Source organism: Equus caballus, chromosome 2 (genome assembly GCF_041296265.1).
Source record: "Equus caballus isolate H_3958 breed thoroughbred chromosome 2, TB-T2T, whole genome shotgun sequence".
Taxonomy (NCBI): Eukaryota; Metazoa; Chordata; class Mammalia; order Perissodactyla; family Equidae; genus Equus; species Equus caballus.
In genome coordinates this window covers 67,582,811-67,726,989 of record NC_091685.1, presented here as the reverse complement: position 1 = coordinate 67,726,989, position 144,179 = coordinate 67,582,811, and the positions used below count along the sequence as shown (strand labels likewise).

Below are 144,179 nucleotides of genomic sequence, written 5' to 3'. Positions count from 1 at the left end.
TTTCAATATTCCTTGAAAGACACGTGGATCTAGTTGGAAAAAATTACTTCATGCGTCCCTACCACATTCCTCCAGCTATTTTTCCATTTCTATCCTTTTTTTTCATTGCTCTAAACTTCCCAAGCACTCACTCTTCTCCTTCTATGGCACCTAATCCACACATCATTAATTGTTTGTTTCATGTCATTCTTCACAAGACGTCTATAAACTCCATAAAGGCAGAGATTAAATTGTCTTGTTCCAGTCTATATCCTCAATGCCGAAAACAGTTTCTGGCAGATCGTAAGTATTCAAAAAATATTGATTATATTGGATTATTTAATTTTAATAAGTGTTTCTTTTTTTCTTACCACTTTCGCCATAACTACTGAAAATCTGGTCTCTACCTCTCCATTCTCTTGAAAATGTACACTCGTCAAAAATATATGGTTTATACTTTCTCAGCAATTACTTACAAATCAATCAATAAAATAACGTTTTCTCAGCCCCCACTCTTTTTGTCCCTTAGGAATTCATTGCTGATGAGGACATTTTCTCTGAGGATTCTCCAACAACACACTGGTTCTTCTCACACTCCAGTCACTTTAACTCAGTCTCCTTCCACCATCCTTTGCAAACTAACATGACCACCTACACCCCAATGTCCTTGCCTGGAATGCTGTAGCAGACCCCAATCTTTCCCATCTCAATCGACGCTGAGCTTTATAAGGACACCAATTTCCTCTGTTCAAAAATTTCCAAAGCTTCTTACTGTTTGCATTATTAAGTCTAAACTCCTTATCCTGACATTCAAGGCATCCTTTGCAACCTGTACCTTAATCTCTCCAGCCATATCTTCCCAAATTACTTATAGTCAGCCCGATCTACTTATTACGACCACACAGGTTTCATATTTTCCTCCCTAGGGCTTTTGCTTAATGTCAGTTGTCCTGCCTAGAATGCTTTCCCCTCTTTTCAGTCTATCCAAATATTACCCATCTTTTAATAATCAGTCCATATTACTGATTCTTCATGAAAACCCAATGAAGAATTCTAAGTATAATGTAGAATTCTTAGAATTCTAAGTATAATGGAGTCCATTTGAACCATTGTTTTGGAAACCAACCATATGCTTAATATTTATTTTCTTTTATTTGTTAGTTTTGGAATAGTTTTGTAATACATTCTCGATGTTCTAAAGTCAAGGGGTACAAAAGTATATACAAAAAAACATCTCTTTCCGAACCCCATCCTTCAACCAGCTAGATTTCCTCCTGGAAGCAACCAACATTATCAGTTTCTAGAGATACGTTATTAGAAGCAAATAAAATTTACTACCTTTTAATACGTTTAGCATTTTGTACCAAACTAATATGTATCTATTTCTCTCCTTTATAGATATTTGACATTTTACATACTTACGTATTATCTTCCCATTTATGGAGACTGGGCCTTGACTTCTTTATACAAATATTTGTCACACAAATATTCCTTGATTGATTGTGCAATTCTTTCTTTCAAGTTTGGGATAGACTATTCAATGGTAGGACTGAATCTCCACCACCTTCCTCCTCCATTAAGAAGGATAAAAAAGCAAGCAGTAGGTTTTTTCAAACACTTCCTCCCCATCCACAGTCATTAAAGGGAAATTAAAGCATGACTGATCACATATGCAGATGTGCATTGTTTTACTGCGATAGTTTAATGTGTTCCAGATCCAAGCACATATTACCATATTTCCTTTGGTTCTGATACATACGCTAATACAAAGATTAAGAGAATCACTGATTTGTAGTGGATGATTCTGTTTCATTTTAGAAATCTCCCATTCCTGCAGCATTCCAAGTTCACAGAAGATATGTTTGCATTGAAATTTTTGTTTCATAATTGCATCCATCTCCATTTCACATTGCACATATTAGAAATGACATGAGAGCCCACCCACTTTGTTACTGCTCCCTAAATGCCCTACAGTTTCCTATAATTATTTTAAATGTGTATACCAAACTGTGAAATGATAAAGCCCCAAAATGTTTTTTACATACATTTATAAAATAATACCTAGGAGTCAAGCATTGGAATCAAAGTAAATGTCATTCATAGTTAAACCTTGTACCGAGCAGTACTAATTTAAAGTATTATCCAGTACATAATAAAGTAGATGTTTGTGATCAAATGACTTAGTTGGTCAGTAGAGAGCCAAAGCAGATAAGCTAAATCCATTAGTTCAAAATCCTCAAAATCCATTAGTTAAAGAGGCTTTAGACTCTTTAGGCTCTTTGGAACACTAATGTATACCCCACACATGTCCCTTGAATTAGGACATTTCTTTCTGATTCATCTTGCATTTAAATCAATGCTCAAGGTTTAAATATTAGTCATAAAGGCTCAATTTTTCTTAGGAAAAATTATCTCGAACCAATAAATAAAATTCTAGTTTTAAAAAGTTAACAAATTATTTTTATCTATACCAGCACTGATATTTTTAAAAACTAGAAATTTTTTTGGGAACTCTATGGAAAATTCTAGTATTTTAAGCTTAAGAATTTCGGTAACTCATTAAATCACCAGAATTGTAACATGGTTCTCGTTTATGTTATTTTGGTTAATGTCATATTTCCTTCCCAACTAAACATACACACACAAAATTTTCATAAATTTACTTTTACTCCCATAGGCCTTTCACCTGGAAGAGTCTCGTGAGTATAAAATTCATAGTAAATTATAAAATATTCAGGTGTGAGTGAGATTCAGTCGGATTCAACATTCTCATTCATCACGAAGATTGAGTTTATTTTTTCATCCTCAATTTTAATAGATGTGGGGGTTTTATTTCAGACTTTGGGTATATATTATCATCGATGGTTTGAGTATTTACCAGCTAGGAAATTAAGTAACATTTACCAGTTAAACATACTGCTCAAGTGAGATGTTAAGACACTGTTAAGGTAGGTTGGAAGCACTTAGCTTTGAGAGGAATGATCTATAGCCAGGGAAGTAAGTGAACTCAAATAATTACGCTGTCTTTGAAAGAGTGGCCTATTTATAAGTAGACCAGCCAATGAGACTGAGGTAGTAGTTGTCAAATTTACAGGAAGCAATTAAAGAAGCAGAGATTCTCTTCTTTTACTGGCTGTTTCTGGATTACATAGAGATTATGAAGAGAGACAAGAAAAATGACAGAGCAGCCTGAACAGCCCATCAAATTTTCTACTAAGAAAATTGTTTTTCTCCACAGATAAACTTTCCAGTTAAAAAACACTTATGGCTTTTATTTTATACTGTACTGATTGCAATTTTGCACACAAAAATATTCGATTTCTACGTTTTAACAAAACCACAGGGATGTTTGTTCCCCAGAGGACTTGTTCCCTGTTTCACCAGCATTTTGTAATTCTCTCCATCCTCAATGCCTTTGGTTGGCTGCCATCTGGCATTGTGCCTTTGATTTTATGAATAAGGTCCCCAATTGTTTCCGCAGCTGTTATCAGTGCAGCTGACCTGTTCAAATGGGAATAACAGGAAAAAATATCTCCACAACTTTCACAGCATTTCACTTCTGTGGCTCTTTTCCCAGACCATGCATTGCGACTTTCTAGCGTACATTCCTCAGCACAGATGGTGACATTACTAGACCCTTGCTTCAAGGAAGATATAAAAGTGAACCCTTTCCAGTAATCATTGTTTATAAATATATTTGTGAGTCTATGAATACAGGATCTATTAGTTCTATACATTTTACATACATATATATGATTGTTCTCATTCATGGGCACTGATAATGCTTCTGATTATACAATTTCTCTCTATTTCCAGCAGTTGTTTCTTTTATGTCTATAATGATGTCCATATCTTCCATATTGATCTCATGCAAAATAATAATTTTCAAACTGTGCTCCCAAAAGCCCAGGAGGAAGAAGTGAAAGAGAGGGGGTTAGCGGGGTGCTACTGGTCTAGTTCTCAGGTTATAGAGCCATCACCCTCCTTCAACCACGGCAGATCTTCTCTAACTCATTTCATGCAATGGGCCTCCAAGTAAAATTCCATTTGAAGAAGGAGTTTCACTACTAATTTTGAGGATAAATGAATCCGCTCACTACTAAAGGTGGCCCAGGCCAGTTCAGCCCAGAGATAGACAAGATATTATTGTAGCTGAAAGGCCTTTATCAGCAACCTCCTCCAAAAGATCTCCCTTTGTGGCAAAGCTGCCTAGAATTTCCACTTCTAGTCCCAGCTCTTTTTAAGGCATTGAAAGCATCGGTTTTAGGGGAACTATAATAGATTAGACAGGAGAACACATTAAGCCATCCATTAGCACTTCCACATAAATGAGTTTATCTCTTAACTCTTGGGACTTAGTGGGGCCTGGAGAAAACCTAGTAAGTTTTGGTGGGGGAGAGGATAGAGAAATGTTTCCTAGGTGACCACTTCAGGGAACTGGAAGTTACTCCGTGACTGAGAAGTGAAGGGGACAAGAAGAAAAAGAAGGACCCCTGAGCAGTAGAGGGCGGTGATAAGAAACCTAGGCTCTGAAAGTTGAGGCTTGTGAGCCAAGAGAGGGGACGACTAGAGGGTGGGGAACAGTCCTCATTGCACCCTCCCCTTGGTCAGCAGGGCTCCTAACTCCAGATTAATACAGATTTTCTTTTCTCTTATGACTACTTTATTCTTCTGATCATGTCAACTGTAAATATTTTTGTTTTAACTGAATTTTACTCTGAAAGGTTTCTGTTGTCATCCGTACCAATAATAATGCCTACCTAACAAATATTCAAAGTGAGTTCTGTCTCTTTCATAAAATATGTCCATTCTTCTCCAAATTCAGGCAAGAAAGTTCTTAAATCTATGCACAAAATTTGTCATTCACATTGACGTTTAGTGCCCCTATTTTTGCATATGAAGTTACTGATAAAGAATCATCTAGGGCACAAAGGTAAAATGGAATGCCACAAATTCCCTCTTTATACTCTCCCTGCAGCAAGGTAAGCGCAGAGGATTTATTTCACTTCCACAATTTGTAAAATGAAGGGGGAAAGGCCTACTGGGTCTCGTTTTTACATTACACTAAAATGATAAGTAAAACTGAGTTACAGTTATGACTCACTATGTGCAAAGTTTTATTCCACATCTCCAGGCCTGCACTGGAGCAAGCTTCCTTTAAGCAGACCTTTGTGCACACAGTAATTCCGTGCTTCTGAATTGAGGTCCCTGGTCAATTCTAAAGCCAAGTTTGCAGGCAGTTTAACTTTACAAAAAAAAGAAGAAAGCAACAAAACAGCATTTTATAAACACTGTGTAAAGTTTCAGTAAATGTCAACTTCAGATGAGAGTGGGAGCTAAAGGAGAGGTGGTAGAGAACTTGAATGAAATGAAAGCAGAACTCTACCTGGTATTTTCTGACCAGTTGTTCCCACATTTGTATATGAAATTTTCAGATACACGTAGTAATATTGCCATCTAAGCCTTTACAGTTGGAAAAGTGCTTTCACATGCATTTTCCCACTTCTGCAACCTGTAATCCCTAAACACTTTCGGACTCATCAGAGAGACATCCAGGATGCTCCTTGAGGATGAAAAACAGCCCTCCGGACCCCAGTACTCTTCAGGCACCGCCTCTATGAGAAGGGACCCCGCCCCGGCGACCTCAGGTCCGCAGGTCCCAGGACTACCACGCGCGTGTTCGCCCGCACACTGTGCCTAGTGCGGGTAGCATGGTTAAGACACAAGGAACAGCTGCACCTTCCGCACGTAAGAAAGCACGTAAGAGCCTTCTGCAAAGTCTACAGTTGTATCCGTCACGTTTAAAAGAAGCCATCCCAAAGTTCAAACCCTTTACAAAGTTTTCAGCACTACCTAGGATGCAGATGTCGATGCCCTACTGATTTATCCACTCCTTTGATGATCAAATAAAATCAAGCCCTGCTCCCCGCTGTTTGATGTGCGGCTCCATCCAGGTTCTTTTGGCTGCCCCAGCCCGTCGGCTTCCACGATGACTCCCTCACGCCCCGCTTCCCGGTCCCCGCGGCTCTGCGAAGGTATTGGTGGTTGCCGCAGCCTTTTTCTGCCGGTTGTGTTTCTCTTTCTAAAGCTCTATTTACGCAGATTACTTTTTTCTTTCATTAAGTAACCAGGATTGCTTTTATTTTCTATCAGCCATGCGCACATTCACTGCTGTAGAACCAGTCAACGTTTTGTGTTCTTATTTATTTTTATTTCTTCTCAGGCAGGTTCATGGCAAACAGGAAAGTCAGAGAAAATAATCAAACAGCTCGCAGTGGGCTTTTTGCTTTTGTTTTTACTCGCGTTTTCCTTTGCGGGTCGTTTTAAATTCTCCTCTTCATCGAGAGGCAATTAAATCAACATCCTTGAGCTCAGCCTGAGTGCAGGCGGTAGTAAGGAGGCCGGCAAACCCGCCCAGGCCCTGAAGGCTCCCTTGCCCTGGTATTAAATGGGCAACTTCTCTCCCACTAAGGGAGAAGGGAGGAGGGCGGGGGACGGCTTTCAGTGGAGAAAGAGAGAGGGATTGAAAGACCTTCCGCCAAAGTCAGTCATCGCCTAGAGAAACCTGGCCAGTTCTGAGCTGCTGATTCTTCCGTGGGCAACACCTTTTTCCCTTGAGAGGAAGAGCAGAGTGAGATCCCGGCTGGGTGAAGGATCCAAACACAGCTGCTGATGGAGGGAGAAAATCCCCTCTCTCACTGAGGAACATGATCTACTTTTTGTTTTGAAGTTGGTCTGGTGTCACTGAAGATCCATGGGGCCAAGATTCCTTAGAGGACACTAAAAATACTGAATTGTTGACTCCATGCCTTGAATAATGACGAGCACTAGTTGAGAGTGGCATGGAGTACCCTTCTCCCCACCACCACCACACAGATGAAAATGGACTCTGTGAGGGAAAAGAGGCAAAGGGTGTTGTTATCCGCTGTGTAGCATGTCAGGGACCTTGCAGAGATACTGGGAAAGGACGGAATTGTGAGTTAAACTACATGCAATGAAGAAACTTTACCTACAAAGGGAGAAGTTTCACTCAGGTAGCTTGGACTGAGCTGCATGCTTCTATTAAAAAGCACGTCATCTCAGTGTCCAACCCAAAGTGAGTCCTGCCAGAAACCTGTTCCTGGAAGCTCCAGGAAAGGTTTTGTTTTGTTTTAAACTGCTGTGTCCCCACAGCTAGTCCAGCAGGCATTAAATATTTGTTAATTGAATGATAGAACATTAGAAGTTCCTCTCCAGCACCACCATGAAACAGTGAGATTTGCAAACCAAGATTAGTTTTGGGAAGAACTGGCCACCTAGGAAAATAAATTCTGACTCAACAGCATCTTCACCCACACTTTATAGTAAAGGGAATCACATGTGGGTTGGGGCCCTGGGCTTGAGAAGGGATTGAGTGCTCCTAACAATCCTTCCTTGGGTTCTTGGAGAGAAGAGCTCCTGGGAACTGGGGGCTCAGATGGAAAGCCGCATAAACATTAGCTTCGTAAAATTAAATTTATAAACGCAAAACTGCAGAACTTTCAAACTGCTAAGGAAAGGAAGTCTATTCATTCACAATACAGCTAACGGGTAAATGGATTTTGCAAAGGGCTCTAGTAAGAGAACTGTTGATCTTGGACCTTGCCTTTTAGACTCTCATTAGGCTTCCCTCCTCTGGGTCCTTCTGGAAAGGGAATGCCCCTTGGCGAACACCAACTTTCTTTCAGTCGCTTATAGAGTAGAATAGACAGTAGAGTTCTTCAATGCAACACCGAAGGAGATCGGGTGTTCGAAGCCAGCGGCCCCCTCCCGGGACCCCAGTCACAGTCGTCACACCCCCTGCCCCCAGCTACTGACGGAGGCCATGTGCGGCTGCCACAATGTGTATAGAAGAATCTCTCCCAGGCGTTGGTTTCCTCTATTCTTGGAATGCTTTTGGCAGATCCTCAGCGTTTTCCAGGTCTCTTGGGAGTTTGAACATACATTTTCCTTATTTCAGACTAGATTCCAAAGTGTTAACTAGATTGAGCACTTCTTACTACCTATCCTTCTCCCAGCAAAGAGTTCTTCCGTCCCAGCCGTCGGGGCGTGGGAGCGCGCGCCCTTGCAAATGTCAGCCTTTCTAATCTGCGCTGGAAGAACCTCTTTCAGAGCTAGGACGATTCAAACTGCCCCCAGGTTGTGAGGCCGAAGACTGAAGAGGGTGGTACATTAAAAGTTGCTTTGGACGCCAGCTTTGGCCTGTCACCGGGAGCGCCGGGTCCCTGTGCGCGCGCCTGTCTCGCAGGGCAACTCGCCCGGGCTCCGGGATCGCCGTGTGCGTTTTTAGACGCCAAGCAAAGCATCCCATGCTTGGAATGCATCCATTCCACCGGTGGAGAGTGGAGCGGGTGCAGCAGAGCCTAAGTTGAGGGTGGGGGCTGCAGGGGGAAGAGCAACTGGACAGTGGAAAATACATGTCTGCTGACCTTGGTTTATTCGGCTCTGACGTGAACCAGCAGCGAAGTTAGGTGGTTTCGTCCCCGTTACTCACTGGCTTGGAGTGACCCTGGAGCTAGTTATGGGTGTTAAACTGGTACGTGGGTGGGGCAATTCATTAGGCAAGAAATGGATTAGTTGTTTATTATCTATAAACATTCCAACCACAGCAACCAATCATAAAACCGCGGAAAGGCCTATAAAGTAAAGCAGCCAGGAAGCCTCCACGTGGGCAGTGTGGGCTTAGCAAGGGTTCCCGGTGACACGGGGTCGATTAGACAAGGAGACGGGAGTTGACAATAAAGCGATTTGTCGGGAAATAATTTCCTAGATTGGGAATCCCGATTTATTTAAGTTGAATGGGAAAGGAGAAAAAGCGGGGTGAGTTGGAAAGGAATGATGAGAGAACGGAAGAAATAAGGTGTGGAGGGCAGCAGTGGTTGATACCAGCAATAAAAGCTATCGATTAAGTCAGAAGAGCAATTTTGTCTTTGTTCTTTCTGAAATACCTGGTCATTAATCATGAAAGTAGCCTAGAAATATTTTATGAAAGGAAAACAAGTTTAAAACCGGCATCGTTGGTCTAGTAACAGAAATTCACTTTTGAGTATGGCTGAGATTTTTTAAAAATTCTCGTTGGGATAAAACATTTTCTAATAGTTAGTCTAGAATAATTAGATAGGGCTTTAAAGTATGAAGTCTGGTTGTTGTTTTTTTATAAACCAAATGGGTGTTTTGTTTCTTTAGGGGTTTCTTAAGACAAGCTTTAAACTATCATTGTGTATTATATTTTAATATATTACAAACAATGATCCAATATTTATGTTCTTTTTCTAATTAATTCAAGACATTGTTGTCACTTTGATTCAGAAGCTGTTACTTACAAATAAAGTTATTGGTAAATTTCTTAAATACAGTTTAACAAATATATTGGTTTGGAAGTTTATGAGGAATAAGTTTTAGAAGCTCTAGTGACATACACACACAAACATCAGAGGTTTTCTGTTTCTTAGGTTTTTAAAACTTTTTATTGAAGTATAACAATCTAAAAAGGGACACAAGTCCTAATTTAAAAGCTTGATAAAGAATTAAAAATAGTACTCCTCATATAACTACTCAGATCAAGAAAAGAGCATTACTAGCATCCCAAAAGTCTCCCTCATTAAAAAAAAATCCATTTACTAGAATTTTGTTTGGTGTATATTGTTTTTAAATAGTTGCTCATGAAATGCTCAGATTTCTTTTTCAATATTGGTCTGGTGGATTTTTTTTTTCCTGGGGATTATCTTCTGGAAAAAAAACGAACTTGAGCTTTCCTGTGTTGAGCAGGGAACAAAAACAGGCTCCAAATCCATTTTTTTGTCCCTCTGGCAACGCGCACCCCTTCCCCCAGCTTCCCTTATTCTACACTGAGAGACACAACAAACAAACGATTACATGTTGAAAAACACATCTGAAAACAGAAAGGTCACGTTACTACCGAGTCCTGGGGAACATTAATCTGGTGTTTGGAAAACAGTTGACAGTTGAAGGTTGGAGTTTCTCTTTTCTGCTCTTGGACGAAAACAAAGAAAGAGAGAAAAAAAGAGAGAGAGAGATCATTTGAATGAATGAGAATAAAAGAGAAGAAATCACTACTTTGTGGCCTCTTCAGAAATAAATGCTTTGGGGGCTACCAACTCTCTAGCCCAGATTTTTAAAAATAAATAAACGAAGGACACTACAGGGACAAAAAGAGAATCTGAAATGGCTCGAGTTCGCCTTTAGTCAAAGTGTGGAGGGGTGTGTATTTTTCTAAAATAATTAATGTGAATGGTAAGAAATTATCACGATAACGTCAAGCCCTGAAGGCCTGAGGGGAGAGTTTGCTGGACGAAAACCAGTCCGTTTCCGACCAGCGCTGGGGAAGGTGAAAGTTGATTGCCTGACCACCGGCCCCAGGGCCGCGTTTCTCTAAGCCCGCGCCCACCCCGGGCCCCGGCTCTCCCCGCGCTCGGGCTCTGCGCGGAATTCCTTTCCCGGACCCGGATGGGTGCCTGCAACGCACCGCCCAGCGGCCGAAGCTGTTGGAGGGTGAGCTGGGGCGTCTAGCACCCAGATATCTGAGACTCCTCTTATCTGAATTTGTGAGGTAGAATGAGAAAGAAAATCTGAAGTACATTCCTGGGACGATAACGGGAAGGATCACATAGAAAATTATACTGATAAATCGGTATGACAGCAGAGAGTGAATACTTCTTTACAGGCATCCTTAGATCCTGATATCACCAAAATAGAATGACTTTGAGAGGCGGGACGGTGGAGGGGGCCCACCAGTGAGAGCGGGAATCAAGAAATTTGGGATCAGGCAACAGTTTCACTAGAGCTTTAAATGAGCTTGAGAATGTCACTTTAACCTTGATGGGCTCAGGGTTCCCCAAGCATCAAGGAGGTCTGATGATGCGCTCTTGCGGTCTCTGTTGCACAATAATCGGGCCATCGCCGGCAGACGCGGTCGGTTGCTAGAACCTCCCCCCTCACCCCCTCAACGCCCTTTGCGCGTCTGTTAAAGTGCAACCGCGAATTTGGAGCCAAGGAGACTCGCATGGGAAGAGTGGGGGCAAATACTTCGGCTCGGGAAATTTCGCGCAGAGCCTGAGGCAGTTAACCTGCCTGGGGCCGGCGTGGCCAGGGCGAGCGAGATCGCTGTCCGGGCTGACAGTGATTTACGCGCTGGTGACACAAGTCGGCCATAAACCTGGGTTGTGAGACGGTCTTTGGGAGCTGCGGCGGAGTTAACGCAGGGCTGCTCAGCCCAGAGGACGGATCCTCCAACCTGCGCGCCTTTCCCAGCCTCCATACCCGGTGCTCTTGAGCTCCAGGGCGCGGGGATTTCAGCTTTTCCTGCTTCATTGGATCCAATTTCAAAACCCTCGGTTAACTGAAAGCATGTCCATTCGTGGACATGTCTGACCGCGGGCCCCTGGGGGCTCTAAGCTGAGTCTGGTGGGGGTCCTGGTGGCCGCGCGCAGGGCAGGTCTCGGGGTGCAGGCGGCCGCGCAGCCACCGAGCGCGCAGGTCCCGCGTGCGGGCAGTGAGAACAGCCCGCCTTAGAGTTCAGTGTAAACTGCCTTGACAGTAGAGGGCAGGGAGGACGGGCCGTCTGCCTGGGGAAAGAATTATCCTTGATCATTGATTTTAAGACGTGAGCTCCTACAGAACCCAGCAGCGGCTGCGGCCGTAGCCCCAGCGCCAGGCAAGCTGCCAAACTGCGATATGAAGGAGCGAGACTGGTTCCATCCGGTTACAAATACACTTTTTTTTTTTTTTAAAGCAATCAGATACCGAAGCGCTTCTCTCGCCATTCACAATTCTCAGCAGATGGTCTCCCCGAAGCTTGCGGCGGCCTCACCAGACTTAGCCGAGGAGACGCCTCCGCCAGGCAGGCCTCGGGTGGGGGCCGCGGGATCTCAGATAGGATCCGCGGATGCTGACTTGACCGTGGCAGGTTCCCTCCCCGTTCGTTTCTCAGCTCAGCAGTTGGAAAATTCATTTTATAACTATCTCCAAACAAAAATACACGACTAAGAAAGATTGCAAAGAATTAAACTGAAGTCGGGCACCAATGATTTGGAAAGATTTTCCCTCGAGACTGGAAGAGGGGGCTATCCCCTTTTACAACTCGTGCTGTTTCTTCCAACTTTGTCTTCGACTTGGTTCCAGAGAGCCACGCGGACAGGGTCTTGAAATAGAACGGGGCAGAACGTGTGGTTCCTCTTGCTCCCTCCCGTGTTGAGTCCCCGAACCCCATGTCCACCCCCACCCCGCCGTTGAAGCAGAGACGCGGGAAAAGCCGCCAATTTCTAGGCACCAGGCCCTGCTGTAGGAAGACTGTGAGATAAAGGATGCGATAGGGAGGCCTTAAGTGCTCCGCGGAGATAAGGTCCCTGAGTATCGGAGGCATTTAGCCCTGCTTCCCTGCTTTGCCTCTTGTTTATATCACACCGCTTGCCCCCCTCCACACACACCCCCCCGCCTCCCACACCTGGAGGGAGAGGAAGCTGTCGGAGAGGTGGTTGGGCAAGACGCTCGGTTGCCTCCAACCCCTGGCCGTCAGACTCTCCTAAGGCCACGCGATTTGCTTAGTCCTGGTGGAAATTACTTAGGATACTAAGATATGTCAATGGTCCGGCACAACAAAGTTCAAAAGGAGACAGCCCTCCATTATTCATAAATATTACTCCAATTGTGTTAAAGGCTTTAAGTGATTTTTATTTCGTTTGGAGTCTCCGGTGGTATACTTAGGATGCTGAAAGAGATCGGGTATGATTTGTGCTGGTCACGTGCCAAAACACTGTTAAAGTGAAAGGAAAAAAGGAACTAAAAGTTTTGTAAGGACGCACGTCACATTTAAGACAACCATATACAAAACGCTCGCATAATTTTTATGAGAACAGTTCCAACGAAGAAATTACATTTTGAATTTAATAAAACTTAGTTCTTTCGATCATTTGCACAGCTTTTCTAAACTGATGACGTTTGATTATAAAACTTTGGAGAAAAAATATTGCTCCCCTATCCAACTATAACCCACGGCAGCCAATAGTATATTTGGCTTTTAAACATACAGTTATTTTGAAACAAAATGTTTTTAACTACCTGACACACACACAAAACACTAAAAACAAGGCAATATTTTAGAAATTATCATAGTATATTCCCCTCTGTGAAATAAAAATTTACCCATTTAAACCAAGAGAGAACAACTAACTCTTTGGGTTAAACAATTTTTTCTTTTTAATTCCTAAATGTGGATTGAAAAGTAATAAATGCATATTTGCAAAAAATCATTAAAAATCAAGATTAAAATGCTGTAAAATCTTTCTAGTAAAGCATAAGTTACATTTCATGTCTAATCACATAAAACTATTTATAAATTTTACACTTTTATGAGACATAATTCATTTATATGTATTTTGTAGCAAAATGGTAGCCTTATTGTTAAGCTTAAGCACATATTTTAGTATCAATTACCTTAACTTATTTTAATGTTTTAAAAGCCCTTCTTCCAAATGAGGGATCTTTTATGTTTAAACAGCAAATTATATCAAAATATAAAATCTGAAGGAATTAGCTATTTGAAAGCCTTTGGTCAATTTTAGAGATTATATTTGTTGGTTTTTGTTTTCTCTTCCTAATTTTCATAATTTGCAGGTGTGAATATGTATTTGTGTCACCTTCACTATCTTTTCCCACATAAGTCATGCATATTAGGCAGGAAAAATTAATTTTGAAACTTATGTTTTTAAAATGTTACACATCGTTTGTGTGAGGTGAGTAAAACAGTTTAGTTTTTTTTTTAAGTCACAATGATAGAGCAAATATAAGTAATACTATACTCTTGATATTAAAAGGCAAAACCTCTTAGCCTGTGAAAACCACCTCCCTACCTTCTCTTGATTTAAAAAGAAAATATACATTGAATTCTTGGGTCAGACTTCATATAATCTGTATCCTCAATAGCTTTTATCTTAAATATTAATATTGAGATGATAGAGCTAGCTTTATTCCAATTAAAGAGAACTTCTGAACAGTACAGGCATAAAAAGGAAAAGACATCTTTCCACATATTCGCACCCCAAACTTCCTATTCCCAATGCAGTGGGAATAATCCTTTTATTCCATTATAATGGTCACTAACCTTATAATGATGAAAGAATGTTTTAATCTCTTACCTGAAAGAGTCTTGTCAACGTAACAGGAACTGAAATTGTGACTGTTCCGTGTTGTCTGTTACAGTACAGGGCTCTGTACTGTTTTGCCTTGGTGAAGGCTGAAGTAACAATGTGTGACTATTGCCTCCCGGGACCCTTATGAAAATGAGATAGATAGCTGGTTCAAATAAATGCTACAGACCTTGACCCAGGGACATAGTGGAGAAAAATGAATTATTTCACATACCCCCAAAAATAAATAAAGTGTTATTCTAAATTTTTTTCTTATGTATGTTATTTTGTATGTACATATGAATGTCATATTCAATCAACAGATATGTAAGAAATGAATATAAAAATGTTCTTTAAACCTCTTTTTTTTCAGAGGGGCAAAAATTACCTTAGAAAGCAACTGCATCGCAACTTCCACTTTCAAAGTCTTCGAAATATGAACATTCTAATTCATAATGTACCTTTCTCGTTCTAAAACACTTTAGACTTCTTCGAAGCTGGCATTTTAAAATTTTCTGTTGTTTGGCAGGCTATGCATGTAAGATTGCATTTTCTATCAACTCTGTCAAAATAAAGTCATTATTTGCTTTGGATTTAATGTTTATTTGGATGTGTGTGTATATTTGTTTAAAACCATGAACTCTGGAGAGAATTTTAATTCTATGCAACATAAATGTTTTATATAATGAATATATACCGTTTCAGCTAAAAAAATCAAGATTTGTATCTCAAAAATGTATTATTAAAATGTGTTAGGATATTGCCAATCTAAGATCATCTTGATTTGAAAAACAAAAAGATTAAGTTCTTTTAATTGACTACTATGTGTACATATTTTGCTGATTTTTGAATGGAAATAATCCTCCTGAGAAATAAATTTGAGGTCGATTACCTAATGAATTTTTTCCAGCCCAAAATTTAAGGTGCTAAAACATAGGCATAATTTTGCTTTTTGAAATATTTCCAAAAGAAAGTCTCAAAAATTCAAAAAGACGTTAGAGAAATGCTCTAAAAATTATGATCATGATTCTGCTTTTTAAAATCACCAATATTTATGCCAGGAGAAATATGTTTAAGAGTTATTAACACTTGAGGCCCATTGAAGTAGAAGCATGGAACGTTACTTGAAAAAGAAAAGTATAGATTCACGCCTATGGGTATGTACTCTTTTTAAAAAAAGGGCTAAAAGGGCTTTGTAATTTTTGGCAGCAAAAAAAGGGAATATCAAGCATTGCAGCCCAAAGCAAGAAGAAAGGAGGTCATGGTTTTTAGACAAAGGAGAAAGGGCATTTTACAAGGTAGATTTAATCTTGTTTGGGGCAGTCGGGGGAAAGGAAAGGTGGGCTCTCACTAACTAAACTAAATGATCTGGGTTATCTGTTTATACTGAGCCATGATGGCGTCTCCTGTTCCTAATGAGCTGTGTAGGTATATCTTTAACCCAAGAATATAGATCCCAGCATTTACTTTTGAAATACTTTGGAACTTTCATTTCAGTTAGGAAACATGTTTCCCCAACATCATATGTGACTATGTTTTCAATTACCTTCTCCATAATAATTGTCTTCAAATGGAAGACACCTTCAATGATAGTTCATCATTCATTTAGCAGCTATTTATCGATCATCTACTAAGTGTCAGGCACTGTTTGAGGAGGACCAATGAACTAAGTAAAATCCTTCCCCTAGGTGGAGTTAGGGCAATTCTTTCTGAAGAGTATGGAAATTAATCATTAGTGTGAAAAAAATCCTGTAGTTTTCAGGCTATCCACTAGATGGCAACATGTGCAAAACTGCCATATGAGGAGCAAAATTTGGTGCAAAGAATAGCGTTTCTATGAAAATTCCCACCATATTTTGTTCCAAGTGTCTTTTTGAGCACCAGTTAATAGCTAATGGTCAGAATACATCTTGTGTCCTGTTCTATAAAGCATTCCTTGCTAGGGGCTCATCTCTGCAAGGAAAGAAGAGAGCAGCTGCATTCCCCAGAGGCTCGTCTGCGAGATCCCCAAGCTTATCTTAAGAAATTGTGCTCTTTCCCTCCCCATATTTCTCTGTGCCCCCAGGCGTGTGGATTATAAAAATATGCCTGAGGGTCTGAACATCTGGCTTTGCATAGGGCCCCACAAAGCCTGGGGCCAATTTAATTCAAATTTAGATAAACTTAGATATTAACACACTGCGATTTGCTCATTTGGGCAGATGTTGTCCAAAACACTAGCAGCTTAGAATACCGTCCATGCTGACGAGTAGTCACACACATATGCCAATATATACATATATGTAACTATATGCATACACTTAGTTTCCAGAGGTCCCTTAAGTGAGACCTAACACTTACATTGAAGAAATAAAATAACTTTGTTTACTCAGATCTCTTCTTTGGGAGAGAATTAAGATATTATTCCCCAAAGAAATTGGACCTTTATTCATCTTTAGATCTCCCAAAGAGATAAAAAAAATTTGCCTTCTTAGAAAAATGTTTATACAGGATGTATAAATACTTGTAGAGTTGTTTAAATGTAGAGTTTGAGATTTTTTTCTGTGCTTATTTACTATAGGAAGTCAGGATCTTTGTTTCCAGATGAGTGTTCTTGAAATCTAAAAGTGAGATGTTAGAGATAAATATTTCTCCATGTGAAGATGCTCTCTCTAACAATTCTGCGTGTTCTCTTTCTAAGGATATAATTAGTAGAACATTGACACTTTTAAATGTATAGCTGAAAATTTTCTCCTTACATTTCCACTTTGGTCACAGCGCATAGGTCATAAGACAGGTGCAATTCGTGGCTCACAGGAGAGTTTATCAGTTTCTCCATGAAGTTTGATAACAGTTGCTCATAAGCAAAGGAAAGATTATTTTATACATAAATTGGAGGTGTGGGTAAGTTTGCTGGTAGAGAGGGTTGTTTTAGAGTTAGCAGAGTTCTAGGGTAACTATTGTCTGATGGAAAGTGAAACATTTATGTAAAGTTCAGTGCTCTCAGTACAGAATTGGGCAACAATTTCTATCTACTCCATTTAGCTCAGGAGTCCTAACCATAGTTGAGCTGTAATAACTTCACTTATTGATAATGATGACTATTTCATGCAGAAATCATTTGTATAAAATTTGTTTGTAGCTCTTAATGTAGCCAAGCCAAGGGTGTGGTATAGTATTACTAGTGAACAATCTATTCTTTTTTCTTTTTCTTTTCTTTCTTTCTTTCTTTCTTTCTTTTTTTTTTTTTTGCTGAGGAAGATTTGCCCTGAGCTAACATCTGTGCTAATATTTCTCTATTTTGTATATGGGTTGCCACCACAACATGGCCTCTGACGAGTGTTGTAGGTCCACGCCTGGGAACTGAACCTGGGCCGCCAAAGCAGAGTGCCCTGAACTTAAACACTAGCCCACAGGGCCAGCCCATGAACAATCTATTCTTAAGATGATTTTAACTGTAAAAGTATTTGTCTGTATGAACAAAAGAAGGGAAAATTGAAAGGTATTCAAGTATGAATAAAGTGTTACTAAACTGAAGATGGCAACTCATTGTTATCCATTCCCACTGATGGCAAAACAAGAAAAAGCCTCAAAGTTAAGTGTAGGGTGACTTGGGGACTTTATGTTAGAACAGATGAAAGAATTCTAAAGAAATTAAGGTTATAAGTAGTGGAATGGATTGTGATGGAGCTCATGGAATCTCCTCTTCAGGTCTTTACCAGTAGAACTTTATATCAATAATCTGGGTTTGAGTTTTTTTGCCTCCCCCTCCCCCCATGTTAATTCTGCTTAGGATTTCAAGACCTGGGAATACAGCTTTTGTGGTTTTAAAATAATTCCATTATACGATTCTTTAATGAATTTGTTATGATGAAATTCTATTCCAGATTGCAGTCATTTTAGGCTTTTCGCATAGAGGTATTGTCTTTTACTAGAATTTTACTTTTTATCTCACAAACAATATTATAACAAGCAGAGTAAAACTTTAAATTTAAATTTTTAAAAACTACAAAATCCTCAATAAATCAAAGTTTTCCTTCAACCATATTTTCTACTCATGTTTTTCAATATACAAACATATTTTCTTCATAATTGTAATTGTTGTGTACACTCCAATTAGTTTTTTTCAACTTAATATCTTATCCTACACAGTTCCCCCTATTCTTAAGAAGGTTTTATATTTTTCTAGGAAGATGACCAAGCTCCCTTAGATTTCTTCTCTAAACATACTCCTTCCCAGTGTTTCTCATCCCGGTAAATGGCATCATCAACTATCCAGTTGTTAAAGCCAAAAATCTAGGAGCATTGTTCTTTTTTTTTTTTTTTTGAGGAAGATTAGCCCTGAGCTAACATCTGCTGCCAATCCTCCTCTTTTTTTTTGCTGAGGAAGACTGGCCCTGAGCTAACATCCGTGCCCATCTTCCTCTACTATATATGTGGGATACCTACCACTGCATGGCTTGCCAAGTGGTGCCATGTCCTCACCCGGGATCAGAACTGGCAAAACCCAGGCCACTGAAGCAGAACGTGCCCCCTTAACTGCTGCACCACCAGGCCAGCCCCTAAGTTCTTTTATATACATATATATGTGTATGTGTGTGTTTATGTATTTATTTACTTATTTGGTGAGGAAGATTGGCCCTGAGCTAACATCTGTTGCCAATCTTCCTCTTTTTGCTTGAGGAAGGTTGTTGCTGAGGTAACATCTGTGCCCATCTTCCTCTATTTTGTACGTGGGATGCCACCACCGCATGGCTTGATGAGCAGCATGGAGGTCCACGCCCAGGATGTGAACACGCGAACCCCAGGCGGCCGAAGCAGAGTGCACGAACTTAACCACTACACACCATGCCAGCCCCATGCAATTCTTTATATCTCTACCGCCATCCTCCCTTTCCAAGCCCCCATGACCTTTCATCTGAACAACCTCAAAACCCTAATAACTGGTCTCCTTTTGTTCTTGCTCCACCCTATTATCCCCTCCTTCATACAGCAGTCAGAATGATGGCTTTAAAAACAGAAATCACGTCACATCACTGCTCTTTTGAAAATCCTTCTAGAATGTTCCACTGCACTTGGAGAGAATCCTAATTCCTTCCTACCGCCTAGCAGGCCCTATAAGATATGACCTCTGCCTTCTCTAAACCCATTTCTTTCTTTGGGTTCCCTCATCTATTTATTCATTCATTCGTGCATTCCTCAAATATTTACTGACTTTTTCTTATGCTTTGGTGACTCTTTTAGGAATTTGGAATAGAGAAGTGGAGGAAACAGCGTCTTCCTTCACGAAGATTATGTTCTACTGTACATGGACCAACTTTGGTTTTGCCTCACGGCGTTTGCATTTGCTGCTTCCCCTGCTTTGGAACGTTCTGATCCAGATCTTCTCAGGGATGGATATATTTAGATAGATACAGGTGTATGTGTATATATATACTGGGAAACACTGGGAAGGAGTATGTTTAGAGAATAAATCTAAGGGAGTTTGGCCATTTTCCTAGTGTGTGTGTATATATATATATCACTATAGCCAGTATATTCAGGACTCACTAGCTTGTGACCTCTAAATAAAGTCACCTCAGAGTGTACCTGTGAAGATTAAATGAGTTAAGGAGTACAAGGCCCTTAGCAGAGTAAGGCTAATAGAAGAGTAAATGTTTTCTCTAATTTTGATTTTATTATCATTATTGTCAATTTAATATCTCCACAATCTTTCCAGAGATTTCTGAGACGCAGTTCCTTATGGTGTCGATCAAACTATAAAATGATTCTTCTGCAGGAATCTTAAGTTACAAAATACACGTCCAAGAGGCTGAAAGATTATTTCCTTCCGGAGCCGGAGCTCTGCTGTGCAGCACGGTATGGATATCCCTGGCTTAAAGGTATGGTTTTTATCACGATGCCGATTGGAAAATAATTTAGAGATGTTTTTGATTGGAAACAAACTTTGACCCTTTGGTGCATTACATTCAAAATGTTTCCACTGCAAAGTGTTTAAACTTTTATGATTGCATTTATCACATTGTATTATGGTCACGAGTAGAGTGACCACACTCCCTAGTTTACGCCTGTTGTCTTGAAGTACCATCTGGTTTAGCATTTTAGCACTCTCAAAAGTGTCCTGGTTTAGACAATAAAATCTATAGTCCCCCAAGTTATGAGGCAGGTGCCTGGCTGCAGAGGCTGAGGAGCACTGGGGTGGTCCCAAGCTGAGTGTGGGCCTGTTTGAGAATCTGGTGACGCTGGTGACCCAGAGATGTCTGGCTGATATGCACGCAGAAAAGGGCTTTGTGGGGAAACTTAGGCACTGAAGGCTGGAGGCAGAATCAGTGGAGGAGAGTCGGGAGGGTCTCATAGACTACGGCTTGGCCCTGTAGGGAGAGGGTTCCTCTTCCCATTTCTGCTAAGAACACACCATATTCTAAGATAGTGAGGACTGCAGAGAGCAGTACCATTTTGGCTCTTTTAGAACTTGCAGTTGTAACTGTATTAGGGGCAGCATCCTGGTGAAGGAATTGAGGGCAACGAGACATAACCCAGAAGATGCTTTGCAACCCTAAATCTCAAGGAGGTGTGAAACAACTGAACCTGAGTTTCTAAGGACTCTGAGAGATATTCAGGTGTGGGAAGGTGAATTTGCATGGGTCTTAATCATCAGGGCAAGATTTAATTTGGTTTAGTGTAATTTTAGTTTTAAGTACTCCAATTATAGGGTCAATTACAGTCTATCCGTAAGCAAAGAATATTTGATAAATAGAACACCTCATGTCCTAGCAAAGATGTGGACTGGCAAGAGGAAACTTCTCTGAATGGACAGTACCTTGGTTATTTAGCTTTAAAAGTATGTTGTAAAAGATTCTTTAAATTGAAATACGATGGTATCTTTTTATATCCCAGGCATATTATTGAAGTACTTTGAGAGTTTTGAATATTTGGTTTGAGAACACTTATCAATATCAATTTGTTCATTCAATAAATATTTATCTAGGGCCAGCCCTGGAGGCCTAGTCCTTAAGTTCGGCTTCTGCAGCCCAGGTTCGGTTCCCAGGCAGGGACCTACATCACTCATCTGTCAGTGGCCATGCTGTGGTGGGAGCTCAAATTCAAAAATTGGAAGATTGGTTGTGGACATTGGCTCAGGGCAAATCTTCCTCATCAAAATAAATAAATAAATAAATATTTAATAATTAATATTTATTTATTTATTTAGACTCTACTGTTTTCCATGCACTGTGCTAAGTAATCAGGACAATGTCAATATACATATCTATTCCTGTGGTTTCTTCTCATTTTTGTGCTGAGGACTCTCTCAAAATGTCATCTTAGTTTTTATCTCCAATCTCTGCACTAGATACATTTCCAGACTAACTGTTGATATTGTCACATAATTGCCCCATCTGTACTTAAATCTAACTGACCAAAAGGGAACTCGTTCTCTCCCTCTCATCGCCATTTTATTTCTAACCTAAGTAAACTTGTCTTTCACATGTGTTCACTCTGTTTATAATGGCAACAGCTTCTTCAGACTCTCTGGAGTAATTTTTAACTCCTTCATCTTTATGTCCAACAGCTAGTAATTAGCCAAGATGATTTACTTCCAAATGTCTCTCAGATCTTTCCTCTGTCATTTCCACTGCCAATAACAATGCTGAAGTTCAGAGTTCCATCATATTTCACTTGCATAATTACAGTAGACTTTTCATGGATTTCCTTATACTACATTCTGTTGCATTTCTACTTCACATTTTATATCGGCTTTAGAAAGATCTTTCTAAATTACATATCAGAAATGACACTTTTCTTTATGAAAATCTCCAGTTGCCAACAAGAATAGAGTACCAGCTCTCTATTTTAGCATTCTCTTTTTCCAATCTATATTTTCCAGTCCTTTCTTCCACTAAACCATTGCTCACACCTTACCCTCCAGTTCCAGCAGATTACTCACTGTTCAGTGACCCTCAGACACTCTTATCTTTCCATGCCTTTGGTCATGCTAGTGCCCCACCCAGAAACACTTATTGAGATAACGTTCATCCTTTTATACTCAGCTAGTTAGTATTAATTGCTCACTCTTCTGTCTCTAAAATACTAGGGTTCTTTTTTTCTTTAAAAAGATCTTTTAACACATTTACTTCTGCTGTTTATTACGGTGAGTAATCTACAAAATGTACTTGAGAGTTTCCCTCTCTTGATCCCTATAAATGGTCATGTGACCCTCCAAAATCACTTAACTTCTTCAGACCTCTGCAAAATTGTGGTGGTGTATATAAAGTATTATAGAACTGTATGTAAGTTTGCCTTCGTCCCACTGAAGCTCTCCATTTTTGTCTGTTTGACAGCACATAGTTAATTCCTTCCTTGCACAAAATGAGCCATCTTTAAATGCTTATTTGAATATTTAAATTAAAACTTCACTGTAATGTGAAATGCAATGTCCTAAATTTATGTCATGTTATAGGTAATTGGGGGCTATAATGAACTCGTATACGTGAGAAATGAGATTTTCCTTAGAATTAAATAATGAGAAAAGCACGAAATGCAGCAGAATAACTTTAGGAGAGCAGGCCATGCCCATAATGTGATTGGCTATATTAAGGTTTTAGGTAAATTGATGCAATAATAATGAAACTGTTAGAGACATTCTGTCAATGAAAAGGGAAACTGGCGAAGGAAAGAGCAAAACATCGCTCCACTTAACAGTATAAAATAAAGAGAAATATGGCAGCAAATATTGGCAATGCCTAGTAGAAAGTGACTTTAGCTATCAATTTTTTGTTTTTGAAGATTAGCCCTGAGGTAACATCTGCAACCAATCCTCTTCTTTTTGCTGAGGAATACTGGCCCTGAGCTAACATCCGTGCCCATCTTCCTCTACTTTACATGTGGGATGCCTGCCACTGCATGGCTTGACAAGGGGTGCCATGTCCACACCCGGGATCCGAACTGGTGAACCCTGGGGTCACTGATGTGGAACGTGCGAACTAAACCACTGCACCACCGGGCTGGCCCAGCTATGAAATTCTTATTTATTTATCGGTACTAATCCCATTCATGAGGGCTCCATCCTCACCACCTAATCACCTCCCAGAGGCTCCACTTCCCAATAACATCACATTGGGGATTAGGTTCAACACGTGAATTTGGGGGGACACAAACTTTCAGTCTATGTCAAGTGAGTATTATCTTTCACCTGAACTAGTGCAGTTTGCTCTTTGCTGCCCTCCCCAAAACACTCATGGCCATCCTCCATTTCAGTCTTCTCCCCAAACCCACAGTATTCAAAATGCAATTCTGATAATGGTTGGAATTGTGGTTTAGCTTCAACGATACTGGGCTCCGGTTGCAAGCTGCCTGGATCTACTCCTTTTGGGGTACACTATTGTGTTGTTTGATTTCCTTTTATAATGAGTATTATTTTGTTTGTTCATTCATATAAAAGGGGGTAAACTGCTCTGTTTGCATGATATGCCATTCCCCATCATATACACATCTCAGTGTTTGAACATATACGTGTCTATACACAAACACACATATTGAAAAGGCAGGGTCACTTGTACCAAACAACTAATAGCGGGGACCCGTGGGAGTGGGAGTAAATGTGGGGCAGGATGTTTATTATGTCTTATGTCTTTTATAACTTTCCTTTTTTTAATTTAAAAATTTTAAATTTAATTTAAATTTTTAATTTTTAAAATATTTTAAATGTGCAAAAATCATCTGTATTGAAAGATGCATTTGACTATTTCAGTCTGATACAAAATGTAAAGCATTTGATTCTGGAAACTTCCCTTGCTGTAATTTCATGATCATCAATCAACTTTCTGTAGCCTGGTAAAGAGAATGTGCTGATCACATTTTGTAAGTTATCACTGTAACATTTCCTTTAGTTTTGGATTAAAAATCAATGCCATGGAAAATATATTTGTTTGATGTGTGTTGACAAAACCAGATTTCTAAGGCTGAGAACCAGACCCAGAACCAACACAAATTCATCATGGTAGTAAATGCCACCCTGGGAGAGCTGTTACAGGGCACTGGATTTCACCTAATCCAGTAGGTGCTTGGCCTCATTCAAGAGGTTTTCATGTCTGGTTTATTATTATTATTATCGTTATTATTGTGTGTGTATGCAGAAGATTCGCCCTGAGCTAACATCTGTGCCAATCTTCCCCTACTTTGTATGGAGGATGCCTCCACAGCATGGCTGATGAGTGGAGTAGGTCTGCACCTGGGATCTCAACCTGTGAACCTGGGCCGCTGAAGTGGAGCACATGGAACTTAAACCACTCGGCCACCGGGCCAGCCCCCTCTCTGATTTATTATTGACAATGGTTGACAATGGTCATGATCTTTTTTGGATGGCATTTTGGAAAATACTATGTCTTAATTAATTAAGGAAAGGAGAGAAATATATGTATTTTTTATTTATGCAGAAAGAATAAAAATCTCCAATGTGAAATCAAATAAGTGTGAATTCCTTCATAAACACAACTGCCTACATCAGATTTCACAATCCATTTTTAGAGAAAAAATATGTAATGCAGCACCTAAATTGCAATAACACTAAAATTCACACACCTTGAAAATAGTCTATCTAATTTCTAAGAATTTTAGAAATACAAAAGAACTATTCGACGGCCTCAGGGTTGAAAATGACGTTCGCTTTGTAAGAAGTTCACTGCAGGGCAATGCAATGGGTAAGAGCTGTGCTGGTACCTCCACACAGCTACTCTACTTTGCTCCGTTTATTTTCCCCTCAGTAAGCACAGCAGCCTTGATAAACTTTTCCAGGCCTCCCCACTTTTCTGTGCTTTTCTCAGACTGTCTACCATAGGAGCAGAAGCAAATATTCGCCGGAAGTCTAGCTCTGGCAGAGGGTCTCTCTTCTCAGGTTGCATACACTCACACAGCTCAAAATAGACGACGACTCCGAAATTGTTTAACATGAAAGCACTCTTTGTTCATTTCATTTTGTTTTGGTAAATATCGACAAATATACATTGTGTTAAATTTCTGCAAACGTGTCCTATCCTCAAGATCTTCTCTGTGCTTTCGTTGGAAGAAATTCCTTCTGTCTGAACTCTTTCAGACAAGTTTTTAAAAGATGATAAACATTGGTATGGCTTTCTTTTGCAGCTAATTAAACACCAAAGCAAAAATATATATTACATTTACCATCTAATAATTAGCGATATTCAGTAATTTCGTTTTAGCTAATAATATCGATTTTTTTAAACATAAGTACCTGAGTAGATAAAAAAGGGTGTATGAAGTCAGATCACAACCTTATAGCTTAGCTTTAAAACTTGATTATAAAATTAGGTCATGCTGATGGCTAAAAAAAGTGTTTTCAAAAGTGAAAGATGATTTTGCTTTTTAAAAACGCTTCACCTTAATTTTTTAAGTAAAAGAAGAAAAACAGAAAGTAACCTGAGATCCTAGAATCCTAGCTTAATTTTTAAAATAGATTAGGGAGGAGGGACATTAGCAAAGATTTTGTTTTTAAATAGTTTTGTTTGCAAAACACCAGCAACTTAAATATTTAAAAAGTAATTAACCACTTGCAAAAGACTGAAAATATCTTAGGTATGTGTGCCCTCAGACCTACATATTTCTGGTCCAGACTTTTAAACTGTCAATACCCCAGAGACGATGCCATTGACGTGTACCTGGCACTAGTCCTGCCAGTTAATTTTTTCCCTGGAGAGTGGTTTTGGGCGACAGAGTGGCGTCCGGGCTTCCCAGGTTGTTGCACTGACAAACTGCAGTGGTGGTCAAGTCAAGGAGCCTGACAAAATCTCATTAATCATTTTAAATTAAATCCAACCTACCTTCCAACCATGCCAAGAAGAAAGACATTTTTTTCTTTAACAAATGAAAATTTCCTCAGTAAAGATTTGGTATCTTTCTCCTGTTGGTCTTTAATTTGATTAGACAAAAATAAAATAAAACAATCCACTTTTCTAAGCTTGAAAACAAAACATTTGTCCAGAAATGATTTAACAGATCAACCAAGTGTCTTTTAAAAATAAAACAAATTTTGAATAAAAATACATGGAAACATTCTGAGGGGAAACTGTACTAGTTAAATTAGGGACACCATTTATCTTTATTTTCTCAACAGTTGAATGAATTCATTTTGGCCTATCCAAAATAGACGATCCTAAAAAGTACTTGAAAGAAAAAAAGTCCATTATCCATAATGTTATACTTTATTCCAGTCTCTTTTTTCCATTCATAGCTTTAGCTTTGTTTTACATGGTAACTGAGGTGTGTATACACACACATATGTATACATTTAGGTATAATTTCATATGCCTTCAATAGCCATCATTATTTCTAAGTTTTCCTGTATTACTCATAAACATCATGGCTTCACAGTAATACATCATGAGAACGTATTTTGGTCTACTTGACCGGTGCCTAGCATAGTGTCTGGTACATGGTATGTACTCAAATATTTGCTAGTTATCTGTTAAAACAGCCCCAACTTTTGGGCTTTTCAGTTGTTTCCATCTTTTTTTTTTCTTGAATTAAAAACAACGATGGTATAACTACTGCCTTTTCCCTATTTTGGATTATTTCCTTAGGATGGCTTCCCAGAAGTGAACATGTTCACTTAGTGAATGCTTGAAAAGAAACTATAGGCAATTGTGTTATTAATAGCGATATTTAAGAAGTCCACTTTAAACACAGGAAAACAGACTCCAATTAGAATATGTTATTATTTTAAATATTAAGATTTCTGAATAATCTTTCTTATACTTTCATCTAGTAAGATCTGCACCATATTAAGAATATTGTAAAAAATGTAAAAGATCAATTTAGAAAGAAGATCAATGACTTAAATGCTAAAATTTTTTTTTAAAAAGACAAAGTAGCAATTCACCCAAATATTTAAAATTAGAAGTCTTAGATGAATTTATATCTAGAATAATAAACATTGGTTGAAACTGTACTAATATTTTTAAAAAGTTAACTTGAAAATATTGGTTTGTAAATTGTGTATACCTGGAAGCCCTGAATACATTTTTTAAAAATGGAAATAGTAAAGCCGTTTTCTGTATGCTTATATAGAAAGTGAACCAGAGCTAAAATAATTCAATTGGATTTATTGAGAAACTACTCTGGGCCAAGGTCTGTGTTAGGTACTGAGGGAGATATGAGAAGAATAAATTTCTGGCTGCAAGAATTGAGAAAGTTGACCTGGAGAGGAAAGAGCATGAGAGGACTTTGAAGGACAAATAACTTTTCAACAGGTAAATATGGGGAAGGGGTTACAAGCTTCCCAGAAGAAAAAACAGACCAAATGAATGGAAGGATGAAAGCACAGGGTTCATCGAGATTAAAGAGTGTTAGTTTTAACAGAATGTACTTAGGGAAATCTCGTTGATGATAAATTTGGAGGACTCAAAGTTTTTAAGGACTTTTCTTTCCTTTTTTTCTTTTCTTAAAAAAATATGATCTGTATGAGAAAAGATAATTGGTGATTGTGTATAGGAAGGATGCAGTAGCCGTACCCAGTTGGTATGGTGTGTTCTGGGCTTAAAACAGCCCAGTCCTTAGCAGGGAAGGGTGTAGACGGGCCTGAGCTGCAGTGGACCATAAGCACTCCTGTGGGTTTCAGCAGAGTTCAGATTACACATTGGGTAAGGGAGAATTTGATCAGAGACAATATAAAAGCCATTAGCACTACTATGGCTTTCCAGCCTCAAAGAACTCAGCCCCAAGTGGAAAAGGTAGACTAAAACAGGGCTGAATATAGATGGGTAAAAACTTAGTTGTGCTGCAGCAGATGCAAAGCTCAGCATCCTTTTTGAAACTCTCCTCCCCTAGCTCTTGGGATACCATTTTTCTCTGGTCCTTCCACAATTTCAACAACCTTTTTCTGACTTCTTTTTCTCTTCCAAAACTCAAAATGCTGTGTTTTCCACACAGCACTTCTTTTTACTCATCATACTCCCTATAGGAGTTGTCTTTTCTTATGCTTCACTTAGTATAACATAAATACTAATACAACCCCCAAACTTGCACATCCAGCTTGGACTTTTTAGTTAATTAGTTTTTTGCTTGAGAAAGATTGGCCCTGAGCTTACATCTGTGCCAACATTCCTCTATTTTGTATGTGGGAAACTGCCACGGCATGGCTTGATGAGCAGTGTGTAGGTTCATGTCCAGGATCCAAACCCATGAATCCTGTGCCTCTGAAGCATAGCTTGCAAACTTAACCACTATACCACCTGGCTGGTCCCAAGCCTGGATTTTTTTGAACGCTAGTCTTATTCTCTAGCTGCAGTCAGTTAACATTCTATTGATACTTTCAAATTCAAAATATCCCCAAATTGGGATCGTTTATCTTTTGCATTTCACTCCACTGGTTGCTTCTCCTAGTGGCTACCTTTGATAATAGGACAACCACATCCTCATATCAGATACCTTTATCCAAAGTCACTAAATCCTATCAATTTCCCGTGTTTTTGATTTATTCCTCCTCTCTAAATCCTCTGCCACTTGCTTAGTTCAGGCTTTCTAATAGAAGCTGGCAGACGGAGCAGTCCTTGACTTTAATAAGAGCACGTTCTGATAAAGGAATGGGACATGTAAAAAATTATAGTATAATTATAATAATAAAGATATGTACAAAGTGCTATGGTTCACAAAGGAAGAAGCAATTAACACCAGTGGTATGCATGACAGATATGATGATAGTCTTTGAGAGCTTTGATGACTAAGTTATATTCGAGGTCGATCTCAGATGACGAGTAGGGGAACTTTAGATAGAGAAGGCAGTCAAGGATATCACAAAGAGAACAGCTTGTAAAAGACAGACAGACCAGACCACATTTGAGGAATGCTGGAGATGAGGCTTTAAAGATAAGCTGGGGCCAGATTGTGAAGGATCTTATATGTCATGCTAAGGAGCCTACACTTAATTTTGTAGAGAAGGGAGACACTGAAAGACTTTAAACAGATATATCATATGGAGTTTGTGTTTTAGAAAGATAAATTTGTTATGGCTGAAAGAAGGTCTAATAGTTCCCAACTTTAAGGGATATGTCTCCTCAGCAGGCACTTGGAAATATGTGGGGATATTATTTGCATGTCACGATCACTAAGGGATACTACTGGCATCTAGTAGAAAGAGTCTGTGTTTATGTCCCCTACTGCATGGAGCAGTCTTCCATAATGAAGAACATCCTTTCCCCAAAGCCAGTGGGACCTCCAGTGAAAAATACTTAATTGCTAATTTAGAAAATGGTTAGTAAACATTTGTTAAGATTTCCCAGAGACAGAACCTTTTAAAATTTCTGTTCACCTAGTTTTAAAAGTAACCAGGAATAAATTCCCCTTCAGCAAGCAGAGGAAGTAGCAAAAAGAATACTGCTCAGCTGGAGAGGGTTCCACTTCAGATGATGGCCAAGTAGTTCTTTCAGACCAACCCTCCAACAGATAAAGCCACAAACGCTGACAAAATATAAAAATTAACTACCTGAAAGCAATGGAAAGCAACCCAATATAGGCTGATACTACCAAGGAGAGAACACTTGAAAGAAGAGAATAGCATTGCGTGAGTTTCCCATTTTTACAGCTCTTCACCTGAGAGCAGTCCCCAGTCTGCGTCATGGGAACCTTTAGTTTTGCTGACTTGAAGAACCATGGGGCAGAGTTTGGGGCAATAACAGCTGCTGGAAAATATAGGGAAATAATGGAAAGGAAAGAACCCGAGAGAGCAACCTAAGTTCTGTGTATAAACTCTGCCCCATACTCCAGCTAGTCTCTGAAAGTATGCATGCACAGGAAAGATTTCATGTAGATCATCCAGGTTAAAGAACTGAACTGAAATTTGAACTGCTACCAACTGCAGGGGAGCAAGAGCTTGCAGTTGGAGTTCCGTGAAATTAACTGCCAGCTTAAAAAAAAAGAAAGTCTTTGGAGAAACCTATCAGAATCCAGAGTTCCTACAATATTTTATTCACCATGTCCAGGACAAAAATCTAAATTACTAACATATAAAGAAACAGCAGAATATAATCCCTTCTCAAAAGAAAAGACAACCAAATAAGACTGTCACCAAAATGATCTATGTATCAAGTTGAGCAGATAAGGATTTTAAAGCAGCTATTATAACTATGTTCAAGTTTGTAAGGAAAAATGTGCTTGTAATGAATGAAAGATAGGAAATCTCAACACAGAAATATAAATTATAAAAACTAAACAATTTCCAGAACAAAAAAATAGTTAATTGACAGAAAAAAGTTCACCGAATGGGCTTAAAAGAAGAATGATTACAGAAGAGTCAGTGAACTGAATATAAATCAAGAGAAATAATCCAATTGAAGAAAAGAGAGAAAAAGATCAGAAAAAAGTAAACAGATCTGTGAGATGATATCAAGTTCTAGCACACGTGTAAAGAAAAAGAGGAAAGAGAAAACGAGGCTGAAAAAAATTTGACCAAAAAGAGCAACGAGAGGAAAATGAAATTATTACACACAGGGGGAAAACAATTTCAGGTATCAGTGACTTCTCAATGGAAACAATGGGAGCCAGAAGACAATGGGACAACGTCTTTAAGGTGCCAAAGGAAAAAAACCTCTCAATAGAGAATTATACATTCAGCAAAAATATTCTTCAATAAGGAAAACAAAATAAAGACTTTTCATATAAAATAAAACTATATGATACTTAATTAATTGCCAGCAGACCTGCACTGTAATGGATGTTAACATTTTTCAGGCTGAAATTAACCATACTACAAGGAGACCTGGATCTTCTGGAAAGAATAAGAGCATTAGAAATGATAATGTGGCTAAACATAAGTGAATATTTTTTTCTTAATTTATTTAAAATGTGTATGACTGTCCAAAGCAAATTATTATATTGTGGCGTTTGTAATATATACTATATGGAATACATACGACAACCATAAGATAACAGGTGAATGGGATAAACACCTCTATATGGTTACAAGGTTTCCATATTTTAGGTGAAGTGGTGCAATATTAACTGTAAATGGGCTGTGAAAAGTTGTACATCCTGATAAGGGTTTGGTTTACACACGTGTATGAATTTGTGAAGACACACTGATTAGTACACCTAAGCTTTATGGATTTCACTGAATATAAATTTTACCTAAAAAGAAAAAAACCTAAAAAAAAAATGGATCTCTAGCTAATAACATGCAAGCAAAAGTCTTTAGGAATGAAATGTCTGAAACTTAGATTGACTTGTATCAAAATAATAGGATAGGTTGATTGATGGATAAAGAGATGGCTAAATATGTGGTCAAGTGAATGCAGTAAAATTTTAATTGTAGAATCTAGGTAGTGGGCGGATAAAGAGATGGCTAAATATGTGGTCAAGTGAATGCAGTAAAATTTTAATTGTAGAATCTAGGTAGTGGGCATATAGGCTTTCTCTAACTTTTTTATATGTTTGAGAATTTTCATAAGAAAATGTTAAAAAAAATACCGCCATTCTACATTTATAATCAGGTCAAGGTGGAAAAACAAACCAGAAAATAGGAAAAAAAAAAAAAGAAAGGAAATGAAAGATACAAAAAAAACACAGTCAAGCTAAAACAGAGGCAGAGAGAAGAGAATGGTAAGGGAGAGACAGGGATGGAAAAAAACGAAGAAAAGATAGGAGATTTAGAGAGATATAGCAAGATGCTATCCATTGGAAAACAGAAATAATAATGTTATCACTATTCTTTGTCTTTTGAAACAATAAATTAGTTTTGAAGTTAAAAATTAAAATTATTTTGTCATGGAATTCAAAATTATGCACATGTGAAAATCATTTAGATATTTGCTTCAGAATCTTAGAAATTATTTACTACTAGTCTAAAAGTCCCTTTGACTTTCACAAATTTTTTGATTACCTTACGTTTTGTCCTTGAAAATTCTGTAGTACAATATTCCAGTTGTAATATTACCAACCACTATTGACTGAGAGCCAGATCTGGAAGGAAGCCAGGATGTCACACCTCTGGTAAGCAGTTTCTACTCCCCCGATTCCCTTCCCCTAAACCAGCAGCTCTGTGCGTCACACAGTGTATCATTCCAAAGCTGACGCTTTTCACTTAATGGTATTTCCAGGGAACTTCTGAGCTACCATATACATATATTGTTCTTTATCATTCCAATGCTACGTGTTTTATTATTAATAGTTAAGCTATACTTTATCCATTTGCTCTCCATTAAGCAGTGTTTTTCCTCTCATTACTCAATCATGTAACATCTGTGAAGGCAGAGCCCATGTCTAGGTATCGCCAGTACCTGGCACAGTGCTTAGCACATGGAAGGCCCTTGGGAAATAATGAATGAATGAATAAAGAATGCTTACTATCATTCACAATTTCCCTTTCTCAACTGATTTTGAACAAAATCATCAAGATTAGAACAGTAAAGTTTGACCAGTTACTTCAGATATAAGTTCTAGTAACACTTTGTTCTTATATGTGGAAATCTTATATTTTAACATTTTTGCTATCCCAAATGGTTTAAAAGACTTAGTGAGTCTTGACTAACCTACAAATCTTAAAAATGAAAAATCAAGTGATGACTTTATATTATAAAAATAAGTACCTGTTTTGCATACTAATATAGTAACAAATCAATACTCTTTTCAAAGTTCAAAATAAATTTCAGAACTCAGTTTGAGAGAAAAAGGAAAGGCTTTAGTTAAAATCTTTACAATAAAATAATTATGATTATAAATCTCTTTAGTTAAATATGTACACATTACATGGTATTTTTAAAAAGAATGGAAGTGAATAAAGTTTTTCAGGCAAATCTAATGCACAAATATACCATCTTTTAGAGTATAATGTCAGTTTAACATTCTTAAACAGCTGTGTCAGACAATGGCTCTGCTTTGTGCAAAACATGATAAGCAAAATTAAGAAAAATTCTGCAAAATTTTTTAGTTCCCCAAGGAAATTACTAAAACAGAGAATAGTAAAAGAAAAAAAAAGTTTGTCCACTCAAGCTTGATTGTATACAGAGGCTGGAATGACCAGCACTAATGTAACCCCCTTATCCGCTAAATAAGTCCTTGGGTAGCTTAAGTTTGAAGTTAAAAGCTGAAGTCGTAGCAATTGTGCTTTTACGCAGCCACATGGCCAATAAGGTAGATGTTGTCATAAAGGTGCCCTACAAAATCTTCACTAATGTTTTGAGCAGCACGACGGGTATTTCGAATAAATTCTCTTTTTGACATTTTATTCTTCACATGAGGGCTGGTGAGGTCAATGGAAAGTAGAATTAAAGAGTAGCACAGTACATAGACAGCATCTGGAATTAAAGGGAAACATTGCAAATTATTAGCTGGTTTAAAAAATGTGATTCCCAAAGGAATTAAATAACGCAGATATTCAAAATTTCAAGAAATCAAGATTAGAAAATAACTAAATACAGGATGACCAACTCGTCCCAGTTTGCCTGCATCTTTGCCAGTTCCAGCACTGGAAATCCTGTGTCCTGGGAAACTCTTCAATCCTGGGCAAACATGGACTCTTGATCATCCTAACTGAACACCAATTCAGTGAGCATTTTCTTCAATCCAAAAGAACTTTAGAATAGTTCAGGAGTTTATAGTGAAAACTCATTTTAAATTTGAAAATTTCAGATTGGGCTTTATTTTCACCTTTGCTTTTAAACGTGATGTTCCCATTCAGCTATCCATAAAGTACATTTGTACTGTCAGTATATTTATCTTCCCATTCTTAAAAAAGCAGCCACAGTTATCTACATACAATGTTTTTACAAAAATCTAATTTAATTGAGAGCATCTTTAAGGACAAGAAAGATAATAACTTGGTACTAGAAAATAAAATGTAAACAACTCATAAGATTATTAAATTAACATTCTCATTTAAGATATATATTTTAAAAGTCAATGGACTTTACATACTACTTTCAAAAGTAAATCTTTAGGGAAAATATTGCTAAAGCTGACTGAGCAAAAAGAAAATTTCTTCTTTACATAGGCTCAGGGCAATATTTGATGTTTACTATTAAAATAGTAACAAACCTCATGATACTCGCTACTTGCTACTACTATGGTGTTTACTTCAGAATCTCACAATTGTAATCTAAGTTAAACATTATACCTTGTAAAAGTACATTCAACAAATTTCATATGATAACTAAATGTTTTGCAACCCCTGCTTAATAAGATAAACACAATAAACTTTTGATATGAAGAGATAACTAAAGCTATATCAAATGAAAAAATATGTAGGAGACTCAGGCTATATCACATACACATACATAGACACACAAACGATGAAAACTAGTTGCATTAAAAATAAATTTTAGTAGAAAACTTCTAGGTGTTACCTATATAACATGTAGTTTATTAAAAGCTTTAAAAGTAATTTGTTGGGGCTGGCCCCATGGCCTACTGGTTAAGTTTGGTGTGCTCTGCTTCAGGGGCCTGGATTCCCAGGCGCAGACCTACACCACTCTGTCAGCAACCATGCTGTGGCAGCGACCCACATACAAAATAGAGGAAGACTGGCACAGATGTTAGCTCAGGATGAATCTTCCTCCAGCAAAAAGAGGAAAATTGGCAACAGATGTTAGCTCAGGGCCAATCTTCCTCAGCAAAATAAATAAATAATTTCTCACATTTTTAATTAGATTAGTAAAAATGCCCAATGGTCAAACAAGAATAATTTTAAAGAATTTATATACAAAGAAAGTTAAACTAAAACAGTATGTTTACTAAATATAATTGATAGCTATGACAAACTAAAGTATTCCTTCTGAGCTCACGTAAATGATGTATTCCATTGAAGTAGTCCTTGGTACAAGCAGTAAAAGAAGTATCTGTAATTATTGAAAGCATGTTTTCAAGGTGAGAAAAATGTCTCATATACTACTATTGTTACCTGGAGGTGGGAAGGAGGAAGGAAGGAATTCACCATATATATTCTTACCAGGACTAAGGCCAAGTTCCCGCATTAAATCAGGGTTACAAGCACAGAATCTATGTGAGAACTTTGTTATAAGAGTTTCAAGATACTCCCCACGCTCTTCAGGGGCGTGGATATGACGAAAAAATTCTCTCAGTGCATTAGGCAAGAACTGATTTCTAAAATTATGCAACGTTACAAGGTCATCCAAGACATCTCTCCTAGTAGAAAAAGAAAAAGATACAGCTCTAGTTAATGTTTCTCTCTTAAAAAATAAGAAAAATAATAAATTGCCATTTTTTGGATGAAAATATTTTGTTATTGATCACTAGATCAGCTAATCCCATAAAGAATATATAACTCAAAATTAAAAAAATCTATGATTAAGAAATTAAACTATTTAAAAATTTTTTGTAAATAGGTTCTAACAAGGTAAAACTAGTAATTCTAATTATAAAATGAAGAAAAAAGGAATTTTGCAGTATAAAAAAGGCAGCAGCTTTTCAAGTGTCCTCTTGGCTAAATCCAAACAGCAACAGAATTCTTTATTTTTTAATTACGAAAATAATGAGTTTTCACCTCACACACCAATCCACATTACCAGAAGTAACAACTATTTATATAGACTTTTAAAAAATGCCAATATATACTATATATCGGTCCAGAATTGGCTTTTGCTTATTTCACATAGTATATTGTGAACAGCTTCCCATGTCTTTACCCGTAGATCTAAGTCATTCTTTTTAATGGGTCCACAGTATCCCATCTTAAGTATGTAACACTTCTGTTGATATACATTTAGTTATTTACAATTATATAAATATTTGTGTACATAAATTATTTTATCAAGAGCATTCTAATGAATAGTCACACTTTGTTATAATATGCTTCAGTTCTTACTGAACTCAACCATGATTGTATGATCATAATCTTTAATTTCTACTGATTGCTTTTGGCAGAGATAGCAAACTACAGCTAGTGGGCCAAATATAGCCCCCTGCTTGTTTTTATAAATAAAGTTTTATTAGAACACAGTCATACTCATTTGTTTACATACTGTCTATGTCTGCTTTCATGACACAATGGAAGTTACAAACAGCTGTGACAGAGATTTTTCAGCTAGATGACTACTATGTAGTATAGTTTCTAAAATAAAACAACTCATTAAAAGCATTACTTAACTCATTTTTGATGAAAATTTAAAATTTTTTTTTACCTTTCATCAAGATAGATTCTCAGTTTTTTCCAATTTAGTGTTCTTGTACAGAAGATGAACTTTGCTATTTCCTTTGGTGAATCATCTAGGATACCCTTGGACATAAAGTAGTTGACTCCCTAAGACAGAAAGACAAATCTACATAAATAAAATCAGTCTCTATTTATAAATTTTAACAATTAGGCAATAGCAGAACAATAGCCATAAATTCTTTCCAGCATTAACAGACTTTTTTATAGCTTTAACATGCAAAATACAAGCTAGAACTTGAACTGAAACCATTATTTGTGGTTGATAGTTTACATGCAATGGAAAGTAGGAAATTCAAAGTTAAGACTCCTAGAGAATTCCTAATTCAATTTTCTGGCTCATGTCAGTTAAAACTAACTAAACAGAAATATGGCCTAGATTGGGGGCAGAAACTACTATGAAGACTTTAAAATAAGTCTTGTAACAAACATTTCTGCTGCCTAATAGAAAACATGATTTCTTAAAGTTCAGATACATATTCTACTATATTATTCAAGGAAATACTTGAGAAAAAAAGATTCTCCAAATGAAAGGCTAACAATTTTATTCTGGAAAGAAAAATAACTAAATTATTTAACTTAAAGTAGGCACAGTTCCAGGCAGGCTCATGGGTTGTACACACTTTGGCTTTAAGCATTGCTACATTCTTTAGGAATCAAGCTCTAATATATACTGACACAAACATAATAAGACAAAAAAATTTCAACGTTTTTCATACGATTTACCTTTGAATTTCCTTTTCTCTGCATGCAAAGTTTTCCAGAGAAGCATTATCCATAAGTTTGTGTCTACATTAGATTTAAATCAACAACAACAAAACATCAACAAAAAATCAAACGCTGAAACCAATGTTCTCTCATGTATATGGAGGTCACATTCAAATAAATGCCTTATGTGGATTTGAATGCAGTTATTGAAATAAAAGGCAGGTGTGTTTATTTCAACTTGCAGTTATCCAGATACATGCATTCCCATGAATGCTTATGTCTGGATAATAGCATATTGTGTACAGTTAATTGGTAGAGAAAATGACGTATTATATACACGCAACATACTGTTTTCACACAAATTCCTTCAGCATTTCTTCCCTTTTACAAACACTTACATAGTACTCAGAACTATTGCACACATTAAGAATTCAAAAAGTTGGAAGAAATTTTATAAGACTCCAAGATAAACTCTCATAAAATTTTCATATTAAAAAATTTTAAAAGCAATTTGGTACCATGAGGTAACGCTTTTGAAAGGTTATAATTAAGTATAAATTATAATTCAAAGATAAGATTTTTTTCATATAAAACTAATTTTATGAGCCATCAGGATAATATCCTAACAGCAATGTTATCAAATTCTCATGTGAATTTTAATAATACAAAAGCAATGATAAAGCACTGATCTTAAAAATGTATATAAGGAAGAATACAATATGATAATATGAAACTTTCTTGTCAACTCATAAGCCGTATTTCAGACTGCACCCTGGATACAAGGCTAGAAAATGTAACACGATCAAGATGGAAAGCCAAAGAATTTGTTTGGAATGAGGCTTTCAGCAGTTGTCTGAGGGGACAGGAAGTAGAGAAATAGTAATTCTTGCTCCATCCTTTCTTCCATTAGTTTGAATAATCGAGAGTTGACTGTATATTTAATTGATCTACTTAACAAAAGGTGTCTGGTTTGATTTTTTCCAAAATTCCTCCATTTAAAAGAATAACAATATTTCAGAAGTATTTCCAGTGTTTAATTTTAATCCAAGTGATTCAAAGACAAAAGAATGTCAATTAAGTATTATTGAATAGGCTCTTTATTCATACCTACTTGTAAATCAATGTTTAAGAGATGTAAAACTAATTAGAATCTCCTCTTTAAAAATTACACAAAATATAAAAACCACTAATATGAGCCATTAAATAGTATATAATTCTATAATTATATGATATATGCCATTTTAATATCATTTGATGCTCCTTAGTTATAAATTAACATTGGTATTTGCCTCACGTAGGCATCACAAAAACATACTGTTGGTCATTTCCTTTTTTATGGAATCATGTTTTGAGAATCTGCCTTAACTTGAGTTCTCCAAAATCAATCAGATACAGAGGAGTAAGCAGATACACAGTCAGTTTTAAACCCAGTCCTAAAAATGAAGAACACAGCTTGAAATAAGCCAATTCTGTTATGAGGAAAGGAGGTATCAGTTTCAAGCCTGGGATTTTCCTGGAAAGGAAGATTAATTTAGAAGGGCTAGCAAAATGAAGGGTAAAGAGATGACAAATAGGAAAAGGCATGGGACCAGATTATAATCTTCAATAAGCAAGCTGACAACCACCTGAATTTCTATCTTGTTATGTAAGCAATGAAATACAAAAGAAACCATAGCATGAGATCTGTTGAATAACTATGCATTTGTTTAGTAAGTGATATAAATATTTTTGGTTTTTAATAAAGTTTTGGGAGAATGGTACAGAGAGATTCCTAGAGCACACAGCACATACATTTATTAATAAGGACTAGAACTCTCTGCAGTGTAGATGCCTGTGTGTGCGTGGTGTCTCACAGGCAAAGGAAACCATGAACATTAATATTAGTCTAATTTAACATAGTTTCCAGAAAAGGGAAGGTTGTAGTTCACTATCATCTACACGAATAACTACAAAAGCGTCCAATTCTGGATATCGCATTTTATGAGGCATATTGACAAACTAGAACTTATCCGGCTAAAGGAAACCAGGACCTGATAAAGACTGCTGACAGGTCTAGACTTCATGTTATATAAGGAGGAGCTAAGGGATGTAGGGATATTAGGCCTAAAGAAGATACTCGGGAAAGAAGAAAAAGAGTAAGACTTTAAGACAACTGAAAGGCTGCGTCACAAGGAAAATGAACAGATATTGTGTGTAGTTTTAGTGAAGATCTTAAGCTGAGGAAAACTACAGAACTTCTTCCCATAATAATGCACATAAATATTTTTAAAACAGAAATCAAATGCCTGAAGCCCATCTAAGTAGCACAAGTTAGGAATCTCTACTCTAGAAGAGTTTAGGAGTATAGTCAGTGAGTGTTGGTAATACGTAGGCAGGTTAGTGCCACATAAGGAAGGGCATGCTTGCAGCTACAGCTCACTGAGTTATCCAAGGCCAATAGTTTGTCACTTGCTTCATTTTATTTTTACATTTCCAAAATAAGCTTAAGCTTCAAATTATTACTACAGACTTACTTTAATTTGATTACTTAATCTATATAAATTTTAACTCCATTATGAAAACTCTACTTTGTTGAACTTACAGAATTATCTAAATTGTTACCGTCATAGAGTAGTTCCTTTTTTTCATATGGGCATAACCCTAAGAGATTTCTGACATATAACTCTGAGATGAATTATGATAGTGTCAGCCCTATAATAAGTTGGTTCCACAGCATAAAGGGAAGCTCTTGTCAGCTGAAAGGAAACTAGTGGCCAAATGCATTTTATTTAAAAAATGGATTTAAAGGAAAGTTACAGTGAGGTAAATAAAATTTCTATTATGAAAATGGATTGGGTATAGATAATAGGCTTCACAATTCTTTGTAAAATGATAAACTGATAAATAACATTCATGTACAAATCTTAAATTTCTTAGTGATGTGATTTTTGAAAGAAGTATCCATTTAATTTTAGATTTAAATATAAATATGAACACCCAAAGACTAGTTTGTAAAATAGATATATGTGTGTCTGTGTATGTATACATATAGATAGGTATGTATCTGCTGTAACAGTATTTCTAAAACATTGAATCAAAACAAATATGTTAAAGTTGTCTACATTTCTATTTAAAAATGTATTAAGCACAAGACATATATGTATATGCAAGATATTCAATGACAGACACTGAGAAGTATAAAACCGAGTTTTGCTGTAAGAAAATCTAAAGTTTATCAGGGGAGATGAGACAGGTATACAAAGTATAACTAGAATACACATATGTGATAAATCTATGATACAAGGCGACTAGTCAAATAAGGCCTAAATGAATGGGTATAAAATAAGTGTTTCAGTAGTTTCATGAAAGGAAAAATCACTGTAGGACAGGACATTTGGATGAAGTTTCTTGGAATATCTAGTTTGACAGAATGGTAGGGGTTTAGATAGCTAAAATGAGGAGACCACTAGAGAAGAATATTTCAGTCAATATTGTATTACATGAGCAAAAGCAGTGTGAGATAAAAAAAACTCAGGCTATTATCAGGAAAGAGGGGGAGCTATCTTGGGTTTGAGAACAAGTCTGGAACTAGACTACAGTAGAAACAGTGTTGAATTTTAGGGTACGAAGCTTATTCTCTACCCTATATGTAACTGGAAGCCTCTGAAGGCTTTTTAACACGATGAATGAATGGCCTGCAATGTAAAGTTGACAGTAATATAAAGAGAAATAATCGAAGGGAAATTAGACTTAGGCTACTGCAACTGTCCAGGACTGAACATGTGGAAAAGCAATAGAAATGCAATGGAAATAATCTATTCTTAGACATATGAAAAAAACCCCATATGCTACATATATGGAAATAAACAGTGGGAGCATAGTTAATATGCTGGCTATCAAGCCAAGGGATAATGAAAAGTAAAAAATAAAGATAACTGATGTTTCTGGCTTAGATGAAGATGGAAATGACTGACAGAAAAAAACACAGGCTACAGAGGGTGTTGATTTGAAGGAAACGGTGATGAGTTTGGTCTTAGAAATGTTCAACTTCAAGTAATGAAAGATACAACCAGAAAGTCAGGGTAGGCAGTTGGCAATATAATAAGGTATAAAGAAAGTAAGGGTTGGAGGTATAGATTAAGGATCTTGGGGGCCGGCCCTGTGGCCACCAGGTTAAATTCTTGCGCTCTGCTTCAGCGGCACAGGGTTTTACCCGTTCAGATTCTGGGGACGGACATAGCACAGCTTGTCAGGCCCTGTTGAGGTGGCGTCCCACATAGCACAACCAGAAGGACTTACAACTAGAATATACAACTATGTACTGGAGGCTTTGGGGAGAAGAAAGAAAAAAAAGAAGATTGGCAACAGATGTTAGCTCAGGGCCAAGAAAATAAAAAGGATCTCGAATAAGAAGAATCAGGGAGCAGACAATGAAGAGGACAGAGCTGGAATATCCCAGAGACTAAGAGCCTTTGAAACTTAAATAAAAGGGTATACAATGCAATTACATAGTACAGTTGAAAGAACATAATTTTCAAAAACGGAACTAAATCATGGCTCTGCCACTTAATGATTACGTGAACATAATTTACTCAACCTTTCTGAGCCTGTTTCCTAGTCAGTAAAAATCTTATTTAGATGACTATTGTGAAGATATAAAACTGCCTACTATAGAACATGGCTGGTTTCCTTTTTCTTTTAGATAGCTCAAGGGGACAAAATGGGAAAAGGGGGCACTGGATTTGGTGACTGGGACAAAACGAAGCAGTGATTTTCCAGAGGTCTCTTTCTAGAGTAACTGGGGCTCAAATGTAAGTAGAAAGCTAAGGAATGAGCTCAAGACAAGGAAACTGAGTATAGCCCCCTCATTTGACAGATGTATCAGTACAAAGAAGGAAAACATAATTGGAAAAATAAGAGGGAAAACAGATAAAATGAAATTTTTTTCAGATAATTTTGACCTATGCATGTCAGAAGACAAAGAAAGAGAACCAAAGGTGAGATGAAAAGACTGAAGTGCAAGAGAAAGAGGAGATAATGGAAGCAGCAAAGTAGAGAAAGGGAGCAGGGAAAATAAATGAAAATACAGGTAGAGTTTATAATGCTTTTTAAGCCTGGAAGACAGGACAGGAGTGTTGGTTCAGAGATAGGTATATTAAGAAACTGATAAGAGCAGAAAACAGAGGGCATGTTGTTTTTCTTCTAAGAGCAGACATCTGGAAAGAACTGGAAAAGAGAGCGTTGATTTGGATCCTGGAGCAAAGCGGTAAAGATTTCTGTCAACAATGACGTGAGGCATAACAGGGAAGTGACTAGAAATAAATATAAGGAGTGCCAAGCAGCAATGAGAAGTGAGGTGAGTTCATGTGAATTCATCTCATCTCATGTTAAGGTCTTCTTTAATAGAACAGATGTTTTCAGAGATTCAAGAAAAAAAAAAATTGAAAAGTAGATTCCATAGAGCATGTCACTAAAATATGTTATGCAAATAAGAGCAGCAAGACTTACACAATCAAATTAGAGTGGTGAGCTGTTTTGATGGAATTTGTTTAGGTGGCAAACACACATAATTCAAGAAATCATAAACAAATAGCTTAAACCAATATTAAAGAATTCAGAATGAAGAAAAAGACGTGTTGGAGCTTAGTCACCTATATAAAGCATCTCTCCATTTTCTTAAAGAATGGCTCTTTTCACATAATAAGTCATGTTTTAAGATATATCTACTTTGTTTCTTTTCTTCTATTACATAAATATCCAAGCTTTCTCTCCCCTTTTAATAAAAGTTTGTTTTTTGACTCAAATCATTATCCACAGTGTGTTTCAAAAGCAAAATCTACCATATGTATGTTCAGAACCAGAAAATATATATTTGGGAACAGAGTGAATTCTAGAAAACTAGGCATGCAAAGCCAAATGGAAAAGTACCAACTTATGCTGTGAACCTAAACTTGCTCTAATAAGTAAGTAAATAAATGAATAAAGTCTTACTTAAAAAAAAAAAAGAGTACTGACTACCAATACTGAAAGTACTGGCTATTGGCACAGACATTTGGCAGAAACATTGTGTAACAGTTGGTATCAATAAAAGAAATCACTAATAAAACAAAATTGTGACATACTAGGGAGTATCTTTAATTTGTTTTTCCTAAATAACAGCATAGTAAAGAAATTTAGAAAGAAATTTGACTTAGCTAGTTTTGTTCAATGTAAACAATGTAAATCCAGTACTGTGTACACAATCCAGCAAAGTGGCTACTACTTTTCAGGTAATAAATCTGTCCTTAGAACAGTACATAATAGAAAGAAAACTGGACATTGCATTCAATTTTATTTTTAAAAGAACATCTGAAGACTTAAAATAACATTCTTTAAATTTTAACAATAAATATTTATAAAACAAAATAGTTCAATCTAGATTTCTAATTTTTCTTTTACTTTGAAAAACAATATATTCATACTCAAGTACACATTTTAATCACAGTGAAATGAACAACTGAAATGTCATCTTTTCACAGTAAAAGTAATGCAAAAATTAGGAGATACAAGATACGTTATGAAAACTTTACTTTCTGGATAGTAAAAAATAATGAGCACATACTTCAGAAATGTCACACATTTACTTTATTCATGGTAATTTAAACTGCTCATACATACTGTAATTGTTATTCCCCATCTAGTCACTAGGTTCAAAGGCTAAAGTAAAAACTATGCCCAGGTTTTTAAAGTTGTCCTGGGTGGAAAGATTATTTTATGAGTAATAAGTAACGTTTTCCTCTTATTGAGGTATGCGTAACTAGGCTATTCACTGGGGGGCTCTGTGTGGCTTAGAACTGAGAGGAAAGGGGTAATGAAAATTGGGTAAGAAATGTGAAGATAATTTTGATAGTCAGTTTGAAATGTGAACTGCAAATTCTGTCTTCTCTCTTCCCTGGGAAGAACAGAGAGCATACAATGGCTATACTTCTGCAGGAGAAGTGACAGTTGTGAAGAGAAGAGAGAGTGCCAAAACCCTGTAGCTAGTTCCCTCTGAACAGTTACTGAAATTGGTCAGAACTTCACATTTCACCTAAAGGAGAATGAAGAGTCCTACTGTTCAGTCTGGAGTGTGGACTATGCAATGAAGTCAGTTTCTTCATGGACGGTGTCTGAATCGGCAAGGACTTCCGCTTCCTAGAACAATTTGTGGAGGACTTTTCAGACCATTAAAGTGCACAATGCTGAGAAATTGCTAAGAACAGACACACACACACCCTAAATTATTTTAGATGTCAACAGGAAATCGCACATAAAGGAGGGATAGTTCAAAGGAAATCAAAAGAAAAATGGAAAATCTGCTCTAATGGAGTCCAGGGAAATGGAGGAGAGGTATAGGACAGAACAGATCTTCCGGCTTCTTTTCCATAGGAGAGGAAGCAATGACATCAGACAAAATAACATGAATCTTCTTACCTAAGGTTTTAAATAACAATAAAATGTCTCTATTAATTAGTGCAATAGCCTCCACAGAAAACGAGCCACGCTTGTGAGTTCTAATAGTCTCCAAAATAGATCAATAAGATGATGAAAGTGAAGGTACTTCCTAAATGATAAATTACTACTAATAATTAAAAATAACAATCATTATTGCAATTATTATTGATAAAGTTGCTGGTAGTGGAAGTAAGCTTCTTGGAAAAGCCCTTTCTATCTCCAACCTGTCTGTAAATTAGAAAAAGAAAGCATTCCAATCAAAATATGGAGAGAGAACTCTGTAAGGTATAGTTAATAACAATTCAAACTAATGAGAAAGTGACACATTTGAGCACCAATGTTAACTAATTTAGAATTCCTGCTTTACAAAAATGACACACAAATATTCCATTTGCAATATGTATATATATGAATAATCTTTAAAGGACTAACTCTACTTTGATAAATAACAATTAGAGTGTAATCATATTACCTAGATTCTAATATGTACATTTATAAATATATTTTAACAGCTCTGAAACAATTTTGAAATAAGCAACATTAAAAAAACCCCAACAAATCTTAATAGTAGACAAGCAGAGAAGCAAGTTAGGATTTAAATGGCAGTTTCACTGCCAGCACATGTGTATATTCATGTAATTAAAGTATCTGTTCATCCTACCCCCATTTCAGCCAAGATACATGTTTTATTTGAACATAACTTTGGAACACAATTATTGCTTAAAATGTCCTCAAAAAGTTAAACTAAGCAGCACCACTGAAACAAAAAATTACGATATATGCAAAATATTGCTCATCACATGCCAGGAAATGAAATCAAAGGCAAAGGGGATCACCATCTAACGTCAGGAGATTTTGATGCGATGGATACATACTTCAAGAAGCACTATTTCTCAGTGTGAAATATTTATCTACTAGAATTCAAAAGTTTCAGGAGAGCAAGAACCCCTAAGCCTAGAGTAGTGCCTGGCTCTTAGAAGTATAACTCGTTGTAGCTGTACCTCCGGTATAAATATAAAGCTAGTTTTGTGGAGCACTTAGAGGCACTAAGTGCTTAATGTACATCATCTCATTTAATAATCACAATAACACCATGATATAGGTACTATTATTGTACCCATTTTACAGATGGGGAAACTGAAGCATAGAGAAGTTAAATAATTTGACAAAGTCAAAGTCACACAACTAGTAAGTGGAGAGATAAGTAATAAATATTTGTTGAATGAATGTTTGAATCTATCTATACAAAGCTTCCAGCTGACTTTCAAGAGAAGCTGTAAACTTTTAACGATTATATAATTAACTAAAGGGTTAAAAAAGAGACAATGACATAATAACAAAAAAACTATGAGTTGGACCAAAACTCCAGTGTACTTTGAAATGTCTCAAATTATAAACTCTTAAAGGTCAGAGTCATCAGTCCAAATAATAAAAAGCAACATGTTATTGTGATGCTATATTTAACTGCTGGCGCCCAGTGTTTCACAAAGAGCTTAAGACTTTGACTATAAAGAAGGCATCTTCAAAAACTTTATGATATGAGAAAGAAAATGTTACATAATATTAGGGATAAATGTATACTACCAGTGAGTTGGTTAAAAAATGACATATTGTAGTGTTTCCTTCATACTCCCATATTTCTAAGCTGCTATTAAATTGATGGATGCCATACAATTGATGACATTCAAGAATTGAGGAAATATTGTCTTTTAGATTTCTGATAAAGCACTCACAGTTTACAGCGACATTTACTGTGACACTGGTAGCAGCAATTGCTAAATTTAGGACAGACATGCAGGAGAGACAACTACCTTGGATAATAAAGCTGAGAACTTAAATCTAGAAAGTCATGTCAAGTTTCACTGAAACTGTGGTCACATCAGACAAGGAAGAACCTTTTTGGAGGCATCCAGGTAGTCAGGCTATGATAAGGAGATAAAAAGCAAACATATCTTTCTTTGAAATGTACTTAAAATATTGACACAATATTACAAACTCTCCAGGTACACTTATATAAACTGGTAACAAAAGTAAAATTCAAACAAAGAAAAAATCTTGCTCATTTTAGCATTTCACATTTTTAAATTTGGTGTTGGTAGTATGGGTGTTGTATGCTGATCAAGGGTAAAGGGCTTTGCCAATGAACTTGAGCAGTTTAGCTCTTTTGGGTAAGTAATTCTTACACAGGAGAAAGTTTTTTTTTTTTTTTTTTTTTTCCCATTTAGGCAAGTGTTTTAAGACCTTCTTTGATATTTTTGACAAACTTCCCCAAATCAGATTCTAAATGAAGTCTTTTTTGACCTCTAGCTAACTGTGGGATTTATACATTCTGATGACACCAATCAGTTTCCTACCCCTAGGAATAAAAGTAAAAGTTATCTTTCATCACTGTTGCAATGCTATGAAGTAATGGTAATGAACACTTTGCTGCTGTATATTGGAGCAAAAACGCGATAAGATTTAATATCTGAGATATTATTCATAAGAATTGAGTATAAATTCCTGAGTTCACTCTATAATGGAGAACTCCTACAAATTCCCTGTTTATGTTTTAGCTGGTCCAACAACAAAAAGAGTATGTTATCTTGAAAATAAATTGCTTATGCATTCCCACTTAAAACATGTGCATAGGTCAAATTTAAAATATTTCTCATAGTAGATTCTATCCCAGATAAATCTAATAAAATATAACATATATGCACGTGGGTGTTTCCATATGAACACAGGAAAAATGTACTTAAACAGTTAAAAAAAAAAAAGACTTCTTTACCTAACTCCATGAGGATATTATAAAAAAAACTTTTTTTTTTTTTTCACTTTATCACCCCAAATCCCCCCGGTACATAGTTGTATATCTTAGTTGCAGGTCCATCTAGTTGTGGCAAAAAAAACCTTTTATAAAACATATTTACACAAACAAAAATAAACCTACAATATGTTAAAGTTAAATCAGGTTCACTACCAATTTTCCAGACTACAAATTTAAAAATAACTTGCCAAGAAAATGTTTAATACTAAATGGAACACAAGGAATATAGCTTACTGCTTGATAACCAAAATTACTTTATTATAATATTGTAGTGGAATAAAATCAACACAGGTAACTTGTACATGCAAGGGAAATACAGCCTAATGTAAACAGATGGTTTTTAGCACATTCCTTTACTAGAATGTGGTCACCTGCCACAAAGTACACAAGCTCATGCACAAGATCAAGACTACGTACAGCTGAGATCACAATGTCATGCATATAACAACAGCGTGCTAGATCATCGTACCACAAACTGTGCAGCTGCTCGCCCCCACCCCATGAGCCACTGCCAGCAGTTGCTGTGGAGTTTGGTTACCCACATCCGTGACATGAACGATGTCCTTTGGAGAATCTTGTTCCCTGTGGCTGTAAGTATTCTTATTTTTATAATATTTTAATGATGCTTGCTATCAAAATGTTAAGTACAGAACTAGAAATTATAGAAAAGTAGACTTTTTACAATATTGAACAATTATATACATCTCATCTCAGGTACTTACAATAAATACTAGTTACATTTAAATATATCATCAAAACTAATTTACTTCTCCGGCTTAAATGAACTGAAAATAACACAGTTGATGACAGTGCTCTAGTGAGGAGGAAAAAAATAAACCAACCTCCAAAAAGTACTTCCTCATTTCTAGTACTCAAAAAATCTGGCAAGAATGATTCTAAGACCTGGTTAAAGTATGAATCATACAGATAAGTTCTATAGAAAAACATCTTTTAGCATAACTCTTTCAATTATATGATTACAATTTTGAAGGCTTAACTTGGATAAACAACCAAATTGACAGTGATTACTTATATTGGTCAATAAAAGAAAATTTAGAATATAGTTATTAAAATACTTCTCATTTCTCTGCGCCTACAAGTGTATTTCAGCGTTCTTCATTTTCCATTTATATCCTAAGTGCATTCTGGTAAAGACAGAATTCTATTTTGCTCTTAGAGAACACCTGCTAAGTTACTGATGTTCATAAAAGCATAGCATTAGAATTCTAGAACCACAAATCACTTTGAATGGTTCAGTTCTACACCTCTTGGCAGCACTATGTGCCCGTTTCAGAATGGTGAATTCAATACTTCTGGAATGCTCCAGGTTATCCTTAAATCAGGCCAGGGAGTGAAGAAAATGAAAATACAGCCAACTCTCAATAATAATGGGAGGTAGGATGGATAAGTAAAATCTGAAGATCTAAAAATTTTATTTTAATTAACAACTTCAATCCTCTCTCTTAACAAAGATAAAAAGAGGACTTTAATTTACCTCTTTTCTCTGCCCCCTCTCCAAACACTCCAAAGGAGGTACAACAAGAACCCTATAGTCTGATATATGTAGCTGCAAAGATGGAAACATATTTTGACATCTAGCTTTTTCAATTTACATATTTAAAACTGTATCATATTCTAGTATATGAGGGCCTATCTACATTTTCATCTTTGTATAAAAAGGATGGCTTTATAATTTGTCTGAAAAATTGATATTCTTTTAGTAAGGAATGACTACTTACCATAATCAATATCAGCAATAAGATCCAAATTTTCTGACTTTGTGAATCTACAACTCAGTACTTACCAAGTTACATTTTCCTTAGAATGTAACATTTGCGAGTGATATAAATTGAAGATGACAGTTTTTATTCAACATCAGTATAATTTATGACCAGAGTCAGTATGCCTTGATAAATCAGGCATAATATGACTGGGGCTTGCAATATCTGCCTTTCCTGATTCTTATGTATCTAGAGTAAAACACTGTACTATTCTGCCTCAGTTCTTTTTCAGTAATCATCATTCAATTAACCCAAGAGACTAATGCAAAATATACGTCTTACTATAAGGTTTGTCATATGAACTGTTTTAATTAGCAACAAGTAATGTCTAATTCTAATAAACAAGAATAATGAAGTCTCTGAAACCATGTCCTTCAAATACACAGGTGTAGCAGAATCTCTTGTACAGAGCAGCTCTGCCATAGTGCAAGAACAAAAAGGTGACATGCTTACTGTTGCTATATATTTAGAAGGAAGAGAACTTGCTTTCGACCAAAAATAATGTAAAAATAAGAATATTTTATGATAAAAAGCATCAGAAAAAATTTTCAATAAAAGGATAAATTACAAAACCTAAATTTATTATAGTTTATCCATTCATTTGCCTTCTAAAGAATGACTGTTAGATTCTAAACAATCAATATTATATTGGTTTCAAATTTATAATTTGAACTTTAACTTATGAATCATTCTATTTTCATTAAAAGTATCAGTCTTCTATTCATTGAAAGGAAAAGCTCTTTAAATGATGGTGAAAAGAGAGAAAAAATATCTTAATTTAAATATTCATACCAGGATTTATAATATATATAGTCTGCTATATTTGTTGGGCTAAAACTTAACTGATAATGTGTGTGTATCAGTAAACCTTTCTAACAGTATTATATATATTTTTATTCATATGCAAGAAAAATTTAACAAAGAAAGAAATCATATATAACAAGCAAAAATCAATTTAATTTTAAAAATGTATCATTTATAAAATCAGTATTTCTCTTTAATATTCAAATATTTCGCATGGGAGAAACATTTCTCTAATGGAAACATAGCAAAAGTTAAGGTATTTTAAAAGCTATTTGACTGCATGACCTAAACAGTCCTTAATACCTCTACAACAAATGAAAAAAGCTGGACTTTGAAAGTTAAATAAATTAAAATAAATGCCAGTTAAATTTTTCCACAGAAAATAATCCACCCAGAAGTAGTAGTTCTAATGGTTGTATAATTTCCATTCAATTTCTAAGAATAAGTCTAGCTGATGTTTAAACATTTCTGAAAATCTGAACCTTTCCAGGATATGTTAAAATGAGAATAGGGGTGAAAAAAAACAGTGAAAGAACTGTCTTCACATTTGATCATTCTTATAGATTATGACAAGAAAGAATTAAATAACTAAAATAAAATTATTCAATTTTATAACAGAATCTATAAGCAGTTCCTACGGCAGCATGGAATTAGACTGTTAAAGGCATTATTTAAAGACAACATTTTGATGTGTTGCAAACAAACGATGTCCTTTGTGATTATCTCTGATAAACGCAGCATCATTACAAAATAGAAACAATAAAATAGAAAGAAAAAGCTGCAGATAAAATTTGATAGACATATGTTGTATTGTCCACTTATAATGCAGTAATATCTCAATTAGGCCTAGCAGAGGACTGAATATATGCCATGGAAGCTGCCATACAAAATGAGCAGGTGGAAAGACTTAGAATATGACATGGTAAGGTAAAGAGAAACGACAATGTCATGTAGCATTAACTTCAATTACTGGGCTTCCCAGTGATTGAAAAGGCACATTCAAACACTTGTTACTTTACTTGCAAGTTTATTATGCTGGAAAGCTGCAGCAAGATAGTAATAAAGTTTAACTGTCATAAATATTCAAGTTCTTCACTTACCTCATCTGGATTGGCATTAAAGGTGAGGCTGCCTTCATCCAGCTGCATATACAATTTTCTAAAAGAAAATCCTAGAGGTAGGTTCTTATTATATATGGAACAGTGACCCCAAGTGGATTTACACAACCTGTAAAAGTAAGGTAAAATCAGATATGAAAACATTGCTATATTTAATTTCCTAAGTTAAACATGTGTAACTTGATAAACTATTAACATGAAATGATATAAAATTGGATTTTATAGTTCTAAAGTTTTAAAATCTTTAATTCTGTACTTGTTTTTTATTTGTTTACTAGTGTATAATAGACAAATGTCTTCAACTTAGCAATTTTGATAGTACTAAATAAATGTGAGTTACAAAGATTAATAATATTCAGGAGTACTTTGGTGTTAGTGACTTGGAGTGGACTTTGACTCCTAGTGACCCTGTGCAGAGTAGAACCTGCCCCATCTTTCTGCACCATCCTCTCGCCTGCCAGCACTGTATCAGACAATACTCTGCTGCTATTCAAAGGCTTTCATGAGTACTATCTGAAGTTAAATATAAACGATTAATAGTAAGGATAGCTAACATTTACTGAGTGTTTACTAGTTGCCAGGCACTATTTAAAGCATTTTAATAGCATTAGCTTGCTTAATCTTTACAACAATCCTATGACGTTGGTGCTACAGATAAAGAAACACAGATATGATAAAAAGCTTGCCCAGGGTAGCACAGCTAATTTGTGTAGAGGCAGGATTTGAACCCAAGGAGTCTTACTCCAGAGCTTGCAATCTTAACCAAGAAGCTAGAGAGGATTAAGTAACTATGTGCTCTACTGCTAAATAAAACTGAATGGGGGGTGGAGATTGCTGGGCAGGGGGAGAGCTTTGTTTTTTTAACAACACATAAATCAACAACAAGCAAACTAAACATAGAAATTGTAATTCTATAGCTTCAATAAATACATGAAAAGCTGTGATGTTAAGCTTAGCTGTTTTTATATTTGAAAGCTAAAGTTTTATCTTGTTACAATGTCTAGAAATTCTGGATATATTCCATAGACCATTAAATATAAGTGCATTACTCTAGAGACATGGAGAATACTGAAATTATATTTTGATACACTTTTAATGACTCATGGTCTTAAAATTATCTGATTTTAGTGTGTGTCCAAAAAACACCTACTTGTAGTGACAAACATTAAAATAGTTTCAGTTTCTGCTATTCATTGATTTTCGGCTCAAACTTCCTTCTTTTCACAAACACACACGAACAGGAAAACAAGAAAATGTTACTGTCTCAGCCTAAAACATCAAAAATTGTGAGGATAGTAGATAATATATCTAATTTAATATGAGAATATCTTCTTAATAGTTAATTTATATCCTAGCATTAGTTTTACCAACCAAATGAAATCATTGATTCTAAAACAGAAAGTTTAGTAACTTGTTCAGAAAATTATCAATATTTTAGTAGCCTCTTTAACTTAGTCCCAAAGCTTTTGACTTTTATTTCTTAGCTACATGAAAAAAACAGAACTTCTCAACATTAATAAGCATTCAACACATCCAAAGTTAAAACTTTGTTAAAACAAAGTAAAAACTAAGCGAACTTTTAACTTAAAATGCTGGAAGCAATTTATTACTAAGAAAAAATATTCAAGCATCATAGAAATAGGCATAATTAGGGGCCGGCCCCGTGGCTGAGTGGTTAAGTTCACGCGCTCTGCTGCAGAGGGCCCAGTGTTTCGTCGGTTCAAATCCTGGGCACAGACATGGCACCACTCGTTGAGCCATGCTGAGGCGGCGTCCCACATGCCACAACTAGAAGGACCCACAACTAAGAATATACAACTATGTACCGGGGGGCTTTGGGGAGAAAAAGGAAAAAAATAAAATCTTTAAAAAAAAAATAGGCATAATTATGTGATAAATAATAAAAGAAGCATTTATTTCTTTCAGAAATGAACAATTCAGATTTAAATCCCAAATGAAGAATACATTCTGATTGAGTTCAGATAAGCTCAGAAATAAACAGTTTTTTCAAAGTTCAAATATAAGATCACAAATTAAGTTTGCTGGGAATACTAAAATGTAGAAAAGAGGTTATAAATAAAGAATGAGTCAGTTTTGAAGTATTTTTATTTCTTCTTACATTAAATGACTAAAAAATTAATAACTAATTTACTTTAAACACTACTAAATAATAGAATTGCCTCTCACTTCCATAGTACTTTCACTATAACAAAACAATGAGAAAATAACAAGATGACACTGATGAATTTTATCTATTCAGAGATTGAGAACTGAACTATATAATTGCCACTTAATTCTGTAGCATCAGGAAGCCTGAGTCAGGAACGTCATTGTTGGTAATACATTTTTACTGAAGTTTGGCTATTTAGATAATTTATTAATTCTCTCAGATTTTCATTCAGAAATTATTTAAAGTCTCAAAAAGACTTTTGTTTTTAGATATGTTTTACATTGTTAGGAAGTCCCATTTTAAAATGATGAGACTTAAATAAACGTTAGTAAAGAATGCTGGAAAACCCAAGATCCAATGATTCTTCTATGTTTGGTAACATTTTCAAGACTCAAGTATATGATTCTATTTAAGGAGTCACTAGATTCCATAAAATAGATTCTATTCCACCAAACGTTCTTAGATTTATAGCTTAAATTTAAACTAGTATAATAGCTGCTAAAATTTAGAAATCTACTTTCACTTCAGCAAGTAGATTATCTCCTTGCTTTCTAAAACTTGCCTACTTCATCGATGAAATGGTGGTTAGAAAAAATAAAAAAGTAGATGAAATATTCACTAGTAAAAGTTTATGCTAACACGTACCTTTGATCAAAAATATATACATATAAATAAGCAAACACACACACACATATACTCCATTTGTAACCACTGAAAACAATAAGATTTGGGGAATATTTAGGGAATAATGATTTTTAAGTATGCCTATTCTTTACATGGGAAGCACAAACTACACTAGGGAGGTGAACACTCTAAATTTTGGATTATATTCTCAATTAACAACTTGTATTTTTAGAATAAACTGAGAATTTCTGATTTATAATAAACTGCTACATGTTAAGTGGTAACCTCTTTTCTAACTGTAGAGTCATTATTTTCTTCTACACTGTCCTCCTTTTCCCATGATTAAATTTGACTGTGATGATAACTCTATCTTTATCTTCTTAGGTTTTAATGAAAAGAAACTCAAAATACAAGTCCAGGATAAAAAGAAATAGTTCATAATACATAGTTATCTGTTATAAAAAGGACAGTTAAGCATGATTATATTTAGAGGTACCAGAATCAAACATGGTGGGTTGAACTTACCCTTGCCAGAGAAGTTCATCATTTGCGAGGTCCTGCCAAACACAGGAAGCTAAGCAGAGGTCAGTTGCATTCAGGTAGGACAAGATGGTAAAGCTTAGCTCGGGGGGCAACATTTCCAAATTAATGAATCCTTCCTGTTCTTTAGATTTCCTTGCTTTCAAAAGATGATATATGTCAATGCCTCCTTGGACTTGTTTACGATGACTGGTGTTAGGAATGCTGCTGGCAGCCATCCTCCTGCTCTGCTCTCTGCTGAGGTAGCCTTGCTCACTATAGCCTTCCTGCTGTAGCTGCTGGTTTCTGGCCACTCTCCACAGCCCCTGACCCATCTGCAAGCCTGAGAGAAAAGCCAGAAGGTAGTAAGAAGGTTACAGTAAAAAAGTAACCCACCTTTCCCTGTGGTACAACAACTCTGACACGAAGCAATCCTGTATCACGATTAACATTCCTCATTAAAGCATATTAAAAGGAGTAGTGTACTATAAAGAATACTTAGAACATCATAAGTACAAAACTTGGACAGCAAGGTTTCAGAAATATTTGGTTTGCTCATCACCTTTATCCCAGTTTGCTAAAGACTTTTAAAGTCCATAGGTGACATAACCATTTTTCACATGGTAAGATTTAAAAGTTACTGATGTTCTAAAGACTCTTACAAATTATAATTACGTGGACTTATGGGCCAGTATTAAAATACAGCTCTGATCAGAGCACAGGACTTTAGTTAAAAGGTCTCTAGACCCTGCTTTTTATCATAACTCAGGCTAAGCTAAGCTAGCCCCTTTTAACCAAACTCCCAGATGCATAACAGCTGTGAAACAGGCTTTTAGTTTAATTCTTGCCAGTCTGCACTTAAGTTGTAGACTGTAATAAAATGTAACATAGGCCCTGAAGTCTAATTCAGAAACCTTATAAATTAGACACCTAGAACTCCAGGATAAACAGCTCAGTAATGACTATTTGGTTTTGTTGTTGCTTTAAATAAAAATTACAATTTAGACTAATTTTCCACTTCTTCTCCACACAGCCCTATGGATTCCTCAGAGGTACCTGGGAAAAGGCAGGAGAGGGTGCGCTCTAGTCTCTTCCACCTCCATTTGACCTTCAACCAGAGCAGCTCTACATTTATCTGTTACAAATATTGGACTTCCTCATATACAAATATTTAGAAAACTACTGACCTAGACTTCCTATTTGACCTTGGCCTTAAAATAACTTTTCCTGGGCAAATAAATTCATTGAGAAAAATGAAATCAGGAAGAGCTTTTAACTAATACAAATAATTACTTTTAAGATCTCTTTTCCAAACAAAATATTCTTGTTTTATAAACCCAAGTTGACTACTAATATGTGTGTCCGTATTTCAAAAATTGGGGGAAAAAACTGATTTTCATATAAAATCATTAAAATAAATATCATAGCATGACCTAACTTTAAAATATGGTTTTGTTTTAATTAGCTGTTTACAATAAGGACTAGCAAAAAAAAACAAACAAACCAAAAAGCCCCACTGGTGACCAGAAATTTTGAAAATTATTCGGAATAATTTGAAAATTGAGTAGAATTTCAAAGAATGTCAAAGATACTTTTTAAAAAATATGTAAAAAGGCATGATCCACGTGTATATGTACTGAGTTATTGGCTATTATCTGGATAATGGTCACTATAACTGGTCACTTATTGATCAAAACAGAAAAAATAGTCCAAGATAATTTTTTACCCTTCTTCCTTACGGTGAACTGCTTGGAAATCCAGCAGCTTAAGCTATAAAAGGACGGGGGGTACAAAGAGAAGGAATATATTAATGATTTTTAAATGTGGGGAAATTTGTTTTTGCAAAGAAACCACAAAAGATAACCTTTCCTCCCTCCGCCACATACCACAATAATGGTAGCAGTTCCTAAATTAGTGGTTAAGCTATAATAATTAAATTCCTATTTTTAATATAAAATATTAAGAGAAAAGACAAGCCACAGACTGAGAGAAAATCTTTGCAAAATACTTATCTGATGGACTGGTATCCAACATATACAAAGAACTCTTAAAACCAATTAATAGAAAAATAATAACCCAATTTAAATTCTCAAGAAAATCTCACAGATGCCTCACCAAAAAAGATATACAGATAGCAAATAAGCATATGAAAAGATGCTCAATAACACGTTATTAGGCAATCATAAATCAAAACAACAATAAAATAATACTACACATCTATTAGAATGATTGAAATCCAACACTGACAGCACCAACTGCTGACAAGGATGTGGGAATGCAAAATGGTACAGTCACTTTGGAAGACAGTTTAGCAGCTTCTTACAAAACTAAACATGTTTTTACCACATGATCCAGCATTCACGCTCCTTGGTATTTACCCAAATAAGTTGAAAACTACGGCCACACAAAAACCTGCACATGTATGTTTATAGCAGCTTTTAGTCCTAATTACCAAAACCTGTAAGCAACCAAGATATCCTTCAGTAGGTGAACGGATAAACTGTCCTACATCCATACAATGGAATATTTAGCGCTAAAAAGAAATGAGCTATCAAGCCGTGAAAAGACATGGAGGAAACTTACATGAATACTACTAAGGGAAAGAAGCCAGTCTGAAAAGCCTATATAATATACAATTCCAATTATATGACATTCTGGAAAAGCCAAAACTACAGAGGGAATAAAAGGGATTAACACAGAAAAAAAAAATCGATAATAGCAACAAAAATTTGTAAGGAGTTTTAAGTTTGCTTAATGTTTAAATACGCCATGTCACATTACAACACCAGTAAATTTAATTTTGACACAAATTTAACATTTTAAGACTCACAATCATAAAGAAATTTTTTTTCTTTATGTATTTTATTTTCATCATGGCAATTTCTGTTTGAAAATATCTAGAAATCACATTGACTGCTAGGCTTATCTAGATATCTGCTGTCATGTTAGATGATTACATTTATTCCTCTCTTTTGGTTTTGCACTGCTAAAGATAAATAATCAAACATGGTAACTGTGATGTTTGAAGTCTCAAGATTTAAGGCATTTAATATTAAATTCTGTGTATTCTCCCTACAGCATCTTTCTAGTGGCATATGGTTAAGCAGCTGTTGTTACTCTCAGGGATGTTGCTAGGGAACAGAATCAGGGTGATTTCCCTAGGCTGTGGACTTCAATGGGGATACTTCAATTGAGCACCGGATAACATGATCCAGAAAGCATCCGGCTGGTAGAGAGAGGTAAAGCCAGCAGCTGGTTCTTGGAAACAAAACAAAACTTGATAAGGAGGGTGAAGGTTTGAGGCTCATATACAGGTTTCAGACAAAGAAAAGTGTATTTTTTATTTTCCTACTGCTAAACAGCACTGCAAATTGCCCTTTTGGGGCATCCTTTTCCCTTTAAAGCAGTTCTTGATACTGGGCAAGAACACAGTGTGATAAACTTCTTGGGGAAGATAATATAACAATACGTTAATATTATATATAATAGTAATATCATAAGTTTATCCTTTGGAGAAAGGAGAGGGTGTCCAGTGTTCCATCCCCACTCCCAATCTTCCTTAGGGTAACAGAGATGTGGAATGTTGGGTGGAACTGTCAGAAAAGTGATAAAATTCTTAAGAGGACATGATATCCATTGCAGAAATTGTCAAGCAAGTCATAGAGGGAGCATAATGTTGTAGACTCTGAAGTCGAATAGACTTGAGTTCAAATCCTGACTCCACTCATTATTATTTACAGGACCTTGGGGAATTTACTTGACTATTCTAAGCTGTAGTTTCTTCATATGTAATGTGATAATTTGCATTTTATATAATAACAATACCTATAGCTCAAAAGGCTGTTGTATTAAGTGAGATAATGCATATAAAGTTCATTCTACAACAAATAATCAACAAAATTTTAGGTATTTGTTTTGACAAAATCATATTTTCATAAAGTGCAAACGATGAGCACTTTGTTATTAATGATACTTTAATCGTCCTGATGTTCTGCCTGCTAAATAAACTCATTTGTTCACGTTGACAGGTGTACAGCTTTGCAGGGTTTGTTCACACAATTCTTCATCTCCTTTAGTTATCTGATACTTCAGCCATGGTTACTTTTTTCCTCATAAATCCAATTCCTTAAATCAATGAGCAAACCAAACCAAAACACCCCAAACCTAAAAACAAAAAGCCTATGTTATGTTCCACAAAAAAATTTCAAAGGTCAGCATGCCTTACAACAGTGCCAATAGCAATGGCATGAAACAGGTCCATGTGCTAACATTAGTAACCTGTCAACATCTGGCTCCAAAAGAGATACAAAATACGATACATTCTCATGCTGGGTTCTGGCATGATTTCAAATTCTTGAAAACAAGTGTTTGGCCTGAATCAACCAAAACTTGACTTCAAAGTACAAAAATCTTAAGATCTGTCTTAAAGTTTTAACAAAATTTTGGTATAAAGATTTTCAACATTGAAATAGCATTATAATAGATATAGTACTCTGTGTTTGTGCCAGTTATTTAGCCAAAAGAATTAAGCTGCATAGCAGAATCACTGAATATGCAAAAAGTTTCATATTGAAACAAATTAAAGACAAAAGAAGTTTTTGTACTTGAAATAGTTTTGGTGTAAATATAAATTCTGTGATGAAACCATAACCATTGCTGATAACTTATGTGTTCACTCAAAACAGGTTAAGGAAAATAGAATATTTATTTCTTGGAAATAATATTTACTCTCATAAAAGGATAATTAGTCTATTTCATGTTCAAATAAAAGAAATATAGTCAATCCTGTAATTCATGCAGTTCTGTTCTATAAAGTCACTGCAAACACTGAATTAGCGAATACTGAACCACTGCTCCAGGAGAAACACAGGGTTAGGTTCCTGGGAGCCTCTGGCCACATTTTGGCTACTGATCAATACATAATCTTGTTCATGAGTGTTTCTGTTTAAAGACACCTTACGTAATATACATTGTTGATTCGTTAACATCAAACTCACAGTCCTGCTGGAAGCTTATCTAACACAGGTATTTTCTCTGTAAAGCCCCATCACAGCCTTCCAGCACTCAGGAACACCAGACAGCACTTCAGCACTAAGCTTGGGGGCCATTTTAAACAGTGAAATCAGCAAAACAAAAGTACAAAAATGTGAAAAAAGTGTCACTAAACAGACCATGAAAAGGACACGTTTACAATATGAGAGTAAAACAAGAAGGCAGAACACTGCCTTCCTCAACCAGGAATGTGTGCCTCACAGACCACAGATTTTGCAGCTCTGCACATCTCTGGGTCTGACGGCGAGTATGCCATGAGTACTGATTTGGGGGATGAAAAAATAAATTTTAGTGAGTAGGCAAATTCACAAATATAAAATCTACAAATAATGAGGATCGACTGTAAATTAATAGCATTCAAGATGTCCCAAGCTTTTTCTTCCAAATTTGAATTTATTTTGTTTCAACTTTCTTTATCATTTTTGGAGGATTTATAAAATCCTTTCTAAGGAACTTCAAAATGAAACCAAAGATATTTTCTCTTGGTCTCCAAAAGTAGAAACAGTACTTCATTATTTATCATCTGACAGAAATAAATAAAATTTTCATAATTACTTAGGTTACAGAGGAGAAATTATGCTAACAAAGAATTCTCTAGAAGATTTCAAAGTTGAAATTCTTCCTTTCAGAGGAGAAAAAAAATTATGGGGAGAAAAATTAAGGCAAGTAGGATACTACATGTTCTTATTTTTCAGAATAGTAATAAAATTGATACTTAGAAACAAAGATTTAGATACTATTTAGTAAGTTTAATTATATCTTACAGAGAATGATTAATACAAAATAAAATAAATCTCAGGACTCCTTTTTAAATTGGATGAAGTATCAAATGAAACAGTGGCCAAACAGGAAAATGAATATTATTCAAGAATTTCTGTTTTCCTGGAATTATGTGAACATGGCTATCAACTTAATTAATTTTCATCATTTTAATAGAATAGTCAAGTAATGCTCCCTGGCAGAGCTATTATACGCTGTTTCACTTTAAGGGCCAAATATTCATGTTTGATTCTGTACTACCTGCAAATGCACTGATGTACATGAGTACATGTACATGCAAACGTCTCATGTGGACAGGAGACTCAAAAGCCTGGCACTAATGGCTACTGAACAGGGATTAGTAACCAAACTGAGCAGCCTTGAACACTCAGTGGTACCGTGGACAAATGTCACATCAGTTGAGATAGTTATTTTAATTTAGTCTCATGGATTAGAATTTCATATTTTGGTCTCTATTATCATATCTCACATTTCAAAGTTAACTTTCTGTTCCTAAAGTCCTATACTGCCATGGCACAGTAGCTGGGATGACATAAATGCAAATTAACAATTTTAGGAAGATTTTGGCATTTGTCAAAAATAAAGTCTTTGAAAAATATTTACCAAGAAGAGTGCATAAAGCTTCTTGTTTAAATAAATGTTAAGCAAACAGCCACTATCATCTCTAAATGACCTGTTGTACCCCTACCTGACAACATTTTAGGCATATTACATCTATGGTTATTATGCACATATGGTGCTTTTCCTTCCACAAAAGCTCTTTTGGTGTTACATAGCTTAATTTTAGCCAGCCCTGGTGGTCTGGTGCTTAAGACTCAGTGCTCTCATTGCTGCGACTGGGGATTTATCTCCCTGTCAGGGAACCATAGCATCAGTCTGCAGGTTCTCACACTGTGGTGGCTGCATGTTGCTGTGATGCTGAAAGCTATGCCACTGGTATTTCAAATATCAGCAGGGTAACACACGGTGGACAGGTTTCAGCAGAGCATCTGGACTAAGACAGACAAGGAAGAAGGCCCTGGCCACCCAATTCCGAAAAAACTAGCCATGAAAACCCTATGAATGGCAGCAGAGCACTGTCTGATACAGTGCTGGAAGGTGAGAGGATGGTGCAAAAATACCAGGCAGGGTTCCGCTCTGCTGTACACAGGGTTGCTAGGAGCTGGACTTGACTCAATGGCACTAACAACAAACTTAATTTTAATATTCTAAACTGTAAAATTATTCAGTTAATGCTAACATGGTTTTAGAAATAGGTTTTAATACAGGACCAGGGTAAATATAAATGGTAGGGTATCATCTCATTAACATGATTTGTGACATATCAGTTGGACAGCAGATAGAAGAAAGAATGTTCTAATTCACTTATGATAAAATCTCTTATGGTCAACTCATGGCTTCTTGTTAAAGACGTAAGATTGAGTACATATATTTATCACCTTTCGCTCCTATTAAAATGAAAGAAAAGGAACAAAAAAGGTAGAATCTAAACCTAAAAGAGAAGGAAAACAGGATGTTGAATGGACATGAGATTTCAACAGGTTTCTGTAAGATGAAAGTAGGAGTGGTTACTAAGGAAGCCAGGAAAAGGGAGGAGGGGGATCATCTGGAACAGTGCAGGGAGGGAAGAAGTTTATCTACCTTGCAGAACCCTTAAGAGGTTTTTGGGGGTCCAAAATATTGTATCAATATGAGAATAATTCAGAATAAAGTAAGGAACAAAAATGAGAGGATTAACGTCTGTGAGTCACTGTTTCCTTTCTTACACAACAATGAAAATAAGATCCCTCTTTACAATTTTTGCGAGAATTAAATGAAATAATATATGTAAATGAAACACTAGACCACAACCTATCCCCCAACAAACATACGTCACGTGTCTAGAATGCTTAGGCATCTATTCCAACCCCTTTCCCTTATCCAGGTAAAACGAAAAAGGGTTTTCTCTAAAGAAATTGAATGACCCTAGAGAAAAGACGTCCCTCCTCTTCTCCTAACATTTACAAGTGGCCCAGCATAACGTGCTTTCAAATCAATCAGCCCAAAGCAGGGGCCACCAGCCCTAACAATGCATACATCTATAAATCAACTCATTATTGTCTCAAAGACTCAATATTCAATTATTAAAGCGTGGCTGAAACACTCACAATTATTTGGTTTATTTTTTCCTGATTTCTTCCAGTGACTCTTCAGTAAAAGTTAACAATTTAATTTTTATCTTAATCTAATAGGTATAATTATAAAATCTTATACTCTACAGATTATATATTTTGAGAATTTGCCTAGAGTAGGAATCCACTGAGGCTCTGCTATATTTGAATATAGTAAAAAGTTGCATCTTTCTCCCAATTTTAACCTTTCCAGTCCACTTGGGACCCCCTTGAGGGCTACCAAGAAACTCCTAAGGCAGTGTTTCTTAAATTTGGATTATAAATGTGTGACTGAGCTAAAACAAAACAAAAGCAATGGGATAATGTCAAAAGGGACATTAGAAGCCAATTTGGAGGAGCTCCTATTGGTGACAACTGAAACAATATGGGCATCAAAATAAAAGTAAGGATAGTAATGGATTATAATTCATCCTATAAAAAGAGAATCCATGAGCCTACACTGATGATCAATAAATATATAAATAAAGAAGAAAGGAAAGCTCTTCCTTACAGTAAAATGCTGACCGACAAAGATAGAAGGAATAATGAAGTTAGGAAAATCATCATTTTGCAAGCACGATAGAAAAAATAATTCAGGCAAGAATTACCAATGGATGCTGAATCTGGAGTTATGATAAAGAATGAAATATTTACAGAGTCTCAAAGTATCTCCCCACATATTACTCATTAATTACAGAAAGAAATTAAGAAATCAGACAGTACTTAACCAAATGATTAAGATCAACCTTTACCAGTAAGAGACAAATGAACAGTACGTGCCTCTGGATGTGATATACTCTAAGAAGGACACAATATCAATTATACAGTACTCCAACCAAAAATGTATAACCTGAAACAAATCATGTGGAATATCAGAGAAACCCAAATGGAGTCTGTAAACGAGATAATTCTTTTCTTCAAAAATGCCAAGGCCGTGAAGTCAAAGAAAGGTGGAGGAACCATTTCAGATTAAAGGAGACTAAAAAACATGGCATCTAAGTGCAGTATGTGGACTGGATCTTGTACTGGGGAAAAAAATTGCAATAATTTTTTATTTTTATTATTCTATTATTGGGATAATTTAAAAAACTAGACATATGGGCTGAAATTGGATAAAAATATATCTATGTTAAATTTTCTGAATTTGGTAACTGTTCAGTGGGTATTCAGGGTATATTCTTGTTCTTAGGAAACACACTGAAGTGTTAAGCCATAATGTATGCAACCTAGTCTCAAGTGGTTTAGAAAACCAGTAACATCTACCTCTAGATAGAATGATACACCAAAGTTACAAATTTTTTTAAATTGGTAAATCTGGGTACAGGTTATATACTAGATATTTTTATTAATCTTACAACCTTTCTGTAAACAGAAATCTGGTTGTGGAATCCAGGCATGTGAATTTGAAAAAACTCTGAGTCTGACGTGCACTCAGATTAAGAATGACTGCCCTTGGGCTTAATGTAATACAGACTGAACGCCACGATTAAGGAGATGAGTGCTCAGCACTATGGTTTAAGGGTAGTAGGAGATCTGGCAGGGAAAACATCAACATAGCCAGTAAGAAATATTTTTGCCATTTTTCATAGAAATTTTTATTTTAAAGGGGAGAGAAAATTTTTAAAGAAAGCAGGAACAAAATACCCCTTTAATTTATTTTGTGTGTGTACATTTAAGGCTTGGAATTTCTGGGTGTGTTCCCACACGATATTCATTTATATAATATTTAATAATATAATTATTAAACATATAAATTGTTTTTGTACTATACATTGCCATTTATTTAATGCTTGCTCTGTGCCAAGCATTCTGTTAAAGTTTTTATATGTTATCTCATTTTAATCCTTAAACAACCCTAATGGTTAAATACTATTCTAATTTTACAGCTCAAGAAATAGTGACCCAGAGAGGTTAAGCAACTTTTCCTGAGATCTCATAGCTGGGAAATAGAAAATTTAGGATTCAAACTCAGGTCTGAGTCCAAAGCTTTTATTCTTAACCACCAAACCTTATGCCCAGAGCTGTTAGAGCCCACGAATGGCAAAGGGAATCCACCATCTGTTTCTTTATCACTGGCTCTCATCTCTTTTACCCCTGACACTGCTTACTACCTCCACTATTGTTCCCAGCTACAGCTTCTATTTCAGGCTACTGTTCTTGTGGAAAGCACACAGGCTCTGATGTGAAAAAAGATCTGGTTCAGACTCTAACACAGAATCTGATTAGCCTGCGGTCTTTATTTTCCTCATCAGAAAAATAACGGATAATTCTTATCGCATGGGGCTTAGAAGGGATAACATTTAGAGAAGCTAGCTCATAGTAGGTAATTTACAGTAAGAGGTAGTTTTGTAGTCAGCCCTCATCTCCTTTTAAACGATAACTCTTATACAGAGTATACCTGATTATTTTGGATTTAATTACCTGAGCAGTTATAATCCTGATTTTAAATTTCACTAATTTAGGATCTGTGAAATTTGGAGAGATGCCATTTACCTTTCCTAGGAAAAAATAACAACTAGTAAATATATAAAGTAAGAAAAAGCTAACTTTGCTTAGATTGATACACTATGTATAAAAAGAGAGTTGGGCAAATAAGATCAAGTATTTAGCGATCAGTCAGTGATAACAGAGATACCATTTTGGCAGTTAATTACTACCATCATCTTCAATCACTATCGACATGTTTCTAGAAATGAAAACTTCAAGACTTCATGGGAAGATTCAACAAGTCAAAAGGCCTTTTGCAATATCACAAAATAAATGTCAATTAATAAGAAGAAATTTCTACTAAAGATCTTTATAACACCGTCACATCTCCAGTAATTTGAATTATAAAGTGCTTTGTGGATAGTATGTTAACTTCTTAGATCTTTGAAATCAATGTTTCAAAAATCATTGAGATTGGTATTAAGCCTGTTTCTTGATTACAGAATACTAATATTTAGTCAAACATATATTCATTAAGACAATAATAATTTTGGACTCACCTATCATATTGTGCTTTTATTCAATTTTATTATAGTTTACTTATGAAAGGAAATAAAAATTAAAATTATACACACACACACACACACACACACACACACACACACATATATACAAGCAGTCCTTGCTTTGTATGGTACTGTGCTAGCTACTGGTTAAAAGCTATGGGACCATGGGACCATGGGACCGTCAAAGCAAGGCCACAGTTCTAATATGCATGAGTTTCAGTTAACATGGTACCATGTGAAGTAAGAACCGTCTATAAATACTAAGATGAGGAATTGATTCCACACAATAGGCTACATGGATAAACCCAGTACCAAACACAGTGCCTTAGACATATAAAGTACTCAGTAAATATCTTTTGACTGGATGAATGGATGAATGGCAAACAATGCTAAAAAGCTTAGGGGCGGGTGCAGTGGCACAGCGGTTAAGTTCACATGTTCTGCTTTGGCGGCCTGGGCTCCACCGGTTCAGATCCTGGATGCAGACATGGCACGGCTTGGCAAGCCATGCTGTGGTAGGTGTCCCACATAGAAAGTAGAGGAAGATGGGCACGGATGTTAGCTCAGGGCCAGTCTTCCTCAGCAAAAAGAGGAGGATTGGCAGTAGTTGGCTCAGGGCTAATCTTCCTCAAAATAATAATAAAAAAAAAACCTAATTAAATGAAGCTTGACTTAAACTTCACATCTTTTAAAAATTAACTCAAAATGGATAATAGACTTAAAATGTAAAGCATAAAATCATAAAACTCTTAGGAAAATACGTAGAAGGAAATACTAGGGATCTAGGGCTAGGCAAAGAGTTCTCAAACTTGACATCAAAAGCACGATCCATAAAAGCAAAAACTGATAAAGCGGACCTGATCACAATTAACAACTTTCGCTCTCTAAAATCCCATGTGAAGAAGATAAAAACATAAGCTACAGACTGAGAGAAAATATTTGCAAACCACATACCCGACATAGAACTAGTATCTAGACCAAATAAATAACCCTCAAAACTCAACAGTAAAAAATCAAACAATTCAATTAAAAATGGCAAAAGATATGAACAGATATTTTGCCAAAGAAGAAAGTGTACAGGAGATCTCTGCATATTTCTTGCAACTGCATGTCTCTACAATTATCTCAAAAAAAAAAAAAAGACAGAGAATTGTACATGGGTGAATTTTATAGTATGTTAATGATACCTCAACAAACTCCTTTAAAAAAAAGAATTAGAAACTCCAATGAATGCTCTAAAGAAGGTGACCAAGGACACAGAAAGTATAGCGTAATTTGAGAAACGTTAACTATTTTATATTTCAGGAAATCCAACTAGCTATTAAAAATCTATGACCTATGAATTATCTCTAACTTCCTGGAATTTACGATACTATAGCTCAAAAGAAGACAGCATCAAGGAATACAAACCCTTAAAGATATAATGATATTTTGAATATTTACATCGGATCCTATTTACGCAGGAATTGACAATAACTGGGTAAAAGCATAAATGCAAAAAGATTGATATTTGTGTGCCTCTGACTTGGTGCAACTAAAAAAAAATTAAAGAGAAAACGTATAATTACTTACGCCGGTTTACCAAAAACATCACCACACCATTAAACTTGAATACAACCTCCACTTCCTCATTCCTCAAAACATACAAAACTAACATAACCTCCATTAATAAACCTGACTAAAAATCAAAGTATATAAACTAAAGTGAATTAATCTGGATTGCTTCAAATAATATTGCCATATTTCTAATATGTGGAAATGATCTTATTAAAAATATTTTCAAAATCAAAGGAAGTTTTGTTTAAATCTCCTGAATTCTTGTATAACCTAGTTTCTATTAAAATAACAATAGCAACCTTAATAATAACACTTTTATTATGCACTGAATAATTATTTGGAAGAGCCTACCTTTTTAAAAAAAACTGAGTAGACCTTTTTGGTTTTTAAAATTAATTTCTAGTTTTATTATGCTGAGATTAGAGAACGTGGGCTACTGATGTCTGCTTAAGAGAAATAGGTAGGTTTTCTTGACACTGCTATTCTGGAGGGTGAATTTAAAATTGGAGCTCCAATTACACCATATGCTGTGTGACCTGAGATATTTCAGACAAGGTTTCTGAGCTTCAGTTTCCTAAAAAGTGGGGGAAACCACTCCTCTCTATTTTACAGGGTTGCATGAACCTTAACTGAGATAACATATATAAAAACATCTTTTAATTGGTACAGCACTATTTAGGTCCTGACTCACTTTTATTTTCTAATGCAAAAAAAAAAAAAAGAAACAGCTATAATTTTATGACATGATTTTGGATATAGTTCTCTCATTTTTTAAAAAAGAAATACAGTTTTAGTCTAAACAAATCTTTTATAACATACCATGAAGGCCCTTCCACCTAGCAGGCAGTATGAGTTAGATAAATTACCAACAACTACATCAGTTACTAATTTACTAAAGCTTGTAAGAAAAATAATACTTTTCTATTTACTTCCAGTAGATGGTTACTTTCTAAAAGAGATGGTCTTTTTGACCGACTATTTGTAATGTCTTGTTCTCTTTTCCAAAGAGTAGAGTATTACCACAAAAGAATCAGAAATTATTTTATAAATAGCTGTTGGTCTATCTAATATAAAGGCTATCTGTAAAATATTAAGCAGCTTTAATCAAAACATCTCTATGTAATAAGTTAAACATCAAATAAAGCACTATTCTATAAGAAAAGGGTAACTGCACTGATGCTTTTAGTAATTCTGTGGCACTAAGATTCAAATAGCACATGCTGTGGTGACAACTATATGTAATAATGGTTTATAATTTAGGTGGAGAATGCACAGTGGAGGATGAGAAGACTAGAAAGGAGGCTGGAGGTCTCAAAAAAGCATTCTTCTTTAAATGCTTTTGTTTGAAGCAAACCAATTCCATAAGTCTCTTCCTGAGCAAACAGTGTTAAATCACTGGTATGTGATGATAGACACATAAATAACCTCATTTAAATACTCATTATAAAAGGTTAGTTTTCTTCAACATTTCTTAAATACCTAAATAGGGGAATCTTAAGAAATTTCCTATCTCAGATAAAGATATAAAACGTATATCAAAAGAGACGTCTTTAAAATGTAAATTCTACTAAGACTTAAAAGATGAAGAAATTCACTTATTTATATTTTTTTAGAAATTTTCAATTAGAAAGTAACAACTGGAGTTTTGATGATTTTAAGTTTTAAAAATCTTTAAGTGATATCATGTGACATTACTCAATGGCATAAGAACATGGGAGATTCAGTGAGAAAATATTTTCTATGACATTTAGAGTCAAATTTGCAGCCCAACGTTTATTTCTCTACTTCCAAAAGGAGAGACCACCAAAGCAGTTTAGAACAGACAAAGAAGAGAAATTTGGAAAAAAAAAAAAGAGAGACAGAGAGCGAAGGGAAAAAAGGAAAAAACCTGATAACCAATCACACTCCTAAAATTGAAAAGCAACAAATGTTGAGAAATGAAGGAAGAGTACGTCAGTAAGGAGGTCTTTCTAAGGAGAAAAGGGAAATAGCTAAGTACCAAGAGGTCACAAGGTACATTAAACACATAAAGAACACCCAGTCATTAAATTTAAAGATCTGGTCCTGCAAGAGCAGTTTTTGTTACTAAAAGGCATACCATGTGTAGTTTGTTTTTTTTTTTTTTAAATTCAAAAAGATTTACAATATTACTTTGTTTTCTGAAGGTTTTTTCCGGTTCTTTAATTGGATTCTATAATGAGTGTTACCAAGTGGCATCTAAATAAATGTAAAAATTAAAATGTGTCATTTAAATGTAACCAAAAAGCTGAGAACTGTAGGCTTATTTAATTTCTTAGGCTTGTTTTGCAAGAAACATTCTACTGTTTTTAACTTTTAAATAAATTTATCATACTTCTCACTAGCATTATTTTTAATGCACTGGTTCTTACTTAACTGCACTATTTATTCAACCCAACTGTAATCAGCAGCTGCCATGGCAGCATATGCAAACCCACCTCCTTGGGGCACATGACACTCCATGTCCACTAACCACAATGGCCATTCCATTGTGAGTTGTGGAATTAAAAAAACAAAACAAAACAAAAACTGTAATTCTCACAGAATTGCTTTTACAGAAATAAGACAAGGTATTAAAATAAAATAAACATTAAGGGCAACCTGAAATACAAGGGAAGTTAGAAATGAGGTGACAAAACATCTAATAATGAAAAGAGACTGACACAAACATAGATTTGATTCAGGCTCCTACTCTTAACTGGTTGTATGGGGCAAGTCCCTTATATTTGGAAGTCTCAGTTTCCTCACCTGTAAAACAAGGGTTTTAAACTTGATGATCCCTAAGGTTTTGTTTAGCTATAAAATTCTACGATTCTGTAAAATGAGAAAAAAATCCTACAAAGTAAAATAAAATGAAGAGGTGATGGAGATAGGTGTGTATGTATGTGTGGATATAGAATCTCTCTTTTCCATCTCTCTGTTCCCCAGGTTTATAACTTCTACCAACCACTACTCAATATGAGCAAACAGGGGCTCTCCACACACGGCTCTTGCTAAAATTTTGTTCCTTCATTCAAACAGCTTACGAAATTCTATGGAATGTATTCTTGAAGAATACGCGAACTGCTCATCACAGAGCTAAACTCCCACAACTTGCTGCCTAAACTTGAAACCACAAATATCTTTTCTCATTTCTGTATCACTAAAATACTTGCCCCAAATATGACATAAACTTATTCAAGTCAGGAAGTTTTCATTTTATTTTAGAATTTATGTCAATAAATTGGTCAGAAAAACAAAACGAGAAAAAATAAAGAAACAGGGAACACAAGTTTCTAGTAGATGTATTTCTTAAAGTTGTTTTAAAATTTTAAGTAAAATAATTCAATGAAAGAGCAACATGAGTTAAATGTATATTTCATAGATTTCAGTATTAATGATTTGATGCTTTATCACAGGCCAGACAAGACGTTAGCCTCAGTTTCCAAATTGGAATCAAGATGTAGGTAAAAAAATAGTTGTACATAGCAGCTGGTAGTAACAAAACCATCATTTTAATGACTAATTTCAACGCACTGTGATCAAAGAAAAGATAATCTCTTGGTAATTTGATCTTTTTATATTGTTAAATGAAGAAAATTACTATCTTTTAATCTATGCAAAGGCACAATAAACACACAAAACATTCCCTATTAAACTGATCATATATAATAAATTATGACGCATGTTTTAGCTTATGTAGCAGTTATTACCATAAGATATTTTGTGGGTGGAAGTATTTCAATTGTGTTATTTTCTCAAGCATCTGTTAAAACTTTGCAGACATCTAATGGCCCAAAACTACATTAGTTTATTGGCTGTAACCTACTATAAATGAACTATGTTAAACTGATAGGGAGCCCTGACTTAAAAGCCAAATTTACAATTTGAGAATTGACACATTCAGGCTGGTTAAGCTCCTGAAGTATAAAAGATAAACTTAAATAATACTTTACTAACAGATAAAGATACACAACATCTTTCAAACCTAGAAGCAGCACAGGCAATTTTATAGTGGATCACAGACAAAAGAGTGTCACAACAAACCCTGAAGCTTGTACCTTTAAATTCCAATAAGTGTATATGGTTCACTAACAAAAGTTGTGCTGGTGACTTACAGCCAGGTAATGCTGAAAGAAGATGCCTGCCACCTAATAATACTTACGACAGACATACAAGACACATTTCTATTCTATGACACACCTCTTTCATCCTTATTGGATCTCATACCAACATAAAGACTGTCACTGACCTGCATTCTTTCTAATCTAGAACGGCTTACTTCTAGCCTTTCCTAACTTTTCTCCTCCTTAAAAGCTATCTTCGCTCATGTTTATTTTGATACAATTTCAACCACATAAAATGGCAATAGGTAAGGAATATCCAGTCTCCAGCTGTGATATGCTCTGCTCATGAACACCCTAAAAACACAAACATTCCTCACACACATCATCCCTCAGGTAGTTTCCTAGAGCCCCTCTTCAGATAATTAGTAGGAAAAAAGACCAAAAAAAAAAAAAAAAAAACCTTTACCAAGAGAGAGAATGCTTGTACAAGTTTCTTTCTTTACAACCTGTCACTTCTCCTTGTCTGACTGCATTTCTGTAGGACGCATTTTTGATCAATTATTTCCACCTATTAATTCCTAAAAGTTATCAGCAAGACTATCTGTGTTAGGCAGCCTCTAGAAGATCCTTAGCATCCTGAGATTCATGCCCTTGTATAATCCTCTCTCCAATGATTCTGAGTTGGACTTACTGACTCCCTTCTAACAAATACAATAAGGCAGTACTGACAGACAATACCACTTTTGAGATGAGGTTATAAAAGACTATAGAGAATCTTGGGTGCTGACTGCTCAACCTAGGGGAAGCCAACTGTCATACTGTGAGGTGGACCTATGGAGAAGCCCATGTGGTGGAGAACCCAGGCTTGCCAACAACCAGGAAAGCCCACTTGGAAATGGATCCTCCTCCCCCTGGATGGAGCCTTCATATGAGATCACAGCCCCCAACTACAGCTGGCCTACAACCTCACGAAAGAACTTGAGTCACAGGCGCTCTGCTAAGCTGCTTCAGAATTTCTGACCCACAGAGACTGAGATAATAAATGTTTGTTGTTTTAAGTGGCTAAGTTTTGGGGTAATCTGTTACTCAGCAATAGATAACACAGTATCTCATCAGACAAATTGTAGAGTCAACTTGATAAAAATGGGAAGTTCCCTGGTCAATCTGAAAAACAGAATAAAATTTATTTTTCATTCTGAGATCTCAATTTTGTAAGCCATTTTCTTAGGGGGAAAAACCCCTCATATCCCAGAAACACGGTTACCGAAATCCAAATATTAAAAGAAAGAGAAGGAAAGTTGAAATGGAAAACATAAATTAGTTTCGCTTTGCAGTAATAAAGGTCACGATATATAGATTTGGAGATTAACACCTAGGATCCTTGAAAATAAAAATTCCACTTGTTAAAATAAGTAGATACAAATATTAAATTACTAAACACATACAGGGCCTGAAATTTAAAAAAAACAAAGAAACAACTTAAATGCTGAGGATTGAGATTCATTTACGTAATTTGACCCAAAGAATATTTGAGCACCCACCATGTAAGAAACTAGAGTCCACGCAGAGAGAGACAAACAAGAGACGATAAATTAAGAATTTGCCGAATTTATAACCAAAGTTTGACGGCTGAAGCAACTGGGAATCCACTGTGACCTTAACTGTATGTGTTTGCATTCATCTCACTGGAAAGTATGTAAAGAATCGAAAACTGTGCCTACGCACCAAAACCCCCCCACAAAAACCCACCGCACTTGAAAAGCAACACTTGGGCAAGAGAGTAATCCTTGCCATTCCTTGGCTTTATTTCGGAAGGAAGCTGAGTCACTAACCTGGGGTCCCAAACTGACCTATATACCTCAATGGCCTAGAAACACAAGAAACACACCTACTCCCGCCTCCTGGCACAGATTCCTCATTTTAATAAGCCAGCACCGCTGTCACTCAAGATGCCCTGCACTGTCATTGGTCCCAAAGTCTTGCTGGTTGGCAAGTTTCTGCCAACTGGCAACCACCGGCTGCCTTTATTTCCGAGAAGAAAAGTAGGGCTGTACAGGGAAAAGAGGCAAGAACGCTGAAATATCTAGGCTGATGCTTGTACCTGAGCAACCTGTGATCCCCACCGCCGCCGCGACGAATCGGCCTCTGGGCGGGGGCTTTGAACCAAAAAGAAAATGGCTCAGCCGGGAACTGGAGCCCAGGCCATGGAGAAGCCGGCCCAAACTTTACTTGTTCACGACGGTGGAGGTGCCAGCTGTGAGAATACCAGAAACAGCACTGGATCCCTCCCGAACTCGGCGCGCCTCAACCTGCAGCAACCTGAGCAGCCGACTTGTACGAGTTTTGACGTTTCCTATTGTTGCCGGAAGTGACGTTTGGGTTCTGAGCCGTAAAGAAGAAGCATTTTTATCCCCGTTGTTTACGATTCGCTGTAGAGTCCCTGTTTTTCACCATGCAGCCCGAGCCACTCTGCGCATCAAAACTAAACAAACCTCTCATATGGAACTTGGGATCGGACTTGCCATAGAGAAGGCCCTCAGCAGTGTCATTCTCCTCAGGGGTCTGGACGAACGCGGTGTGGAATCTGCGGCGAGGAATCGTGGAACGCTGAGAAGCCCGTGGCTTTGAAGGTCTTGCCGCGGGGCTTGGCGGGCTCCGACCCGCTGTTCCAAATACAAACGGTCGGCGCGGTAGGCGCGCCTGAGCGCAGGCGTCGGGCTGCAGGCGCTCGTTGCTGGAGGCAGGGCACCGACGGCTGTTTCTGGTTGCACGAGCTACCTCTTCTCGCTGTTGTGCGGCGCCAGAGGCCTTCGGAGCCAGCTTCTTTGCTCGGCGGCTGCTGGGTGAGCCCGGGGGAGCTGGCGAGGCTGCATCCCGTTCTGGGCAGAGGTCACCTCTCTCCGCTGCCTTTACCGAGTCCCCGGGCGGGGGCGAATGACCAAGTTTACCTTTTCCTGCTTTTAAACCAAGTGGAGGTCGGGGAGCCCTGGATATGCCTTTCCTGTATACCCAACTGGTGTATCCTTTTGATAACAACCAATTAGGACAAGCGTGGCAGCTCATCCTCTCGGGTTAGGTTGGGAAGTTAGAAACTGATTCCTCCTGTTGGATCCCCTGAGCTGAGGAGCAGTCCGGCCCCTCGGAAATAGTAACTAGAAGGAAGAGATGAAAGTACTTGATACTTTCCTTGCTTGCATTTCCCTGGTGTTTCAGTATTTCTCCATCTTCCTAGAGGACTACAGATTTTTCCCTCATTATGAAAAAAAGATCAATCTTGAGATTTTAATTCTATAGTTGTGGCTGTAGTAGACTATTCTTCTAAAATTATCCACAGACCTTGTAACAGTTTTATATGTGCACAGAGCAGTCCCACTGGGCTATATACGTGTCCCTTACTCCCTTTGTTTTTTCCTTAATTTTCTCAATGTTCTCCCCTTCCCAGACCTTTCTCCCTGTCTCTTAGAGCAGTATTTCCCTAATATCTTTTGCGGAAAGTTTCATAAACTTGATTTTTCCTTAAGTCTACTCCTCTCTATTTTTGAGGCGTGGTTTTTAGAGAATATCTAGCTTTATGAGCTGTATCCCAAACTCTTGGGCATCGACCATAATCGTTACACTAGTCAGATTAATTGCTTCATTCTGAGCCAGCTTCACTCAGATTTTATTGGCATTCTGTTGGGAGGCGTTATGTAATGACCTCTAACAGCTATGAGATTGAACTAGATCAAAAGCCTTAAACTGTTATTTTGTACCATTTTCGCAACATCTCCGTCAATAAGTTCAATTGGGCAGATCTGACTTGTACAGAGAACTTTCTGGAGGAAGCTAGGAAGCAATATTGAGACCATCTTAATGGGTGAATCTATGCTACAAGCTGAGTAATATATCCTTTCTTCTTTTAATTTACTTTAAGGGATAAGGGTTATAAAGTGAAAATGTTAAGCAATTTTTTCAAAAGTAAGTTATTTTTCTTCTCTGAAAGTACTACGTTAAAGTGTGCATAAGGTCTAGATTGGCTTCTTTTAATACCTTAATTTTAGTGTTTTTCAATTTTATGATAGACTTAGTGAAGCCTTTCATGAAAATGTAGAGTAGTAGCTGTAATTTATTTTTATAATACTCACATTTTTTATCCCTGTATTTTTTCTATCCTGTTTATCACTTATCTCCTTCACCTACAGATCCAAGCTGTACTTGTATCTTACTCTTCTTCAAAATATTTATTCTGCTGATACTGAAGAGGATGTGTTCCAGGGACATACTTTGTTGTCAGAAATTCCATTACCAGAGGTAGAAATAATATGAGACTTCCAGGGCTTCAAAGAAAGGAAAAATAGAAAGATACCATAAAGTATTAAATAAAACAAAATTACATGTACTGGAAAGATGGAATATACGTTTGGAAGTATTAAAGGAAGTCTGTGGGAAGAGATACAATTTATATTAAAGTTATAGAATGTCATGGGGGAAAAGGTGCCCTTAGAAGAATTGTGTTAAGATAGATGGGTCTATTGGTCAATGACAACACCCAAGAATATGTATTTTTGTAGTTACAGCCAGATTAGTTCCTACTTCATCTCTGCTAGGAAAGTAAAGGCTGTTCTTGGCAAGTCATCTCTCTTACTGCTTCCATATGTCTATCTATCTCCCAGTCATCCTAAAAGATGTTAAATAAGGTTTACCTTCTTGGCCGGTAGTTGGTATAATGTGATTTCAGGATCACTTCCTCTTTTTTCTAGTTAGCTCCCATTTGACAGTACATGAAATTCCCTCTGCCTAAAAATGTAAATGTTTAGTTGAAGTAATTGGTTGGCTGAAAAATACTACTAAAACCCATGCATGAGTGTGTAAATTAATTTCAATAATTAACCTGTTCTTTACCATGTTGATAAAGGAGAGGCGACTTGAAACAGGAGGATACTGGGTGGATACAGGAGGATGGGTGGTTGGTGGCTTAAAATAGAAAGCTTCCTAAATTTGGGATTTTGCAGAGTGCTTGCCTTGTTACCTGTAGTTATGTTTAGATACAAAGAAGGTGTGTAACAAGATAATTTATATCCTGGGCAACTCTTGGAATGCTGACTAGGGGGAAAAGATCACACTAACTCTACTTCACTTGATTTATGAATTGTTCTTTTTTTTTTTTTTTTTTGCTGTCAATGACTTCATTTTAAAGGAGCTTCATTCCCAGAGGATTCATTACTCAAGGTATTGTTATATGTTATTTTCCTTCTATGAGGTGTCCATGAACAGTTATGAATACATATTTTGAAGTGTAGTATTGAGCTTTGCCTTCCTGGTTGGCTAGACTTACAGTGTAGAGGTCTTATGTCTCTTTCTAACAAAGGTTCTTAACCATTTATTTACCTATCTTACTATTATTTATTTTATGAACCTCCTTTGGAAATAGTCTCAGTTAAGAATCTAATGAAAACCTTAACTCGTGCAGTAAAATAAGTCATTTAAAAATATGATTCCATGGTATTATTTCCTTTGGGATTTATAAAAATGAACCATTCTATTTAAAATCTCAAATATTGTTCATGTTTTTTGGTGTACACACACACACATGCATATATATACACACAGACACACACATGTTCTGTTATGTATATTCTTTATGTATATGTATTACATATGTATATGTCATACTCCTGTTTCATAGGCTCTATGTGTGTCAGCATTAGTAGACATTGCCAGTAAGTTTTCCAAAGTAATTTTACTAATTTACCCTTTCACAGCATTGTGTGAGTTTCAGATGCTCTACAGCCTACATTTTGGGTTTACTTTGTAAATTTCCTAATGATTAATGGGATTATCTTTTCACATGTTTACTCTTTTGTAAAGTTCCTGTTCAAATCTCTTTCCTGTTTTTCTATTGAGTTGTCTTCCTTTTTCTTATTCCTTTTAGGAAGTTCTTTATGTATTCTAAGATACTAATCTTTCTCTTGGTTGTATCTATTGACAGCATCAACTTCCACTCAATGGCTTATCTTTCCACTCTGTTAAGGGTATCTTTTGATGAATAGAAGTTACTAATTTTAAGTGGTTCGTTTATCAGGCATAAGATAAGAAATCTTTCTCTGCCTGAAGATCATATTCTCCTTTGTGATCTCCAGAAAGCCTGCTTGTCTTACATTTTACATTTAGATCTTGAACAAACCTGGAATTAATTTTTTGAAGCATGTGAGGTACTCTTTACGTCGAGGTCAAGATTTATTTATTCCATCTGGATATTTAGTTGACACAGTACCATTTATTTCTCCACGGCTACCCACCATCAACTTTGTCATAAATCTAGTGTCAATATATACATGGTCTGTTTCTAGGTTCTATTCTGGTCCATTGTTCTGTTTGTACGTCTTTTCGCTAATTCTAAATTTAACTTTATAATGAGTCTTAGTGGTTAAGTCCTCCAATTTTAATCTTCAAGATTGTATTAGTTATCCTTTATCTTTTGCTCGTCTGTATAAATTTTGGAATCAGCTTGTCAATTTCCACCTAAAAACTGCAAGGATTTTTTTTTGTAGGAGGTGGGAGGGAATGCATTGAATCTATGGAACAATTTATCAATTTATTGAGTCTTCCAATCCTTGATGAAAGTGTAAACCTCTTCTTATTTAGGACTTCTTTAATATATTTCAGTAAAGTTTTATAGTTTTGAGGTCTTACATATCTTTTCTAGATTTATTCATGTATATGATATTTATTAAGGCTATAGTGAATTATTTATACATATATAACTTTAACATTTTCTAATTATTTAGGGAATACAGAGAAATACAATTGATTTTTGTATATTGGCCTTCTATCCAGCAACCTTGCTGAATTCACTTATTATTTCTTTTGGATTTTTTCATATACAATTATGGCATCTGTAATGATGACATTTTTATTTGTCTCTTTTATTTATTTTTCTTGCATTTTTGTACAGTCTGTCACCTCTAGTACAATATTGAATAGAAATGATGAGAGTGGATAAGTTTGCCTCATTCCCAATCTCAGAGAGAAAGCTTTCAATATTTCACCGTTGAGTATGTTTGCCGTAGATTTTTTGGTAAATATCCTTTATCAAATGCAGGCAGTTCCTTTCTATTCCTAATGTCCTAAGAGTTATATCATGAATGAATGTTGAATTTTATCACAAATGCAGGCAGTTCCTTTCTATTCCTAATGTCCTAAGAGTTATATCATGAATGAATGTTGAATTTTATCAAATACCTGTACTTCATGTATTGAAATGATTGTAAGATTTTTCTGCTTTATTAATGTATTGCATTATACTGGTTGTTTTTTGTTTTGTTTTATACTTTGGGTTATGATCTAATACTATTTTATGAATTTTGTTGTTCAAATTGTTTCATTGATCATCGAGAGCTGTTTCATTTGGCTTCTGTGTCCCTTTGACATACTCCCATCTCTATGGGATTGGTTTGTTTGTTTTGTGTGTACTTTCTAGAACTACATAATGCTTCAGGCGCATCTTGTATATTTCCTGCCCCAGTCCTAGAATTGTCATTTTTCCAGGGAGACATGGTTCCTTTTATTGAAGAATAGTGTTACACACCAAGATCTGGATGCTAGGCGTGCTCTTTGCTACTGGGGTACCATTGCTTTTAGTCACTCTTGGCTGACAGAGAGAGGAAATATACGTGTGTATACTAAGCTGTCTATATACACATATCTATGAATATTTCAGTAGGAAATTATCTGTATCTGTGTTGAGCTAAACTTCAGTCCATACTGATGTCTCTAACTGTAATCCATTAGGCATGCCTCACCCTAGTCTCCTCCCCTTGCTTATCTGTAAATTCCCACTCCAGCAGTGAGAAACCTGGCTGCTACTATTCAGCCATCCATTTACTCAATTGTTCAATTTCCGAATATCTGTATAGAAGTATCAGAATTAACTCATACGTACATGGAAAACAGTTTTATAAGCTAGAGTACAGTGTTTATGTGCAATTTGTTTTGCCTTTAATTTCACAGTCTCCACTCATTTGCAAAGTTAGTCAACACCTTTTCCCCCATCGCCTTCTTTGAGGTTGTTTCACACATTGGGAATACAGTTAGATTCACTTGTCACACAGTCTGCATTCCTTCCTGGGATTTCCCACCTTCCTAAGTTGTTTTTGAAAAGTTGCATATATTAGTTTATTGTTTGAGGTGTACAATTTTATAGGTTTTGACAAATGCATAATGTCTATCATTACTTTATTGTAAAGAATAGTTTCCCTTCTCTAAAAAATTCCCCTGCACTCACCTCTTCAACCCTTCCTCCTCCCTCTCAGTCCTTGGCAACCACTGATCTCTGTAGTTGTTATTATCTGTACAGTTTTGCCCTTTCCAGAATGTCATATAAATGAAATAATTCAGTATGTGCCTTTGCAGTTTGATTTCTTTCATTTAGCAATATGCATTAAGGTCCATACATGTTTTTTGGTGATTTTATAGCTCATTTCTTTTTATTGCTGAGTAATATCCCATTGTATGAATGCACCACAGTTTTTTTAACCCATTCACCTATTGAAGGACATCTTGGTTGCTTTCAGTTTTTGGTGATTGTGAATAGAGCTGCTCTAAGCGTTCGAATGCAGGATCTTGTGTGTATGTAAGTTTTCAGATCAGTTGGATAAATACCTATTAGCATAATTGATGATTGCATGGTAAAAGTATGTTTAGCTTTGTAAGAATCTGTGAAACTGTGTTCCAAACTGACTGTACCATTTGCGTTCCCACCAGCAATAAATGAATGTCTTCCTAAGCATTTGGTATTGTCAGTTTTTTGGATTCTAGCCATTATAATAGGTGTGTAGTGGTATCTCATTGTTTTTTTTTTTTTAATTTGCAATTGCCTTATGACATATGATGTTGAGAATCTTTTCTTATATGCTTATTTGCCATCTGTATATCTTTGGTGAGATGTGTTTTCAGATATTTTGCCCAGTTTTTAATTGTGTTATTTGTTTTTTCACTCTCAAATTTAAGAGTTATTTGTATATTTTGGGAACAAGTCTTTTATTCAATATGTATTTTGTGTACATTCTTTCCCAATTCTTCATTCTCTTGACAGTGTGTTTTGTAGAACAGAAGTTTTTAATTTTAATGAAGTCCAGCTCATCAATTTTTTTTTTCACGGATTGTGCTCTGGTATTATCTAAAAACTCATTGCTAACCTTAGGCATCAGAGGGGTAGTTGCCTAGCTGAGTGGGTTATATGTGTCGGGATAGGAAGGGGGTGGGAAAGTAAAGATCTAGGGTTTAGCAGCAGCTTATATGGATTTTCAAATAATCATCCTTATTTCAGGGCCCCTGGCCTTATCCCTCAGCCTTTCAGAAGTATCAGGGGCCCCTCATTTCTGAACCTGTCTTGTTCCTGTTAGTTTCCTCCTAAGTAGTCAGATGGGATTGGCCTATTCTGTTAGATTTGTTATCACTCATCCATCTGCTTTCCATGTTCCAAAATTTTGTTGACGCATCCTCTGTCAAATGGAATCTCCTCTAGTTCACTTTGCCCTGGCAACTATATATGGTTTTTAATCATTTACTTTCATTTTAGTGGTGTTCAGAAGAAGGAAATAAAGGTAACATGCATTTAATCTGCCATGTTTAACCAGCTAAACCCTTTCTTTTTCACTCATCTATTGTTATTTTTTAAGTGAAGCATCTGATTGGCAACTATATAAGGTCAGAGCCCTGGGAATAACGACTAAATCTGTACTAAATTTCTTTCTGTCCATTTTTGTTTTTTGGTTTTTTTGAGGAAGATTAGCCCTGAGCTAACATCTGCTGCCAGTCTTCCTCTTTTTGCTGAGGAAGACTGGCCCTGAGCTAACATCCATGCCCGTCTTCCTCTACTTTATATGTGGGACACCTACCACAGCATGGTTTGACAAGCGGTGCCATGTCTGTACCCGGGATCCGAACCAGTGAACCCTGGGCTGCTGAAGCAGAATGTGTGAGCTTAACCGCTGCACCACCAGTCTGGCCCCTTCGTCTCCACTTTTTACTGATTTTATTTTGTAGCCTTATAAGCATCCAAAATAGTCATTGATGAAGATTATTTCAGGTTTACGTGTCTGCTCAAATGGTACTTTGTTGTCAAAATAAAATATTTGGGAGAGTGTCATATAATATTAAACACATTATAAGAACATGAACATAAGACAGTTATTTTTTGTAAGGAAAAAATATTGGGGAAAAGTGCATGTGACATTCAGGAATACACAGTAGATACAAGACAGTGCTAGGCCATTAGGAAAGATAAATTAGTGGAGAAATAGCTAAGATAAATATGTTAAGTATCTATAGGAGATATAAACAAAATAAAATAGAGAAACTTAAAAAATACACAGGTTTAACCAGTGTTTCATGGATTTTTATTTTTAGGTGAAAAATTAGGTTATTTCAAAAGCTGGAGCTGAATCTAATGTTAAATAATGGCAACAGGTGACTTAAAAAGAAGCTTACGGAACCTGGAGCAGGTGCTGCGCTCATTAAATTATCCTGAAGAGGTGGACTGTGTAGGGTAAGCTATAATCTCAAACTTTTTTGTATTCTTGGCAATGATTTGAGATATTTGATGTGGGAGGAGTATCTAAATAAAGATACAGATTTTATCTGGGTCTTCTAAAAATTTTCCTTGAAATGATTACAATATCTTAGAAAGCAGTTAGAAAGGAGTTTGCTTCTAAGTATGAATTAATGAAAAATTCCAACTTGAGATTTGAAACACCTTTTAGATGTAGAAGCACGATATATATTAGTGTAAGTTATGGTCTCTGTACACCTTTTAAACTTTATGCTTTTAGAAGTATAATGGATTTCACTAGTTATATAGTTTACCACCCTCACACATTGAGTTGGATATTTTTTTGATTTGAAAGATTCTGTTTAACTGATTTCTTGTAACAAGGTAAACCATGCTTGAGGATTGCTCTCAAGCTATAAGCTATGTCATTTACCAGACCCCACTTTGAACCTTTTGCTGTAGTTTCCACTTTCCAATTATGACTGACTTAATTTTGTAGAATGGAACAGCATTTCTATGTTCATGCCAATCTAATGTGGTGCCCCTGCCATCTTCTATCCTTTAATACTTTTTCTTCTTTGCTGGGACTATTGACTGATTAAGTATTTCTCTAAAATGCAAGCCGAAGTCTAGTACTTTTGTTTTGTTCACTGCTGTATCCCCACATCTAGAATTGTGCCTGGCACATTATTAGAAGCTAATTAGACATTTGTTCAATGAGTGTGTCAAGAGACAAGTCCAGATGAGGCACATGTTCAAGTAGTAGAGTGAAACTTGGTTAAACTAGCTACTAAGTAGAATTCTGGAGTAATGGGCTTTACCTATAAAAGTGGATATTCTAGTTGTATACTAGGGAAAGCTAACCTTGAGAGAAGGCTGCAAATGAAAGGATAGTGAGGAGTGAGGAGAAAGCTTGGCTCTAATGACTGTTATTACATGTATTCTATGTAAGAAGCAGAAGATATTCCATAGTCTGCTCCCATAGTGTGTACCAATCATATCTTGGTCCTCAAACAGGGAAATCTCTACCATCCAGACTTGCAGGGATGTAACCAGATTGGGTAGTCAAGTTTTCTTACTACTTTAAGCATCAACATTTTAAAAGATATTTTGGGTAGGAATAATTCTAAAATACACCAGTTATTCTCCTATCTTTTGAGTATAGCATTTAAACATTTGATTTTCTTATTGACCCCAGAGTATCATTAAAACAAAGATTTTAAAGTTATCCATAACATAGTAATATCTGCAGGGTCTCTTGAGATAGGTAATGCTACTTGCTGCTGCTTCTTCAGATTGCCTGTCCCCACACACGGGTAGACACCCCCCCACACACATATTTTGATTCTTTCTACAGTTTCCCAGTTTTAAATGTTTTCTTGCCATCTGCTGTTTTTTTGTGTTGATGTGCCAGTTTATAATGTCTGTTTTTCTTGCTGTTTCTAATCTAAATCCTTAGAAACTAGATAGCCAAGATTTTTGAGATTGTTTAATGTAAGGGGTGTTAAATGCAGACCTGGCTATTTTCTATTCATAGTGTGCATAAAATGGGCAGATTTTGCTATTCAAAGGTATTTTTTTCATTTTCTGTGTTTGAACTGTCTTACAGATAGACATGGTTGCCAGAGCAGTTTTCTCATTGGGTAAAATACTATTGTACCCATAAACATAAATGAGAAACGATTTATAATTGTCCTGAAAAACAAAATGTATTATCATCATACATTTGTTCTCTGCCTTATTAAAAAATTTGGGCGGAGATTTATGTACCTGTCTTGAATTTTGTGGAAAACAAATACATTTTATGTAAGTACATTATTACTTCACTTGAACAAGTATAACTGGCTAATTGAACAGATACCTCCTGTGCTTTGTTGTGGGAGAATCAGTGAAGGTACTTCCAAGTGAGAAAATAAGATCCATATGTGTAGATAATGAGACAATAGTACAGGACCGAGCATGAGGCATCAGATACTGAATACTTGGGCAGTCTTTCTGGGAGAGATCAGTAAGGACCACAGAGTTGAGGATGACTTCATGGAACACTTAATATTTGACAGATGATTCATAAAGAATGAATAACAGAGAAGAGTGGGTGCCTTTCTAAACTAGAGGAATTAGCATAAGCTAGTAAGGTACTCATTTCTAATGAGCCTGATGTAGGTGGAAGATAGTAAACCGATCAGCCTAGTCACAGTAGATGCATTTTCCAGTCCTGCTTTCCTCATCTATAACTTAGAATTCATAATATTTTACCTTTGCAGGTTTGTGGTAAAGAGCAAATGAGGTAATGTAACAAGTGTTTGTGAAATCATGAAGTATACTTGGGTACTGTAAGGTAGTACATTTGTTTTATTATTAGTAGGAGAAATGGGCTAGATTGAGTAAGGCTAAGCTTTGGAAAATCAGTAAGTACTATGGTAAACAGACTGTTGGTACTAAAGAGCTATTGTAAGTTTTTGAGCAAAGGAACAATAGTAATTTGGCTAGACTGATTTAGAGTAAGGGATGGAATCTAAAGGGTCTTGTGCATCACCTAATTATTATGGCTGCAATGTTAAGTTATAAATTACTGACATTTCTTATATTTCCCTTATTATCCAACTTTGTAGAATTTTATTCGCTAAATCTTTTTTTCTTTTTTCCTGACAGTTTGATAAAGGGAGATACAGCAGCGTCTTTGCCCATCATCAGCTATGCCCTTACCTCATATTCACCTTATGTAGCCGAACTTCTGATGGAATCTAATATAGAGCTCATAGCAAAGAATGACTTGCGCTTTATAGATACTGTCTATAAGGTATTTTGAGTTTATGAAACAATAATTATTTTAGTAGTCATTGAATGATTTTTTTAAGATTACTGTTTTCATAATAACTCCTTAAATATATGCAGCATGTATAGTTGACAGAGTATCTTCATATACATTTATCTCATTTAAATGCAATCCTTATTTGAATCAAGATGTAATTCAAGTTTGCTTTATGTTTCATACTCTAATAAATATGACAACTGGTAAACATTTGTCATTGGTTATCATTTGCTCTTTTTATATCAAATTTTAGTAAAATTTGGTATGCTGGCATAAGTAGGCAATATTTTATTGAGTAAAGTTTGTGCTTCATAGAATTGTGAGTTAATTTAGTTGTTTGTAAGAAGGAACTACAACTTTGATTGAGATTTTATGTTCCTGGAAGTCTGAGATGATGTCTTATGTCTACCCTAGTATCTATACTTGTACTATATATTTACTGAACTTAATCTCATATTTGATGTAAAAAAACATACTTATCATTAATTTTTGCTCAAGTACTGTGGTCTTCTTAAATTTTTTTAAAGAAATCATGAAGCCCATTTATCAACTGAAGTCTTATTTTTTCTTTTTTAAGTAGAGAGTTGCATTTGATGAAATGGGAGCTCCTTTATCTTCCCTTTCTTTGCCTCTCACCCCAGAAAGCTTCCATGGAAATCTAAGAGGCACTTCTAAGAAATCCTAGGGTTCCACAGAGTAGATTTTGAAAATTACTGGTTTAGTCTATTTCTCTGATTTTACAAATGAGAAATTGAAACTCACAGACCTACTGACTTGTCCAAAAATCATGTAGTGGAAGAATTATAAACAAATGGAACTATGGTTTTCTGAAATCTGGTATGGTATTCTTTCTTCTATAGTGAGCTAAGGAATTTTTCTAGTACCTGTGAGGATATTTGAACTTTTTGATGAGTAGCTGTCACTTTCCATCTCTCTGGACAGCCATTTATTCTCTGCTACATCCCTAGCTGTCTGTTTTCCACCTGGATACCTCTCCTACCTGGTCATGACTCACACCACCTCTACACATCTCTTTAGTACTCTTTATTTAATGACTTGATCCTCCTCCTCTCAAAAATGGCATTACATGTCTGACCAGGTGGCTGTTTATCATTTTGGATTTTTGAAAGAAATTGCTCCCAATTATTATGTTGATCTATTCCCTCTTTACAGCTTCTTCGGGATCAATTTAATTATAAACCAATCTTGACAAAAAAGCAGTTTATCCAGTGTGGATTTGCCGAATGGAAAATCCAAATTACTTGTGATATTTTGAATTGTGTGATAAAAAAGCATAAGGAGTTGAGTAGTCTTGACAAGGTAATTTTATTAATAGATTTTAACTTATGCTAAGTGGCCCAGTATTTTAATGTATGAAATCAATACCCTAGACAGCAAATGAAAGCGTAGTATAGTTACTGCATTATACACAGATTTGGGTAACCTTATAATGCCTGGTGTTTGCTTTAAATACTAGTCACCTGTTTTTAAACATTTGTGGCTTGGATCTACTCATCCTAAACTAATAGTTCAAGCATAATATGTTTTCATCACTTCTTCAAAAGACATGTATCCTCATTAGACTCTTATTATTCAATAGTCATATTTCATATATGAAAATTTAAATAATAGAGTTTAAATATACATCATGCTTTCACACAAAATTTACTACGTCTTAATACTTTTTTTAAGACTCCATCACAACAAAGAAAAAAAATCAGTTCTGTTAAGTCAGAACCTTCTTCAAGCAGTGAGAAGACATCTACAGAACCTGTTGGTATTGATGTCACTGGAAGGTTTATAACTTCAGGAAAGGTAGGAAAATACAAAGAAAATGTATCCTGTAGTGTTAAGAGTTATTATCTAATTAATCCACTGTACAAGATTCATTTTTCTGACTAGCAGCTGCTAAAACATTCTAGTTAGATATTAGAGTGTAAGGATTTTTAACAATGCATATCTTATATTAACTGGGGGAACAGCCCTAAAATTATAAGAAGAGAGTAGAAATGTAAAATTGAACATGCTTTCTATTTCTGATTCCTAATTCTACCTCGCTTCCTAGATAGAATAGAGATGATTTAGGAAGGTTATATTATGCAATCATGAAAGTTTACTGTTAATTATGTATATAGTCTTCCTAAAACGTGGGAACATATGAATATGAAGAGCCTACCATTAGTTGTAGTGATAGGTTATGATGATTCATTTCCTACATTCATTTTTCTGTACCAGGAGTATAAATTATCCAATGATTGATAGTCCCTAAACCTATAATCTGGTTTTAGGTTAATGTTTTGAATATTTTCTCTTTGTTGATAGATATCTTCCCTGCCTTTGTCTGCTTCAAGTAATTTTGGCTGAGAGTCCAATGCATTTTAGAGAAAACTTTTCTTATCCTCAAGGGAAATTGAAGCCAAAATATCATTTTATAATGATAAAAATACTTTCGCCTGTCTTCCATCTGGGGCAAGCTTTTTCTGAGATCAAAGGATAGAATACCAGATGAATAATCAATGTGTAATTAGATAAAGAATGTGAATAGTTTCTGGCTGAAGTAAAATCTAGAGAATTGTTTTTCCCTAATTCAAAATACGTGAGTTATACAAACAGAATCTATTAAAAAGACATTTGTGGCCAGCCCTGGTGGCCTAGTGATTAAGTTCAGCATGCTCCACTTTGGCAGCCTGAGTTCAGTTTCTGGGTGTGGACCTACACTGCCCTATTAGCAGCCATGCTATACTGGCAGCCCACATTCTGAAAAATAGAGGAAGATTGGTATGGATGTTAGCACAGAGTGAATCTTCCTCAGCAAAAAATAAAATAAATTAAAAAAAGAAAAAATACGTTTGTACTTTTTGCCTTTATAAAAATTAGTGACATTTTGCTATAAGAAACAAATTCTTAGGTCAGTACCTTTTTTTAATATGCCTGTTTTGCTCCATGTAATGAGGGCAAAAAGAAAAGGAATTAAAAGAGGCATCGTTTCTGAATACATGCCCATAGTTCTTGTCTGTGTGAATCGCTAACTCTTGTTGGTTGTATACAGTTTTATTTTCTAACTCTTGTTGGTTTTATACAGTTTTATTTTCTAACTGTTAAGTGATGTATGTCTTGTATCCTTCCCCAACTAGAATTTATATAAACAGGGAGTTTTTTATGCTGATTTTTTTTTTACCTTCATTGTGCTTAGCACAGGATTAGGCACACTATAAGCATTTATTAAATATGAGTTGCTGTAACTAAATGTATTTTTCAGCCTTCTTTTTCAGGATGGGGGCTGAGGCGTAAACTAAATTGTCCTAACAAAGAAAGATGCAAAATTTCAAGACATTAGACTTGTTTTTAATTTTCTTAAAGTTTTCTTATCCATCAAAATTTTATCTGTTATATCAGATCTTTAATTATCAGGAATTTGAATAAGTATTAAAAAGTATTCCCATTTAGAAAAGTTGGAGTCAGTAAGTACACTCCTTTGTTTACAGGCAAAAACTGAGTCAATACTAAAGCAAATTGTCTCCTCTATAGCCATCTCTAGAGTGCTATTTGACTTCTGTGTCATATATGTTACGTTTTTATAGAGCATATGCAGTCTGTAAAACGGGAAGTAGTGGAAGAGTCCTATGTAAATTCCTAGTTTGACCTCATGCCTTACTCTCAGGAGTTTCCCTTTGTCGTTACTAAGTTTGAATTGTTAGGAGAAGGTCTGATATTTTGTGGTTTGTTTAACCGGAAAAGAAATTGTTTGGAGTCCTGCTCACAGAGCCAGTTCTTGATTACTTACATGTGAATTAGGTGATAACCTTTTTAAAATAATGTTTTATTGTGGAACGTTTCAAACGTTTACAAAAGTACCCATTCTGAGTTTCAGCAATTTGTCAACTTTTTGCTAATCTTGTTTCATCTTTATTGTAATCACTTTTCCCAATATCTTTCCCCCAGATCTGAAACATTTGGAAATAAATCCCAGACATCATTGAATAGATATTTCACTATTTTTCTAAAATATCAGAATGCTTCTAAAAATTATAACCACAATTTCATCATATATAAAATATTAATAATAGTTTATAATGTTTAATATATACATTATATGTGGTAATTTAAACGTTTGTAAATGTTAAAGGGAAGATAAGATGTTCCTTTTGCAAATTTCTGTGTGTATGTTTAAAAATAATTGTGTGAGGAAAAACATTGAAGCAGCTCTGATGTATTTTTCTCTGCAGAAGAAAGCGGTGGTGATCCGTCACCTGTATACTGAAGATAGTGTTAAAATCCCTGAAGATATGTTAAGTACAGTCACAGATGTTAATGAAGCATTTGATGTGTGTGGCTTAAAGCCCAGTGAAATAACCATTCCTGAAGTAGAGGTCCCTGAAATCAAGTCTGATCAGCAAGTAATAATTTTGGACTTCTTTAACAGATACCCATATTTCTTACTTTGATGTACATGATTATTTCAGCATCTAAACTTTGGAATATTTCTAGCCTTTTGAATTATTAGTCACGACACGTTACCTTTGTTACCATTACTTAAGAATCAAAAAGTTTTACTGAATATAATTCAACAGATGTTATTTGCTGCTTATGTTTAGGGTACTAGGCTAGGTGTTATGAATAGAAAGATAAGTAATAGAAAGGCGAATAAGACATACTACTTGGCTTTAAGCAATTTACAGTGTATTGAGAGATAGAGATATACTACTGTGTACAGGGAAACTTCTCTACCATCTATTCCTTATATTGATGAATGGAAACAATTGGTACCCTGCTGCCTTTTCTTTTTCCTTTTTGGGCTCTTGCTGTCTTTTTTTCTCTCTCCTTCTCTCTTAGAATACCATTTCTATTACTTTATTGCCACAGACCCCATTATAATATCTACTCTCTACTGTTTCTGCTAAAACTTCTTTTTCTATCTTCTGTGTCCTCTGACTTCTCTACATCTCAATATACAGTTGGCATTTATAAAAACTACCAGATGGCCATCAGGCTTATTTCCTATTTATAGAAAACTGAACAATCTCAACGCACTGTCATTTTTTGGTCATTTTCTCTTAGCTTTGTGCTAGGTGTTGTTACAAGAAGCTACAGTAGTCCCCCTCATCCACAGAGGATACGTTCCAAGACCCCCAGTGGATGCCTAAAAGCACAGATAGTACTGAACCCTATGTTACTGTTTTTTCCTATACATACATACCTATGGTAAAGTTTAATTTATAAATTAGGCACAGTAGGAGATTAAGAACAATAATTAATAATATAACAGAACAATTATAACAATATACTGTACTAGAAATTGCTATAGATCTTAGCAACCTCAGCATACGATGTTTTTCTTTCCTTGTTAAGTCAAGAACTTTCACCTTTTTACCTGAAGGAAGTACTTTATGGCTTCTCTCTGGCATAGCTGAATTGTAGGCGTCACTAGTCTTGTGCTTTAGGGCTATGATTAAGTAAAATAAGGGTTACTTGAACATGAGCACTGCAATACCATCACAGTTGATCTGATAACTGAGACAGCTGCTAAGTGACTAACGGGCAGGTAGCCTATACAACGTGAACGCGCTGGACCAGGAATGATTCATGTCTCTGGCGGGACGGGGCGGAACGGAGCAGGTTGGCGAGAGATTTCATCTCACTACTCAGAATGGTGCACAATTGAAAACTTATGAATTGTTTATTTCTGAAATTTTGCATCTAATATGTTTGGACTGTGGTTGACCCAGGATAACCACAGAAAGTGAAACCTCGGATAAGGTTTTATTATACTTCCTGATATTCTAGGAGCTTTATGCAAATGAACTCATTTAATCTTCACAAGAAGCATATGAAGTAGGTACTGTTCTTTCTTTCTTTTTTGGTAGATGAGGAAATTCAGGCATCAAAGTCACACATCTCAGATGAGCTAGTTTAAGTGTCCAAGTGGTCAGCCTTCAGAAATAGAATCTTAACTCTCATGCTGTACTGCCTATTGTAACTATTAATTGTTACTATAATTATTGTAACTGTTAATTATTGGAAGTGGGAATACATTGAATTGAAAAGGAATTTCAGCTTGCGTGACATTATTTTTAATCTTTCTGATCATTTTAGGACATAAAAGGTAGTCCTGAGATTACTGCACTGCAGAGTAAGCTTGCAGAATGCCAAGAAAAGCTTACGAAACTAAGTTGGATAGAGAGTAGATTAGACTGTTTGGAAGAAAAAATGAAAGGAAAAGTGATGGTGAATGAAAAAACCTGGACGAATCTCCTAAGTCGCGTCACTCTTCTTGAAACAGAAAGGCTTTTGTCTAAAAAGGTATTTGCTTTCCTTAACATTCATAGAATACTTCAGATACAATAAAGTATTTCCTTTATTCACTTATGTGTGTATTCTTTTGGAAATACCAAATAAGAGAATATTTAGGTAATGGGAAATATTTAATTGGAACAAAGTTCTGTTTAGACACAGCCTGTTTTGTTGTTGTTGTTGGCTGTTGTTTTTTCCTTCATTAAATAAGATAATCCGACAAACCTGTAAGTTGAGCTTTTAGAGCTGTTAATACGTGTACCTAAAATGAGATAATGTTTGATTTTATTTATGAAAAGCTTGAAATTATTTTAGACCCTTTAATAGTATAAAGGGCCCGTTTTTGCAGGGGAAAGAAGTAAAGTTGACAGGAGAGGAAAAATTTAAATTATAACTTCCTTTTCTTGCTCATTTGCTTTAATCAAATTGCAAGTTTCATAGAAACAGGTCCCAAATGTGCCACTGCCTCATCAAATCTGAGAAGTTTGTTTCTTGCTTTACTCAGGATTTCAGTTTCTGATCCTAGTCTGTCTTTCCTTCCTAGAAAGTTACTAGATTCAAGAAGATTACTATCTGCTTCCACATTTAAAAGATGATTTCTTGTATGTGAGAATGTTTGTTTTGCTTTATAAATAAAATAATGAAAAATATTTCAACATTTATCATGTCATCTTTATATTTTATGCTTAGCAGTAAGAATGAAAAATGAGAACTTTTTTTTTCATTTTATTCTAAATACTAAACTATATTATTCCAGAATGATGACTTTGTAGACTTTAATGAAGCTAATGAAGACTACGCTTCTTCTAGTAGTGACATGGATATTCTGAAGCCTGGTAAGTTCTTACGATATTGGTATTGGTGATATGGTAAGGAGTTTTCAGAAAAATGGTTTTTATAGGTATTTGGAAATTCTAATGTCACCAAGCCTTATCTTTTTGGAAGCTGCAAAGTTCCTAAGAGCAAAGAAAATATTGAACAGATTACCGAAGACAAAAATTGCTAGAAAAGCCAGCCTACGTGTCTTACATGACCTAGTGGTTGAATAAATTCCAGTGTACAAAATTGCAAACTTTTGGAGATGTTTTACTCTTTTAATTGTAAAGTGCTCTGGAATAATAAAAATGGACCTCCAAAGTTTCTAATTTAAATTTAAGTATAGCTTTCACATATGTAACTAATATATGTAAGAGAAGAATACACATTTGTCAGTAACCTATAAAGTGTTAAAAAACCTCTTGCAGGGACCAGCCCGGTGGTGCAGTGGTTAAGTGCACACATTCCGCTTTGGCGGCCTGGGGTTCACTGGTTTGGATCCCGGGTGCGGACATGGCACCACTTGGCAAGCTATGCTGTGGTAGGCGTCCCACTATAAAGTAGAGGAAGATGGCACAGATGTTAGCTCAGGGCCAGTCTTCCTCAGCAGAAAGAGGAGGATTGACGGCATATGTTAGCTCAGGGCTAATCTTCCTCCAAAAAAAAAAAAAAAAAACCAAAAGACCTCTTGGATTTGAAAAGTTCACTGATGATCATAAAATAAGAAGGATCTAAAATTAGGACAGGTCTTCTCCATGTCACTTAACTTCACTAGGCTAGTGATGTTTTCAGTGTGATTGAGCAGCAAGGATAAGATTTCTGGGCTGTTTTTCAGTGACAGCTTTTATTTTTTGGTTCTTACAGTTTCTGAAGAGACAAAAGTCTAAATTTTATCTCTTGTTTGTAATTAAATCATATTTGTAGATGATGTATTTTGTCCAATTGAGAATACATAATGAAGTTAAATTTCAAAGTCTGCAGATGTTTAATGTCATTAAATTTTTCAACTACTACATATATAACAATTTAGTAACACCATTGCCACCACATTATAGTGCTAACTGTGTGCCTGGCACTATTCTAACTGCTATATTAACAATTTTAATTCTCAAGGCAACTATGCAACGTAAGTACTATTATTATCCATATTTTACAGGTGAGGAAAGTGAAGTACAGAGAGATTAAATAACTGTGCCAAGTCACACGGCTATTGAATGATGGAACAAATTTGAATCGAGGCAACTTAGCTCTGAAGTTTTCTTTTAACCACTGCGTATTTAGTGCACATGCCAGTTTCATTACACAGAGAACAATTTCAGTGATTAGGTTATTAAATATAATTTTTTGAGATGCTATTTCAGGCACTCAATTTATTATAGACTACAAATTTCAGATTTGATAAAATGTTGACTTTTTCATATATCCTTCATTCATTTACTCAACACATTTCAAAGCTAAACTCTAAGATCCATGACAGCAAGAACTTTATCTTACGGTCTGTCTAGCAGACAGAAAGTACATCTATATTTCTATCTCCAGTATCTGTATATGGTAGAGCTCAAATTTTTATGCACTGAAAGAATGCTGAATGCCTGCTATTTGCAAAACATCGTCTTTTCCAAGTTTGGGTTTGCATGTTTGGGTGTACTGTTTTTTAGCTAACATTATTACAGAACATACCTTTAACACATTTAGTAAACACATAGCCAAGTTTAAGCCACCATGCTAGGACTCAGGGTGATGAACAGATGGGTCACTATTTGAAATGGATTATAGGTTATAAATAAGGTGAATATCTGGTCTCAAAAACTTTATACTCTGACCGTTATCAATTAGAGTCAAATTTATAAAGCATTATACATTACACCTTACATATACATGCTACTAGGAAGCACAGAGTTTGATTTCCTTTGAATGTTGAGAGTGATAATTCACCAATCTGATCTCAGGATCATGTTGAATTGGGAATGGTTTTTGTGAAGGTCCAGATCCATTTTCCCTTTATTAGGAATACAGTGTTTCCATGGGAAACTATAAGGTGTCTCTGTATTTCTGTCAGAATGAGTTAGGAGAGGCTTTTATTATGAGGATTGGGCTTATGTTGGGTGATTTTGGAGACAGTTTAAAGAAGTTCTTTTGCTGTCAGAAGCAGGAGCAATTTGATTGACAATAAGAATGAAACGGAGCTGAAATTTTCAATGGAAAAGAAGCACTCATATTAGTGGAGAGAGGGCAATAGCTGGTTATTTGCGTGGTTACATGGTGTCCTTGTTCTGTTTGTGTTCAATGACAGAATAGTCTTTATTTTTTTTTTTCTGTTTCATCAAGTAATGAAGTGACCTCACGATGCTGATTTTCTATTATGTTTGGTGGGGGCTGCAATGACCTTGGTGTTAATTGCTAGGCAGGACATGGCTGTCAGGGCTGCTTTTGTTTTTATTTTGTTTTGTGCCTTTTTCCTCACAGAATTGAAAATATTAATAAAGTTTTGGTGTCACGAGAATGTAATTTGTTCCAGTATCACTAGTAGGGTACGTTGGGCACATAAAGGAAGTTGAAGCAGAAGAGTAGAAAGGCCAAATCATGGAGTCCGTGAGGTCATAGGAAGATTTTCAGCAAGCCTAGTATCAGATTTGTGTTTCAGAAAGATCATCATAAAAGCAGAATAGTGATTAATTAGAGGGAAGTAAGACATGCAAAGACAGTAATTTGAAGGGTATATTTCAGTGATCATTATTTCAAAACAATAATGAGGGTGTCTACTAAGGCAATGATAGTGAAAATCAAGAGGACATAGTTTATTTGGGAGATATTTAAATGTTAGAATTGATAGGCTCTCATTACTGGTAGAAGTAAAAAGGGTGAAGGAGAAGGAAAAAAGTCAAGACTGACCACTTGTATCTGACTCATGTGACTGGGTAGATAGTTGTTGCTCTTTAATGAAACAGGGAATTCAAGAGAAGGAGAAAGTTTGGGGAAAATGAGTTCACTTTTGAATATATTAAGTTATAAATGAAATACTTAAAATATCCAGAAATCAGTTGGATATATATTTGGCCTTTGATTTGGAGGGATTGGCTTACAAATTATAACTAAATGGCAAAGGACCCAAGTGGTTCTCTTAATGAAATAAGGTCATAATCCCCCAAAGTTGGCAGTGAAAGATTAATGGTCATATGGGGAGAGTTGTCTGGAAAATCTAGTGTCCCATACCTTAGAGATCCCCTTTCCTCACAGGGATCTATTAGCAATCACCTCTGAAACTCTGTAACAATGGCTTCAGGGGCCACTACTCTTTCCTTTCCTTTCCAACCTGAACTCAGTTACCAGTTCTTTCTCAATCTCCCATAGCAAAGCTAAGAAACCATTGTGTTTAACTAGGAAGACTTTACTAAAGGCTCATGAAGGCAATAAGAAGAATTATCACAGACAATAATATGCACTTAACTGATCTGGCTATTAAATATGTCTGGTGTCCTGTATATGCCCAGCTCTATAACCTCTGGATGCCCTATATGACTGTCTTTCTGAATAGTTCCCCAACCTGCCTAATACCAGCTTTCTCCCACCCATGAGATGTTCCCTTGAACAAGGCTAGATAGATATGTGAAAGTCTAGAAAGCAGGGACCTCCATTTCTAGCCCTCCATTCTGTCTGTCTTCGCAGGCCTTGTTGCCTGTCCTGGGATCTCCCTATTTTTGAATGGCATAAAAAATGTTCAGCACCTGGACAGGACACCTGTCTCTATCCATAGAAAATAATTCAAGATTAGGGCATAGTAGATATGGTTCTGGCCTAGATTCAAATTATTCCTTGAAATTACCAATTCCTGACAGCCCCTGCTAGAAGAATTGGGTGTAGCTGCTAGTCTTGAAAATGTATCATGTGATCCTGATCCCTGAGCTCAGCTAATTGGATCAAGAATAGACACTTAATCCAGAGAATACCAGCCAAAGGGAGTTGAGCTCAATCATTTTCTCTTCCTTAGGAATTTGGAATAAGGACACCAAGAGTGAGTCAGTCAGATGATGTTGAGCCTGGGTTAGGCTGGCCGTTTTGTCCAAGGTCATGCTGATGAGTAAGTAGAGGAATGGAGCAAATAGGCAAGAGCAGGAGGCAAAACCTGTAGCTCCATGAGAAATGAAAGTAAAAGTCTTTTTAGTTGTTTCAGTCCTCATGTGGTAATACTCTGTTCCCTAATTGAGGCTGTCTGTGTAGGCTTAACAATAAAACTGTCTTTATGTAAACCAGTTTAAATGGGTGTCTGATTTTTTTGGGAAGGGGCCTTGTTTTTGCAGCCAAATGTACCATAACTAAAACATAGGGCTTATGGGATTGATTCAACAGAAGCATGTCTTATCTGTGATGTTCTGTAATTGATTCAATTGTAGGAAAGATTTGCCATCGTTTTGTTGAGTGAATAATATCAGGATACTGGAAATGGAAAGTTGTTCAGTTCTTTAGAAAAAGAAATCTGTGAATCCTGAATTTTAAGCATTATTTTTTCCATGCACATCAACTCAGGATAGAATATTTCTTGAGTTAAAAGTATGTGTAGTCAGTTTTAGTAATAGTTGCCACCATTCTAAGAAAAGAATATACATGAGACAGTAGTTTATATTTAAAAATAAATTAACTTGCCTACTTATTCAATTGATTGCTACCGTGATAGAGATAACATTACCTTTTGTAATTTTTATTGGTCAATTTTTAACACTTAGATCTCCATATGTAAGTCATTATCTTAAAAGAATATTAAAAACTCATCTGGATTTATACTTGTAGCCATTTTATATTAAAATAATGTTTGTTTCTCTTATATATACATAACATTTTTAGAAATTTGACTCCGCTATGACAGGAAAAGATAACCTAAAAGTTAATTTCTCCACAGATAGAAAAAGCAAAAAGGAGAGGCAAGCAAGTATCCCTCTGTCCTCTGGCTATAGTACAGTGTCGTCAGATTCAACTCCCAGAGCCTCAACTCTTAACTACTGTGGTTTGAAAGACATTTCAGAGGTAAGAAAAACTGGCAACTGCTTAGATGATTTCCTTTCTAAGCTCAGGAGAATAAGCAAGCCTTAGATTGAGTTGTAGATACCATGGCAAGAAAAATAGTGAAACTGTAAATCTTAGTTTCTCTTGAAAATTCTTCATGATCAGTAAACAGTACTTACTGCAATGTTTTAGACTGTTTTATATGTTCATGTATTTTATATTTTCATGGTCCATCTTTGATGATGGTTTACTTTGAGAAATTGCCTAAATTTGTTGCTTTTTAAATTAAAGGAAACAACAATCCAGAAAATGGAAAGGATGAAAAAAATGTAAGTAACAGAAAAGGGCAACAGAAATTCATTTCTCAATAGGGAATTGTATTGGATTACAGTATATACAGAATGTGCATATGTGTTTCAAACCTTAAAGGTCTCTCAATCAGGTGTGGAATTTCCTTCAGGACTCCAGTGCGTAATAAATCCACCTACAGTTACGTGTTTGTGAGATGAGTCACTGTTTCGGTTTCCAACAAGTGATGTAAAACATTGTTTATGGAATTAATTGTGGATTAAAGAGTGCAGAGATATTTTTGGTTGGTAATTAAAGAGTATTATCTATTTTTGATAAGTGATTTATCAAAATACTATATGATATATGTAGATGGATGGTTTGGAGACATTTTAAGTATTGTTAAAGTATTGCTAGTCTTTTTCAGAAAACTATTGGTAAGGTAATACTAAAAATGATACCTTTATCTAATACAATATAGAATTATGTATGAGTTTTTAAAGAGCAGTTGAAAATAAATATGAAATGAAATTGTATAGGATTGTTATGCAGCCTACCACTTTAAAAAACTTTAATATTTTTCTGAAATTTGAGAAGTACTGAAATATTATGCTCCAAGAATTAGACTCATAATTGACTCTAGTTGTTATTGCTCCCCTCTGGCCATGGTATACTTAATTTATTAACAGTAACTATACCTTTAAATAAGAAAAATATTGAAATTTATTTTAGGCTCAAAAGCATAATTTCAACAACTTAAATCCCATGCCTCACTATGAATTATTTATTTACTTAATATATTATTTATTTATTATATTTCAGGTTTGAAGAAACTGCAGAGTTACTGAAATGTTCAAATCACTAATTATAGAATTTTCTGCATGAACTTCTTAAGGCCTTTGGCTATTGTATGTGTTGTATATTCTAAGAATTCTCTATAAATTGTAATATATGGCAATATTTTTATTAAGAATTGGAATTCCATTTGGTATATGAGTTTTTTCATTCAATATTGAATAAATATTTAATGTTTTATGATATGATTATACTGCTTTACTCTGTTTTACTTTTCTTAGGAAAACCTGTGTGCCAATGCATTTCTTTTACAGAGTGAAGTCATTATAGCACTGTATTTTGGTGTTGACATTTGTTGGCAGTGGGCTAAGTAATCTACTTTTTAAAGTACAGGCTTGAGGACCCCGGTTCACATCCTGTTGGAAACACTCCACCTGGGACTTGCGTATTGTACCCAGGAGGCTCTTGCACATACCGTCTTGCCATCTGTGCTGACGAATATATTGTAATGAAAAGTTAAAAATTCTCATTGAAAATTAAATAAAACAAAAATACAATGATTTCACGCTTTGTCAAAAACAGCAACACATTTTCAGTAAATACTAAGAAAGTGAGGGTATGATTCTCCTTTTGTATTTGGAAGCAGGTCGGGAAGTTGACTGTGAAAGTGTGTTGAGTATTTTAGTGCTCTACTTTGTAACACATTTTAAGACCAGCAGCACAGACACACATGGCGGCCGTCCAGTATTACAAGAAACACTGATGTTTTTTGCTTTTTGTAAGTGATGGGAAGTTATATATTTTTTATGGAAAGAGAAAATGTCTTAGATGAAATTAAATCAAGAGAAAAAAGAAATTCACTTTAAATTACTACATAAATTATCTTTTTATAACTTTATAAGTAAAAAAGGTAATAATAGTTCTGGGTAATCTTAAAATTGATTCCATTATTTGGAGGGAAAAATATTTTTTCATTTGTATTATTATTTAGATCATCTGATTGTATTTATTCATTTGTTTATATTATGTATATGTAATTTATTATTTATAACATGAACATTTATATTGTTAAAATTCGAAGTAGGAAATTACTTTTGAGGAAACATTTTTAGTATTCTAATACATGTTTAGTCATTAGACTTTAAAATTATGAACTTTTGAAGTTAGGATACGATCTTCAATTTAGTGGAGTTTCAGTAAACATTTCTAGAATTAATGAATTCAGTTAGCTTTATTTTTTCAATTACAAAAAATTTGTAAAAATCAAGAGATTACAGTTAACAAAAGAAAAAACTGCATCAGTTAACGTCTAAAATGTCATTACCAGCATGGAATTGTAGCACCACCTTGTGGTTCATATGCCAGTATTTTAGCTTTTATTAAAACAAATGATTTTCCCTTTTTGAAAGACTCAGTTCCAATTATTAAAAGCATTTTTGAAGTTTTCTTGTGCAACACAGAAGAAAAAGTAAATCTCCTTTTCTCTGTCTCTTCACTTCCTCTCTTTTTTCTTTATATAGTGTACATATACACACAATTAGATGATTTGAAATATTTTTTAATCTCCTAATTTACATACAGTGTGCAAATATAAGTATCTAGTAAAAGATGTCTTATAAAGTGGAGATTTAGGATGCAAATTCTTTTATATTTTTATCTAACAACTGAAACAGGAACTAATAAAATCAACTCATAATAATACCACACATTAACACTTACAAAGAATCTCACTGTACTACTAGACTTCTTTGGAAAAAAGAAAGCAAATTTGACTGTTGAAGTTTTTGAAGAGATAGCCAAATTATTTGTTATTCTAATTCTTTTAGAAATAGTAGGAAAAGGTATGTTTTCTCTCTTAGGCAATTTGATAAGTGGCTTGTAACCATAAACCCGCCCCTTTTGATTAACTTGAAGGTCTTGAGAAAGTGAGGGAGAGGAGCCCTGGAGAGATTAGTTGGAGCTACATAATTAAACCTTAGTTAACTTGAATTTTCACTAATTCTATCCCCTTAATTCTCCCGTAAGCTGGATAAAAGATAATTTATTATACTACCAACAAAAGCACCAGCGGCTTGTGCTGCCCTGTCTGTACTATCCTCTGTGAATGGGTCTGGATAGAGATCATCTAGGAACGTTATAAGGAAAGCATAGGGTAAAATACTAGTCAGTACAGATTAGAAAGAAGTAATATCAGCTCTTTGAAAATTCTCGACTGAGCTAAGGACTATTAAGTTGGAAAAAGTAGTTCTGTATTTTGTTTGTTTTGCTCTAGTATTTTTAATGTAATGTTTTAACATGTAATATATTTCCTAAAAATAAAGACTTTGGAACTGGCTTTTATGCTGTTCATTACTCACAGCTTTATATAATTGACAGGCACTTGGGGAAGCATTAAAAAGTAAAAGACCCTTGTCAGTTTTACAAACTACAACACTTTTTGAGCTCAAGTAACATTACAGATGTAAGTTTTACCATTTAACAATCCCTAGGTTCGTCTGTCCTCTTTCTTTCAAACTGAAGGATGTAGAGAGAGTGAAGAGGTGGGGGTAGTGTGAAACTTTAAAATTGAACTACAAAATTAAAACTTTTAACTGTTGTATCACTTGAGCTTTAATGTTTCTAGTGAAAATGGCAGGTTTCTTATACCTCTCACAGACAGGAGAAAGCTAGAAAACCAGTACTGACAGCAGCAGCAACCTTGAGAACATGCAAATTTATTTTGAGGAGGAGAATATTTTAAAATCCATATTCATTTTATCATGATTTTTCTTTCTAATACTTTAGGAATGGGGACCATGTTTGTCATTTTTCTCCCTGAAGTCCACTAAATCACTCATCAAAAATTTTAATTTGATTAAAAAATTATTTTTTAATTCAAATTGTTCAACCAAACATTTTAAAATTGGGAACAGAGGAGTTATTCAATAAGTATTCCAAATGTAAAAATTATTTGCATTTTATATTATTGATGGGTGTTAAGAAGAAAATAAAAAGGAGAGAATCACAATATTAATTACCCAAGAGAGTTGGACAGTGGGAATTAGAGTGATGGGAAGGCTGAATATTTTGGGATGAGTCCTAATTTGTAGATGCACTCCTTCAGTTCGCTTAAGTTGATATCTAGTTGGAGTACAATCAATTTATTAAATCATTGGGTGTAGCTTTTCAATTCATTTGGTGGTAAAATCCTGAAAGACACTTGTGGATACACACACCAGCATTATTCTGTACCTGTTTCTTAAATGTCTTTTGATTGCCCCTATGGATTGGACCCTAAGCCACCACTTACTTTTCAATTTTACCAGTAAAATTTACCCCGAGTAGTTTCCTTCTTTCTGGGTCCTCAGTAGACAGCATTTCTACTTCTTTTGTTCTGTTGCTGTCTGAAACTTCTGAGATTCTCCAAGAATGGAGCACTGTTAGGATATTTATGAAAAAAAGTTTTAAAGTAAGCTATGGACTAGTTACTGGTAGTTATAAATGTAAACTCTCTTAATTTGAATTAGAGTGGAGCCAGGATTGATCATTTTTAGAACACTCATCACCGACTCACTTTTCATTGTTCCCATCCCACACTTTGATGAGGCAGCATTGCCTTCTATCAGTCCTAATCCAGGTGGTTTGTTTTCTGTTTGTTTAGTGACCTATCAAGAACAGGACACAGAGTCTCCCTTGGCCAGAGATGACTACTACTCCTAATTAGTCCTATCCTTTATACTGTTTTGTCCATTCATCTCCTTTCCCATTGCTGCTGTGTTACCTCTTCTCATTCTTTGCTTGCACTATTCTCTCATCTTCCTGCTTGTACTCTTGCCTCCTTCAGTGTATCCACGCTGCTATGAAGTGTGTTTTTTGAAACGTTCCTTTGATTATGCCACGCTTCTGCTTGAAATGTATCTGTTTTTCTTATTCTTACTGAACGAAGCCCAAGCTTCTCATCTTGGAGAACAAAGTCCCTTTTTTTTTTTTAAAGTCTCATCTACCTTTCCAGCATCATCTCCCACAATTCTATAGAGTCTTTACACATAGTACTCTTTAAATCGTGCTTTTGTACACTATTTCTTTTGCCGAGAATGACTTTCCCTTCCAGCTGGCAAATTTCTGCTTATCCTCAAAGACACTGTACCTTACTTGGAGAGGCTTTTCTCAACTACGGAAGCCAAATATATGCTCTGTGTCTTTGCTAATTTAGCGTCTTGTTTATACTTTTGATTTTTATACCAGTTTCATAGCTGTTGTCTATTTATATGACTTTAATCTCCATTAGTTCTGCCTTTTGGTTTTCAGTCTTCTTCCCATATTTATTTTCCCCTAGTGCCTAACATTGTTTATTTATTCATTGCAAAATAAGTGGTACTTATTATTTGTTGACAATGAGTATCAAATAAATTATAATCAAGTTTTCCAGAAAAGTAAGATTTTATCAAGTTGAAAGCTGGGGCCTGGTCAGTCATGCTATATCTTTTCTGTGGGAGGAAGGAATATATTGACAGAAGAGAGATATAATCAGCACAAATTCTAGAAAAAGATCATCATACCTTGTCAGTATATTAATGAATGCATGTAGAATGAAAGATGATTGACGTGTCCACTAGCTGCCAGTCAGTGTGCCATGCACTGGCCATAGGCAGAGAAAGATAAACTCAGTTCCTGTTCTCACTGAGTTAACAGCGGAGCAGGAAAGACAGTTAAATAAGCAATAACAATGTCTAGTAAGTACTAAAAGGGAAGTTTGATGCATCTGACTAATCTGAGATGGAGAGAAGGCTTCTAAGAGGAAGTGAGGTTAATCTAAGTCCTAAAAGATGCATGAGGGATAGCCAGGAAAGAAGGTTTAGACAAAAAGACTAGCATGAACAAAGGCTTGAGAGGAAGGTCATTTGAAAGAAATTCACTGGTGTTCACTGAATGTCATTGTGTGTGTGCATGTGTGTGTGTAGGTGTCGGAGGAGGGCACAGTGGCTACTGTGGGCAGTGTATACAGGCCCCATGGCACTTGGTGTTTTATTTATTGAAAAATTTAAGCAGCAGAATATTGTAACCAGATTGAGTTTTGGAAGGATTTATTTTAGTTCTTTAGTTTGGAGAATGAATAAGAGGTGGTAAGACTAGAGGTAGAGAAACCAGTTAGGCGGCTACATGGTAAAGGGTAACTCAGATTAAGGTGGCGGTGGAGATGGAGGAAAATTATGGGATTTGGGAGAAAATGTATTTCTTTCAATTTATGACTATTTTCTTAAATAAGAAGAAGGTAAATTTAAATCCAATTTAAGAACTGTCTTCGATTTAGTGTCTGCATAGGGTGATGGGGAGAATAGTAAACTAAAGTTTAGTCTAGTACCTTGCCTAATTGGTCCTGGACTGGAATCTTATTAGAAATACAAAACCTTGAGCCCCACTCCTGACCTACTGAATCAGATTCTGTATTATACCAAAACCCCAAAGTAAGTCATAGGTACTTTAAGTTTGAGCAGTACGAGTTTATATTTATACACCTCTTGCTTTTTCTCATAACCAACATTTGAATCTAAGCCTTCAAATTCAGATTCTTTTGAATTGCTTTCATGTAAATGCACACAAATTTTTAGTCCGTGTTCACTGTCTTGGACTCTTTAGCGCCTTTGGGTGGATAGTTTAGGGTTTTGCATACATTTAATTAAAAAATTTTTTTTTTACTCAGTTGAATTATGTGTAACTAGGAGTTAAAACGTCCTTCCTCCCAAATTAGGTGTAAATTTTGTATAAAATGATGTTTGGTGTCTCATCAGTAATGAGCCTTCACTAAACACGCACAGGTCATATAAATATCTTCTATCTTTGAAATATCTATGTTTGTGCTGAGAAATTTCCTAGTGTTTTACCATTATTATATTACCCAAAGTGTACTGAGCAATCTTCTTCTGCATATATCTTAACTTCTCAGTATTATATCACAGAGTCAGCTTTTTGAAAACATGGAAAGTGATTATTAAGGACATATATATATAACATTTAAATTAAAATTCAGTGATATATGGTCTTAATAACTTTAAAAAAACCCGTTTCTTAAGGACAACCCAATCTGAGAAGTGTTAAAATAGGGAAGAAAAATGTATCTTAAATTTTAAACAATACAATATTTAGGAAGCAGTATCGATAGATGGGTTGGATCTGAGGAGAAGGAAAGGAAAGGAAGGCAGAAACCACTAAGAGTTAATCGACTTCACCCAGGCAGTCTGTCTTCTCTCAGCCTTGTCATCATCTTTTTAAGTAAGTCTCGACTTACTTATCTAGCATCTGATTTGTGTTTTCAAATTCTGAACATTGTTAGTCTGTTGATATTCAAAGCAGAAAACTAAAAAGACTACCACAGCTGAAAACTTTAACGAACATGTAAAAAAAATAAAAATATTTAAAATTTAAAAGCATTTTGATATTCCATTTATCTTTTTCTCAATTGTGTAACATTTTTTGAATCACTGTTCTCTTTCACTTTCCCTTTTCATATGCTGTGCTTTTTCAGTTTTTGAATGTGCTAGACTTTCTATGACCTTATAAATACTGTTCCATCTACCAGAAATAGTCCTTATTCCCTGCTGTTCATTTCCTGTCCACTGCACTGTGCCTGGCTAACGGCTGCTCAACGTCGGGTTTCAGATTAAACCTAAATTCTTCCAGGTAACATCCCTTAATTCCCCAGCATCGCTGAGGCTCCCTGTTACACACTATTAAAGCACCCTGTAATTTGCCTTCATTGATTTTTGTACATTATTGAACCCACTATTTCCAATCCTTGCATAAGGTCTGTCCTCCCTGGTAAACTGTAAACTTCACGTGAGAAGAGATTCTGAGCTTTGTTTACTAACGTATCCTGCCTGCTTAGCACGGTGCCTGGGATGCAGAACATTCTTAATTCATTTTGTGGGTTTGATAGACAAACGTTTAAGACACCCTCCAAACCCTTCACATCACTCTATAATTCGAATTTTGTAGGCAACTTTTGCTGATTTCTAAATTGAACATCTTTAATTAATTTCAACTTATCAACTATTTATTTAGATATTTTATTACATTTCTTTATCTGGTGATATATTTAAATGCAGAATATAGTATGTAGCATTAATTTCCAAGTTAGTAACTTTAAAAATTGTTCTCCATACTGTAAGCATTAATAATTTTGATCCTTAATACAATGAGTTTCTTCCAATAAAAAAAGTGAAGAAATTTTATGAACTACCATATTTTTTAAAGTTTGCACAAAAAAAGCCATTAGGTCTTATTTAAAGCACTAAAAGCCAGCGAATTTTTAGAGAAAATGAGATATTAAATAATAAAAAACTCTTACAACAGATCGTCAAACATTCTAGAGATAATACAATAAATATTTATTCCAAGAAATTCCTAAGGGCCAAAAGAGAAGGAAACAGAAGTGCAGAGTATCAAGCTTGCCTAAAGCAGCAGCTGCCCTGAGGTAATTTGCTGATAGTAGGAACCTAAGGCCTTGAGAGTTTTTTCCCTCATGTTTTTTCATCAGCCTTATTGTGGAATAATTTACATACAATAAAGGTCACCAACTTACATGCATAATTCAAAGAGTTTTGACAAATATATACATTCATGTAACCACCACCCTAATCAATATATAGAACATGCCCCTTTGCGGTCAATTCACTTCCTTTATCCTTGGCCCCTAGCAACCGTTAATTTTCATCCTGTCATTTTAGTTTTGCCATTTCTAGGAGTTCATATAAACATAATCGGACAGTATTTCACTGCTGAGATTCATCCATGTTGTATGTATTAGTATTTCATTTCTTTATATCGCAGAGTAGTATATTATTATGTGGAAATACCACAGTTTCTTTATTGACTCAGCAGTTGATGGATGTTGGGTTATTTCCAGTTTGGGGGTATTATGAATAAAGCTGCTATGAACATTAGAATAAAAGTCTTTGAACAGATGTTCCAACTTCTCTTGGGTAGATACTTAGGAGTAGGATGGCTGGGTCACATGGTAAGTTTATGTTTAATTTTATGAGAAACTGCTAAACTGTTTTCCAAAGAAGCTGTTACCATTTTGCTTTTCCCAACAGCAACATATGAGAGTTCCAGTTGGTCTGCATCCTTGCCAACACTTGATTTTGTCAGTGTTTTAGTGGGTATGTGTGTGGTGTAAGGCCGAAAATTAAGGCTCTATATTAAGTGCTGCCTTGACATCTGGTAAAGTCAGGAGGGCCTCACATGGCCTATTCACAGATTCCCCTCCCAACTCTACTCTCATGAATAAGGTTCCCTAGCCTAACAACCCTCCTTATCAAGGGGACCAGGCTTATCCCTGAGTAGCGGATTTCGGTTCCGTGCCAGCTGCTGAATTATTCAAAGAAACCAATCACTTCTTCCTGCAGAAAGGGGTCACCTCATCCTCATAATGCTACAAAGCCTGCCTCCCACCCCTAATTGTTAACTGTTTCCAAGTGCAACCCCCACGTGGCCATGCATGGCACACAGTGTCCTCCCACAGGCTGTGCGTACATGTAACTTAAATACTCTTGTTGATCTCATCTGTCTTGCTTTAGGTGTCAAGTGTTCAGCCATCCCCATAACCCTAGAGTAGGAATCTCTCCCTCACCAATGCACTGAATAGGAGCTGATTAAAACAGCTTGTAAGGTTGTCTCATGGTAGATTTAGTTTACATTTCTCAAAGATGTTGAGCATTGTGTACTTGTTTGCTATCTGTATATCTTCTTTGCTGAAGGTTTGTTCAAAGCTATTCCCTATTTTTTAATTAGGGTTGTTGGTCTTCCTATTGAGTTGTAAGAGTCTTTTGTCAAATACATGTTTTGCAAAGATTTTTCCCCACTCTGTGGCTTCCCATTTATTTCCTTAACAGTGTATTTTAAAGAGCAGAAGTTTTAAATTTTAATAATAATTGATCAATTTATTACTTATTGAGAGAGAGGTGTTCAAATATCCAACTATAATTGTAGTTGGAGGCTACAAAAAATCTGTTTTTTCTTTCAGTTCTATCATGTATTTGGAATCTCTGTTATTAGATGCATAACCATTTTGGACTATTTTCTCATGACAAATTGACTCCTTTATCATTATGATAATGGCCATGTTTATCTCTAGTAATATCCTCTCTTTTGAAATCTGCTTTGTCTGATATAACATAGCCACCTCAGCTTTCTTTTAGAAATTGTTATTATGGTATTTATTTACTATGCTTTTAATGTATTTGTGTGTGTATTTAAAGTGGGTCTCCTGAAGACAATATATAATTTGGTCACGTTCTGTTATTCCATCTGAAAATCTGTAGATCATTTGCATTTAATTTGATTATAGATCATTTGCATTTAATTTGATTATGGATATGGTTTACATCTACCACCTTCTCATTTGTTTCTGTTTTTCTCATTTGTTCTTCGTTCTTTTTTTTTTGACCTTTTTACCTGCATTATTTTGCATTAACTGAATATTTTTTATGTTTCTATTTTATCTCTTTTATTGGCTTATTAAGTATGGGTTTTTGTTTGTTTGTTGCTCTAAGGTTTGCAGTATAAATTTTTGACTTATTATAGGCTACCTTCAAATAATATTCTACTACTATAAGTAGTATAACAAGAACATTATAACATTATTCTTCCATTTCCCCTCAAAGCCTTTTTTGTTTTACATTTTACTTCTACATATGTTATAAATTCCACAAGACCTTGTCATTATTTTTGCTTTAAACATTCTTTCTTTATTTTTTGTTGAAGTATAGTTGACATAAAATAGTGTTAGTTTCAAGTGTACAACATAGTGATTTGACATTTATCTACATTACAAAATGACCTTCCTGATAAGACTAGTCACCATATGTCATCATACAGAGTTATTACAATATTGTTGACTATATTCCCTTTGCTGTACATTGCATCTCCATGACTTATTTATTTTGTGACTAGAAGTTTGTGCCTCTTATCCCTTTGACCTATTTTGCCCTTCCCCACTCTCCTCCCCTCTGGCAACCACCAGTTTGTTCTCTGTATCTATAAGTCTGTGTTTTGTTTTATTTGTTCATTTGTTTTGGTTTTTTTTTTTAGATTCCACATATGAGTGAAATTATACAGTATTCTGTCTGTATTCCACTTAGTATAATACCCTCTAAATCCATCTGTGTTGTCACAAATGGGAGGATTTCATTCGTTTTTATGGCCAAGTAATATTCCATTGTGTATATATACCACATGTTTATCCATTCGTCTACTGATGGACACTTAGGTTGCTTCCAAATCTTGGCTATTGTAAATAATGCTGCAGTGAGGTTGATTAATATATGAGAAGGAGGCAAGAATATACAATTGGGAAAAGACAGTCTCTTCAAAAAGGACTGTTGGGAAAATGGGACAGCCATATGCAAAAGAATGAAAATGGACCACTTTATTACACCATATACAAAAATAAACTCAAAATGGATTAAAGACATAATTGTAAGACCCCAAACTATAAAACTCCTACAGGAAAACATAGGTAGTAAACTCTTTGACATTGGTCTTAGCAATCTTTTTTTGAATATGTCTCTTCAGGAGAGATCAATAAAAGCGAAAATAAACAAATGGGACTACATCGAACTAAAAAGCTTCTGCACAGCAAAAGAAACCATCAATAAAATGAAGACAAGCTACCAATTGGGAGAAGATATTTTCAAATCATATATTCGATAAGGGGTTAATATCCAAAATATATAAAGAACTCATACAACTCAATATCAAAAAAACAAATAATACAATTAAAAAATAGGCAGAGGACCTGAATAGACATTTTTCCAAAGGAAACATACAGATGGCCAACAGGTACATGAAACGATGCTCAACGTCATTAATCATCAGGGAAATGCAAATCAAAACCACGGTGAGATATCACCTCACACCTATCAGAATGGCTAAAAGACAAGAAATAACAAGCGTTGGCAAGCATGTGGAGAAGAGGGAACCCTAGTGCACTGTTGGTGGGGATGTAAATTGCTGCAACCAACCACTAGGAAGACAATAAGGAGATTCCTCAAAAAGTTAAAAATAGAACTGCCATACGATCCAGCAATTCCACTTCTGAATATTTATCTGAAGAAAATGAAAACATTAACTAGAAAAGATAAACATTCCTTATTTTTAAAAGTGGTTTAAATAATTTTTTAGAACTCTTTTATATATAGCCACATATTTTCCATTTCTGATGCTATTTATTCCTTTATGTACATCCACATTTCCTCCTGATACCATTTTCCTTCTGTCTGAAGGAGTTTCTTTAACTTTTCTCATTAGTTAGCAAGTGATGAATTCTGAAAAAGTCTTTCTTTCAGCTTCAGTTTCAAAAGATGTTTTTCCTGATTGTACAATTTTAAGTGAACAGGTTTTTTACTCTTTCTTTCAGCAATTTAAAGATGCCTCTCCACTGTCTTGATTTGCATTATTCCTGATGAGAAGTCTTCTGTCACTTTTGTCTTTGTTCCTTTACAGAATCTGTCTTTTTACTCTGCTTTGCTGCTTTTAAGATTTCTCTTTATCACTGATTTTCAGCAAGGAGAAGAGCTATGTAGAAAAGACAAAATAAACTGCAGAAAAATTTTTAGAATTAATAGAATTTGGTGGATTTGAGGATATTACATCAATATTTAAAAATCAGGTTTTTTTCTATAGAGGAGCCATAAATGGAGATTTACTGAAAGAAAAAGATACATATAAAAGGAAAAGATAATAAATGGTACATAAGAACAAATGTAATAAAAGATGTATGTGGACTTCATGTAGAAAATTATAAAATTTATGTAAAGTAAAAATATTAAAGAAAAACCTAAATTAATGGAGAGACATACCGTCTTCATGTTAGGAAGACTCATAAAGACTGTTCATTCTCACCCAGCTTATAATTTCATTACAATGAATTCCAATGTTATTTTCCCCAGAATTTAAGATTGTAAAGATTTAAAATAAGAAAGACCCCAAAGATAACTATGACAATTTTGAGGAAGAAAATTGGGATGGGGATTTCTCCTATAAGATATTTAAAATTTTTATAAAACTATAGTAATTATAACAATAATTAGAATTGTTAAACAATTGTAGTAGTGCTGGGCAGACAGTTAGGCTGCTAGAGCAGAGTAGAGAGCCCCAAACAGACTCTCTATATCGAATAAGATGTGTGGCAAATAATGCATTATTGATTAGTGGGGAAAGGATGGATTATTGAGTAAATAGTCTAGGAATACTTGGTTATCAATATGCACAGGGGATGAATTTCGAGCCTCATTTTATACCGTTCACCATCATTTTCAGGTAGATTAACGACATGAAATGAAAATAGAAATGAAAGTGAGGTCTCTGAACACCAGCATCAACATCACCTGTGAGCTAAATCTGCGTTTTAAAAATATGCATATTAAAGTTGGGGAAGCCCTGGTATAGAGATTATAACACAGGGATGGGGAAAGAGTTTTGAAAATACAAAATGCACAAGTCATAAAAGAAAAAAATAAATTGACAATTTGACACTAAAATTAAATACTTCAATTACTGGCTGGAAAGATGGTAGCTTTCTGGAGGATTGCTTGTTCGCATAGAAGGTAGCTCTGCAAATGTCAGGCCGGAAGGGACTTGGAGATATCCCCAATATCTTGCATATATTGCACAAATAGCTTAACTTAAACTGGCATAAGCATGAAACGGAATTTATTGGCTCATCAATCTGTTGAGTAAAGGGAACCATAGAGATGACAGAGCCCAGAAATCCCACCAAAGAGGAAGAGAAAACTGGCCATGTGGGAATTCCAATCCTAAAGGCTATGAGAATTGGGCATTTGGCCTAAGACCAGTGTGGGCAACCATGGTACGTGTGAAGGAGATGCAGCTAGGGCTCATGATTGCTCGACCACCACCCTGCCATTCCGCTGGACATCTGACCACAAAGGCTAGGTAGGTATGCTGAGGGACAACTGTCTGGACCTGTCTGAGAAAATGTTATTCATGTTACAGGAGTTTTAACAGCTCCAAAACAAATGCACTTTGTGTCTCTCAGGAAATGATTTAGATGTTCGTATGGACAGACATAGGGTCAACAAGAGGCATGAGTTAGTGCTGGGGTTATGGCTTGGCTGTCAAGCCTGACCTCCAACTCCAGAGAGCTATTCAGCTGCTCTCTATGGACTGGAGATGGTCTCCTTTTCCAGCTGCAACTTGGAAAACCTTTTCAGCTTTAACTGGCAAAAGATCCAACTGCCAGTAATGGAGACTGGCCAGATCATTCTGCTTCCATGCTTTCTACACTACTCCCTGCTATGCCTGGTTTTACCCAATGGAGCACATGAAGAAAGTAGTTCCAGTGCTCTTATTTGTTTAATGTCACTTATATCCACAGTGGAGCTTACGAGAATGAGGTGAGCTGGCAGTCTGGATGCCAGTGGTACAAGGTCAGATATGAGGTAACATTGACTGAAGCCCTCAACTTGCATATCTGTGAGGCCAAACTACTGGAGTAGCCTGTTGGAGAAGGAGGACAAGGCCTCTGAGATCGAGGCTACCATCTGAGCCCCACTGCCACTCCAGCATAGTTCCCCAACCTTTCCTTCCTGATGGCAGTGGCAGAGGGGGCCACTACCAGAGTTCCTGGGGCAAGTAGCTCAACCTTTTTGAGCCTTAGTTTCCTCCCCTGTTCAGGAAACTTTGGCCCAGGAAACTAGTTCTCAAATTGGGCACCATGGAAATTTGGGAGGTTCTGGAAGTTACTGGAAGGCTTTAGTAGAAAACATGGAAATTCCAAGAGGAATACTAGGAACTCTTGTACTCATCCCCCATGAATCCTGGCTGATACTTCATTCTCATTTTGTAAATTTTATTTTCATGTGATTTATTCCCATGTGATTTCATCACTGAAATAAAAATTTGAGAATTCCTTAAAAACTGTTTCCGTAGAAAGAAACTGTGAGATGATAAAGCAGAGATGAAATTTTTCTCAATAAAAATAAGCAACAGGTTAGTATTCAGAATATACAAAGAACACCTATAAATAAACAGGAACAATCCAATAGAAAAGAGTTCAAAAGACAGTAGGAATTACTGAGAAAAGGAATCCTGAATGAGCAATATACATTAAAAAAATAGACTGATAAGATACCCACTAGATTTAGAAAATCTAAAAGTTGAACAATATTAAGTTTTGTTAAGATTGTAGTCAACAGAAAGTCTTAAATACTTCTGGTGGGAGTGCAATCAGTACAACCACTTGGCAAATAATTTGGTAAAATCTCCTAAAGGTGAAGACATGCATATCCTAAGAACTAGCAAGACCACACTGTGGCATGTATCTTAGATAAATTTTCTCACAAGTACTTAAAGAAAATATAAGAATATTCATAGTATTCATAGTAGCATTGCACGAAATTGTCGAAAAATTGGCAGTAACAATTGGTGAGCAATGAGACTGGAGAGGTAGACTCTTGTATATCATCCTAAGGTGCTTTACCTTGTGAAACAATGTGAAGCCATTGGGACCAGAATTTCATTTTTTAAGATTACTGTGGTTGTGTTTCAGAAGGTGCATTAGAAGAGGACAGAGCTGGAGGCAGGAGGACTGGTTAGGAAACCATTACAGTGTCCAGGAAAGAAACAGGGCTGAATGTCAAGAAATAGCACTGGAGATGAAGGGGAGACAGAACAGAGAAATACTAAGGAGATGGATAGAATCAAAGAATTGTTGACTGCCTGGATAAGGAAAGGAAAATAAAGGATGTTTCTGTCTTGGATGGATGATAGTCACCAAAGAATGTTGACAATTATCCTGTGGAAAGTCTCTTGAAGAGTCCTATCCTCAAATGGGTCCAATAGAATAAAAAATCTCCAACCTATATTCCAGATACTTAAATAAATACATTGATTTGTTGGATAGGCTTGTTTATATGTGATTGATAGGAATTTAGTTCAATGTCTGCCACAATGATTTCGTATCTGCATAGTTTCAATCATAATTTTTATGGCAGTAGTGTCGCAAAGTTCTCCTAAGGGACACAAATACAACCTTTTTTCTCAATATGACCTAAGATGGTCTCTGATAATTTATGTGACCATCCCTGTCTTCTCTGTTCTCCCAATAATATTAAAAGGCAGGCTTTACAATACCAGATTGATACATCAATCTGAGACCTATCTTCAAGTCAAAAGCATGTTGCATTGTTCATTTTGGTCATGGAATTAAAGACCATAAAGTTGGTTTTTTGTGTGGTTGTTTTCTCTCAAAAGTGAGGAAACATAACAATAAGTATTATGGAATAATCTATATAATTGTGATGGCTATAGTAGACACTTATTTGCTGTCCACTGTTGCATTTCCCTTCCTTTGGGGCGTTTACTCAAATTTCCCAAAGGGCAATCATGCCTTCCCTTTCTGAGCCGTGTAGTTTTAAGTGAGCGAATTCAGGAGTGGGCCCACTCACTTTATAACTCATTTTATCTATTCCCAGATACTGACTGACAGATGAGCAGATGACCCAATTGTAGGCAAGGGGCTTGGTCTTCTGAGAAAGAGAAACTTTCTTCCTTTTCCACAGTAGCTACCAGGGAGACTTTCTCTCACTCTGTACAGCGTACATTGCGAATGTGAGTCTGGAGTTGACACAGTTATTTGTGCCCGAGTGAAGAGCTGTCACATGGAACCCAAAGAGGAAACCAGTATCTCAAAAGGTACAATGCCAATAGTGTTTGAAGTGCTGTGGGAAGCTTCTTCCAAAGCCAGATCTACCTATGGGCTCTTCATTTGCATGAGCCAATATACTGGTATTATATTAGAGGCCTTATGGAGATAATGATGTATCCAGAAAATTGTGTGTAATTTTTTAGGAAAAATCAAACATTTCTTTAATTCTTTTCTCATGGCAAAGAATAATTATTCAATACATATTATTTTTTTTATCATAATTCTTTGACACATGTAAAAGATCTTGTTATTATACAGCTGAAGTTAATTAAATTCTACATAGAAGGTATCAATTCCTCTTAACTTTCCAGACCCAAACTATCATTTAACAATATAAATTAAAATGACTTTTAAAATCTGAAGTTACCTAGAAAAATTTATGGCAAACCATTAGTATTTAAGCTTAGGATGTAGGAGAGTAATGGCAATTATACTTTCCCATTTTATTAGGAAGGCGAATCAGGATGAGTAGGAAAATACACAGGAAAGCACTTTGCTCAAACACAAAAAAATTACACATTTTAACAAGAGTTAGTCATAAAAATTTTCTGAAAAATTGTTAGCCCTTCCCCTCGAGTACAGTTTCAGTTGATTTTAAGTTGTAAAAGCTTCTTTGACACTTTTTAAAATTGTTTTGGTATATTATATCTTCAAAGTTATAAAAGTTATAAAGTAGTCAATGTTAAATATATATTTGGTAGTTTAACAATAACATTTTGCTTCCAGGATAATGTTCTCACACTTTATGGCTTTAAGAATGTACTTTACTCATGGGAACTCAAAATGTTATGCTATGAGAAACAAGGGAAAAAGTTCAAAAGGTAGTCCGTGACTTTTTTTTCTTTTAGGTTTATAAAAAGGATAAGACTGTTTGGATTATGTTGTTCTCTGATTTAGTAAAAAAAAAAAATGCTAATGAATATATGTTAACCTTCAGGTTATCAACATTCTTGCTCAAGATAGATTTATGGTAAAAATAGACTACTGAACTGTCTTGTTAAATTTTTAAAGATGAGTTTGGATGAGTTACAAATAACATCCTCTACCCTTAGGTCAAAAAGAATATGTAAACCCCAAATTTTTTAGATAAGAATACTTACTATAGTTTCAACTTTCATACTTCCTAATAAAATGACTATGTAAGGATACACAATCTTTTTTATTTTTATTTTGAATATATAACACATTCATTTTTGAACATATTCAAAGTAACGCATGTTCATTTCATTTTCATTTAAAATTTTTTTGAAAGTACAAAGAGCAAATTGCACCCAGAAATAACCTTTCTTAATATTTTGGTTTATCAAAATTTTTGTTTTTTTCTGTCTATGTGTGTATTTATGTAGATTGTGCGAGCTATTTAAAAATGTAGATTATATTTTAGGTATAACTTTTATTTTTTCATGGAACTCACAAGGATTTTCCATGTCATTAAATATGTTTTCAAATGCAAAATCTGGATTTTAATAGCTATAAAATATTCTCTCCTAGAAGGTCAACAAATATTTGACCTTCTTCAACCTCCAGGCATAACACCATAATCTTTTAAATAATTTCTCTATTGTGTATTTTGCTGGTTTATAAAGTTCCTAAATATAAAAAGTGCCAAGATAAACACTTCTACATGTCAATCTTTGATGGCATGTATTATTATTTCCTTAGGATATGTTTTTAGGATATGCAGTGATTAAGGTAACTGATGTCTATTTCTGACTTTATGTCCACAAACGTTATACACTTCTATAGGAGTTTTTGTTTAAGTGCACACTCACCACAATTTAATTTTTTCATTTTTTAAAGCTTTACTAATTAATACATAAATTATATTCTTTCATGATATTTATTACTAATTTTTTAATTAAAGTAAGACAATTGCAGAGCTTTCTTATCCCCATAGCTCTTCACAGAGCTGTACTACCCAGAAGAAAAAAATCTTTGAACGTTTTAACTGTTTCTTCTGGTGCCTATGTATTTATAAAAAATATAGTTACAATTTTCATTTGTTTTGTTCTACTTTTGGCATTATCTTTGGACTACCTATTATGGAACAGGAAGAAATAGTACTGTAATTCCTCTCTATCCATCCTATCAATACGTTTATATCATATTTTAATCTGTCATTTTGTGATTTCTTCCTAGAATTTTCCCACATGGAGTACTCCATCCTCTGACTCCAGCCTGGGCTGGCTGCTCTCTGGGCCTACTCTGTACCATTCATCACGGAACTTTCCTTGGCCCCTCTCCTGTGTTTGGTCTTTATTTCTTAGATCCTGTGTCTTCCTTCCCTTGCTGTACTCTGATGTTTTGGTGGAGCTCATTCACTAAGTGCAAAGGCTCCTCAGAGTTCTGCCTGGAAAGCGGGCTCCCTCCTCAGGTCCAGCTCTTTCAGTGGGTGTATCTTAACTGATGGCTCTTTCCTTCCTGCTACATAGGCAACTCTTGTCCATCTGATTTCCATTTTCCAGAAATGTGTTAAAACCTCTGCTGATAGCCCCTCACCCATACTCTTCATGTGGGTTTATAGCTTTCATATTATTTTATTGTCATGGTAAATGGGAGTTATGGAGGGTGGGAAAATACATGCTTTCTTAAAATAGAAGACCTGCTTCATTAACTTAAATATTTTATCGACTTTAGTAAAAATACAAAGTTAGTACAAGATCACTAAAGAAAAACTCAAACATTAAAGAAGTACTGAAGTAGCCCACCCTTACTTTGCTTTCACTGTCTGTTAAGTCCACACATAGCTAAAGCGTTGTATCTTCAGAACAGAGAAAGGGGAAAACATTGGCTGAGGGAGGTAGGAGTTAAGACATCTCAACAGTGAGAGCAGCAGGGAAAAAACCGGACAAATGAGACATTTTTTGTAGGGTTGGTTCTAAAGGCACAGTGTTCTATATAAGCTGGGGCAATAGGGAGAAAATAAATTAAGTGCCTGGTATCTAAAATCCTTATTCCTGTGTTGATTATATATTCTAAGCTGAACCATATCATTCATTTCAGTGGAGTAGAAGAAAGCAGTGGCAATGGAAAGAGGAGGAAATAATGGGGAGAGCGCTTACTTACTCTTTGAACATGCAACATTGGCAACACTCTAGATTCATTCTATTAATTGCATCAACCACATCTTATAAACACATTTCCATAGACCATATATAATAGATCTTGGCTCCATTCAGTGCATTTATTGACTCCTCAAATGGCTAACACACAATTTTTTTCCATATCATTTTCATCAAATAAAATTCACTTTAATCTTTATGACTATATTTAAAACAGAAAATAACTCCCCAAATGGTCTGGGTCTCAAAGTGGCAGAGATTTTATGTGCTTCATATTTGAACTGCCAAAGATCTCAGGCAATGTGTGCATTAATCACACCACTTACTGTTCTGATTCAGATGTTTGCTCAATACATAGAGTTAGAATCAGAGTGTGCCTCAGCTTAAAGAGAAAAGAATTCAAGTTGAGCATATGTATAAATTCTGGCTCAAGCAATGTATTTTTGTGGTAATAAACACAATTTTGTTTTTAATTAGAGGGAAATAATGCTTAGGATTGAACCTATAACCTTCCTGGAATTGAAGTCTAGAAAACATGTAGACATTCCTCTCTAACTGATACATTTGCTAATAGAATGAATCCACCAGGATGTTAAGCCGACACTTGTGGAGGGCAGAGTTCTTTGGAATTTACCAAAAACGGAATATTGATTACACTGGACACAGAGGACATTTATATTTATAGAAACACTTTAGATAAGACAAGCCTCTTAAAAGGCAGAAAAGAAATCACTGTTAGGGGGATTTCAGAATAATGTTATAATCTCCTTTATTTTTAATAGGCATAAAAAGCATTGTCGTATTGACATTGACAGAAATTAGGTGGTTAATTGAAGATCTAACGTGAAAGGATGAATGGCTCTGACACTGGTTTAGAGCTTTTCTATACTTCATGCAGTTCCATTTTGTGGTCTGGCAAAGGCCCAACAGCCATTTATCTGGTATGCATACCTTTCCACAGCTGGATTTTCAAATATGATTATAAAGTTCACATGACAGAACTCTCCTGAAAATAAATATGTCAGCAGGCTTTGCTTCATTTTATGTATCTATTCTGGATGTAACATAACTTGATACAAACATGGATGACACTCTAAGACATTTTGCCAGAGCTGTTCAAGTGCAGCATCGTTTGAGATTGTGGAAGGTGATTTAGAGACACCTGTGTTGAATATTTATATCCGTGCCTTAAAGCCTGAAAGCCTTGCAGTTTTATAGTCCTTTCGGGGAAAGACAGGAACTACATTAACACTTGTTAGTGTAACAGTTAATGCACTGTTGAGAAAAAGTTCGTAAAAAATTTGAGAATTATGCAAAAAAAAGAAAGAGAAGACTAAGAATGATTAATGTTTGATCAGCCTTTGTAGGTTTAGGAATCTATTTTTTTAGAATCATATTTTTATGTTTGGGGGCTTGGGACCATGAAGGGAAGATGCGTTGGAATAAAATTCCAAATGTTATATTCCAATGAGCATCATTGTTTGTAGTAACATGGAAGGGAATGTAGCTAAGAGTCCCAGCTAATATCGAAACAGTAGTGAACAAGATATTCTGCTCGAGCGTGCTCTATGTGGTCTTCTTGACGACATTATTTCCGCACTGTCCCCCTCTATCCTTTACATCGACTTGGTCCAACTTGATGCCACACAAAGCAAAAATTTACTTAACTTGACAGAGGAGGATGAGCTGATAGATTAGTAGGGAGAAGAACCGTGAAGTTTCTTCCTCTCTCTGCAGCAACGTGTTTAAATTTAACAGCCATCATCTGGGCAAGCGCCTCCACCTCTCTTGTCAGGAAGAGTAATTTTCGGCCAGCGGAGTAGGACTGCAGCACCGTGGTTCGTGATGTAAATATTTTTTCGAAGTGGAAACTTTTATAGGCTACGAGAAAATACATCAGCCACACGAAGTGCCAGACTGTTGAAAAAGCCCCCTCCTCCAGAAGGCAATCTTCACGAATAATAATAGTGACACTCATCATTGCTAACATATTTGAGCACTTATTCTGATCAGGCAGAGTGGATTACGTATATCATCTCATTTAAATCTGCCAGCAATGCTAGTAGGTGGATACCTGTATTATCCCATTTTACTGATGAGATATTTACATCAATTATCTACTGTAATTAGCAAGCCACCTCCAAAATTAGTGCCTTAAAATATCAACCCTGAACTTAGTGCTTGATTCTGTGGATAGCATTTTGTGAGGGGCTTAGCTGGCTGTTCTTGGTCTTGACTGGGTGAGGTGACCTGACGGAGCTCTATGAACTTGTGATCAGGTGGTGAGTCAGTCGGGGCCTGACTCGTCTCTAAAGGCCTTAGCTGAGACCACAGTGCCTCCCTCTACAAGGTTTCTCATTCTCCAGCCTACTAACCCAGGCTCCTTCACGTGGTAGCTTCAAGTTCTAGAAGCCCCAGAGTGGAAACTGCAAGACCTCTTGAGACCCAGGCTTGGAACTAGCACAACCTCATTTCTAGTGTATTCTGTTGGTCAAAGCAAGTCACAGGCCTGCCAGGTTTCAAAGAGTGGGGAAATAGACTTCACTTCTTGGAAGGAGCTTCATTGGAACTATTTTTGCATTCTACCATTGTTTCTGACTCAGAGAGACATCATGACTGGCCAAAGATCACACGGTTACTAAGTAACTAGACTTTCACACACTGCTGGTACGAATTGTACAACCACTTTGGGAAACTGTTTGGCATTTCTTTAGTTGTTTGTCTTCTTAGTAAATTGTAAGAGTTTTTAATATATTCTGGATACAAGTTTTTCATCTGACACATGTGCTGTGAATATTTTCTCCCAGTTTTTGGCTGGCCTTTTCATTTTCTTAATATCATTTTTTAAAAAGCAAATGTTTTTCATTTTAATGAAGTCCAAGTTGCCAATTATTTTCTTTCATGTCTTGTGCCTTTGGTGTTCTGTTTAAGAATGAATAAGTGAATGAGAAGTGGTTGATAAGAGTCAAAGTGTAGCCCTAGTTGTTAAGGGTATAGCTGAAGTGCTCCAAGTGTTTTGTTTAAAAACAAATTTTGTATTCTATTTAATAAAATAACCTTACTTGCCGTAACATGAAAATAATGCTTTACATATGACTGAGTTTAGCTCATGCTCCAGAATAAAAGCCTATGCTTATTCCATGGGACAGGACTGCGCAGCTTCAGTACATAAGAATTCTGAATGGCCTCTTGCCTCAGAAACTAACATTGTTATTCATAATGAGTTCCAGGACAAATAAGAACAATAAGGCTACAATTAAAAGGGGCAACTGCTACTATAGCTTATATATACATATCATGAATTCTGCCTTAATCTTTCCTGACCATTGACTATGTTATTAACTCTCTATGTAGATTCAACTATTCAACTGCTTAACTATGTCTAAGCTACTAATAAACCTTCCTGAATGAATAGCAGATGAACAACTGAATATAAATGAAAACAGATGCCTCGAAGAAGAGAATCTAGAATTGTCATCAACTCTTCATGATCACTACATGTTTTCTCATATGCCCATAGCACATTGCCAAAGTTTATTGACTTCTTCCAAAATTTCTGTATGAAATTATGATTATGACCTCATAGAGTTCAGGATTACTGACTAAAGAGCATGCCTCCCCAGGATGTTTTTCAAAGAAGCTGGTACCCCCAGGAGTGCTGGAGGAGGAAGGTACACAGATGCATTTGAGGACATTACTAGCCTGAACGCTGCTCTATGAGACAATCTTCCAAAGTTTGACTCCTTTCAAATCTGAGAACCTGGAGTCACTCCATGATCCAGAGACACAAGGCAAGCAGAAAAGGACACCTGATGACCCTGTATTTGGCATGCACATTCTTGTGCCTTTAAAATATATTTTTTAAAAATCTGACCTATTGAAATATCAATATTCTGCTGAATATGCACACATACTTGCACAATAAATGTATTCATGACATATAAGAAAAGATAAGTCCTCACACAACATAAAGTACAGAAAATAACATAAAACCAGGGTTTCTGCTCCAGAAGTATTTGCTTTAGACATTCAGATACATACGCATAGAGCGGCCGGAACACACACAGATGGCAGGGTGTGAGGGAAGCGATGGCAGTGAAGGAAGGATGGGTTGTGAGAAGCTTCCGTAATTATTATTTTTTTTGGATAGAAGCAGATGTACAAGTGTTAAAATATATGCCTATTATAACAACTGCTAAAATTATGGTTCATTTTGATAGAAAAATGTCCAGCTCAAAATCTAATTTTAGGCAACTGTTCACCAAACAGAATCATAATAACTATCTTATCTGTGCTTTTTATGTATTTATTTTTCTGATGGTGCTAGTTATGTTAAGCAGTTTTTGTCACTCTATAAAATGTTTCACAGCATGTGACTTGAATCAAGGCAAGTTGTCAGAGTTTAGTACTGAAAGTATTTGAAAATTTAGAGTGCTCACTTCTTCCTTTACTATGATTTCTGGCTTCATCTTATTTATGCCATTGGTTCTAGAATCAAGTAGCTCACTAAGCTTGCAATAAAGTTATTCAAGTTTATTTACTATGTAGGAATATTATCATTGCAAAAAAGTCTTAAAGCACAAAATTCCTTTGAAAAATCATGAGTGAATTTAAAAGCAGTAGTTTTTAAATTATGTATATTTGGAAATGTCCTTAATTCTGAAGGAACGTGTAGCATTAATATAAACTGCTAGATTTTTTTAAAGGTTGAAATTTATTTTTTCTCCAGTTTAAAATATAATAAATAGTTCTATCTCCCAAAGGCAACTTCTTTTAACATAAGTTCTCTTCTAGGCTTTTTTATACACTTCTACATAACTGTGACCATGCTCTAAATAGTTTATATCCTGGATTTTCAACTTAAAATTAAACATGTTTTTCCTATAATATTACCGAAATTTCGTACATATGAATTAACAATCCATCACATGACTGTGCCATAATTAGTTTAGTTAATCCCATGATATTGCACACTTAAGTTTACTATTATAAAAATGCTCTCATGAACATCTTACCACATGAAACTTTCACAAATTTTAAATTATTTCTTTTACTTTATCAGTCAGGGTTCAACCAGAGAAGCAGAACCAGTAGGGGACACATATGAAGAGACTTATTCCAAGGAACCGGCTCACTAAATGTGGAGGCCGGCCAGGTGGAATTGTAAGGCTGTCAGCAAGGGCAGGTTGGAACTCTCTGGAATGGGCTGAAACTGCTCTCCACAAGCAGAATTTCTTCTGGGAAGACTCAGTTGCATTTCTGATGGAATTATCTAGATAGTTATTGATTATCTAGGATAATCTCTTTTACTTACAGTCAATTGATTATGGACTTTAATCACGTCTGAAAAATACCTTCACGGCAACACCTATATATGTGTTGGTGAATAACTGGCAACAGCAGCTTACTTAGCCAAGTTGACACACTGAAAGACCATCAGGGTTAAATTTTCAGATGTAGAATTACTTAGTCAAAGGGGATGGAATTTTTCTTTTAATCTGATATATGTATTCAAACTCCTTTTCTAAAAGATCGTCACAATTTTCTACGCGTTCCCACTCTGCCCCTGTCTTTTCTTGGGGTCGGTACCAGACTGCCCTGTCTTTTCTTGGGGTCAGTACCAGACTGCCTCCCCTACTGTACAGTGTATGAGTGACTAATACAGTTGAGAGTGCCCCTAAAATAAAAGTACTGGTGTCTCAAGCACAACATTTCCTGGCAGTAATATTTAAGGACTCGTCTTTCCCAGGACAGTTAGTCTTTCTTCTCCATGACATCTAGCCCCCTGAGCACTGTAGGAGCCTCACAGAGTAAATGCCCAGATCTATTTATAGGTGGGAACATAAATTACTAGTTATTATTTACTCCTCGTAGGAAATGTGTTAGGCATTTAGGGGGCAGATAGAAGTATTAACACTGTCCTCAAAAAGTCTAAAGTTGACAGTAATTTTCAAAAAAACATTTAATGCTATATTCATGTCAAAGTTTATTTTTATATATTTCTCTGGGAAATGGGGCTAAACTATGTGTTTGAAATCTACATGACTATAAATAAAAGGCAGACCTCTCTGAAGCTCCTTGTTTCAGTAGATCTGTGCAAAGGTCCATATTATTATTTTTTTTTCTGCTTTATCTCCCCAAGTCCCCCCATAAGATAAGATATACATAATCGTATATCTTAGTTGCAAGTCTTTCTAGTTGTGGCGTGTGGGCTGCCACCTCAACCTGGCATGACGAGCGGTGCCATGTCCGCGCCCAGGATCCGAACCAGCGAAACCCTGGGCTGCTGCAGTGGAGCGTATGAACCTAACCACTCGGCCTCAGTGCCGGCCCCAAGGTCCATATTATTTTATCTTTAGAAACTTTATTGTTTGGCAGAGGTTAGTGGACTGATTAACTGGATGGATTTGGAGATGAGATTTTCTTAGCTAAATTCTTAGTTCTACCATATACTATTTTTAAAAACCTGGACAAATAATCTCCCTAAGCTTCAGTTTTCTCACTTATAAAATGGAAATAACGCTATCTCTCCTGCATGCTCATATGAGGGTTAAATGAGTCAACTCATGTAAAACGTGTGGTAGACATGCTGGCACATGATGTGTATATATAAATGCACGTGTGTGTGTGTGTGTGTGTGTGAGTATTCCTCTGTCCATATTTTCTGTGTGCTTTCTGTCCTCAACTCCCCACCCCAACCTTTCAGCCAATTTAGGGGCAGGACAGAAAGTAGAATTGGCTTGCAAATCGTTCTGTCTTTTATTTCTTCAAAGCCTCAAACTTTCGGAGAATTTAGGTTTTGAAGGAAGGCTGGGGGTGAGGGGGTGGGGGGGTGTAATTTGAAGACAGAGATAGAGTTCCTTGAAAAGAAAACAAACGAACAAATGGTGCTCCAGAGTACACAGAGTGTCCCCAAAGCTGAGGGAGAGGAAGCAGGGCCTTGTGGATCCTGAGAGCAGAGGGATCTGCATGTTTAGTGGCAGTGCTTGAAAACCTGGGGCGATTCCCAAGAGGAGGGCTCTGCAGAGCCCTGGCAGGGGTCCTGAGGCAGCAACACAATAGGTTCCTAAGGTGGTCCAACAAAGACCTGCCAAAGCTGAAGGAGCCATACTGAGTAGGTCAAGGGAGAACTCTGGTAATTGCAAGGACTGCTGCGTGGCTGGAAGCCCCTGATGTCATTTCATGTGACCCCAGAACCAAAGCATAACTGTGGGTTGGGCAGGGACAGACTCTCCCAGGAGAACTGAGACATTTCACAGCAGCCCAGTAGGATAGGGCTTGGAAATGGGATAGGGCTTCAAGAGCAGACAAAGCAGTATTCACTGGCCCACATCTCTTAATACTTCCCCCCTACTTACGGGCCCTGCTCGATCAGTTGTATCTAATTTCAAGAATTTCACATCTTTCCTTTTCACTGGCATTTGCCTCCAAATATGCTAAAAATCCCTCTTATATCCTCAAACAACAGCACCAGTTTCCCTTGATCTAACCATCTCATCAAGTTCCTCCAGTCTTCCTTTTCTTCATCATTACGTTTCTTAAGAGTGCAGTCACTCTTGGTGTGCCCGCTTTCTTAACTCCCGTGCACTCCCCAACTCATTACAGTTTGGCTTATTTTCTCTCCATTGAGGAAAACTATTTTCACCAGGAAGACAGTAGTCTTTGGTAGGCCAAATCCAAAATTTTTTTTTCTGCATCTTATTTAACCTTTAAGTAGCATTTGACACTGCATGCCACTCCTGTGTGTCAAAAAGATCTGTTTTTTTAAAGCTCTATTTTTTTGTAGCAGTTTTATGTTTAAAACAAAGTTAAGAGGGAAATGTGGAGATTTCCCAAATACCCCTGCCTCTTCACACACATAGCCTCCCCCTTGTCAACACCATTCCCCGGAATGGTAGATTTCTAACCAAGAATGAACCTACATTGATTCATCAAATCCACCCAAAGTCTATAGCTTACCCTAGGATTCACTCTTTGTGTGGTACATTTTACGGGTTGGACAAATGTATAGTGACATATATCCATCACTATAATATCACATAGAGTGTTTTACTGCCCTAAAAAAGGCTTTACTTTTTAATCCAGCATTCTACAAAGATGTTTTTAAAACCATCTATGAAGCAATATTGCTGGAGATAGAAGTCACACTACCCTTCCTTTTGGATACGTGCTCCAATGTTTTATATTCTACGATTCAGTTAATGCCCCTGTTGTGCTTTTATTCTCCTGGGCTAAGACTTACTCTGTCATTCCTCATTTCTTTCTTTTTCTCAACTCTCAAATCCAAGAGGATGGCAAATCCTGTTGCTTCTACTTCAGAAATATTTCTTAGCTGCTCCACTTCCTCCCAGTTTCTACTTGGATGGGAAGCTCTCATTTATCTCTCAATTAGAATATTTAATTATCCCTAATTGATTTTCTTGTTACCAGACTTCCATACTCCAGTAATATCTCACAGTGTAAACCAAAGCCAATGATAGGACCATCTCTCTCAGAAAGTTTTCTATTGTCTCTCAGTATTGTCTCTCTATTGCCCTCAGGACGAAATCTGAACACCTTCTCAGTATATCTCACAGGGTGGTCCCTGGATAAGCAGAATTAGCACTCCTGGGAACTCGTTAGTAAAGTCTTCGGCCCCACACTAGACTTGCTGAAAGCAAACCACTTTGGTCCAGTGATTTGGGATTGACCAAGCCCTCCTCCAAGTGATTCTGATTCACATTAAAGCTGAACTTCACATTTTCAGCTCACTGCAGCTGGAAGAACCTTTTTGCTCTGGCTGCTACCTCGGACTTTGCAGGCTCTCCTGCATTTGCATTCCTCATGCATTTTATGCTCCTTTCTCACTGACCTTCTCCTCCTACAAATGCCAGACTTTTGGTCTGTTCTTTCCTGTGGTGTGGAATACCACACTTGCATTTTTCTTTTTTTCTTAGCAAATTGCTGTTATTTCTTCAATACCCTTCTCAAATGCTGTGAGAACTCTGACCTCCCTTAAGAAACGTATCTGTCCTGTCCTCCATCAGCATTTTGTTCCCATCTCTGTAACAGCATTTACCATGTTACATTTAAATTTATGTCTCTATATGATATTTTCCTCCAAAGACTGTGAATTCCTTGAGTATATAGACGACGTTTTGTTCATCTTTGTACCCCTAGTGGCCTTGCTTTCTGTTTTTCTCTTCCTTTTTTTGCTCCCTCTTTACACACAGGATTTCAGATGGTTGGAAAAATATTTTTGAAATGGGATATTTCTACACAGCAACGTAATGGAAATCAAGGAGCTTGGCGACTATTACAGTTTTCTAAAGGTCTTTATCGCATATCAGAGTAATAACTTTCCTGTTGCTCTTTTGTCCACCTGCGTACCTAAAATGACAGTAATTATTTAGAGAGGCACACTGATTCTCCTCACGCTCTTACCATATGTTATTTCTATTCTCACTTTATCCACGTGTCCCAGGAGGCCCCTTTATACAACTTCCTGTGTGACCCCAAGATTCTGACAACAAGAATATAACATTTCCCAGGTGATTTCTCTCTGCTGTTCAAAACTCCTATTGCTTTAGATGCAACTAGTTCAATTCCCTCTGCTGTTTTTTGTTTATTTGTTTTTAAAAATCTGATTTCCATTCTTAAGTGAAGGAACACTGTGTGGGTGAAGAGAAGGAATTGACAAAGGAGAATTCAACTCTGTTTGATGGCCCCTTTCACTAAAATATAGCCCTCCCCTTTCTTTTATATTTAAGTCATTAAGGTGGATGTTAAAAAAAAGAAAGTAACTACTCCAGATGTGAAAATATGTTAGTTTACAAAAAATGACAGCTGCTATTTGCCAATTGCAGATCAGCTGAGGAGTAGCGTTGCCGTTACTATTCACTCACTGCAAGTGTCTTCGTGTTCCCATAGCTTGGGGTTCAACTGTTTACTCAGCATCAAAGCACCAAATTTAATTCAATCGCTTAAAAACTTAGTAAGATTTCAACTGGTAATTGTACTTCTACAGAGAGAATAGTGTGCCTTGTTTCACAGAAATGAAATGAAAGAGTTAAGTCAAAATAGATTATTTGAATTACCAATAAGGCAAGTTGGGACCTTTTTTCATTAATATCTAACAAAAAAATCAACTAATAATTTTTAAATGACCTTTTTATTTCATCATGGAGAATTTGATATTCCTTGATGATTTCCACAGATTTATTTTATATAATAGTTAGAAAACGACATCCCCAAAGCCAGAAGCAGACTAACTTAAATGTAATTTTCGTTGTCATTGAAAGCGACAGATTTTTGACAAAACTCAGTGTTGGCTCTGAGCTATTACAGCAGTTTAATTTCCAACAGCAAGTAATTCCAACTCAACACAATGGTTATGTGGACATTTTGTTCATGAGCTAAATCTCCTAAACCCTGAACTGGCCAATTTACTTGATGTAGGGAAACCCCAGGGTCGACCTGTAGCAGTTTCTTCCAGAAAAGAAACAGAACTGTTACAACACTTTGAACCCCAGATAAGCAAGAGATGTAAAATCAATGTGTTTCTAATGTTCCCTTTCAGGATAATAACAATGGATCTATTCTTAAAGAGTACATGAAAAAGAGCTTTTTAAGCCATAGCATCTATGAAGAGGATACATTTGGAGACCAGTTGTCTGAGGTGCTGATGTGCTGCCCATATGTCTCAATCTTCTGTAATGGGCCACAGAGGCCAGATCATGCAATGCTTTTTTCCCTTCACACTCTGAAGAATCTGCTTTCCTTCTGTGTGGGATCAGAACTGGCCACCCCAAAATGTGTCTCTTTGGCTTGATTAAAACAAAAGATTCTGAAAAAACTTTGACCTTCCCCCTAACTGCCTAAAAGAATTTAGGATAGAAGGCCTGTCCCCAGGATGAGCCATCACCACAGATAACTCTGGGTATTGGTAGACTGGGAGAGTTCTTGTTAAGCCCATTTTCATCAAAGTTCTGTCTCTAGGGTCATACTGTCTACAGACGGCCCAAGAAACATTTGTTTACCAAAATTTGCTTTTCCATCTCCACGTGAATTGCCTCCCTCCCCTTTGAAGTCCCAAACCACTACTCTCAACATCCTCCTTGTCTTTAGCTGAAGATGGTGTTTAAGGTGGTGGCTTTGGCCATTTTGACAAGTTACTCAAGTTTGCTGGGTTTCTCCCGTGTATACATGTTATCAAACTTTGTTTGATTTTCTCTTATTATTCTGTCTCACGTCAATTTAATTCTTAGACGAGCCAAAAGGACCTAGAGGGTAGAGGAATAGTTCTGCCTCCCCTGTACTTCTGTGACAAAGGCAGATAGGACCTCATCCTACAACAGGTCTCTTCACTTGAACTCCTTAGCCTCTCTCAGTAGCCAGAAGTTATTAACCAGCAATCCTAAATTTGCCTTCTCTGAGCATATCCAATTGTTTCTCCCCAATTTTGCGTATTATGTTGGTGTACCTATTATGATTATTCTGAGGCAAGAGAATAATCAGTCCCTTTCTGTACCTTAGAAAACAGAGGCAGGGAATAGGCTGACTGTAAAATTGTGTGGGAAGGAAAGAGTATAGGAGTTTTTCTACCAGAAAAGCCCTGGGGAGGAGAATTTAGCTTTGTATCATGATTGTCTTTTCCAGCATTGGAAAGAGGTGGTCAAACTCAATGAGAAATGAAATCGACATGAGAATCTTGCACTAATTTGCCTCTTCCCAGTTGACCTCCCGGAGGGGTACATTCCATGAAGCTCCTAGGGAGTGCTCTCAAGGAAGGCAATGACGTTGTTGAGAGGGTGTGCTCTGCCTCCCATGCTGTAAGAAGGTATGTGTGAATGTTCTAATCAACAGCCTTTCTATTTTCATCACCTGCCCTGCAGCCCTTGATAGTTGATCTCAGAAACCTAGGTGGAGGATAAGAGAGCTCGCTGGGATCTTGTTTGCAAGGAATGCCACAGTGCATTTAAATGGCCAAGGTGTTGTTAGGAGCCCTGCAGAATGATGGAGAAAGTATAGTTCCTCCTCTGAAGGAGCTTAATAACCACAATCTCCCCACAAGGGAGATTTATTGGCAGCCATCACTCTAGTCTTTGTTTCTCTGAGTTTATCTTTTGTTAGACTCCACATATAAGTGATATCATACAGTATTTCCACAAATATTTTTTGAACAACCAATTAATTTTGCTAGTAGAGGAAGTCTACTTAGAGTCCAGTAGCAGAAGACATATAAACCAATAGTGCACTACAACATATAAATTCTGAAACAAAAGGTTTTAAGGCTACAAGGGAGCATAAGATACATTATAAAGCCAAAGAATATTCTAGTTAACTGATGATATAATATTTCCAGCATTCTCTTAAACACTCTATCTTCTTCCTTTCCCTTTTCCCAGACAAAAAGAGGAAAAAATAAAGATAAGTAAAAGAAACAGCATCAGATACCACCATGAGTGGTCGGATACTTATGGCTGTTATCTTAAACCTGGTCTTTCTTCCTTCCTTCCTTCCTTCCTCCCTTCCTTCCTCTTTCTCTCTCTCTCTTTTTCTTTCTTGTGAGGAAGATTCACCCTGAGCGAACATCTGTTGCCAATCTTCCTGTTTTTGCTTGAGGATGATTGTCACTGAGCTAACATCTATGCCACTCTCCCTCTATTTTATGTGAGATGCTGCCACAGTGTGGTTGATGAGCAGTGCTAGGTCTGCACCCAGGATCTGAACTGGTGAACCCTGGGCCACCAAAGTGGAGTTTGCAAACTTGACCACTACACCACTGGGCTGGCCCCTCTTTCTTCCTTTTCTTTAATCCTGTTTAACTAAATGGCTTTGCTTGACTAACATCTTAGAAGGATTGGTGGAGAGGGGCTACAAGATGTCTCTAGGCTCCAAATACAAAGATCAAAGTAGGTAGCCTTGGGAAAAACTCCTGACAAAGCCTCAAACAACAGTAAGGGGAAAATGGGATTTTTCTGATTTTTGTGTGTAAAGTTACATTTCACAGCATGTTGCTGAAGATTAATCCTGAGTGATGATGCTTCCAAATAATTTGCTCAAATGTTTATTCATCTTGTTTTAATTCTGTTTCCTGACAGCTTAGAGATATCAATAAAGCCAACTTTATTCTAAGATCCATATAAGGTGGTTTTATTCTATTCACAAAAGTATAAAGTTACCATCAAGAAAGTTATTATTAAATTAAACCCAAAAGTTTATTAAATATGGTGACTGGTTATTAATCTTGGGGATAGGAGAGCAGTTAATGCTGGTCCTGGAAGAACTTATTGTCTTGTCATGGAGAAAAGACTCATAAGAAATAATCCAAAACAGTTTGTAGTCAAGTTTCAAAATGTGTGTATTACAGATAATTGTGTTGATTGTTGGTTACCACAGAAAACCTCTCAAAACATGTGTGGGTAGGAGTCAATAGAACTGAGCATTTTTATAGGCTTCACCCCTTACCTCCAAAGTCTTCTTGGGGAAATTTCCTGACATTTTATTGCCTTAGAGCCCTCATCCGTAAATGGGGATAAAGATGTCCCACTTGTTTGTGAAGGGGATATATCCTTATGCCATCCCAAATCATGCTGCTTTCGCATATTGGTTGTTTTGAGCTGAAGGCAATTGAGAAACAGCAAATGCAAGAAAAGCCCTCTGCCCTATCCTTTCTACCAAAGAGCAGAGCATAACTTTGCCCTTTCTCCTGTACCAAGGTGAAGAGAGCAACTCTTATCACAAGAGATGGAGAGCTGGCACCAAGACGAGTCTACATAAATAAATCTTACTAAAATAACCCTTATTTTTCATTATCCCCCCTCATATATGTCCTAGTTACTTTCCCACAATTTATCAGCCTTGGAATCCCAAACCCCTTTCCTTTGTCTAGTCACTTGTCCACAATTTATCAGCCTTGTTAAAATGGTATATAACCACTTCTTTGAGTTTTTCACTTCTTTTCTGTGAAACCCCTGTGCATGTAAGAATATTAGCATCAATAAAAATTGTATGCCTTTTTTCTTGTTAATCTGTCTTTCGTTAGTTTAATTCACAAGTTCCCAGTCACTGAGCCTAAGAGGGTAGAGGAAAAGTATTTCCTTACCTACACTTGCTAAGAATTAAATGAGATAAACTTCTAAGAAGTCATTTCTTCCATCCTAATGATTTTCAACATGACTACACCAAATTTGTGTCATTCAAATACAGGCATAATGTAACATGGTCAGAGAATATTATCCTAACATTTGGCCCACAGTTATTCTCTGTGAGCGGTATCTGTTCAGAAAACATGTTCATAAATGCTTTGAGTTTATCAAGCAGTGACTTCAGAGGAACCGGGAAGCTGCTATGGATGAAGTGTGGAAGATGATTACGAAAAGGAGTCACACATATCCAAGGCACCTAAAATGGAGCTAGGAGGCCATTAGGGAAATGGAGCTTATGTACATCTCTACCCAGGTGGAATGTCATCTTTTGAACTCTGCTTCACTGCTATCATCCTGACCTTTGACAAATAGAAATGGCAAGCAATAGGATATATTGGAGTATATGAGGAAGCCATTTGGTGTAAACCTAATTTGGCCTGACTTTGTTTTTCCAAAAGAGTCTGACATGACCATTGAGCATGCATTGTATATCTGCTTTAAACATAGACTATGGCAAAAACAAATGCCCTTAAGATACAGGTGCAACTTCCCCCACATTGGCATTTCCTTAAGGATAAGCATCTCTTCCTAGGCTAGGAACTGATTTCTATGCTTACCTTTGACCACCCAGCTCGAGACAACAGACCTGTCACCCTGCTGTGTCCACCGAGACAGCAGACCTACCTGCTGTGTCCATCAATCGCTGTGCCAACAGAGCAGTCTCTCGACTATTGTAAAAGGGACATTTCAATCATATGTGAAACATCCTCTTTTGGGGTATATAACCACTCTGTACATCCCCACTTCTTTGATTCCCTTTCTTCCTTTGGTAAGAAAGGCCCTGGGCCATGGTCCTCACATTTTGGCTCAGAATAAACTTACCCAAATTTTCATTTATAGATTTGTTATGGATTATTTTCATCAACACCTTCTTCCAAGAAATATGCTTACTCCTATAGAGAAGAATTTTTTGCCTTAGAGATGGCTTCAGCAACCAATTACGTATAGCTAAGATGTTGACATGGGATTTACACATATTGGGGTATATGGGATCAAAACTGATTTTGCTTGAACTGAAGAAGCCTGACTTATGATCTATCAAACATGCATTGTACATCTACTTTAACCATTAACGTAAAGAACGCATTCTCTTAAGATATGAATGCATACTTCTCCTCCTACCCCAGTGTCAGTAATGCCCTATGCCCTGTTGGTAACGACCACATTAGTCCCTTTCCTGACATCAGGGTCATGTTGAACTGCTAATTTGCAACTGAATACCTCTTTTAACCTTTGATGAATATGTATCCTGGGCATGTTTAAGGTATGTTCTTTGTTCTCAAAAGACTGTAGTGAAAACCATGCTTCTCTGGAATGCTTTTTCTCTTTGTGGAAACTGCCCTGCCAGGTTATAATCCTCAGCTTGGTCAAATAAAACTAATCTTATGTCTCTTATCTTTGGAATGGTTCTTGGTTATTTTGCATCAACAAAGTAACAGTTGTTGCCAGCACCAATCACAAATCTTGCAAAACAACTTATGTAATTTATCTTCATAAAAATTACAAGCAATAGGATATATTGGAGTATATGAGGAAGCCATTTGGTGTAAAGCTGATTTGGCCTAACCTTATTTTTTTTTCCTTTCCAAAAGGGCCTGACATGGCCGTTGAACATGCATTGTATATCTGCTTTAAGCATTTCCTATGGCAAGAACAAACGCCCCTAAGGTAAAGGTACAATTTCCCCCACATTAGCATTTCCTTAAGGATAAGGATCTCTCCCTAGACTAGGAATTGATTGCTGTGCTCACCTGTGACCACTCAGCTTGAGACAACAGACTTGCTTCCTGCTGTGCCCACCAAGAGAGCAGACCTACTACCTCCTGTGTCCATCAATCACTGTGCCAACAGGGTAATCTTGTGACTATTGTAAAAGGGACATTTCAATACATGCTCTTGGATGGTGTATAACAACCCTGCACACTCCCACTTCTTTAGAGCGCTCCATTCCTTTGTGGAAGGACTCTCCCAGTTACATGGTCATCATGTTTTAGCTCAGAATAAACTCACCCCAATTTTGATTTATAGATTGGTTATGGATTATTTGAGTCAACAATCTCCTTTTGCCTTTACAAACTATCCTTGTGTCTTTTGTTTTCCTTGGAGCACATTTGAGTTTCTACTTGAATCTGTGTCTTCGGAATTGCAATTCCTAAGACCCCAAATAAACATTTTTGATTCTCCTATGGTTTCTGCCTCTTATTCGTTGACATTACATGATATGAAAGACTTGGGATCCGGAGCAACTGACCTCCAATTTCAGGGCCGCTATGTGGACATGAGCAAGACCTCTATGTTCTCTCATTTTCCCCAGTGTCTCGGGCTGCATGGTGAACCTGGGCTTGAAGCTCTCACCTTGGTAGAGGTTCAGACCTTTATTTGAGTGTCGTCTGTTGGCAGCTTCTGTCAGGGAACTTCTGTTCTTATATCTGGTAAGTACTTACAAATGGGAAGTCCATTTTCTAAGGAGACTGCCAACTCCTGTTGGGTTTATGTTTGAATAATATGGTTCTTCTACACATAGAGTTTTGTCCTGCTGGCCTCACATTACTCAGGATGATCTAAGGCCAAAATGAGGCTTCTTTGAAATTCCTAAGTTGGTTTACTTGCTCACCCAATTGGGGGAGGGGGAAGTTAACAAACCAAACAAAATGAATAAAAAGCTTATTTCACTTGGTACTTCAAGGCCTCTAAACAAAACATTGAAAAATTGCTTCCCTGCAAGCTGTTAATTCTAAACTCACTGAGGCCAATTCAGACTTCACTCAGAGGCTCGCCAAGTTAGAAAAGTCGATTGACACTTCCTTTGCTAGTGTAACAGCCTCCCCACCTCCTCCACCCGCCTATCTCCCTTCTCAATACCCTTCTTTGGCTGAACTCTTTTTCTATAATGATGGCCCTGAAGTTCTGCCGGATTCTCTTGTAACTGCCCCTTTTGGTGCTTTTCTTTAACAGGAGACTTTCATTTTCTAAAGTTTCGCAAGAAGTTTCCCTCTTGGGAACACTAGCTGATTTTATGTTTAAGAACTATGGTCACTTCTCTTATAAATTTCTATCTCCATGGACCAAAATTACTGAGGACGATTTAAAATTGTAATAGAAAGAACATTCTAGTTAGATAAGATCATTTAAAAGGTGTCCTTAAAAGCAAAGCCTTATAACTTCTCTGAGAACTCTTATTTAGACCATCCCCAACTCCTAAGACTGAAGGAAAATTTTAAATCACAATTACCCCAAAATTCTGAGGGAAAAGCTTGAACTTTTTTTCTGTCTGTCCTTTGAAGCTGTAAATTTTACCACATCTTTAAAATGTAAACACCCAAGTAGATAACAACCCACAGTTGCCTGAGACTAAACCTGGCTAACTCAATCAGTAAAACTTGAGGTTAAAGAAAAAATAAAGGGAAAAGTGTCTTGTTTTAAATGCAGGCTCCTAGAGAGGCTTTCTCACCCAAAATCTAATTCAGAGTCTCTTTGTCTAAAGCAAATATATATAAATCTTAAAAGTTGTCTTCACAAATGTTAACAACAAAAAAACCTTTTAAATGGGTAAACTTAACTTTTTCCATCTGCTAGAGAAACAATTATTTATAAATTAGTGAGCTTTGTATGGTACCTGATTCATGGCTGAAATTTTTAAAATAAAAGCTATAAGATCTCTGTTTGCTCTGTTTGTGTCTGTCTGTATATATGAATGGATGAAATAGATATGGTATTTTTCTACCTCTGGATGGTATTATCAAAATTTATTTGTAAAGAGCTCTATTTAATAACTTAAAGTAAGCACTCACATATATAAATTATTTCTAAATATAATAGAAACTAACCCAAATGTTTTCAAGCTAATGTGATATAAAATAATCTTTGGTAAATAAAAGCTTAAGTTTGTTCATTTAATTAAAATAGGCATATCTTCAGAGTTATCAGCATTGGATGTAATGTAAATGGAATTTTTATTCTTTCTAGGTTATTAGTCAAAAAAGCTCATGTTATCTCTGTTACAAAATTTGTCAGCAAAACAACAACTAAGATGATAGCTAACTGCTTTAATCTCTCATGAAATTTTCATGAATAACGTAAATATGATTGTTAAGAACAAATGAATTACATAGATGTTAATGAAATAAGGATTTTTAGGTGTAATAATTGTGTTATATGGTATGTGTACTTAAAAATAACTTCAGGGGCTGGCTCCGTGGCTGAGTGGTCAAGTTCTCGCGCTCTGCTGCAGGCGGCCCGGTGTTTCATTGGTTTGAATCCTGGGCGCGGACATGGCACTGCTCATCAAACCACGCTGAGGCAGCATTCCACATGCCACAACTAGAAGGACCCACAACGAAGAATATACAACTATGTACCGGGGGACTTTAGGGAGAAAAAGGAAAAAAAATAAAATCTTTAAAAAAAATAACTTCAAAACCTGAAACTAGAGTTTTGCTAAGTTAAATTAAAGGATGGGAAAGTCAATGAATAATCTAGATCATTTCCAGAGGAGATAAAATAGTAAGACATTAATTGCTAAACATAAGTTTATCTAATTTTGGCTTTTTATTACAGAAAAACTAATGTCGGGGTCTATTAGTAAACAAGCCTGTGTCACATCAAAAAATTTATGCTATGAGTAAATGTTTATTCTGAGTAAAAGAAAGTATAAGGAATGGAGACATTTTTGTTTTGAGAGTAAATTTGTCCTAAAGTAAAGCTGGTTACAGGAAACAAGAAAGGACAAATTCTGAATGTAAAAAAGAAAGTTATAGAAGGTATATGGAAGAGAAACCCTGAGAAAAAAGTTTTATGTATGGTCAAGCTGGCTAAGATAGAAATGAATTTAATTAAAACTCATTTAATATTAAAAGTAAATGATGCTAATTAGAATTTGGTTTTCTCTCTGTTTTAAAAGGACAAGATTTCTTGGGCTTTTAGTCTGCTCTTGATAAAGAGATTATGAAATGTTTTTCTTTATCTTTGAATAATCTGCCTAAAAGGTAGAGATTTTATGTTTTATCAAAATAATTTCCTATGCTTTATGTTAGAAACTGACTCTTTTATATTAAAAGAGCTAAGGTTTTGCACCTATGTAACCTTCTATATTTATATTTAAAATTTTATCACTTTCGTTAAATAGATGATTAAATGTTAAGTTTTATAATGATCTGCAATCTCATTTAGGCAAGTGTATTAAGACCTTCTTTGATATTTTTGACAAACTTCCCCAAATCAGATTCTAAATGAAGTCTTTTTTGACCTCTAGCTAACTGTGGGATTTTTCAGAGGATCCTTGAAACATCTCAAAAAAGATTTGTTCACTCTCCTTATAAAAATGGGGATATTAAACTAATTAGGCTCATCCGATATGTTAAATTACAAGGAAGCATTGTCAAATAAGAAATAACATTGTTTTCTTTATATCTTTATAAGTATATGTTATAAGAATTCCAGAAACTATGTGAAATTCCTGGAAATCTAATATGTCCTGGTATATAATGTTGTCTGTCATCAAAATTGAGGCTCACATTCAAAAGAGTGAGCCTAATATCAGAAAAGTACCTCAGCTGAGGTGCAGCATTGCATGCAAAGGCAGCAATAACAGAATCTAGAAAGGTTATGACACATGTGGATGAAGTCCATTCTGTTTCTGCAAAAAAACCCGTCCCTCAGTGCCAGACCTTTGCCAACCTGATGTCCTTGTAACATGGCAACAGTTTGCTCCTGAATCAGAGAAATTAAGATGGGTAAACAATGGCTGTAAATTAAACTAACAGGGCAATGGGAAACCCAAGAGGGCCACTTGGCTCTTCCTGGTTCCCTGGCAAACCCCATTTTTTCTTTTTCACTCTGCTTCATCCACCATCGTGCATTCAAAAAACTTTTTCTGTCCCCAGAGGCCTCAGTACTCCTCCCTCTGGGTCTTTCACACAGCTGCAGCTGGATTTCATTCAACTGCTACTTAGGATGGGTTATCAATATGTTCTTCTTGTATGCATGTTCTCAGGATGGGCTAAAGCCTTCCCTTGTCACAAAACTGATGCCCTCACGATGGCAAAGAAATGGTTAGAAATTGTCTTTCCCATTGGAGGTCTACCTTCCAGTCTCCAGTGATCAGGGCACCCACTTCACTGGGCAAATTGTACAAGTCTTAACAAAAACCTTTCAGACTTCTTGGAATTATCACTGTCCCTATCACCCTCAATTGTCAGGCAAAGTCGAGAAAACTAATGGAAAAACTGGATTCAAGCAGAACAAGTGTTAATTACATGAGACTGAAGGACTGAGGCAGATGCTCTAATGTTTTGTTTGTCCAGATTTAAAAACATCTTTTTTCTTAAGCTATCAACAATTGGCAAGACATACCTCTGTGAACAAAGATGAGACATTTACTTTTTTTCTCTACCTGATCCCTCCAGAATTCAGAGACTTTCAAAGTATATTCTTATTTTCACTTATGTAAATAATCATGCTTAGTTTTTAATATAAACAAATGAGTTTTACTGTGATTATTTTTAGTAAAAAAAAAGGAGGCTAATTGTAGAGAAAAATTATGTTTGCAACTTTATAGATATTGGATTCTAGTCCTGTTAAATTGCATTTGAGGTTTTGTTATACCTGTAAACAGGACCCCCCGCCTTTGGTCTTGCCAACTGTTCGCAGTACCCCCTTTAGAAAACATAAATTCACTCTACATGAGATAGTCACCAGCAGATCAATGTCTATTGGTGTATAACCTGCTGATCCCTTGTTGTCTTACGCTGGTATGCCAAGCTACTGAAAGTCTCTGAAGTCTTATGCTGAAGCCTATCATCAACAGGGTAAAGAAGCTTTCCCAGATTCCAATTTAAAGGATCCTATTGGTCGCAGTCTAGTGACAGGGTATTTTGGAAACATTGTCAGAGGAAGACAGCCTTCAAGCCCTGTTGGAAAGGACCTTACCAAGTGCTCCTGAGCACTGACGCTGTTGCAGAACTAGAAGGCATTGCATATTATGTGCCCTTTCTGGGTACACTTTTGTGTGTAATTACCATGAGAAAGCATGGGCTTATGAAGGTCTAGACAGCTGGCATATGGCAGGACAATGCCTTTCAGGATGCTGCAATATTCCATTTTCAAGTTTTTGTTAAAGAAAAGAACCCAACTGCAATCTCATAGGTCTGGCAAAACTTGGCAACCTCGTTTTTACACTCCATCTACTCTCCATTGATTACCATTGCCAAAGGATTGTCCCTTGGATTGATGTTGTTTATAATGACCTGTAGATTAAAAAAAAATTATCCCTAACCATAGCTAAACTGGCAAATTCTACTGCTCGAGCTTCGGCTCAACAACAATGATCCCTGGATTCCCTAGTGAGGGTTACCTTAAATAATCGAATGGCTCTCAGTTGTTTCCTTGAAGAACAGGGCAACATCTGTGCCATAGCCAACATCTCCTGCTCTACTTGGAGCAACTCTTCTGGTGAAGTTGCATGAGAACTTGGAAAAATTATAAAGATAGCACAGGATATCTCCTGTCCAATGTCTTATAATGACACCTGCTGGTTCCCTGTCGATGATTTCAGCTGATTTCCTTCAGATATAGGTGCTTAGATGAGACCAGGACTTCAAATATTGTTTATGATTATTATTGGAATTTTGCTATGTGTACTTGCATTTAAACTTCTTATGCTACCACTCACTCAGATTGGCTCCAGAATGTCCACAAACACCAAGATATGGTTGCTCAATGTGTTGAAATGATAGATGAAGCTTATTCACCTGAACCTCCAGGTAACTAGATAAAATTCCCAGGCAAGGAGACCATGTCTAAGACTCATCTCACAACCACCTCCTTGTTGCTCAAATGTGGCTCAGCCCTTCATCACATAGCTCCTAAAAATATCATACTTCACTTTCCTCCCAATGTGGAACATGATCTTCTGGAAATGAGCCTTCCTGGCAACATGGAATCAACACTTCCTGATCAGCGATATCTTCTGATAATCGATCGACAATAGTCACCAACGATTGATCAGCAATGATTCTGATTGAAAGACCTTTATTAAAAGGAGGAAATGTGGAAGGTGATTACAAAATGGAGCCACACTCATCAAGGTCACCTAGAATTGAGCCAGGAAGCCATTAGGGAAATGGTGTTTATGCATGTCTCTACCCAGATGGAATGTCAACTTTTGAACTGTGCTTCACTGCTATCCTGATCTTCCAAGAAATATGCTTAATCCTATAAAGAAGAACTTTTTCTATAGGGATGGCCTCAGCAACCAGTCATATATAGCTAAGAAGTAACAGCTGTTGCCAGCACTAGTCACAAATCTTGCAAAACAACCTGTGTAATTTATCTCCTTTCGCCTTTATAAACCCTTGCCTTCTTAGTCTTCCTTGGAGCACATTTGAGTTTCTACTCAAATCTGTGTCCCCTGAATTGCAATTCCTAAGACCCCAAATAAACATTTTTGATTCTATTATAGTTTGTACCTCTTATTCCTCGACAGACAAGGAGGAATGCATTGTTTTGCTACTGAGAAAGACAAGGGAGAAGAGTGGTTGTAAAGGGGGTGAGGAGAAGAGGAAAGACAAACCAGCAAAACAGAATGCAGGAGTGCAGAGAAAAAGAACCAGGGGAGAAACTTCTGGTACTGAGTGGTAAAAAATGAATCTGGGGAACAGGACAATATAATAAGTGGTATGTTTTAGCCTTTCATCTCTCCAATCATCAGTAAAGTCATGCATGCTTACAAATGGTTTGGTTCAATTTTTGAGGAACACAGTAAAGGAGCTGTTTTATATCTAGGTCAATATGAGGTGGCATCCACTCAGCATGTGTGGAACAAGACCCCAAGAAGCAGAGGAAGTCATAAGATAGTAAGCTGTCCGGAAATTAGCCAACAATCATGGAATGGCTTTGGACTTCTGTAGCAAATGGAAATATAAGGTTCAGTCAAGGTTTATCTAGATCACCAAGGGTCAGGTGGACTTCCATATGGCATATGACTACCACCAGTTTGTAAAGCCACCAGGCAAGAGTTCACATTGTTTCAAAGTCGGCTCCATTAGTGGGCAGTTACATTTAACATCTGATGAAATTCTTTAGTTTAAATCCTTCAGTTTAAACCAATAATATCTCAGATCTTCTTTGTTCACCTGTCATAACTCAGCCTTGACTTTCCTAAATGAAATACATCCCTGTGGTTTACTCTCACCTACGTGGTCCTTAGAACAGAAAAATAAAATTGCCAGAGATCATGATGACACAATATCCTTTAAGTGGAGATGCTTATAAAGCTATTCTTGTACTACTCTTCTCACACAGATGTCTTTAAAGTTATAATTCACTGGTCTGCTCATTGCAACTTCAACTACAAAGTCAAGTGTCATCATTTTTAAAAATTTTGTTCAGAGAAAAAATTTCTTCCTGTATCTAGTGACGTTACGTCTTTCATTTTGGCCATTTCCTTCCTTCTTCTCTAAGATCTCCCAACTGAATTATGCTCCAGGTTTCCAATTCTTTCTCTGATGGTCTCCAAATAAAACTGGAGGTGTGGGAGAAGCTCACATTCAGAGCAAATCCAGACTGAGCCAGCTGCAATAGTGTAAGCCTTACTGACATAAGCAACTTTTACCTGTGGATAGCCATGTGATGACGTTGCAAAATAAATGTTATACAACTTCAGTGTCATCTAACACTTGATTCAAAGGAGATAGAAAACATATCATGACTGATTCATGTTTGTGTTGGATGGGTTTGGCGCAGGGAGGAGTCATTATAGAGCAAATGTTTGAGTAAAACTATTCGAGCAGCTGATGTTAAACACTCCAAGAGCATAGCCTATCAAATAGATCCTTACTTGTTGGTAAAATTATACAGTCTATTTCCTGTCAGTCAGCACCAAAGCTTCTAGGTTAATTTCTATTGTGTCCTGTACCAGATCAGTAAAATTTTGAATGTGGTGTGCAGGAAAAGTCCAGGTTTTTCCAGTCCGTGAAAGTGATGCAACATTTATAACTAGAGGTAAAGATGGGAAAATGGTTTTATGCTCATGTTCATCATGAATTTTTCTTTCTGCATTCTAATATAAAGTGTCAATCAATTTGGCAATAAGATTCAAGAAGATGGAAAGTGTTGCCTGAATTGTATTTGTTTTTTATTTAAAAATAAAACTCTAGGGGCTGGCCCTGTGGCATAGCGGTTAAGTTCAGCATGTTTTGCTTTGGTGGCCCAGGTTTGTGGGTTCAGATCCCAGGTGGAGACCTATACCCACTTGTCAGCCATGCTCTGGCAGCGACCCACATATAAAGTGGAGGAAGATTGGCACAGATGTTAGCTCGGGGCTAATCTTCCTCAGCAAAAAAATAAAAAGAAAGAAAGAAAGAAAAAATAAAACTCCACTTTACATTGTACAAGCAACTCCAAAAATATAAAAAAGTCATCAAACCTCCCAGAGTTTCTCAATATCATTAGTTTGTTCCTTTGCAATGTGTCAGTCAAGCAAAGGCGGTTTGTTTCAGCATCTTTCAGTGGCCCAGGCACTGTGGTGATATTCTTCCATAGATCAGACTTTGTTACAAAACAGTCATAATGACTGAGCTTTCAAATCTTTAAGTCTGAAGGAATTATTTTAAATATATATTACTTTTATCAGAGAATTTTATCTTGTAAGTCTACTTTTAGGGAAATTAATTGTTTTATGTCATATTTAGGCATCTCACAAACCACAGGTAAATGTGAACTGACAGCTACAGGAAGGTGTTTTTTCCTTTCTACTGTAAGTATATTTCCCCTCCTCTATTTGCTCACTCCAATTTTATGTAAACTTAATCCAGGCTTTCAATTAATCCTATTTAATAATTCTAACATTTTCTGCTTTATGATAAATATGCTAATCTGCTTTGGCTAGAAATTCATAGTTCTACGAACACTATGTGGGAAACATGAATTTGCTAACTCTTTGCTAGAGCCTATTTTATTCTACCCTCTCACTGTGGTGAGAAGAATCCATTGTGATTGAATTCTTTTTGTTCTTTAGCACAATTAGGGCCCAAACTGCCGACACGGTTGAGCGTTTAAAGGGAGATATAAAGTGTGTGGTTTAAGCTTAAACGGGGAAAGAAATGCACTTAAGTTGTTTCCATCCTGACTTCTTAAAGAATCCAGTCTGGTGCAGGGTCTTTCTGGACAGCAGGGTGGGCGACACTGGTTTCAACAGAGGCATAGTCCTCTCTATGAGAATAACAGAAAAGTGATCCTGCGGACACATGGAGTGGGGCATAGCAAGCTGCTCTTCCAGATAATGACAATGCAAATGTTTGGCGAGAAGCTCTCAGAAGACATTTTAGTATTCAGAAGTGCTTATGGCAAAGTAAGTTTGAGATAGACTATTATTACCACCAACAACCTTTTTTTATTTTTCACTAAATAAAAATAAATGCACCTCTAGATATCATGAGATGGTGCTGCATATTGCAAACAACACAGGACTTACTTGACAAGAGGCAGTTTTGTTCAAATTGCTATCACATGCTAGCTTGGCCTTGGATAAGCTGCTTATGTTCTTGAGTCTTCACTCTCTTATTACAAAAGAGAGCAAATTATAGATTCCTGTGTACATAGAATGTGAATAATTTGAGACCAAGTTCTAAGTACTGAAATGTAAGGCCATCTAGAAATTTCTATGGAAATTCTTTTTTCAATATATTTACAATAAAATGTTCACCATGACTTTTTTCTTTTTTTCAATTTCTTAAGAAGCATTTCTTTGAGTAATTCAGAGAAGGGATCAGCCCCAACAGAGGGGTGTGGGCAGCATAGCTTTCATGGAAGTCAGAGTTCCCTCTGGGATTTGCTTGAAGGCCAGGCCAAATAGCCTAGTGGTAAAAGCAAACCTATTTCTTTCCTCCTTGATTTTTCTTTCAAGCTTCTCTGGGAGAGGTGATTATGCAGTGGACATATACAACGTAATATGCTCATCAAATACTTACTGTATGTGCTCTCCTCGCAGGATGTTATGAGGATTAAATGAAGCCCAAGAGAGTACCTGGCACATGGTAAGTGCTCAACAAGTGTTAGGCGTGATCATCATGGTGTCTTTGCACTTCCTCTTGACCTCTACATGGGAGACTTGCTGCAGTGTCCTAACATCTTCCTGTCTACAGCTCTGCCCCTCCCTAATTTAGCCTGCATATCAGTGTTAGGTTAATTTTCCCAAACTATACCTTTAATTATGTCACTTTCCTATTAAAAGCCATCAATGACTTCCCATTTTCAAAAGGATAAATAAAATTTAAAGTCCTTAACCTTTGTTCAGGATCCTGTGGCTCTGTTTGGCTTGTCTCGCCTCAACTAACTTTGTGTGTGTTTATCCATAATATGACCATTCCACACCATTCAAATTGGTTTACTAGCAGTGTCCCATACGTGTTTCTCCTTTACTTGAAACCTCTTGCTTATTCCTCTCAGTTTAATTATCCAAATTCTACCATTTCTCAATTCAGAGTTTAAGTATTACGTTCTCCTGAACTTCTTGACATTGCCAATACTCCTCGATCCCCTTCTCTTCTTAAGATTTCTAATACTCTATTTCTCATAGACTTGACTTTATAACACTTATTACTTTATCAAAGAGATGTATGATATTATTCTTTACCTAGGGAAAAGAATTATTAATAATAGCTAAATTCTTCAGGCAATAAATGCCTAACATTTTACCGCTGATTGTGAGTTTTAAGATTTTATTTATTTACTTATTTTTTTAATTGAGGTAACATTGGTTTATGACATTATATAAATTGCAGGTGTACATCATTATATTTCCCCTTCTGTATAGACTGCTTTATGTACACCACCAAAAGTCTAGTTACCATTTGTCACCATACACGTGTCCCTTTATCCCTTTGCCCTCCCCCCACTACCTTCCCCTCTGGTAACCACCAATCTGTTCTGTATATCTAGGTGTTTGTGTGTTTGTTTATCTTCTAGGTATGAGTGAAATCGTACAGTAATTATCTTTCTCCATCTGACTTATTTCACTTAACATAACACTCTCAAGATTCATCCATGTTGTCGCAAATGGCAAGATTTCATCTTTTTTGAGTACTATTCCATTGTGTATATATATATACCATTCTTCCTTTGATGGGCACTTATGTTGCTTCCAAATCTTGGCTATTGTGAATAACACTGCACTGAACATCGGGGAGCATATCTTCTTCTGAATTAGTGTTTTCATGATCTTTGGATTAATACCCAGAAGTAGAATAACTGGATCATATGGTAGACCTATTCTTAATTTTTTGAAGACTCTCCATACTGTTTTCCATAGTGGCTGCATGGGTTTACATTCCCCACAGCAGGGTACAAGAGTTCTCTTTTCTCCACATCTTCTCCAACATTTGCTTCTTGTCTTTTTAATAATAGCCATTCTAACAGGCATGAAGTGATATCTCATTTTGGTTTTGATTTACATTTCCCTAATAATTAGTGATGCCGAACATCCTTTCATATGCTTGTTGGCCTCCTGTAAATCTTCTTTGGAAAAATGTCTGTTTAGATCCTCTGCCCACTTTCTTTCTTTCTTCTTCTTCTTTTTTTTTTTGCTGAGGAAGATTCACCCTGAGCTAACATCTGTTGTCGATCTTCCTCTTTTTGTATGTGAGCTACTGCCACAGCATGGCCAGACAAATGAGTGGTGTAGGTTCATGCTGGGAAACCGAAGCAAGGTTGCTGAAGTGGAACACACTGAACTTAACCACTAGGCCACTAGGGCTGGCCCCCTCTGCCCATTTTTAATTGAGCTGTTTGTTTTTTTGTTGTTAAGTGGTATGAGTTCTTTATATATTTT

At 36.1% G+C, this 144,179-nt stretch overlaps 2 protein-coding genes across 11 annotated transcripts; one reads left to right on the top strand and one right to left on the bottom strand.

The window, feature by feature from the left end:
* Window positions 1-32,777: 32,777 nt before the first annotated feature.
* FBXO8 (F-box protein 8) lies at window positions 32,778-73,257 on the bottom strand. Its single transcript, XM_001498470.6, has 6 exons — window positions 72,968-73,257; window positions 54,277-54,613; window positions 50,940-51,066; window positions 36,257-36,375; window positions 35,065-35,261; window positions 32,778-33,415 (listed from the first exon to the last, which is right to left on the bottom strand). Exons 2-6 carry the CDS (start codon window positions 54,603-54,605, stop codon window positions 33,228-33,230), a joined length of 960 nt encoding a protein of 319 aa, XP_001498520.4. The 5' UTR covers window positions 54,606-54,613; window positions 72,968-73,257; the 3' UTR covers window positions 32,778-33,227.
* Window positions 73,258-99,732, top strand: CEP44 (centrosomal protein 44). 10 transcript variants are annotated; one of them, XM_070256936.1, is made up of 14 exons: window positions 73,569-73,709; window positions 75,048-75,156; window positions 76,043-76,074; window positions 81,256-81,394; window positions 83,007-83,203; window positions 84,050-84,197; window positions 85,383-85,529; window positions 85,902-86,024; window positions 88,436-88,606; window positions 90,303-90,509; window positions 91,258-91,336; window positions 96,211-96,335; window positions 96,606-96,643; window positions 97,425-99,732. In XM_070256936.1, the coding sequence occupies exons 6-14, from the start codon at window positions 84,135-84,137 to the stop codon at window positions 97,465-97,467; spliced, it is 996 nt and encodes a 331-aa protein (XP_070113037.1). In that variant the 5' UTR covers window positions 73,569-73,709; window positions 75,048-75,156; window positions 76,043-76,074; window positions 81,256-81,394; window positions 83,007-83,203; window positions 84,050-84,134; the 3' UTR covers window positions 97,468-99,732. The 10 variants fall into 10 exon arrangements, with proteins under 10 accessions (XP_014593278.1, XP_070113017.1, XP_001498538.1 ...); XM_014737792.3 differs by lacking the exon at window positions 83,007-83,203 and having other exon boundaries at window positions 73,258-73,709; XM_070256933.1 differs by lacking the exon at window positions 75,048-75,156 and having other exon boundaries at window positions 73,570-73,709.
* Window positions 99,733-144,179: the final 44,447 nt, after the last annotated feature.

Bases quoted from the DNA above. Each gene is read 5' to 3' on its own strand.
- FBXO8 (XM_001498470.6), bottom strand. From the start codon at position 54,605: ATGGGTCAGGGGCTGTGGAGAGTGGCCAGAAACCAGCAGCTACAGCAG. The intron at 36,376-50,939 runs GTAAGTGAAGAA...TTTCTGTCTTAG, and splicing joins TTAATGCCAATCCAGATGAG to GGAGTCAACTACTTTATGTC. The intron at 35,262-36,256 runs GTAAAAAAAAAT...TTTTTCTACTAG, and splicing joins AGAATCTATCTTGATGAAAG to GAGAGATGTCTTGGATGACC.
- CEP44 (XM_014737792.3), top strand. From the start codon at position 81,306: ATGGCAACAGGTGACTTAAAAAGAAGCTTACGGAACCTGGAGCAGGTG. The intron at 88,607-90,302 runs GTAATAATTTTG...TGATCATTTTAG, and splicing joins AAATCAAGTCTGATCAGCAA to GACATAAAAGGTAGTCCTGA. The intron at 90,510-91,257 runs GTATTTGCTTTC...ATATTATTCCAG, and splicing joins AAAGGCTTTTGTCTAAAAAG to AATGATGACTTTGTAGACTT.